Here is a 144,179-nt window from a genome sequence, read left to right as displayed (position 1 = left end):
CAAATTGTAGGAGAAGTAATGCTGGGGGGAAAGCAGCAGACAAACTGGGGGTAGAAAAAGAAAGCTGGCAATGAGAAGACAGGATAGCTTTGCATTTGGGGGAATCACACAGCCATCTATATGAGCTTTTTTTCTAGTTAAGGAAGAGCACACATAAAGAAGAGTCTTGCTTTGGGGCAGAAAGTCTTGGAGGTCCTAAGGGTGCAAAGGCAAAGTTGAGGACAAAGCCCAGGAGTCCTTAGGGTGCAGTGGCTGGTCAGAAAGCAATGCCTGGGGTCTGGAGGGTAAGGCAGATGGTCTAGTGTGGGAGACCTTAGGGAGCAATAGAAAGGTAGATGGCAAAGCTGAGTGGTCCACCATCTCCTCAGAAAGATTGTAGTTGTCACTCCCTTTCCATCCACTGAGTGTGATTTGCTAGGTTCTCAACCAATGACTACTGGGAAGAGAACAGTGGTCCCAAGCGTCAAAACGGCAGAAGAAGGATGTGGGTCACCTCTGACATGGAACGGTGATGGAGGGTGTCAGCCATAGATACTAGGTTACTCACAACAAAATATAGGGTCCTCCCAGCTGGTTAATAGTTTAAGACAATCTTTTCTTTGGACTAAACTTTGTGGCCACTTTGATTAGGGTCTTTTGGGGTAACATCACTCTAGCTTATGGCGGGCATCCCCTATACCTCCCAATTTTAGGCTCTGAAGGCCAGACTACAAATCGGGTAATGGCTAATTGCTCAGTAACTACCAAAAAGCTCTGGAGTTTGGGGTTTCCCAGGTTTCAAACCTTACTCGGCCTCTCCCATTTTCCCATGTTGATGAGCGGGTGGAGAAAGAGTATGGAAATAATGCTAGGCAAGGGGACTCTTCTAGCTGATTCCTGCCCCTTTAATATGTAGATGCAGCCAGCCTCGATCCCGCAGGGGCTCTGAGGGTACCCCTATAGCTGAAATGGCATTTTTAGCAGCCATCATAACATGGTATTATGTCATTCTCCTCCAGAAACTCAGTGCCTACTTAGTCTTCTCCCTCCCCTTCCCCCAAATGAAAACAAACAAACAAACAAACAAAACATCCTTGAGGTCATTGAGGGGAAAGAGAAAGAGGAAATGTAATCTCTGCTAGAACTCTTGCTAAACTTTGTAAAGGGCACGTCCTCTAACTGATTTCCCTTTCTCTAGGCTGTCTGTCCTCCAGTGCATACTTTACATCCCTGTTCTAGGTATATGTCCTTGGGTCTCTCTTCCCTTCCACCTACTCATCTGTCTGTGGTTCTATCCACAGTTATCATACTTTACATAGGATTTGGAGCTACAAGAGACGCTAGGGACAATCTTGTCCAACCTCCTTTGACCCTATGACAGCAACGACCAACTTGGACATCTATCTCCTGGTCAGTTTCTATCTCCTTCTCCACCTTCTGGTGCAGAGGAACCGGTGTCAGACTGGAGTCAGAAGACCTTGGTTTGAACTTCAGTCCTGATGGCATACTAGTTGTATGACCAGAAATGTCAGCTCATCACTGAGAGTCTGTTTCCTCATCTGTAAAATAGAAGTCCTAATACATGCATTGCCTCTCTCACAAGGGTGTAGTAATAAAAGCACTTTCTAGAAATAGGAGGGATTCCTAGAAAACTCCGATTCAGAACAATGTCTCCTTAGGGTGTCCTTTGCTACTCTGGTCATTTTTCTAGTTAAATCCTAACTCTGTGACAGTAACAAAAAGTGCCTTTGCCCTTGAGGTGGGAGGTGAGGGAAGTAGAAGGACTTTTCACTAGAACCCCACATTCTGAAATAACCATCTTCCAAGGGGCTACTTTCCTGGCTGGTTCAATCAGGGTAGATCATTAACTCAGAAAGTTGTGGCAACTATGAATAACCTAAGGGGGAAATGCCTCCTACTCCTATAGAGTCACTAGTTCAAATACATAGAGGCCCCCAAGGTGCCTATCTAGATTGAGTGGAGCTTTTGGTTTCCAGCCATCTACAAGCCAAAAATTAGTTACTGGCTGATGTTTTGCTTATTGATTGCATCATTCTTTGAGTCTCCTCCCATTGGCAGTAGCAACATCACTAAGAAGAGGTGATATATACCCAGAATATTAGAGATAGAAGGAATCTTAGAACTTTTTTTGTTTTTTTTTTTGAGGGGGGCAATTGGGGTTAAGTGACTTGCCCAAGGTCACACAGCTAGTAAGTGTGTCAAGTGTCTGAGGCTGGATTTGAACTCAGGTCCTCCTGACCCCAGGGCCAGTGCTCTACTCACTGTGCCACCTAGCTGCCCCTTTAGAACTTTTTAAAACATAAAATGCCAGAGCTGGAAGTGATTTTAGAAAATAGAATCCAGAATGTTCATTCAATTAAACAAACACTCATTAAGTTTCTGCTCTCTGTGTGAAGAACAGCTGATTAAAAAAAGACAAAAAAGAATAGTTTGGGCTCTCAAGGGGCTTCTGTTTTCCTTGGGAGATAGGATGGAATAAATAAATACAAGGTCATTTGAGGAAGGAGAGAGAGAGTCATTTCTGGAGGAAGGTGGGGGTGGGAGGAAGAGATACCACCTTAGTGGAGTTTTAAAGGCAGATAAGAATTCTAAAAGGTAGAGGTGAGCAGGAATTACATTCAAAGCCTGGAGAACATTCTGTGCAGAGGGCCTGGAGGTAGAGTATGGGATGGATTCTGATTCCAGGGAATACCAAACAGGCCAATGTGGCTGAAAACAGATTTCAGAGAGGAGAGTAAGAAGAGATAAGTCTGCAAAGATAGGTAGGTGTCAGATCATGCAGGATTCCAATGCTGGAGTCTACATTTTTTCACAGGCAATGGGGAGCCACTGAAGGGGATCGAAGGGGCAAGTAATATGGTTAGGCCTCTCAGGCCTTCGAGTGGATTGGAGAGGGGAGAGGCTAGAAACCAGGAGAAGAGTGAGGATGAGAGGCAGTGGGAGCCTGGACTTGGGGAGCGGTAGAGGCAGGGATGTATTGGTAAATGTTTAACCACCCGCTCTCTGAAAAATAAAATGTCCTCAGGACACACTTCTAAGTTGCATTATTAACATTTTCTTCTTCATTTTATTAAGTCTAGACGATCAACAAAACAATAAATCAAGCCCTGATTTATAGCATTCTGCCCGTCTGAGGCACACTGAAATTTTAACCATCAGCCGGTCTGAGCTGGCTTCCTTCAGCACATCTCTGGGAGAGGATGGTTTTGGCAGCAGAATGGAAATGATTTGGTGGCTGCTAGGGCAAGAAGGGTCAGAGAGAAGAAAGAATCATGGATGATTACAAGATTACAAATCTGGGTGACTGGGAAAATGGCGGCACCCTCCATGGAAATAAGGAATTTTGGAAAATGGGCAGGATTAAACAGGGAAGGCATTGAGTTTTGTTTTAAGCATTTCCCCCTTCCTTTCCCTTTTCTTCCTCCCTTTCTCCCTTTCTTTTTCCAGTTTCCTCTTTCCCCACTTCCCTTTCTTTCTTCCCCCTTTCCTATTTCCTCTGTCTCTTTCCTAAACAATGGGAAAAGAAGAAAAGACCAGGTTTCCTAAAACTGAAGTAGGAGTCAGCATAGGCCTTTGTTTTGAACAGTGGGACTTTCAAAAGCCACATTCTTTCACTCTATCTTTTTTAAAAAGCTTCTACATAGTTGATTTTTAATAGACATAGTTAATATATATGGACAATCTGAAAATGTAGAGTCATTTTTTCTTTTCCATCTTTTAAAATATTATATTTTTTAAATTACAGTAAGAACAATTTTTAACATTTGCTTTAAAATTTTCAGTTCCAGATTCTTTCCCTCTCCCCCTCTCCTCTCCCGTCTTTGAGAAGGCAAGCAAATTGATGTGGGTTATACATGTGCAGTCATGCAAAACATATTTCCATATTAGTCATGTTGCAAAAGAAAACACACACCAAAAAAACCCCAAGAAAAATAAAATAAAAAAGTATGTTTTGATCTGCATTCAGATTCCCCGAGTTCTTTCTCTGGAGGTGGATAGTACTTTTTCATCATAAGTCCTTTGGAATAAGTCTTAGATCATTGAATTGCTGAGAATGACTAAATCATTCACAGCTGATCATTGTACAATACTGCTGTTAATGGGTTAATTCTCTTGGTTCTGCCCACTTCACTTTGCATTGGTTCATATAAATCTTTACAGGTTTTTCTGAAAGTATCCTGCTCCTCATTTCTCATAGTACAGTAGTATTCCATCACAATCATATACTATAACTTGTTCAGTCATTCTCCAATTGATGGGCGTCCCCTCAATTTCCAGTTCTTTGCAACCACAAAAAGAACTGCTATAAATATTTTGTATATATAGGTCCTTTTCCTTTTCCTTTTTAAAAAATCTCTCTGGGATACAGATCTAGTAGTGTGGGTCAAAGGTTACACACAGTTTCATAGCCCTTTGGGCATAGTTCTAAATTGCTCTCCAGAATGGTTGGATCAGTTTACAACTCCACCAACAGTGCGTTAGTGTCCCAATTTCCCCATATCCCTTCCAACATTTGTGATTTACCTTTTTGGTCATATTAGCTAATCTGATAGGTATGAAACAACCTCAGAGTTGTTTTAATTTGCATTTCTCTAATCAATAGTGATTTGAACCATTTTTTTTTCATGTGACTGTAGATAACTTTGATTTCTTCTGAAAACTACCTGTTCATATCCTTTGACAAGTTGTCAGTTGGGGAATGACTTTTATTCTCATACATTTGATTCTGTTCTCTATCTAATTGAGAAATTAGGCCTTTATCAAAGGAACTTGCTGTTAAATCACGCCCCCCTCCCCATGTTTTCTGCTTTCCTTCTAATCTTAGCTGCATTGGTTTTCTTTGTGCAAAAATTTTTCCACCTCTCTTGTATCAGCTCCACCCCCCCCCCCCAATTCATCCCTCTCCTACTTCCCTGTAGGGTAAGATAGATTTCTATACTCAAATGAATGTACATGTTATTCCTTCTTTGAGCCAATTCCAGTGAGAGTAAGGTTCAAGCATTGCCCATCCCCCCATCTTCTCCACTGTAAAAGCTTTTTCATGTGAGATAATTTATCCCTTTCTACCTTTCCCTCCCCCCTTCTCCCAGTGTATCCCTCTTTCTCAGCCCTTAATTTTATTTTTTGGATATCATCTCATCATATGCAACTCACACCTGTGCCCTCTGTCTATGCATACTCCTTCTAATCACCCTAATAATGATAAAGTTCTTAGGAACTTTATCTTTCCATGTAAAAATGTAAACAGTTTAACCTTTTTGAATCCTTTATAATTTCTCTTTCATGTTTATCTTTTTGTACTTCACTTGAGTCTTGTATTTGAAAATCAGATTTTCTATTTAGCTCTGGTCTCTTTATCAGGAATTCTTGAAAGTCCTCTATTTCATTAAATAGCCATTTTTCTCCCTGAAGGCTTCTACTCAGTTTTGCTGAGTGCATGATTCTTGGTTGTAATCCTAGCTCCTTTGCCTTTTGGAAAGCAAACCTTTATCTAGCTCCTTTGCCTCTGATCTTTTAATGTAGAAGTTGCTAAATCTTGTGTCATCCAGACTGTGGCTTCATGATATTTGAATTGTTTCTTTTTGGCCTCTTGCAGTAATTTTCTCCTTGACCCAGGAGCTCTGGAATTTGACTATAACATTTCTAGGAGTTTTCATTTTGGGATCTCTTTTAGGAGGTAATTGGTGGATTCTTTTGATATCTATTTTACCCCCTAGTTTTAGGATATCAGGGCAGTTTTCCTTGATAATTTCTTGAAATATGATATTCAGGCTCTTTTTTGATCATGGCTTTCAGGTAGTCCTTTTGAATGATCTCTCCTTGATCTATTTTCCAGATTAGTTTTTTTGCAATGAGATATTTCACATGTTCTTCAATTTTTTTATTCTTTTGATTTTGTTTTATTGTTTCTTGCTATCTCATGGAATCGTTAGCTTCTACTTGCCCAATTCTATTTTTTAAAGAAATTATTTTCTTCCTTGAGCTTTTGTACCTCTTCTTCTACTTGGCCAATTCTGATTTTTCAAGGGAAAAATAAAAAAATGAGATAGATGATTGAAAAAGCTCAATTTTGAGTTTCAAACATGTTATTGAGAATTTTTAAGATGGGTCATGAATGGACAAAGGGGCTTAGATACAGCATCAATAACAATAATTCCACACAGAAGTTTAACAAATGTAAATAAATTACCAAAACAAGGAAACCAAAAGAGCTTAAAAAGTTTCTTCAGCAAATCCTTGTTTTACTTGTCAAGTGAAGAGATCTGGTAACTAATGGAAATACTGGTTTTATAATATAAACTTGCTTATAAAATGTCATAAAGAAGGATGATGGAAGTTTACAAGCAATATCACTTCATAAAGCAAAGAGAAACAATAGTGAAACTCATTTTTAAAAGCTAGACAAAACATCCAACTAAGTAAAATCATTCTGAGGACATGTAAAAATGAAGATAGAAGGACAGTCAATAGGAGAAAAATGGAAAAAAAATCTGCAAAGATTTTTTATAACAAGCTTTTTTTTTCACCATCAAGGATCAGCCTAGGTATGCTTATAGCAGAGGTAGAATTGGCACTAAAGAGAGATTTCTGAGTAGTAGTGTGATGAGAAAGGTCATAGAGAAGCCCAACTCTCCCATATAAACCCCAGAAAATACCCCCAAAATGCTCAGAAAGACACATGATAAAGAAAACTAAATTGAAAGAAAAGTAAGCTACTCTATTTGGTCCAGAAATGCAAACACAGAAAAAATGTCTAGAAATGGGCAGAGACTAGAAAAGGGTTGATTATACCAATGAAGTCAGTATGAACTCTGGAAAATAGGCAAAAAACCTGGAGGAGATGTGGAAAAGAGTGAACCTAAAGCCAGTCAGTGCTCTTAACAAGAGGCTTACAATCCAGAGTAAATTCCAGCGATTGTATCCTGAAATCAGAACTTGATCCTGGTCTGTCAGAAGTGGAGAACCAAGCTTCTCCCCATAGGCCACTGCTTAGAGAGACAGGACCTTGCTGTATCCCCCTTAGAGCAGGGGACAGGGCCTTCTCACTACTTGGGTGCCAGCCCCTGGAGAGAAGAAGTCTATGCAGAAGGCCTATGCAAATGGCAGCATGATCTCTAATATCCCGCTGGGGTTTCTCAAGGCCACAGCAGGGGATTTGCCTGATTAATATCAGGCAAAGAGAAGGAAAAAGAGATTTCTGAGGGCAGAACCCACAATGTACCACTAGGATACCAAGACAGAAGGCAACCAATGGAGCAAAGGGGAGGATCCATCCCATCCAGATGAGCAGTGGCATTGGCAATGGCATCCAGACTACAGAAGGGACAAGACCAAATAAAATGTACCCAACCCATTAATATATATTTGAAAAGGGACCATTCCAAGCAAAAAATTCCAATCCAAGAAATAATGTTGAAAATATGAGTAAAAAGAAGACATCGAACACAATGAAGAAATATTAAAAGTTAAGACAGATCTAAGAGGTAAACCCAGAATAATATCATAACCACATAATGAATATAACCAGAGCCTTAGAGAAAAAAATGACCTTAAAAATGGAAAGAATAGATAGAAAAAAATGAAGAGATAGAAATAGAAATTATAAGAAAGACAGGATTTCAGGAGGAAAAAAATGAAAGTTCAGTAAGTAGCCTAGAACAGAAAGTTGAAAATTTTACCCTTAGGGGGCTTTAGGAAAATTAGAATGGATCAAACAGAATCCTATGATTTCAAGAGAAATTAGAGAAAGTCAAAAGACTGAGAGAGAAAAAACAAAGAACTAATATAAGGTGCTTACTATAAAAAATATTTTCCTGAAAACCAGCCTAAGGATAAATAACTTAAAAATCATTGAGCTCCCTAAAATCATGACCAAAAAAAAAATGAAATCTGAACACTAGGAAGTCATAAAAGAAAACTGCCTACGTCAATTAAAACCAGATAGCCAAGCAAAAATTAAAAGAATTTATCAATCACTTCCTGAAAGAAACCCAGGAATGTCATAGCCAAAATCTAGTTCTTCTAAGTCAAAGAAAAGAATAATATAAGCAATCAGGAAGAAGATTCAAGGATGCACTATAGTCAGCATTGCATAAGAATTGGCAGTAACTACTATAAAAGAGAAAAAAGCTGGAAAACAATTTTTTCCAAAGGCAGAACTGAGTATAATCATACAGGAGGAAAATTGACCTTTAATACAATGGAGTACATTTAAGTATTCCTGATAAAAAGACTAGAGTTGAGTAGAGACTTTATAATGCAAATATAGAAGGTAAGTATATTTAAGCAAACTTGAAGGGGGTTAATTGAAGAAGTGACTATTTTCAAGGGTTACAGAGGAAGTTAAATGAGACACACATTAGGGCAGGGAAGGTGATTTTGTTCTGTGTTATTGGTTTTAAAAGAGGAAAAGAGAAGGAACAGAAAAAAAGGATGCACTAATGAGGTAGAAGACGGAGAATTTATTTCCCCAAACTGGTGTTACACAAGAACAGTATACAAACATGAAGGAGAAAGGGATGGGGGAGCAAGCATTTCCTGATCTCACTCTCATATGAACCAGGTAAAGGGAGAATCGAATACACCTGGTCATGAATGCATGGTGTCACCTCTGTTTCTGCCTCATGTGTGTTTTATTTCCTCGTCCTAGGGGAATGAATATTAGAAAAGGAAGGGAACCAAGCTGTGACCTTGTGAGTTTCAAAAGGTTGAAGGATCTACCAAAGATCTAACAACTAGGGTCCACAGCAGAATCTGCTGGTAGCTACACCAGCTGAACCCAGCGAGGAGCCAGCCCTGCGGAACAACCTGTTTGACCCAGTACAGCAGTGACTTGACCCAGCGGTTGAAACAGCTGCAAGCAAGGAAGTGACTTGTCCATTGGCTATGCCCCACTCAGAAATAAACTTGGTGGGGTCAAGGTTTGGTTGTTGCCGCTTTAAGCTGAGTCTATTCCTCCCAGGGACCAAATGGGTGCTTAGAGGGGAGAGTGAGCCCAGGTTAAGGGAGATGTTTTTATAATTCTGTATTTGTTATACTACCTCTGAAAATATCCCTTTATAAAAGCTAATTGATGTTAATTGGGTAAATGACATTGAGGAGAAATCAACTGGTCAAGTTGATATTGGGCACATATTAACTGGCAGTTGATAGAGTGGAAAACCCGTTGGATGGGGGTTTGTGAACAATGGTACTAGAGAAAACCCTCACAATTTCTCAGGGGTATCCCTAGGACTCTGAAGAGAGAAGCAGATGATCTATGGGGACATGACCTACCAGTGCTAGTGGGGAAGTTGGGAGAGTGAGCCCAGAGCCTATACACCACACACACAAACACACATGCAAACCCTGCTCAACACACTCCAGTGGCTCCTCATTGCCTCTAGGATCAAATAAAAGTTCTTCTTTTGAAACTGAAAGTCCTTCAGAACCTGGCTCCAACCTACCTTCATTGTCCATCGTCCACTGTCCATTGTTCATTGTCCATCGCTCTCCTTCATGAACTCTACTCAGCCAAATTAGCTTTCTCCCGGTTTTTCTTACCTGATGTTCTATTTTCTATCGCCTTTGTAAAGGGCATCCTGCGTGTCTGGAACACGTTCCTTCCTCACCTCTACCTCTTAGAATCCCATCTTCCTTCAAATCTCATCCCAAGTGCCACCTCCTACATCAGGTCTTTCCTGATCCCTCCCCTCCCGCTGCCTGCTCCCTTAAATGACCTTGAATTAACCTTTTTTATTTTTATTTAATGGGAATAATCATAAAGTCCTACATTTGATTTCAATAAATCAATTTCATGAGTGTGCAATGGGGGAAATGATAGTTCCTATAAAAAGTCTTGAGGTTTAAGCCTACTGTGAACTCAAGGTGAGCCGGCAGTGCAATGTCGCTGCCCAGAAAGCTCATGAAATCTTAGGCTGAGATTGCGAAGAGAGACAGAGCTTCCAGAACGAGGGAGGCGACAAACCCATTATATTCTCTTCTCTGTCCAAGCGCACATACGGAATGTTGTGTTCAGCTCTGCGTACCATATTTTAGGAAAGACTTTGACAAACTGGAGAACATCCAGAGGAAGACTAGGATGATGAGAGGACTGGAGATTGAGTTCAAAGGGGATGGGCTGAAGGAACTGGAGTTGGTTTGTCTGGTGGAAAGAAGGCTTGGGAGTTTGTGACGTGAGGTTGGAGGGTGATGTGGGAGTTGGGTGGCATGAGATTTGAGTTGGACTTGGGAGGATGGGTATAATTTGGAGAAATGAAGTATTGGAGAGTGACATTGGGAACGTTCCTTGTGGGACGGCATGAGTAGACCTAGAGTAGGGGATAGTGTAGAGATTGGTCTGATTTAGAGAGCAATTGGGAATTGGGGAAGGAGAGAGTCATATTTTGTGTCATATTTTGAGTTCTAGGATGTTGCAGAGGAAAGAACACCCAGTTTGGAGTCAAATGGCTTGGATTTGAATCCTGACTCACCTACTTACTTATCGTGTAAATTTGGGTAATCATTTTCTACTCTCCATTCCCCACCCCTGCCTTGGTTTTCTTATCTGTTGAACTAAATGGTATTTAATGTCCCTTCCAGCTTGTATATTCTGTGCTTTATGCTTTATGGTCCTTTCCAGCTCTGATATCCTATATTCTAAGGTAACTACTACTGCTAACATTCCAACCTAATGAAGTTTCTGCTTCTGAGAGGGGTTGGAATGCATGGTCTATGTTACTTGCAAGTAATGCTTCTGCCTTTATTATCCTTCTTTCTAACACAATCAAATTGCCTTTTAAGATAATAAATGACCATTGAGCTATGATTGACAGCATGCTGTGAAGAAGTAAAGGATGTGGGCCATAGGTAGGGACATCAGAGATTGGTTGCTTTGCATAGCTCAAGATGATGGAAGAAGGTGGGATCCAATGTACAAGGTGAAGCCTGTGGTTGATTTTTGAGTCTCACTGATAACTTAGAGCAGCTTAGGTAGCTAGTTTACACTCTCACAGTGCCATCTAGTGGTCACTAATGTTCTATGTTCTCAAGCTCTCCCTAGCTCTATTATTCTGTGTTTTGTGTTCCTAGGTTCCTTTCAGCTCTGACATTCGATGTCCAAGTTCCCTTTGATACCAGGCACTCTATATTACATATTCTAAGATCTTTTCCCACACCTCTTATCCTACGTTCTGAGTCACTTCCTTTGATATTCGGTGTTCTATATTCTAAAGTACTTTCTAGCCTTGACATCTTAGGCTCAAAGGTCTCTTCCAGCTCCAAATATTACAATTCAATGTTCATTATTATACTTAGGCTTCCTAATTCACAGCCCATTTTCCTTTAAGGTCTGTGATTCATAGCTCAGTCACCCCATAGCTGAGGCCACCTTTGTGACAGAGGAGAAAGGTAGAGGTAGAGGGATATTCCTGTTGCAAACTATTAGCCTGTAGGGAGAGTGACACATTTGGCATCTTCTGTTCCCTCCCTGGAAAACTGGGCTCAGCACTCTGTGGAGAGAGAGGGTGAAATGTGTGAAATGGATCTGTCTGGGACTTCAGTTTCCTACAAGTAACCTCAAGCAAACCACCAAGAACTGAATTCCTCAGGTTGGAGTGACATGATATTTAAAGGGACAGTGCGAAAACCTTGCACAGATACCTCAGTTGACCAAAACATTTTAGGGGACCTTCCATTTCTTTAGTTTGGCATTCAAGGCCTACCCTCTAATTTGGCTCTAATAGACCTTTCCGGTATTATTTCCTATTGTTCCTTTTCCTAAATTCTATCCAAACAACATAGATTTCTGTTCCTCTAACATACCACTTAGATGTATTTTGTATGTCATTTGTTTGTCATGTCCTCCCACCTTGAGTGCCTGACTCACCCTGCTTCAAAATTAAGCTCAATGTCCCTTTCATGAGGGAGTCTTCCATGATCCCCCTTCCTACTTTTAAATGATCTTTCCCTCTTCTGAACCACTGTAGCACATTCCTAGTATCTCTCTTATGGTACTTTTCTAGGAGTATTCTGGTAAATGTTTAATGAAAGGGTCTCCAAAAATGTATGCATGACACACTTTTAAGTTAAATCTACATTAATAACATTTTCTCCAAAACTTTCAATGGAAACAATAAAACAAGCCCTGATTTTTAGTGTTTGCTGATTTCTGAGATGCAAATGCTCAAATTGAAATTTTAACAATTGCCTCTTGGGAGCTGGTAGTAGCTGACTCCAGTTTTATATTGTCTTGAAGTAATTTTCATGATCACCCTATGAAACTAAGAGCTCCTTGAGGTCAAGAACTATGACTTATTAATCTCTATTTGTCCTTAGTATCAAGCTAAGAGAGCTATCTCTTGGTGGGTGCTCAATTAATTATTTTTTAAATTAAATGAACCAAAGAAGGTTCTTGGGCAAAACAGTGACCTGAAGAAGGTGGGGCTTTAGGAAGTCTAATATTATCTCCTCCAAGAAGTCATCCTTCATCTCCCATATAAGAATGACATTTCTTCCTAAGTGTTTGCTGACTGAAGGAATGAAGTGGAAATATTTATTAATGTTTATCAATAATTGATTTGGGAAAAAGAAGCAAAGGAGGGCATTGAGGGCAATATTATAGAGTGATCAACCCTGTCCTGATTGACCCCGGATCCTTTTTAACCTCCTTAAAAATAGCAACAAAAGTGTCAAATAGGGAAAAAAAACAATGATGAGAAAAAAGTCATTACAAGGAAAATCACATCAAAGAAAAAGGAAAGGAGAGAGAGAGACACACACACACAGAGACAGAGAGAGACAGAGACAGAGACAGAGAGAGAGGCAGAGAAAGAGACAGAGAGAGAAAGACAGAGACAGAGAGACAGAGAGAGAGAGAGAGAGACAGAGAGAGAGAGAGAGAGAGAGAGAGACTCCAATACAATCTGTAAATATTATAAGGAAAAGAAAATGAGAGGAAACCAGAAGGAGAAACAACGTAACAGAGATAATAGCAAGCAAGCCCATAAAGCAAGAAAAACTGGATGTACTTCAAGACTCTTCAAAGTGTACAATAAGTTCAAAAGAGAAATAAAAAGCAGCTCTGGCATCGATCAAGATGTAATTAAAATCGAAGAAGGAAGAAAAAACTGTGTGAGATGAAAGCTTGGAACATTTGGTAAGTATGTTGACAAAATGATGGGTTCTCTTTGAAACAGAGTAGTCCAAACGGAAGACAAAAGAGGAAGAAGAATATTATTGTACTGGAGTCAGCTCCTACAAGCTCCTGAGAGGCAATTGTTAAGATTTCAATAACCAAAATGAAAAATCAGCCTGACTAGAAGAAAAATTGAGGTATCTTCAAGTAAAGACAATGGGACTAATGTATATAACCAACAAAACCCTGAGAATGATTGTTTTTTTTTAAATGAAGAAACAAAGATTATGAATTTCATATTTCAGGAAATTAAATAAGAAAATATTTTGGAAGTATTTAAGCCAGAGGGCACAATTCAGACTTATAGAATTCACAGGATGCTGATAGATAGGAACTCCAAATTCAACTCACTTCAAAATGCTGTTATTTCAGAAACAAAGTGAGGGTCTTACAAACAGCCACGAGGAAAAAAAGTAACATATTAAAAAAAAACCCAACACAACAATTATAATTGCACAGGATTTCTTATCTAGGATGGGAAATGAAAGAAGAAACTGGAATGAAATGTACCTCAATATAAGGGGAATTTGCCTTTACCCTATGTTGAAAGGATATATTGAAAGCACTCCTTGAAGGCAAATGAATATCCCAGAACACTTATAAGAGTGCAAAAAATACTAATGAACTAAGGATGCAGTTAAAAAATTAGAACATTAAGAAGTTCACCAATATATCAGTAAGAGAGAAAGATATTCTCAAATTATATACAAAGCAAAACAATTGAATTAAGAAAAAATAAACAATTGGTTTAAAAAAACCAATATAATAGATAAAATATTAGTTAATTTAAATAAAGAGACAGAGAACCAAATTCCCAAAATAAAACTGAGAAGAGGGAAATCACAGTAAATGAATAATAAAGAAAATTATTTAAAAACTATGATGTGGTATTATATGCCAACAAAACATAAAATTTAAACTAAATAGATTATTATCTATACAAATGTAAATGATAAAAACTGACAAAATGATAAAAACTGACAAAACTGACAAAAAACTGATCTATATACCTAATCTCTGAAAGAGGAATATATTAGGCTATAAATGAACTAGCAAAGGAAAAAACTGTAGGACCAGATAAATTCATAAATTAATTCTGTCAGACATTTAAAGACTATCCTCCTTTGCTACCTATTCCAATTTAAATAGTAAGTAGACAACACTATACTAATTTTCTTCTATAAGACAAACATGGTTCTTACACTAAAATAAAAATGTGTGTATGGGGGGGAACAGGGCAGAGAAACTGAACTAAAGAAATATCACTCATAAATAAATAATTCAAAAATATTAAATTAGATATTGGCAGAATGATTACAGATGCATATCTTCATTCATTATGACCAAGTCATGCTTATAGTAGGAAGGTAGGGATGGTTCCACATGAAGAACAGTGATTACAATAAACCATATCAATCATAAGTCTATATGATTATACAAACAGATGCAGAAGAAACCTTCAATATGATACAACACTTATGTTCATGTTAAGAGGGCATTCACAGAATTCCCCTGCCTTTTCTATGGCTGACCCTTGTGTGCTAGCTAAGAACTTGAGCACTTTGGAGATGACAAATATCTTCTACTTCTAGCTGACCATGTGTGCTGGCTCAGCAATTAGGCACCTTAGAGGTGATGAAGCAATCGTCTTTAAAAGGGAGTAGCACAACCTCAGTCTTTTTCTTCTCTTCACAGCAGCAGATTGTGTGAGGACTAGTTAGAAACCTCCTGTGTGGATGGGAGGGAGAGCAGGAACACCCTTTCTGTATCCACTCTTTCTGTTTGAAGTGCAATAGCTAGAGTTAGAGCTCAGTTGTGTTAGGTGAATTTGAATAGAAGCTTTTGACCGCCTCTTTTGCTTTTCGTTTATGTGCCTGGTTTTAGGTGAGTGAACATCAATCCCGAGATGGAGCCTTGAAGGCAGCCTCATTAATCTAAGGAGCTGGGAGATCCTAGGTCTCTGTGTGGGAACCGAGAGACCGGAAGGGGAGTTTCTACATTGAAGAAGATAACTGTTAATGAGAAGATGTCCTGGCTGCATTTGCCAGAAGACATGGAACTAGAGCAAAGTATTTGGACAGTACAGAACTGAAGGGAAATATAAAATGTCTGTTCCTCATTTTCACAAACAGCTTCCTGTTCTGATGTTTAAAGCTCAATATCCCAGGTGTGTGTCACAGTGGTTACTGGTTGCTTAACTTTTGTCAATGTGCAGTATAGGGGTCTTTTGTATCTTTTCACTGTCTTTTGTGTACATGGGAAATAAATAGCTGTTCCATCTGTGATTCTTATTACATACTGAGTTCCTTTTTTCACACACCCCAACCTTGGGAGGTCCTCAATATTAGCCAGTCTTAAGCTTTAGGTAAAATTTTCCTCAGGGAGCTGGTGTGAAGGCATAACAAGCCAAATAATTAGAGGAAAAGAGTCTAACCCTTCTTCTAGGTTCTCAGGCTCCCCCAAGACTGAACCTAGTGGCTACATATGTGAGTCTAGACAAGAGGACCTAATTGGTGGAGAGGGAGAAAAGTTAGTGCCAAGCCTCCCTGGTTCCGGTAGCAGATCTAATTATTAGCTCAAAAACACTAAAAAGCATAGCAATTACAAGATCTTTGCTTAATGTGATAAAAAACATTTACCTGAAATGAAGAGCAAACATTATTTATAACACAGAAATATTAGAAGATTTCCCATTAATATTAGAGGTGAAAATATAGGAGTCGTACATTTCATGGTAGCAAGATATTGGAAACAAAGCAGATGCCCATTGATTGGAGAGTGGCTAAATAAATTGTAGTACAGTATTTGAATGTGATGGAATATTACTGTGCCATAAGAAACTATGAAGATGACAAATACAGAAAAGTGTAGAAAGACCTACATGGAATTATGCAAAGTGAAGAAAGAATAAGAAAACAATATACACAATGATTACAATAATGTAAGAGAAAGAAAAATAACCATGAAACAAATTAAAAATGAATGTTGTAAAATTACAAAGTATAAGCTTGGCCCCAAAGACATATTCCCACACTCATTTAAAGAGGCAAGGGTGGGGTCCCTGGGTGTGGAATGCTACATATTTTGTGGTGGTTTTTTTGGAGGGGAGGAATGTATTGATTGGTTTTGATGATATCCTCCCTCTTCTTATGTTTCTTTTTTCTTAAAAAAATTGTTGTAGAGATGGTTCTCTGGGGGAGGCCAGGAGGAGGAATACAGGGGTCAGTTTAGGTGAGTAAAAACAAAAGATACCAATGCAACTTAATTTTTAAAAGAAATAATTATAGGAAGGATAAAATATCTGAGAATCAACCTAACAAAGTACTTTAGTAATATAAATGTAATGTAACGTAAACACAGAGGCAGAGTGGTGGTGCAGTGAATAGAGCACTGGCCCTGGAGTCGAGGACCTGAGTTCAAATCTAACCTCAGACATTTGACACTTACTAGCTGTGTGATCCTAGGCAAGTCACTCAACCCTGATTGCCTCACCCCCCCAAAAATGTAAAGGACACCTTCAATGGATAAATATTCAGTATTCTTGGATAAACCACAGGAATATAATAAAAATGATAATATTATAGAAATTAATTCCAGATTGACTGCTAACCCAAAGGGATAGTTTACAGAACTACATAAAATAATAATGAAATTCAGGAACAAAGGACCCAGAATATTAGGGGCAGTAATGAAAAAAAAGGTAGGAATGATGACAAATAGCACTTCCAGACCTCAAACTATATCATAAAACAGTAATCATTAAAACTATCTGTTACTTGTTAAAAAATAGAGTAGATAAATGGAACATATTAGACAAAGATGAATCAGAAATAATGGACTCAATACTTCAGTGTCTGAGAAACCTCAAAATATAAATTATAGAGGAAAGAACTCTATCTGACAAGGTATGATGAGAAACTAGAAAGTCATCTGGCAGAAATTAGGGTTAGACCACCATCTTAAAGCACATACCATAACGATCTGAAAGCACATACCAAAATGATCTGTTATGTGACTTGAATATTAAAGATCACAGGGGTAGGGGTGCAAAATGGATGCATGGTTTCCTTGCTATAGAGAACTTCCTGGCCTTAGAGCCAGGAAAATCTGAATTCAAGTCTCACTTCTGGAACATTTGGCTGTGTGATTCTGGATAACTTCTCAGTGCTCTAGATAGCTCTCTAACTAAAGATCATACCATTAAAAAATTATAAGAGAATCAGGTCATATACCCTTCATAGCCATGGGTAGAGGGGTAGATTCTTAACCAAACAAGGGAAAGAGGTAGAGGAGTACTGGTGAATGTTTAACAACCAGATCTCTGAAAAATTGTACACATCCACTTTTAAGTGTAATCTGTATTCTTAAATGGTTTCTCCATCAATTTTTTAAGTCTAGACAATCAACAACAACAACAAAAAAACACCAAACCCTAATTTGTAATGTTTGCCAATTTCAAGAGTGTAAATGTTCATGCTGAATTTAAAAAATTCAATTTTATTTTCAGTTCTAAATTCTCTCCTTCCCACATTTTCCCTACCCAAATGAGAAAGAAAGGACAACAAAAACTTGTTACAAACATGTATAGTCTAGCAAAAATAAATTCCTACATTAGCTGTTTTCACACCAAAAAAAAAAGTTCAATTTACATTCTAAATTCCTTGCTTTTCCATCTGGAAGTAGGTAGCACATTGCAGCATGAGTCCTTTGGAACTGTGGTTGATCATCCACTTTCTGGCTCAGTGGATAGAAGACCAGGCCTGGAGTCAGGAGGAACACCTGAGTTCAAATCGCCTTAGAAACTTTAGATGTGTGATACTGGGCAAGTCACTTCATCTCTGTTTGTCTCAGCTTTTCCATCTGTAAAGTGGAGAAAATAATAATCCCTACCTCACAGGATTGTTGCAAAGATCAAAGGAAATCATAATTCTAAGTACCTGATATGTAGTAAGCACTATACAAAGTTAGTTGTTATTATCATCATTGTGTTGATCAGAGTTCCTAAGTCTTTCAAGATTGTCTTTAAATTTTTATTATTGTATAAATTGTTCTCCTGGTTCACTTCATTCTGCATCAACTCATACAAGTCTTCCCAAGTTTCTCTGAAACCATGCCCTTCATCTTTTCTTATAGCGCATATGTGTTCCGTCACATTGCTACCCCATGACTTACGAAGCCATTTCCCAATTGCTGGGTACTGCCTCAGTTTCCAGTTCTCTGCTCCCATGAAAAGAGCTACTAGAAACACTTTCGAACATACAAATCTTTTATTTTTTTCTTTGATCTTTAGTCAGGAAAACTTGAGTTAAAATCTGGTCTTGCTTACTAGTTGTGTGACCCTGGACAAGTCATTTAACCTCCATTTGCCTTTATCCATTGGAGAAGGAAATGGCAAACTACTCCAGTATCTTTGCTAAGAAAACCCCACGGACAGTATGGCCCATGGGGTCACAAAGAGTTGGACACAACTGAACAACAAGAAGAAAATTTTCAGATCTCTGAGGGAAAGGTGACAGGACAACTTGGTGGTGATGCCAAGCCTGGAGATCAAGTGGAGTTGTATTGAGGCAGGTGACAAGATGGATAGACCATCAGTGACAGAGTTCCCTATGTGTTGTAAGAGAGACAGTGGAGGCCACAGCTGGGGGAGGACCCAGCTCTACCTAGTCTTGGAGGCTAAGGAAGTGAACACAAGGGGGTGGTAGGTGCAAACCATGTGTGGTCCACATCTCAGAGACCCAGGCCCCTGGCTCCCTCTGGAAGAAGGTTTCTCTTTCTGAAGAGGGTGAGGTCAGAAAAAAAACACGGAAAAAATCAATGACTCGTACCTGTCTCTACTCAAGGTCAGCTACTCATCCTGAGTCATCCAATCTGGAACTGGTACTCAGGAAAGAACTCTGAGCGAGCCTTGGCCATGCCTAAGAAGGCCAGATTTCTGCATGAAAGAACACTGGACTGAGAATCTGGAGACCTGGGAGCCACTCTCTATTCTGACACCATCTCTAAGCCTTGGATTCCTCCTTTGTAAAATGATGGGGTTGGACAAGGTGATCTCTAACAATCTGTCTCAGAGTGGGACCTCACTTGACACTATTTTAGCTCAATCAGTAACCTCTTACCATTTACCTCTTACCTTCAGTAAGAGGTAAATGGATCTTTCTTTGTGACCTTGGTCAAATCGATTTCTCCTTTCTGTGGTCTCAGTTTCTTCCCCCTCAAAATGGAGGAGGGGGACAGGGTGATCACTACAGTTCCTTCTAGGTCTAATAATCTGTCCTGATACTTTGGGGGGTTGTTAGCTTCAAGTCCTCTTTCAGTCCCCTCCCCCAAAGCATCTGTCTCTGCTGTAGTAATTGCCACTCACTCAACACCCCCTATGCCTCCACCCAGCGATCAAGCCTCTTGGTTGCCAAATAAGAGACACAACTGACTTCAGGGATTTTGCAACTTACTTTTCAAGAATACTTAGTTAAAATAGGAAGCTGCCTGATGGTCCATTTCCTTTCTCCAGGGGCAGCCTCCAGCCTCCTGGTGTCCTTAGATCTCTGCCCATGGGGGTTGACGTCTCCCACCATGGTCAATATCCACTCCCTCTTCCCCCTTCAACCTCCCCCTCCCCATATAGACACAATAACTGATGATGCCATTTATGTACTTTGTCCTGAATAAGGCTTGTGGTGCTTCTTCCCGGCACCAGATGCCCAGTTATAGTTCTGATTCTATAAATCTATTTAGCGCAGACATTCTACATTCTGAGGTCCTTCTCATCAGCACTGACATTTGTTTTATGGTCTAAAGAAAGGCCTTTGAAGCTCTGTGTATTTGTGACATATTCCATTAACTACAGCCTGTATTTGGCTCAGTATCATATATGTAGAGAGGTAGCATGGGGTAGTAGAGAGATGGCCATAGAGTCAAAAGAGCTGGGTTCAAATCTCGCCTCTCACACGTGTGACCCTCAGCAAGTCTCAACCTCCCAATGTCTCAGGTAGTGCTCTAAATATAGAAAAGTTTCTGATTTTCCTCTCTAGGAATTCTCTATACCAATGAAATCTCAGGTCCCACCCCCCCCCCCCAAAAAAAATCACATTTGGATAGATGCAATATCTACATATTTATTTGGGGGAGTTATGGAAGTACCAGGGACACCAGGCTCCCTGGTCTGTTGGAGGGTATGAGCAGCAGTGGGGGTGAAGTCAGAGCTTCAGAAGTACACACACACACACACAGACACACACACACACAGACACACACACACACACACACACACACACACACACACACACACCCCAGAGCAAACCCTCAGCCTATGAGGTCACCATGTCCATGGCTGGCAGGCTGCACAGGATCATTTCTCCTCCAGCTCTTTGTCCGGCTCAGTTTCGAATGAGTCATACATGGGGTTTTTTGCCTCATCCCCCAGGGAGACCCCCTGCCTGGCCTCATAAACTGTCTCCATTAGGCCATTTTCCCCTGATAACCGGCCCCTGCTCATGTTCAGTGTATGACTCGCAGGCCCAGGCACTTGGACCACCCTGAGAGGGCCAGCCTCCCTCCTTAGCCTCCTGATGGGGACCCAAAGGCTGCCCAGGCCTGTGTCCCACCCCCAACATCCACCACAATGCCAATCATTTGGGCCAGCCTGAGCCCAAGAGGGTTCTAGAGTAGATAGAAAGGGGGGGGAGGCAGAGAAGGAGAGAAAGGAGCTGGGGGTGGGGCACAGGATGGAGGCTCATGATAAATAAAATTGTTATTTGAAGACTCTTTGGGGCAGAAAGTGGGAAAATCGGATAGACCTGAGTTTGACTCTGAGCTCTGTTACTTATTTACTGTATGACCACAGGCAAGTCACATGACCCTAGTGGGCCTCAATTTTGTCATATGAAAATGAGGGATTTGGACTAGCCATGCTCTACAATCCTTTCTAGATGTTGAGCTGAGGAGCTATTTGTAGTCAGAAGACCTTGGGGACTGGCTGTCACTTAATTAGCTGTGTGACTCTGGGTGGGTTTCTTTACATCTTTCGGCTTCCATTTTCTCATCTGTAAAATGGGAGAGGTGGATGTGCACAGTCTATTTCAATTCAAAATCCTACAATTCATTGAATATCCCTTTTCCATTTTTGCCCCTCACCTCCTCCACCCCTGCCCCCCCCAACACACACACACACACACACACACACACACACACACATACACACACACAGCCCATTCTACTCTATGATCTCATTCACACTAGTTCCCACCTGGAATGAACTCTCTTTTCTCTCTGACTAGACAGTCTTATTCATGATTCAAGGACTCGCTTGGGCCCCAGGCACTCTTCTCTAAGCTCTCCAAGCCCCATACCCTCCTCTCCTCTAACTCAAAGTGCTTCCTGCCTTGTTCTGAGTTCCCACAACCCTGACTGTCTGAGCCAATGGCTGGATCAGTTGAAGGAAGAGGCATTAGAGTGAAATGGAAGGAGCACTGAATATGGGGACAAAGGATATGTGATACACACACACACGTATATATATATATACATATATGCATACATGTATATATATGCACACATAATATACACATATATAAATATATATGTGTATCTGTATATGAAATTTATCCTGATTTACCTTAGGTTTCATACATACATACATATGCATATATCATTATATATAAATATAACACATACACATATATTTATTCTGGGTTCTAGAGCCTACATCTAGAACCCAGAATAAATCAGCTCCCATTCTGAATCTTGGTTTTTTCATCTGCAATACACTACCTACCTCACAGGATTGCTGTGGGAAAACTCCTGGTATACCTTAAAATGCTCTAGAAATGGGAGTTATTATTATTCACTAGTGAAGAGTCGGCTTAGAGGAGACATCCTTGCTATCATCGCACATCCAAGCTTTTGCCACATGCCAGAGAGTATGGATTTATTCTGCTGGGTCCCAAAGGGCAGAATCGGGAGCGGCAGGAGATGTTACCCTAAGACAGATTCCTGCTCAACGTTGGAAAGATCTCTCCCAACATTGAAGGCTGCTCCAAAGTGGAAATAGGCTATCTCTGGAGACAGTGAGTTACCCACCAATGAATGTCTGTGAGTAGAGATGTGGTGATCGCTTGTCAGGGAAACTATAATGGGGAGCTCCTGCTTGGGTTGGGGTTGGACCAGGTGCTCTCTGAGATCCCTCCCAACGCTGAGAGTCTGGGGTCCTCTGACATGAGATAATGGCCTTGCTGTGGCTGTTGCTGACCTTCTCCTGAACGTGTGTCCTGGTGCCCTATTTAGACTGTAATCCTTATAAGAAGAGAGCCCGTGGCTTATTCATCTTTCTATCTATCTCCCATGGGGTAGGGCAAATGGCAGGCACTTAGAGAGGTAGCTTAAAATTCAGTTCCCACTTTTATATGTCCTGGTCGTATGACCTTGGGCACATCACATCCCTTCCTTTAAGACTTAGTATTATGATCTGAAAAAATGGGGACCCATGGTCCTTGCACCAGGATGATTGTGAGGAAAATGTTTTGTAAACCCCAATGCATTCAAGAAATAGGAACTACCACATAAACTAAGATTTCAGCTATTAGTGTGCCTAAGACTTAACAATTGCATACTCCTTTTCTCCCTCATGTAGGTGAAAAGACAATTTTCCTCTTAAAAGAACTTATCCATTTTGGGGTATAGCAGCCTCCCAGAAGTGCTGGATGGGAACTCAAACTCCAGGATTACTTGCTTAAATTTCAGAGGGATTGATTACAAAACAAGTGACTTAGTCAAGGTTATACTGGTAAGTATTCACATCCAGGTCATTTGACTCAGTATCTAGTTCTCATTCCACCTCACTATGTTGCCTTTACTTATCTCATAGGTGGCTTATCAGGAAAGAACTTTTTAAACCTTAAAGGGCTTTACAGATGGGAGCTAGCATTATCATTTATAAAAAGCCTAGGAATAAATGCTCCTCAAAGTGTTATGCCCTAGGCAGCTAAACCATGCTTCTCAGCCTTAGGTGCTTCTGTTTGGTGGCTCAGGAGTTGACCTTTTCCAAGTTTCTAGGGAGTAATCAATGGTCTTATATGGTATGAATACAGCTCTTCTGAACTCCCTGAAAGATGTCCAAGCAGGAATATCCTCCTGCTACCAATGCTGTGGGCAGGACTATCGAGGAATGAAGGCAGAAGTATTCAGTTCTACAATCATGCTGCCACCAATGCCATGGATAGGATAATTGAGGAACAAAGGCAAAACTACTCAATTCTTTTTTTTAGCTTATTTTTTCCTCTGCCAAGGAAAATAATCTTTGGATTACAAAGCACAGAACAAAAATGGTTAACAGGGATTAAAACCCCAAGACAAGTAAGGAAATTATAAGATGTCCTTTGTGAGTTCAAATTCCTAGGGCTAGCTAAACTATACTTTGGCTATGATGTTTGAAGGCTCATGGATGATTTTCATGGCGCTATAAAGCTACAAAATGGCAAATGCTTTCCTAATTATTTTAAAGGAAAGAGTGGAATTTGAAAACTATTGGCCAATGAACTTGACCTTATTCCTGAAGGAATAATCAAATAGATCATTAGTGAACATTTAGAAAAGAAAGTAGCGATCATAAGGAACCAATACGGCGTCAGCAAGAACAGACATGTCAGACTAACCTTATTTTCTTTTTTTATAGGCGTACTAGACTGGTACATCAAGAAAACGCTGTAAAGTTAAATTCGATTTTAGCAAAGCATTTGACAAAATCTGTTGGGGAAAGGCTTTCCCAAATTAACTCTGACTTGTATTGCCCTGATCTGTATTCGCCTCTGGGAAATCTCAGAATATTGCTCCAATATAGTTAGGTTATCCCCAGATGTGGGTAAAAGAGTTCCTCGATCCCACACATGCACTAAAGGTTACAATGCACATGTTAGGTATGGGGCAATCTTTATTTCATTCCCAGAAAATTCAGAGAACACAAAAGGATTCATAGCCCATAAATAACAGATACAACTCTTCTGTTTCCAGTGAATACTGCCTTGCCTGAGGGTGCTAAAGTACTTCATATTCACAGAATCATCTTGTGGTTTGGTTTCCCCTTGGAAGAAAAACAAACTTAAAGTTGTTAGTGAGGAAACCCACCTGCTAACATTTTGATGAGTCCTATTTTACTTTAGAGACCTATAGAGGCATCTAATTAAAGAAAATAATTATTGATATCTTTTAATTTTTTCACATGAACAAAATTTCTCTCAGTGTTCCTTCCCTTTTTTCCCTCATAAAAGCCAGCCCAATTATAACAAATCTTTTTTTTTAAAGGAAAAGAAGATATACTATGACCAGGTGGGGTTTATCCCAGGAATGCAGGGCTGTTTCAATATTAAGAAAACTATCAACATAATTGACCATATCAAAAACAAAACCAATAGAAATTATATAATTATCTCAATAGATGCCAAAAAAGCTTTTGGCAAAATACAGCACCCATTTCTATTAAAAATGATAAAAGGTCTACAAATAAAGGGAGTGTTCCTTAAAATGATAAGAGCATCTATCTAAAACCATCAGTAAACATTGTCTCTAATGAGGACAGGCTGAAAGCCCTCCCAATAAGATCAGGGTGAAGCAAGGATGTCCATTATCACCACCATTATTCAATATAGTACTAGAAATATTAGCTATAGCAATAAGAGAAGAAAAAGAAATCGAAGGAATTAGATTAGGCATTGAAGAAACTAAACTATCACTCTTTGCAGATGACATGATTGTATACTTAGAGAATCAACTAAAAAACTACGTGAAATAATTAGCAATTTTAGCAAAGTTGCAGGATATAAGATAAACCCACATAAATCATCAGCATTTTTTATATGACCCAGAAGGCCCAGCAGCAAGAGATAGAAAGAGAAATTCCATTTACAATAACTATAAACAATATAAAATACCTGGGAGTCCACCTGCCAAGACACACCCAGGAACTATATGAACACGATTATAAAACACTTATCACACAAATAAAGTCAGATCTAAACAACTAGGAAAATATCAATTGTTCATGGGTAGGCCAAGCCAATATAATAAAAATGACAATTCTGCCTAAACTAATTTGCTTGTCCAGTGTCACACCAATAAAACTACCAAATACTTATTTGATGGAGCTAGAAAAATAAAAACAAAATTTATCTGGAAGAACAAAAGGTCAAGAATATCAAGGGAATTAATGAAAAAAAATACAAAAGAAGGTGGCCTAGCAATACAAGATCTCAAATTATAGTATAAAGCAGTAACCATCAAAACTATCTGGTACCGGGTAAGAAATAGAGTGGTGGATCAGTAGGATAAGTTAGGCACATAAAGAAAAAGAAGGAAAAAATCAGCAAAACTGATGAATACAGCAAAAAAGTCTGAAAATATTTGCAATGTGTCACACATGTGGACTACCCAGCTCTCTGAAAGAGTGGGATAAGTGGTCTATTCTCATATTTCTCCTTTGGAGCCATGCGTGTTCTGTGTGATTTCACAACATTCACTTTTGATTATTTTATGCCATTGTTCTTTCTGTTTACACTGTTGTAGTCTTTGTGTATGTTGCTTCCTTACCTCTACTTACTTTACTCTGTATTAGATTGTATAAATCTTCCTATGCTTCTTTATATTCATAATTTCTTACAACATACTAATATTCCATTACATTCCTGTACCACAATTTGTTTAGCCATTGTCCAAATGATGAGTATATGCTTTGTTTCCAATTCTTTACTATCAAAAAAGTGCTGCTCTAAATGTTTTGGTGTATATGGTGATTTTCTTCTTATCAGTGATTTCCTTGGGGGTATAAGTTTAATAGTAGAATCTCTGGGTCAAAGAGTATGGGGTTATTTGGTTAATTACAAACTGTTTTACAAAATTGTTGTACTGATTCGCAGCTCCACCAACAATGCACCAGTGTGCTCATCTTCCTACTATTCCCAAAGTGCTAAAAGGGAAATGTGTTTGGGTCTACCAGAAATGGTCCTGTCCTATCAGACCTACACTATTTGAATAACTCATTCTAATTTCAGAGGGCAAAATTCAGGTCTTTTGCTCCCTCATAAGATCACTTTAGTCCTCTAGCTATAAGGGTGGGAGGATAGGATAGGATGTATTCAATCCTCTTCTCTCTTTGAGAGTTTGGTATTATTCAAGAATTTCCTTCTAGATTCTAGAAAACAGGCACTAGGATTCTCCAACTTGGTTGCTAATAATATGATTCTTAGGATGGAACCATTCCAGAAACCCCCCTTCTCTCATTCAAAGGCAGAATTCCAGGATAGGCTGCTTAGTAGCTCCTCTCTCTTCTATTCAGGAAATTTGGATTCAGTATCTCTTAAAGCTAAGTTTAGGAACTCCTACCACTTCTACCGCTTTGTTCCCCATTCCATGGCTGCCATCTCTTGAATGAAATGAGGTCACACTACTGCCTCTTCAAGTCTGAGGCCAAGAATTTGGGGTCCAGGAACTTTCTCCGCAGACCATATAAGCAAGAGCGAGGCAGTTTTCATGTGTTTCTCTCCCAAGGCAGCCAACTTTGGACCAACATCCACACTTAGCTTTGCGATGCTCTGGTCTATCCTCCAAAAAGGGAGTGGGTTGTGAAAAGGAAAAAAAAAGTGAAGACTCCTCTCATATGTCATCCTGAAGGAAGGCTCCATTTTCATGAACAGATTCATCTCCAGTCCATTCCAAGCCAATTAATTCATCCTCAACAAATGAGACTTAAGGAGATGTCTTCATCTTTGACGAGGTATGTTCTGATAAATGTTCCTTGATCATCTCAACGTTCTAGGTAGGCATGCTCATACCTTCCACAGGAATATATAACTAGTCCCATACAAAGGCTTACCACCATGTAAGCTTATCAAATTGATAAGGGAACTCTCCTGATAACCCCTTATAGGAGAAAAAAATAAACAGTTTTCTGGTTATTAGAGCCATCTAATTATCATGGGAATTCACCCGATTAACTCCTTATAGAAGAAAACGAACAACAGCATCCTAGCAATTAGAGCCATCCAATCAATAAATGAACCAATGAGAATACATTAAGTAATGACTAAGTGCCAGGTAAGAGAGGCATCTTGGCATAAGATAGAGAATGGAGGTAGTCAGGAAGACCTAGGTTCCAGTCCTGCCTCTGACTGACACTGGTTGTATGACTGGGCAAGCCACTGAAATTCGTAGTGCTCTAAGTTACTGTCTAAATCTATACATTGAAGAGGAGGTGCTGACCTGCACTGGTAGAGGGAGTTTCTTCACCAGGGAATTCTTTTTATCAATGAAATCACAGGCACTGGGCTAGGTACTAAGACACAAAGCAAAGAATCCCTGCCCTCAAGGGGCTTACATTCTGTAGAGAGAGAAAACACATGCATAGATACTGTAAGTTTATACAAAATAAATAGATGTAAAATAAACACAAGATGAATTTTGGAGGGATTTGGCAACCATGTGTCAGGAAAAGGCCTTATGTAAAGGTGGCATCTGAGCTAGGTTTTGAAAGAAACTTCAGTTCTAAGAGGCATCCCCTTTCAAGAAGGGGGCCCAGCCAGTGTAAAGATGCAGAAAATGGAAATGAACTGTGGTATGTGAGGAGACCAGTTTGTCAGGGTCAAAGAATAAGTCAGGGAGAGTAACTGGCATCTAAAAACTGGCAGCCACTTCCAAAGGTGGTGGTTACATCCTCATTAGAGTTCTTCTAGGAGGAGCTGGATGACCCCTTGATGAGGTTGTTGGAGAGAGGACTCTTGTGAACTAGTTGGCTTTTGGGGTTTCTTTCAACTCTGCAGGTCTGTGATTCTGTCATTCCATGACCTCTCCAGTCTCTCTAGGCTATAAAATGCTACAGAAATGTAAACAAAACTAAGCATGAAGGCTATAAAGATTAAGAACCACAGTCTCTGCCCTTTACAGAGGTTATAGCCTACTGGAGAGGTTGTAATTTGTGTACAAATGAGTATGATTCTGTGTAAAGTGTGATGGGACAAAGGAGAGAGAGAGGCCAAGTGCCCATGGGACTTAGAAAGAGAGAGAAATAACACTCCTTTTGGGGGTGGGGGTTGGGGTGGGGTGAGGAGAAGATCACAGAAGGCTTCACAGAGGAGGTGACAGCTTAGGTCTCAAAGGAAGAGAGGCATGTCAGCAGGCAGAGATGAGATGCTTGTCCCAGGTACAGGTGGGGGGCATTCCAGATGAAAGCACGAAGGCAGGGGAGGGGAGGGCCAGTTTAGGGAACAGTATCTAATACAACTGGCCTGAGGCCTAGAGTACCCAAAAGTAATAGGATGAAGTAAGGCTGGAGGAGCTGGTTAGAGACAGGCCAGGAAGAGCCTGAAACCCCGAGTGAAGGAGTTTGTGTTTTATCCTGATAATGGGCAACCACTGAAGCTTAATGATGAGCGATTCGGTCAGATGTGTCTTAGGAAAACCGTTTGGGCAGGCTTGCAGATGATGGATTGGAAAGAAGAGAAACTGGAAGCAGGGAGAATAATGTTGGGAGGGCATTGTAATAATTCAGGAAGGGGGTGATGAGGGCTTGGAAAAGAGGGCTGTAAGTGTGGGCACCAATGGGAGGTTAGCCGTTTTCCATGTTTCCAATGGTGGGATTTCAGGCAGCAGCAAGCAGTGGGGGTGTGACTGTGTGTGTGCGCGCGCGCGTGCGTGTGTATGTGTTTAGGGCGTCTTCTTGGCTTTCTCTTCTGAAGTTATAGCATATAGGTAACTACCTACTCTGCATATGTGCAAGGCTTGCTATGTAGGTGGTCCAGGGGATAGCATGCTCGTCTTGGAATCAGAAAGACTTGAATTCAAATCCTGCTCTAGACACAAGCTGTGTGACCCTCAGAAATCACTCTGGTCAGTCAGTCAGCCAACCAATAACCATTTATTAAGTGCTTACTATATGTCAGGCACTGTGCTAAATGTCAGAGATACAAAGAAAGGCAAGGGACAGTCTCTACTCTCGGTCTAACAGGGGAGACAACATGCAAACACCTATGTACAAACAGGGTGCAGACAGGACAAATCAGAGAGAATCAACAGAGGTGGGGTATGAGTAGTCAGGGGGAGATCAGGAAGGGCTTCTTATGGAAGGTGGGATTTTAGCTGGAACTTGAAGGAAGCCAGGAGTTGGAAATGAGGAGGAAGAGCATCCCAGGCATGGGGAACAGCCAGGGAAAATGCACTAAATTAGGAGGTGGAGTGTCTTGTCAGAGGAACGACAGAAGCCAATGTGTCATTGGATTGTAGAGTACATGGGGGTGAGTAAAGATGACTGGAGAGGTAGGAGGGGGCCAGGTTAGGAAGGTCTTTGAATGCCAAATGGAGGATTTTATATTGGGTCCTGGAGGTGATAGGAAGCCACTGGAGTTGATTGTTAGTGGGGTGACATTGTCAAAGCTGTGCTTTAGGAAAATCATCTTGACAGGTGAGTGGAGGATGGACTGGATGAGGCAGGCAGACCCCACCCCACCCCCACCCCAGCGGGCTGTTGCAATAGTCCGGCTGTGAGGTGAGGAGGGCCTGCAGGTGGTTGGTGGCTGTGTCAGAAGAGAGAAGGGAGAACCTGTATGAGAGATGTTACAAAAGGGTAGAAATGGCAAGATTTCAGTAAACTCTACCCCTCTCCACCTCAGTCTCCTCATTTTTAAAATTGATGTCCCTCACAGTTCTGTAAAATCTACAATGCTCTAATGGAGAATTATATTTTGAGAGGGGATAAGCTGTCATTTACACATCCAGGCAATAGCTGGTATAATATGCCTCCAGTGTCTTTCCCCTTCTCAGACATCATCTTCTCCTGTCCCCCACCCCTCTCTTTGCCCTGGACTGAGGAATCAGGAGACCCCGGTCCAGTGGTTTTTCTAGCTGCAATCCCCTGTTGCCAGACATGAGCCAGATGTCGAACCCCAAGGAAAACCCAACGCAAAGTGGAAAGTTGGGAGACGTTCTAGGTTTGAAGCAAGAGGCATTGGGTTCAAATCATGGCTCTGATTCTTATTACTGTGTGACCTTGGACAAGTCTCTTCCCTTGTTGGGGTCTTAGTTTCCTCATCTGTCAAGTGAGAGACTTGAACCGGGTGACCTTTCAAGGGTCTTTCTAGCCGTAAGCTCCATAAGCTTCTAAAAAGAGGGCTGACTTAATGTTTCAATCCCCAGCCAAGTTCCTCTTGAGATTCTCCACTTGTTTTGCATTTTCCTGGGTGGAGGAGCCCTCAGATGCCCTGCTCCAGGGAAGCTGCAGTCATGCTTTCCAAGAGGAAGTAGAGTTTGTTGGGAATTATTGGGGTAGGCTTAGCCTGTCATAAACACCACGCAGGTGCTGGCCGGATGGTTGACTCCCATGGTTTGGGCTCCTGCCTTAGCAGGCAGACCTCCCAGAGCTCTCCTCAGCCCAGGGTTCTACCTCTTTCCTTGGGGAGGCGCGGTCCACCTCCTGGAGTTCATAGGATTTCACAGAATCATCATTCCCCTTCCTCAAGGTCTTTCCACCAATTTAAAGCTGGAAGGAACTTTTGAGATAATAGCTAGCGTTTAGGTGGTGTGTGAAGGTTTGCAAAGCAAACTTTATCTCATTAGATGATCCTCACAACAGCTCTGTGAGGGAGGTGCTATTATAACTACCCCCATCTTACATGTGAGGAAACTGAGGCTGAGAAAGTTTAAATGACTTGCTAATATCTGAGGCTGAATTTGATCCCAGGCCTTTCTGACTCCAGGTGCAATGCTCTATCCACTGTACTGCCTATCTGTCAACTAGAGACCATCTAGCCCAAATGCCTCATTTTACAGATGAAGAAGCTGAGTCCCAGAGAAGGGGACTTGCCTTAGATCTCATGGCACATAAAAGGTAGAGCTGGAACCAGAACCTAGGTCCCCAGACATTGCCACCCCCCACCCCCCCACCGCCATTCGGTTCTCTTTTATTGTACCACATTTCCTCCCTTTCTACCAGGGCCTCTTAACCTGGGGTCAGTGAACTTGTTTGGTTTTTTTTCTTTTTAAATACATTTTGACAGATGTATTTCAACGTAATTGCTTTTCTTCCCAACCCTATGTATTTTTTCACGCATTTAAAAACATCATCCTGAGAAGGGTCCTTTGACTTCACCCACCTGGCTGAGGGATCCGAGACCCAGAGAAAGGTTAAGCATCCCTGCTGTAGTCAGTCCACCTGTCCTTTCAGCAGCAGCTCAGGCATGTTCTCTTGCATGAGGACACCTTTCAAGACTAGCTGGGATTGGTCCCTCCCTCTCTCCTTTCTCTGATTCCCCTTCCCACTCCCCTCCCCCACTGGTTTAGAGTTCATAGAATGTTATAGATTCATAGAATGATAGTCCTCCCCTCCCCCATATAGCATATGGGAAAAGAGACCCAGAGAAAGAACATGATTTTGCCCAGGGTCACACCAGGAGTAATCACAGAGGCTGGGCTGGAACCCAGGTTTCCTGACTCCCCATTCAGTGCTCTTTCCATGATACTGTCTGGAAAGGAAAATTAACCACCCCCCTTCTCTCCTTTCTCCTCCCTACTCCCCCCCACACACCTGGAGGCCCCAAATCCTGTCTCATCCTTTCCAGCTCTGGAGGGGAGGGCGGCGGCAGGGCAGGGTGGGGTGAAGAGGGTGGTGCCAACAGAAGCTGTATTATGTGAACAGCGGCATCCTATGCACTCCTGCTCATCTCTGGAGCAAACATACCATCCCCACCTCCCCCAGCCTCGAACAGGGATTAATTTGAAGGCAGATGTTAAAATGTCTCACCCTCCCAGGGGAGGGAAGTTTTTTACGCCTGCACCATGTTCCAGAGACACATTTACAATCTCACACATCATTTTTCTTGGACGGGAATCGCCCTGCGTTTTAAAAATGTCATCGCGGCCCAGCTCCCTGATCCTTTCCCTGCTCGGGTTCCAGCCCTGGCACTTGCTGCCTCTTGGGGGGCCCCATGGGGTGTGGGTTGGGGGGTGGTAGGAAAGCAGTGCCAGAGGCACACTTCAGGAGGGCGACTCCCTCTCCCTCTGTCCCCCCTAAGCTTGGGTGGGCTAGGCAGTGTAACTTGTCCTGCCCGATTGGTGGCTCCCCGGGCTGGGAGCTGAGGCCAGGCCCGGCTTGGATGGAGGTGTTATTAAGCCCTCTAAGGCTTACTTGGGCATAAAGCAGCAGGGAAAAAAAACCCAAACTGCAGCCCCCTCACCCCTCAACTGACCCTGTCAGCACAGCGCTGTGGAAGTCTGAGGACTTTGGGTCTTCTGACATCCTGAGGGTGGGGTGGGGGTGAGAGTGGAAGGAAGAAGGGAAAGAAGGTGCTGAGACACAGTGGCATGGGCTGGAAGAAATAGCCCTGGACGGAGAATTTGGAGAAATTGGGTTTTAGTCTAGCTCTGCCACTGATGGGTTGTTTGACTTTAAGTCATTCCCCCTCTCTGAGCCTCAGTTTTCTCATCTGTAAAACAAAGTGGTTCGACTAAATTATTTTTATGGTCTCTTCTAGCTCTAAATCTTGATTTTAGTCGATAGAATATTGACTGGACTTAAGAGTCAGGAAAGTCTGGGTTCAAATACCACTAGCTACTACTACTGACAGTTACTAAGTTGGTTGGCCATAGACGGGTCACTTAATTTCTCTAAGCCTCAGTTTCTTTATCTGAAAAATGGGAATAATGATACCCATGGTACCCACCTCATTGGACTCTTGGGAGGAACCTGTGAAAACCTGTTGGTAGAGGGCTGTGCAGACTTTGAGGCAGGCTAGCTTCAGCTACGGAGACAGAAGGCCCTAGATGATGATCTACAGAAGGTGCTGCCCCCAGTATATCTCCTAGATCTCAATCAGCCTCTTTGTCCCGGCCGTTCTCCCCACCAGGAATGTTCTTCCCTTCATTAAATCCTCTCTCTTCGACGTTCGGCTCAGGTCCCGACTTTTCTAATGAAGTCTTCCCTCCTTCCCCTACACTCTTTTAGTTTCCCCATCTTCTGAACTCTTCCTCTTGTCATCTTTCTTCTTTTCCCCCATTTTCATTCTGGTAGTCATTCATTCAAATAGTTTCTTCCCTCATTCATTTATTCATTCGTTCACTCCCTCCCTCCCTCATTCATTAATTCACTCCTTCATTCATTTGCTCATTCATTCAAGTACTCACGCACTCATTCACTTATAAGTCACCCAATATTTAAGCACCTCACGTAGCAGAACCTTGTGGGGAATGCTGGATGTGATATCTAATTTGGATTAGACCCAATTCCTGTCCTCAGGGAATTCACAATCTAGCAAAGGATGGGGGGTGGGGGAAGGCAGAGAAAACTTCTCATATGCAAGCATGTGTTGCTGTAAAATCATCATACAGATGAGGAATGCTGGGAGTCTTGGCACTGTCCCACACCTCAGAGCTGTATCGAGCATTTCGGGTACCCAGCTTCCCAAAGTACATCGAGAGCAAACAGGACAAAAGGTGCCCTCGAATCTACTGTTTAAGACAATTCATTTGAAGGGGCTGAGAAGAGACCCTGGGATACAAGAGCTCCGTGGGGGACAGACTCCAGGCCACTGCCCCAGATGGCAGAGAAATCATCATTTTAGAGTCTACTACTAGGTGGGAAGGAGCCATGGAGGAGTTCACTTTGGGTGTAGTGCCGCTCTGAACTAGGGTAGAAGAAACATGTCATCTGATATTGTCCTACGTTAATGAATGATTCTTACTAACTACGCGCTAAGCTTAGTCATTTCTGTGTTGTTGAAAGAGTATAAGAGCTGTCAGCACTTTTTAAATTTCAGAGGCCTGAGGCAATATTCTAGTTGCCCCGACCTAGTTATGGCTCTGCGTCAGATTGTTTATAACCCTCATTTGGCACATGATGCCTTGTGATGGCTTATGAGGTTTTGGATATCCCACGTATCCCTCCCGCCTTCCCCCTTCCCCTCCCAGAGAGCCATCCCTTACAACAAATAATATATTTTAGAGAGGAATTTTTTAAAAATCAAAACAATTGATCAGTAAATTGAAAAAGTCTGAAAACACTAATATGTAACACCTGCGGACTTCCCCCCTCTGTGAAAGGCTTGGTTGGGGTGTCTTCTCACACCTCTTCATTCAACTCAATGGCTCTTTTTATTATGTCCCTTTTTATATGAGAGACATATCTATGGTGAGGTACAAATCCTAGACTTTTAAAAGACAAGTGTTGCCATTTTGGGTCTACCACTTTGTGAATATAAGCAAATAATTTCTTCCCTCTGGACCTTGGTTTCCTTTTCTGTCAAGTGGTGATAATAACACTGGTACCACTGACCTTGCTGGTTTATTGAGAAGAAACGACTTTGAAAATCATGATGGGCCACATACTCATCATCTGTAGAGATTATTTGGGTCCTAATTTCTGAACTGGGCTGCAAAGTATGCTAAGGGCCTGCTTCTTTGTACATCCCCAGTCCCTGACTGCGGCACCAAACAGACCTCTGGCCTGGTCTGTAATGAGTGAGCCTTGGGTCTGCGGCTGTTCTCTTTGTTTGGAGATGATCCCTATGACAACGAAATCCACATATTACATTTGAATTGCATTTTACAGTTTTAAAGGTGATCTTCATCTGTTTTCTCATGTACTTCTCACAACTACTACGTGAAAGTCAGGGCAGGAATTATTGGCCCCGTTTGCAGATGAGGAAATCGAGTCCCCAAAGTCGCAGAACTCGTGACTTTGTAGAGTCAGGCTAAGACCCCAGTTCTCCTGACTCAGTGTAAATATAATGGAAAGATCCAGAAGACCTCAGTTCTAGGGTCTGATTAGATGCTTCGTGGCCTGGGATTGGAGAGGCAAGGATACCAGTCAGGAGGGTGTCACAGTAGTACAGGTGAGTGGAGACAGAGTGGTTGGTTGGTTGGTTGGTTGGTTGTTGTCCTTGGCTCTGAAAGAGGACCAAAAATGACATCACTATGCTAGAGTTAAGTTTCAGCATGTCCAACTGTGACTGATCAGACCAATACGAGCGTGGAATGCTCTACTGCTGGTCGGGCACAAATAATCTGTGTAAAAATTTGGGGTGGATACTCTAAATTTTCACATCCTGCATTTCCTTTGAGCTATTTCGATTCTGCTTTGCTCATAGAGCACAGCGCCTTCTCTGATGTGGGCACGCCATGCTGGGTGGTCCTGTGCCAGTGTATTACACATCACACAATCAATTCCCAAGTTCTTAACTCTCGAGGTGGAGGTAGATATGGGGAATATGGAAGAAACTGAATCAGCATGAGTAGGACCTGGGGTTTGCCAGCTGTCCCCAAATCTGGGGGGATCCTTGCCCTGGTCTCTCCAGCCTTTCCTGTTCACACTGCCTCAGCTGATCTCATTGCACCACAGACACACATTCTCCTCTCTCATACATTCAGCCTGGTGGAGCTGGGACAAGATGTTTTCTAAGATCAATTAATCAATAAATGTTAAGTGCCTACTCAGTGACAGGTGCTGTGCCAGGCTTTTAGGGATGCAATCCCTGTTAGCAAGGAGGTAACATTCTAATGGGAGAGGGACAAGTATGTATATAAGTAACATTTATCGAGCACCTACTATGTGCTATGAGGCACTGTGCAAAGTGCTTTACCATGGATCTCATCTGATCTTTTCTACAACTCTGAGAGGTAGGTGCTATTATTATCTTCATTTTACAGATGAGAAACTGAGGTAGACATAGGTTGAGTGACTTGCCTAGGGTCATATAGCTAGTAAGTATCTGAAGGCTGGATTTGAACTCAGATCTTTTTGACTTCAGGCCTGCCTCTGTATACATTATGCCATCCATCCATCTATCCATCTATCTATCAATGTATCTATGTATCTATCTAAATATAAACTGAAAAACACAAATATATACAAAGAATTTCAATGGAAGGTAGCCGTTGCTGCTTCTGGCTCCAGGCCCACCTGGTGGGAGGAATTAAGTGGCGGATCAGAGCAGGGGTGCACAGCCTGCTGAAGATTTAAGCCCAGTTCGGGTTGGGGGTTCTTGGAGAAGGAGTAGTGCTGGTGTGGCAGAGCTGGCGCATCCCCCCCAAATGTGGAACATAGAACTCTTTAGTCTACAAGCAGTCATACCCCACTGAAAAACTCAAGGGTCAAGTTAGTTGGTTGGGAATATGGCCAGGCAGCAAAAACTCACCTAGATACAGTCTCAGACTTTGGATTCTTTCTTTAGTGACAAAGAAGACCAAAACATACAGCCAGAAGAAGTCAACAAAGTCAAAGAGCCTACACCAAAAGCCTCCAAGAAAAGCATGAACTGGTCCCAGGCCATGGAAGAGCTCAAAAAGGATTTGGAAAAGCAAGTTAGAGAAATAGAGGAAAAACTGGGAAGAGAAATGAGAAGGATGCGAGAAAACCATGAAAAACAAGTCAATGACTTGCTAAAGGAGACCCAAAAAAATATTGAAAAATACACTGAAGAAAACAACACCTTAAAAAACAGACTAACTCAAATGGCAAAAGAGCTCCAAAAAGCCAATGAGGAGAAGAATGCCTTGAAAGGCAGAATTAGCCAAATGGAAAAGGAGGTCCAACGGACCACTGAAGAAAATACTACCTTAAAAATTAGATTGGAGCAAGTGGAAGCTAGTGACTTTATAAGAAATCAAGATATTATAAAACAGAACCAAAGGAATGAAAAAATGGAAGACAATGTGAAATATCAAATTGGAAAAACCACTGACCTCAAGAATAGATCCAGGAGAGATAATTTAAAAACGATTGGACTACCTGAAAGCCATGATCAAAAAAAGAGCCTAGATATCATCTTTCAGGAAATTATCAAGGAGAACTGCCCTGATATTCTAGAGCCACAGGGCAAAATAGAAATTGAAAGAATCCATTGATTGCCTCCCCAAATAGATCCCAAAAAGAAATCTCCTAGGAATATTGTCGCCAAATTCCAGAACTCCCAGATCAAGGAGAAAATACTGCAAGCAGCCAGAAAGAAACAATTTGAGTATTGTGGAAACACAATCAGAATAATCCAAGATCTGTCAGCGTCTACATTAAGAGATCGAAGGGCTTGGAATACGATATTCCGGAGGTCAATGGAGCTAGGATTAAAACCTAGAATCACCTACCCAGCAAAACTGAGTATCATGCTCCAAGGCAAAATATGTATTTTCAATAAAATAGAGGACTTTCAAGCTTTCTCAGTGAAAAGACCAGAGCTGAAAAGAAAATTTGACTTTCAAACACAAGAATCAAGAGAAGCATGAAAAGGTAAACAAGAAAGAGAAATCATAAAGGACTTACTAAAGTTGAACTGTTTTGTTTACATTCCTACCTAGAAAGATGATGTATATGATTCATGAGACCTCAATATCATAGTAGCTGAAAGGAATACGCATATATATATATGTTTATTTATATATATAAGTGAATGTGCATGTATGTAAATATGTATATATATATATATATATATATATATATATATATATATCTACTGAGAGGGAGAGAGACAGAGAGAGAGAGAGTGGACACAGGGTGAGTTGAAGATGAAGGGAAGATATCTAAAAGAAATAAAATCAAATTAAGGGATGAGAGAGGAATATATTGAGAGAGGGAGATAGGGAGAGATAGAATGGGGTGGATTATCTCACATAAAGGTGGCAAGGGGAAGCAGTTCTGTGGAAGGAGGGGAGAGGGCAGGTGAGGGGGGAATGAGTGAATTTTGCTCTCATCAAATTTGGCCTAAGGAGGGAATACCATACATACTCAATTGGGTATCTTACCCCAGAGGAAAGAAGAGGGAAGAAGATAAAAAAGGGGGGGATGATGGAGGGGAGGGCAGATGGGGGTAGAGGTAATCAAAAACAAATACTTTGGAAAGAGGACAGGATCAAGGGAGAAAATTCAATAAAGGGGGATGGGTTGGGAATGAGCAAAATATAGTTAGTCTTTCACAACATGAGTATTGTGGAAGGGTTATACATAATGATACACATGTGGCCTATGTTGAATTGCTTGACTTCTTAGGGAGGGTGGGTGGGAAGGGAAGAGGGGAGAGAATTTGGAACTCAAAGTTTTAAAAACAGATGTTCAAAAACAAAAAAAAAGTTATTGCATGCAACTAGAAAATAAGATACACAGGCAATGGGGTGTAGAAATTTATCTTGCCCTACAAGAAAGGAAGGGAAAAGGGGATGGGAGGGGAGAGGGGTGATAGAGGGGAGGGCTGACTGGGGAACAGGGCAACCAGAATATATGCCACCTTGGAGTGGGGGGGAGGGTAGAAATGGGGAGAAAATTTGTAATTCAAACTATTGTGAAAATCAATGCTGAAAACTAAATATGTTAAATAAATTTTAAAAAATTAAAAAAAAAGAAAATGTGATATGCAAAAGTTTGGATTGATACCATAGCAATAACAATAACTCTCATATCATAGGACTTTAAGGTTTACAAACCACTTTCCTCCAAACAGCTTTGTGAATATCATCACCCCTCTCTTCCAAATGAGGAAAACAAAATTCAGAGAGGAAGTGACTTTGTCCAGGGTCACGATTCTTGTTTTGGGGTCCAGAACTCAAACCCAGGGTTTCTCTTACACTGTAAGGCCTGCCTAAAAGACAAATTAGTGGGTAGCTATTCACTTGACAAAAGGATTCTTTGTGTTAAAGAACATTCAGATGGTATTCCTTCTAGGACTGAACTTCCCAGAGAAAGGCAAAGCAGAATTTGATTTACAGCACACAGCCCTCCTCTGTGGCTCAGAGGTGACCCTGGATTCTGCAAGACTTGCCAGCAGAGTACAATTTGGAAAGACTTCAAGTATAGACCTGGAGGTGGATTGGGTGTCAACAGACACCCAAAGACTAGTCTAGCTAAGTGCAGAGAGGCTCACCCCCAGAAGGACTGCCTGCCAGGGAATGAATTTTTTTTGGCCACAGCAACTCTTAAAGAACATCCACTATAGTCCAGAGGGGAGCGTGATCTATGTTGGTGGAGGGCCCACCCACAAAGATGAAATCATAGATCCGTCCAAGTTTAGAAGGACAGGCAACTTTTTCAGAAACACAACGATTCTATAAAGCAAGGGACATCTGGACTGCTCCAAGCTGAGTAAGAACTCAGCTCCAGGTAGGAACAGAGGAATAAGTCAAGATGCCTCCTGTAATCCATTCCCTGTACACTGAGGAGGTGCAGGCTCCCTGGGAACTGATAAATAGGAGAGCAGGGACAAAAAGGTAGAAAGAATGTCGAATTACTTGCTGTGTGACCTTAGTCGAAAGACTTCTCCCTTCAAGTCTCAGTTGCTTCATTCGTAAAAATGAGGGAGACAGACCAGATCTAAGGTTCTTTCCCACTCCAAACCTCTTGATTCTTCAAAAGACTTCCCCTGATTATTCTAGATTCTGTGTGCTGTCTCCTTTAGAACTCATGGCATACTGATCGCAAAGGCTCAATGAAGCCATAGAAAGAAGTCGTCCAACCTCCTCACTGGAAACATGAGTTAAAATTGAGATGGACGGTTCAGTGATTTGTCCAAGGTCACCTAACCAGCAAGTAATCAAGCTGGGCTTAAAATGCACATCTTTCCTAATTATATTCCATAGAGCTTCCTTTGCTTATATTTGTTTGCATTTTGTCTCCCCCTGTTAGATTGTAAGCTTCTTGAGGGCAGGGGCTGTCTTTTGCCTTTTTTTGTATCCTCAGGGTTTACTTAGCACAGTGCCTAGCACATAGTAGGTGTTTAATAAATGTTGGGTGATTGTTCTGTGGTTTGTTGTTGTTCAGTTGTTTCAGTCATGTTCAACTCTTTGTGACCCCATGTTGTGGTTTTCTTGGCAAAGATAGCCTCCCCAGCTTGTTTCACAGATGAGGAAGCTGAGACAAACAGGGTTTAGTGACTTGCCCAGGGTCACATATCTAGGAAGAGTCTGAGGCTAGATTTGAACTCAGGAAGAGGAATCTTTTTGACTTCAGGCCTGGTGCTTTATCCACTTCTCCATCTAGCTGCCCTCAAGGCTGGAAAGTAGGTGCATTTTCTCAACTCTTCTCCAAGTTTGAGAGCCCAGGTCTTCTGATGAAAAATCTCTTAAAATAGCACTTTGTTTCCCCACGTTAACAATATCACCCAATTTTATTGCTCTTCAATGTTTAAAATATGCTTTAATGACAACACTAATTGGAAGAAGGCAGTAGGAGGAAAAGAAAAAAAAATGAAGAGACCGAGATTCAGGGCGGAAAGAGACTTTCTGAGTGTTAATTAATAAGTGTTCACATCATGACTCTATCTCCATTCCTTCAGCCTATAGAGGGCAGAGGCACTTCTAAGAATTCCATCTCATTGGACAAATTTAATTGAGCTGAGCTGGGGATGGTGTTGGAAGGTGGGAGAGGGTAAGATATCTAATGAAGGACCGTTGCTGGGTGGGACTGTGGTAGACTGGATACAGAAGTCATAGTATCACAACTTTAGAACTGGAAGGGACCTCAGAGGTCATCTAGTCTCCTCATTTTGCAGATTAGGTAAACTGAGGCCCAAGGAGATGAAGTGACTTATCTAACGTCACACGGGTAGTAAGTGTCAGAGCTAGGATTTGAACTCAGTTCTGACGAAATCCATTGATCTTTCCCGTGTCCATAACAGAGGATGGTCCTTGGGGTTGAAGTGGAAATGGAGGCTGGCCAGAGGGGAATGGGACTGGGGACAGGCTAGGGCAGAGTTTACTCTGGGGGGAATGTAATGGCTAGTATGGCAAGAGGTGAGATGTTTTCCCTGCTGATTTTTTTAAGATAAGAAAACAGTGCCATATTGGGAAAGAAAGATCTGAGTTCAAATCCTCCCTCAGCCATTTACTACCTTTGTGACCTTGGGAAAATAATTTAGTGATTTTTTTTTTGTGCTTTAGTTTCTTTTTCTATAAAATGAGATTAGACTCTATGTATTATCCAGGATACTGCCCTTCACACTATGCTAGTAGGTTTGAGAAGTAGGGGAAACATGCTTCTACACCTCGGGCCTTGATCTTCTCCTTCTATCACTTTATTTGACATTGGTTAAGTCTTCCGGGTTTCAATAGGGTAGGCTGGACTTGGTTGTCATGACAGGCATAGGCAAAAGAGGGGTTTTAGAAGGTTTACCCTCTGCCTTAAAAATAGGGCATGACTTTTGAGATGGTGACTCCTCTGGGGAACCTCCATGCCTTCCTACCCCAGTGGTTTCTCCATAAATATTCTTTATACTACAGATTGGCCATCCACCCCACCCCCACCCCCATTCCATGAAGAGCATTTTTTTAAGGAGATTGGAATGTAGTTATGGTGCTGGCTATGGCATTTTTCAGGTTCCTGAATTTCTGAGAGCCAGGATTCTGGACCCCTGATCCCTGCTTACCCAAGAGAAGAAGAAAGGGTTTCAGACCTCAGGGAATCCCTGATTTGAGGAGGGAAACACTGCCCCTTCCTTCAAGGAGTCACCCATCTGAAGAACACAATCCCTGATCCTTAGGAAACTCCTAGTCTTTGGAAGAGCCACAGTCCCCAGGAACCTAGGTCTCCTAGTTGCTAGGCCAGGCCTTTTTCTACTCCCCTAGGCTGGACTCTGGGATGTTGTTTAAAGGGAAGGAGGATTTAGTGGGGGGAGCCCTCAGAAGCAAGGGGACATCATGAAAACACCAGGTAATTCTACAGGGTATTCACAGAGCTGTAATTTGAAATTTTTGCACCCAGGCCAAGCAACGTAAAACTCACTCAGGCATGTAACTAGTTGCTTCCTATTTTAACTGAGTGTTTTTTGTTAACAAAGTACTAAGCAGCTGAAGGACTGCAAGTGTTATTGGCACCCTCTAAATGTCAGCAACCCAGGAGAAATCCCCTGTTGCCATACCTTGGGTACAGCTCTAGAAGGAGGTTAGGAACAGGAGACCTAGAAATTAGTGTGTCTGTGTGGGTGTGTGAAAGCAGTTGACAAAGGACAAACTGTGACAACATCATAGTTTTGCTGAATACCACCACTGCTCAGTGTACCCAACAGGTGTGGCAATAGGTGCCAGTAAGGTCAATGAGTAACTCCCATTTCTATAGCTTTAAGGTTTGCAAAAGGGCAGCTAGGTGGCGTAGTGGATAATCAAGTCAGGAAGACATATCTTCATGAGTTCAAATCTGGCCTCAGACACTTACTAGCTATGTGACCCTGGGCAAGTCACTTCCCTGTTTGCCTCAGTTTCCTCATCTGTAAAATGAGCTGGAGAAGGAAGTGGCAAACCACTCCAGTATCTTTTGCCAAGAAAATCCCCAAAGAGTTGGACGTGACTGATAAGGACTGAAACAATAGCGAAGGTTTGCAAAGAGTTTTTCTCATGACTCTACAAAGTAGGTATACAAGTATTTTGATCTCCATTTTGTAAGATGAATGAAACAGAATGGGAGAAAGGAAGTGACTTGTCCAAGGGACAGAGTGAAGATCACTAGGTCCAGGGTTCCTTTTACCATCCCACTCTGCCTCACTTAATTTCTCCTTCCTTTTCCCTCTTATAGCCACATTCTATTCATCAACAATGATCCCAGGACTAGGAGGTTCTGCTCTAGCTTACTGTGTGACTTTGGGCAAGTCATCTGACCTTTCTGTGAGTATTAGCCTTATCTGTAAAGTGGGCATGCTAAGATTTTGTACTTCCTGCCTTGTGGTTATAGTATGAAATCCGAATGAGGTAAATGATTGTACCCTGGTGTGGTGGAGAGTGTGGGGGACCTGGAGTCAGATTTCTGTTCACTGACTATGTGCAAGTCAATTTTCCTCTTAAGTTGTCAGTTTCTCAATCTGTATCTTGAGGGGGTTCAAGTAGGTCACTTCCAACCTTATAATACATTATGATAAAATTATTCGACTGGGGGGAAAGCACAATCACCTGTTAGACTTTACATCCGTTGCAAGAGACAACTGGAATTTGGAAAGCAGTCACCGAATTAGAGAATGTCGGAGCTGGAAGGACCCCGGGAGATCAACGATTATTGATCGGCGATTTTCCAATTCCTTCATTTTGCAAAAGAGGTTCAGGGGTAGGGGCGGTGGGCAATGTCTACCCCAAGGTTCCACAGCTAGAACATGTCCCAGCGTCGCTCGGATCCAGGCACCCTGACTCTTTCAACCTCGCAGCATGCTGCTCTTTTCTGTCCAAGTCAGCGGTCCAGGGGCCCAGGGTCACCGTAGACACTCTGCTCCCAGCAACCCAGCAGCCTCCTCCAGCACCACTCTCTTGGCTCTGCCTGGGGGTACTCTCTTTACCCCTCCCCTTTTCCATCGGGCCCAGGCCCTGGGGGAAGGGGGGAGCCCCGGGCTCTTCTTCCTCCTCGGGTTGCCCAGCTGGGCTCTCCCCAGGCCGTGCCCTTGTGTTAGTGACGCCCGTCAGGGGTTCTGATTTCACACCCTCAGCCGCTCCTCTCAGGGCTCTCCCGAGTCCCTCCCTAGTGGTAGGCGGAGTTCCGAAGCCGCCCCCCACCCCCATCCGACCCAACCCCGGGTGCCTTGGGCCCGTGAAGGGCGGGGCCTGATTCCCCAGCCCCACCCCCCTCAGGGCCACATTCCATCTCTCCCTCCCACCGGTTCAATGAGGAGGGGCTGGCGGGCCAGCTCAGTCTCAGGCTACGCCCTCTCCCAGCTGGTCGGGTGTCCTAGGTTGGGGAACAGCCCCTGGGCTTGGCCAAGCTGGGACCCCGCCTCTCCGCTTTCCCCAGATCCTCCAGTCTTAGATTCTTTCTCTTCTCTCCCCTTCCATCCACTCAATGGCTGGAGGAGAGCAGGAGGAGCCTCCTCTTGGAGCAACAACCCCCTCGGGTCTCTTCAATGGGGGTGGGGGGTGGGGGGTGGGGGTGGAAGGCGGGACGGAAAGGCGATCGTGGGAGGGAGGGGAGGGGGGGTCGAGAAAAGCAGGCGGAGCCTTGCACTCCAGGCCGCGCCTCCTCCCAGCTGGTCTGGAGTCCCCTGGCTGGGCGCAGCCCCTGGGCCGGGCGAGTCGGGGCCCCGCCTCTCCCCCGTCCTCAGCCCCTCCCGGCTGGCTCGCTCCCTCGCTCCCCCGGCGCTCGCGGGCGCTATAAGAAGGCGGCCCCGAGCCGGGCGAGCTCTTACCGAGACCTGCGGGGGGAGCGAGATGGTCAGCCCCCGAGCCGCAGCCGCAAGATGCTGGCTGGACAAGTCCTGGTGGGCTGGCTCTCTTCCTCCTCCTTCGCGCTGATGGTGCTGTTCGGCTCCCTCCGCCCCTCGGCCGCCTACTTCGGGTAGGTGCAGTTCGGGGCTCCGGCCCCTTCTCCAAACCAGCCCCCAGCTCCCCGCCCCCAGCGCTCCCGCCTGCCCGCCTGCGAGCGAGCGAGCTAGGGAGCGATCGCCCGAGGGAGTCCGGGCCGGCCCCAGACCCCTTCTCTCTCCTTCTGTCTTCCTCTCGCCTTCACCTTCTCCGCCGCCGTCTCCCGCTCCTCCCCTTCGCCGCTGGGACTTGTCACCGGCTTCTTTTTGCGCCCCCTTCCACCCCCAACTCTCCTCTCCCGTGCTCTCTGGTTCGAGGCACGGAATTGTGCCCGGGCAGGCTGGCTAGCCTGTCTTCTACTCTTGTCCCCGGAGACCACAGGGCTGGTGGTCTTTCCTGCTCCGACTCCTCCCCACGTCCTGGTGAAACAGGGGCGCACCGGCCGTGGATTGGGGAGGTAGCATAGGAGAGCTGAGCGTCCTCTGTCTGGGAGCTGGTCCTGCAACTGCCTTGCAGGCAAATCCGCGTCCGCCCCACTCGCCCTGGGCGAGGAGAGAGTGATGGGCTTCCCTGCCGATGTGGGACAGCCAGCGCAGCCCAGGTGGGACAGCCTCCTCCCGCCCTCCCCCCCATGCAAACACCCCAAAACGTGGGAAAGACGGGTGGAGATTAACTATGCTAATGCTGAGAACTTGGGAAGTGCGAGGGAAGGAGTGAAATGGATATACTGTGCAGATCTGGAAACCATAAGTTTTGTTAGTATTTAGTTTACGCTTTCTTTCTGGTGCCTTGGAAACTATCGTGTGTGTATATGTGTGTCTGTCTTTCTGTCTTTTATAACTGGATGCAAACTCTCTCTCCCAGGGCTATATTAATAGTTAATCATCCGCGGCAGGTTGTGTTGCCTGGAGCGGTTTGTTTGTTGAGCGGTTTTGTCACAGTGCGTGTGTTTGTGTGTCCTTGTGTCTGTGTCTCCTCCTTGTCAGAGGATGAATTTCTGTGTGTGAGTGTGCTGTGTTTTTTTTTTTTTTCTCGCGGACAGTAACGGGCAAATGAGGAAGGGGGAAGTTCACCACTCTCCTCAGCCTTTTGCAAGGCTCTGGGATGCCAGCCTAAGGTCCTAGTAGTTCTCCCTGGCCTCCCTGGGGTCCTTGGCCCCAGCGCCCCTTGGGACCCTGAGTCCGACCCGGCCTCTTGGGGCGCAGCGGTTCTGGAAGGCAGGGGGCAGCGGGACGGGGAGAGGCCAATTCAGCGCGCTCCCCGTTTTCCCGGAGCGATCTGGCCCCTGTCGGACCCGAGCTCGCTTCTCGCTCTCTCTCCTTTCTAGTAGGTGTGGTTTTGTTCTGCGTTTGCTATAGACACTCTGCGGAGAAAGCTCGTGGGATGGACGGGAACTCTCTTCTGTTTGACTTTTTCCAAGCAGCCGCAGACTCCCCTCCCCCCCACCCCCAAGTTAATAAAAAAAAAAAAAGACGTACAAAATCCAGATGTTCTTTGTACTGTGCCCCAAAGGAAAAAAAAAATAACTCCAAGCTCGAAGAATTTGTTTTTTCTTGCCTCCCCCCCCCTTAGCTCCCAGGGAGGGTGTCTGTCAGATTTATCATTGATATTACACACTTCATAACCAAATAGTTCTGCCATTCCATATCCAATAGATTTCGTTTCCCACCTAGATTAAAAAAAATACTATTTGAAATTTTTGGGCTTAATCCCTCCACTCTCACTTAGCTGTGTCCCACGGCAAGTCGCCGCCCCCCTCTCCCAGCCTCAGTTTCCCCGTCTGTAAAGTTGGGGACAATTTAATCTTTGCACATATCTACCCTGTAGGGTTGTGGCGAGCAAAGGGTAGGAGAAACTAGAGATAATTATGGTAATAACTGGAGTCCGCCGCCGGACACCCCCCCCTCCCAACCACGCCCTGGGGATGGCTCTCTGTTCTTCTCCCTTTGCGCTGGCTTGGGGCTCCAGGACCTGCCACGCACTGCCCTAGCCAATCTTCGTCCCCGAAATTCCCAGACTGTCAGCTGGGAAGGACCTTAACGACCCTGATGGGGAAACTAAGATTTAGAAAGGGGAAAGGACTCGCCCAAGGTTATGCAGCAAGTGAATGGTAGAGCCAAAACTGGAACTTTGTCTCCGGAGTGCTTTCCCGGACGCCGGAGAATTTTAGAATGCGGCAGAGTTGAAGCGACCTTCCCAGCTCCCTGAGGGGCTCCTTTCTCCCAAGCCCCTCCAGCCTTTTTTTTTTTTCCAAATGAGGAAATTGAGGCCCATCTAGATTAAGTGACTTGCCCAAGGTCACTGAAGCTAAATGTCTGGTTTTAGTTCCCGACTCAGTATTGGCGTTGGAAGGGGAAGTGAATAGCTGAGTAGGGAACTCAAACCCAGGTCTCCTGATTCCCAGTCCAAGACTTGTTACCCTACACCAGGCTGCCTTACGCTTCAGGGCTGGGCAGGGCAGTTCTGCCAGCCCTGAGCTTCCTGTGGGGTGTTTACCGCTCTTTCCGCATCCCGGATCCCAGATGAATTCGTTTAAGGATTTCCACCAAAAAAAAAAAAAAAAAAGAAAGAAAGAAAGAAAAAGAGAAAAAAAGGTCAGCGTCTGTTCCCGCGGCCCGATTTCCCCTTCAACAGCAGTTTGCGGCCAACGTGTGGTTTCTGAGTGTCTGTGTGTCTGTCTTCTTTCCTTTTCTCGCTCCTTCTTCCTCCCTCCACCCTCCCTGGCTTCCCCGACTCCCCAAGTAACTGCCTTGCGCTTGGTTAGTACTCAGCTGCAGGACCCCAGTAGCTCCGCATATTGGCTGCTGCAAAGGCTCCCGCCTCCGATTTGGAGGCATCACCGCAAGTATGGGAAAGTTCCTCCTTGGGGAGAGGAATCAGACCTTCTTATCACCTGTTAGCTCTCCACTTTTAGGTGCTCTCCAGGTGAGGCTGGGGGAGGGGGGAGGTGTCAGGCCAAGTGCAGAGATAGGAGTGGAAGGATTTTGGAGTCAGGAGACGTGGATTAGAATTCCAGTACTACCTAGTGCTAGCGGTGTGACCTTGGACAAGTCATTTTCGCGTCTGTAGGCCTCATTTTCCTGAGTAAAATGAGGGAGTTCGGCTAGAATAGATTGTTTTAATTTCCCTTCCAGCTTGGATCTAGAGAGGGAGCTAGCTAGTGCTGAGGCTGCCGCCAGAGGGCTCTGCTTCCCTGCTAATCCTGGGGCTGGGCCTTGGGAGGCCCCGCTGAGGAGGCCTGCAGGTGTATCCTGTTCTCAAAGAAAATAAAATATTTTCATGGGAAACTTTTTTCCCCCCTTCTCTTTTGTGTTTTTCTTTCCCCCTCCTTTTTCTATTCCTTCCCCCTCCCCTTTTTTCTTTGGTGCAAAATCCATTCCTTATCCCACCCCTCCCCCTTACCCATTACTCAATTCAATTTGATTGTATGTCTATGTGGCTAGACCTAATTAAATAAGAATTTTTGGGAAGAACTGCTAGCATCTGGGATGAGAAAGGGAACTTAGGATGTCATAACTGGGGTGGGGAATCTTAGAGTCCAAGTGCCACTTATGATAGATGGGGAAACTGAAATTTGGACTACCTGACCTCTGAGATCCCTTCCCAGCTCCAGATCTGTGATCCAACCCCAGGGCTTCTGTCTCCAGATCCAGTGCATTTGACAGTCTCCTCTCCAGGATGACATTTCAGATGCTTTCAGAAGACTAGTTATTTACCATCTTCTCTTTTAACAGGGCCAGATCCTTTCAATGCTTCTTGACTTAGGGGAGCTGATCTGGAGGTCTGGCTTCTTTGGAGGAGCAATCAGTTTATGAACAAAGTCTCCACCGAAGCGTGGTTTGGTAGAAGGAGCCTGGCTTGGTAGTGCAGCTCTGGCTTTGAGTCTCAGCCACATACTCCCAGTGTGATTTTAGGAAAGGCACTTCCACATTTCAAATCTCACTTTGTCTGCCTGTAAAATGAGGAGTTTAGGCTAGTTGATTTCTGAGGTCCTTTATTTCTCTAATATTCCAGAAACCCAGATATTCACATCTCTTCTTGTGTCTAGCCCTGTTAAGTTCTTGGAGGTGGGGATGTATACCTGTCCTATTAGCTCCCAGTTTCATGGGGGATCCAGGATGAGCCAGTGAAAGGATTGGGGATGGGTAGGCAATATAAATGCTATATGAGATCAAATGAGGGGCCTCAAAAGACACCTAATCAAAACTTTTCATGGTTCCCTTCCATAATAAGAGAGAGGGCCATATGGCTTGGAGTAGTTGGGGGGGAGGCTTTGTGTGAAGGTGGCATTTGGAGTAGGCCTTGAAAGATGGAAATATAGGGAAGGAGCTGGGCATTTCTTTAGTGATAGAAATAGCATGCTGGACCTGGAGTCAGGAAGTCTTATCTTCTAGAGTTCGACTCTGGCCTCAGACTCTTACTAGTTGTGTGACGCTGGCTAAGTCATTTTACCCTGTTTGCTTCAGTTTCCTCATTTGTAAAATAAGCTGGAGAAGAAAATGGCAAAACACTTCAGAATCTTTGCCAAGAAAACCCAAAATGGGGGCATAAAGAATCGGACAGGACTAAAAAAACAATAGCATGAACAGAGGACTGAATATAGCCAGTACGGTGACAGCAGAGAGATAATCATAACTCATTTCTACAATGCTCTTAAGTTTTTAAAAACGGAAAATTATTTCATCTTTATACCAAGGTAAACTGAGGCAGAGGAGGGGTGATTTGGTCTTGGTAACTGAGTAAGTTTCAGAGCTAGATTTGAACTTGGATCTCCTGCTGTCTCTTCCTATCCTCTTTCTGTTTTAACACACCGACATCTGTCAGGGTCTCCAAGACATAGGAATTTCTCCAGCCTGTTGTTTATCCATTATTCGTTTAGAGATAACTTAAAAAATATTTCTATCTTCCAACCCCCCCACTTTTTTTTAAAGGAATAGTTTGACACTTACTGGAATCCCTCATCGCTCCCATTCAGCGTGAAAACAGCATGTATTTGTGCTAAAGCAGAAAAGCTGCAGTTGGACTTGGAACCAGGAGACCTGTGTTTGCCAGTTATTAGCTGTCCTTTCTACTTCATAGGCCTCAATTTTTTCCTCCATAAAATGGGGTGGGGGGTGTTGAGCTAGATGATCCTTGAGGTCCCTCCTAGCTCTCAAGTCTATGATCCTATGAACCCCTTCTGACTCCGGTGCCACCGAAATAGCTTTACATAGGCTGCTTGCTCGATACTTGCCACGATCCTGTGAGGTCAGTGCTGCTGTTATCTACATTTTACAGTTGTGAAAACTGAGGCTGAGAGAGCTTAAGTGACTTTCCCAGTGTCACACTGCTGGTGTCTGAAGTTGGATTTGAACTCCCATCTCCCTGATGCCAAGGCTGGCGCACTATCCACTGTGATGCCTAGCTGAATTTCCTATCTACTCAGTAATTGTTGTATGTGTACGTAGGACCATAAGATGTAGGGCTGCAAATGACCTCAGAGGCCGACTTACTTCCAACGCCTCTATGACCTTGGGTAAGTGACGACTTCCCTGGGCTTCCATTTCCTTCTTCAAAAAATGAGGGGGTTAGAAAATGGCTTCTGGGGTCTTTCTTAGAGAGCTCCAGGTCTTTGATCCCTTGAGCTCCTAGTCCAGTGCTCTCATGTTACAAAGACAGAAACTGAGGCACAAAGAGATTAGAAAATGGCTTCTGGGATCTTTCCTAGAGAGCTCCAGATCTTTGATCCTTTGAGCTCCTAGTCCAGTGTTCCCATTTAGCAAAGAGAGAAACTGAGGCATAAACAGGTCAAATGATCTACACGGGATCACACAGCTCATGGTTATTGGAGGTGAGATTTGAACCCTGGCCCTCTGACACCAGAGGGAGCCTACTTTTCACTCTGCCATGCTAGCTCCTAGTCTTCTATCCCAAGCCCAGCTCTGATTACAGCCCAGGCCGGGTTAAGGGTGAGGGAGATAGGGGTGGTGGTAAGGAAATACCATTAGATATAAAATAAGTTTTTTTTTTCTTACCCCCTCTTCTTCTAAGGCTTCAAACCCCCTCCCCCCCCCCCAATCCCTGTGTGCGATCTTATTCTGCTAAGCAAGGCAGCCACGGGTTCACCCTTGGTGGGGGTGGGGGGGTGGGGCTCTGCTGTTCCATCTTGCCCTATTCATGGTTAAAGGGGGAAAAAGTTGCTGATCTTTCTAATTTTTTTTTTTGTTTTTGCCGTTCTCCTTCTCCTCTCTTCCAACCCCTCCTTTTTTTCTGGCTCCAACCCGGGTCCTGCTGGGCTGCCTGGCCCATCTTGGTTTGATTACCAGGTAGGACTTTTATCTGCTGGCACCGGTGCCTGGGAAAGTTTGTTCCTATCTGTAATGGAAAGAACACTTGGTCTGGAGTCAAATGACCCTGGATTTGAATTCTGGCTCTCCTGAGTGACTTTCCCCTTTCTTGGGCCTCAGTTTCTCCACCCTTAAAATGAGAAGGGTTAGACTAAATAATGTCTAAGGCTTCTTCTAATCTTATATCTTGTAACATTGATTTTCCAGCTGGGAGGTGAGCCCTATAGGAAGGACTGAGGGAAAATGGAGACTTTGGTGGAACCCACCTTTGTGTTTCTGTGTGGCCAAGAAGCTTCAGCCCAGAGCAAGGGCGGGTGGTGGGAGCAGGGTTGCTGTTATTTATTCCTTTTGGAGGCATCTTTGGCCAGTTGTGAAGAAGCAGTTGGGAAGGGCAGCATCTGATCAGGCAAATGTTCATTAGGCGCCTACTCATTGCTCTATGCTGGAGGTAAAAAGAAGATACATGAATTCCTTAAGGGGCTTATAGTATAATCCTACAGATGTTTATTGCCTATAATCAAAGTCAGTTAGAGCTGGGAGAGATCACCAAATCTTAGCTAGTTTATGATACTTCAGAGATCCATAATTTCTTTGGAGAAGAGAGACTTTCATTTTTTATCTTGTATTCCTGGTGCCTGGCATACAGTAGGTGCTTAATAAATACTTGTTGGTTGATTACTGTGAGTGTTTCTTCCACCAACAAAAATGCAAGAGGCTTTTTTTTTATGCCTTAAGACAGGGGTTATTAACCTGGGGTCTGTGAAATTTTTAAAAAAATTGATAATTGTATTTCAAGATAATTTGTTGCAACCCTGTGTATGTATTTAAATACCTTACTTTGAGAAGGGGCCTATAAGTTTCTCCAAACTGCCGAAGGGGTACATGACACAAACAAGATTAACATGTCCTGAGAGGTAGTGTCCTATAGCAGATTTGGGGTCAGAGGACCTGGGCTTGATTCCCAGTTCCCTTTCTCAATAGTTGTGTGACCCTGGTGAATCCCTTTCCCTTTTCTGACCCCTAGATCTCTGATCTGTAAAAATAAGAGAATTCAACTCGATGAGAGAAATATTAAACACGCTGCCTACAACCCTCATGAGTGTGTCCCCAAACCTGATTAAAATATAATTGGGAATATTTAACAAAATGAATAAAATACAGTAGAATATAGATAATATTAACATGTAGTTTTCTAGGTGAAGCAAGGCGGCAAGGTGGCGCAGTGGATAGAGCACCAGCCCTGGACTCGGGAGGACCTGAGTTCAAATATGATCTCAGATAGTTCGTAGCTATGAGACCCTGTCTAAGTCACTTAACCCTGTTTACCTCAGTTTCCTCATCTGTCAAATGAGCTGGAGAGAAAAGGCAACCACTTCAGTAAATTTGCCAGGAAAACTCCAAATGGGGTCATGGAGAGTCAGGCATGACTGCAATGACTGAACAACCGCAACAAGGGGAATATGTGCCCCACAGGGATTCTTAGGTATAGTTTAGAGGCCCCTGTTTCTATCTGAGTCTCTGATACTAGTTTGGCCTAGATTATCTCACAAGTCTCTTCCAGCTCTAAATCCTATGATTCCTCCAAAGCCTAATTTTCTGAGGTGGTATATTGCCAGGGAAGAGGAGGGTGATGGCAGGGGAAAGAAAAGGCCTGTTTGACTAACTCTTTGTTGGTGAGATAAGGAAGGGGAGTAGATTTGGGATTTCATTGGTACCGAAAATCCTAATACCAATGCAGGTTGGTATGCCTTTGCAGCTCAGAATCTTGGAGCAGAGGTTCTTACCCTTCCTGGAATCCAAGACCTGGTATAGCAGAGACCCACTCAGACCACAAGTGGTGGATGATACGAGTACCCATTCAGAGACTAGTGTTTGTTAAACATTGGGACGAGGGGGCCAGGGAAGTTCATTTCTCTTGAGAAAAACAGGCTTGGGAACTGAAGTGAGTTGAATTCAGCAAATATCTTCCTGGGCCAAGGTGGGATGCAAGGTTTGGTTTCCTCAGTCTCTGACCTTAAAGAACTTAGTCTAATGGGAAGATGAGAGACTACCTAGATAAGTAAAATATATGATATCACTTGATAAATACATTAGAGAGAGGTGCAGATGAAGTCCCAGGTGAGGTCAGAGGGGAAAGGACTATTCTGGGTGGGAGATGGCAGGCAGGTTTCGTGAAGGCAAAAGCATTTGAGTTGAGTAGAAATTCAGCAGAGTAAAAGAGGAAGTTTTGGATATAGGGAGCAGTCCGAACAAATGCACGGTGGCTGGAGATATAATTGTCTAGAGCTTAGAGTGTATAGAGGAGAAAAAAAAATATGAGAAGTCTGGAAGGATAGGGTGGTGCGACATTGTGAAAGCTCTTGAAAGCCAGACTAAGGAGTTTAGGAGGTAATAGGGAGCCCCTGAAAATTTTTTGAGTAGAGGAGTGATGTGACTGGATAAGAGCAAAAGTAAAATGAATCTGGTAGTATGTGCAGGGTAGATTGGAGTAGGAAGAGGGGGAGGATGGAATGACCTAAAGAATGATAGAAATGACTCTGAAGGCCTAGCTGTCTATGGCTCATGGTCATGGGGCCCAGAGCTAAAGTCAAGATGCTATAATTGAAGTCACCAGTTTAGGTGCTGCCTCTTCTGTGAAGCCATTCCCTGATACTACCTTTCCTTCCCTTGTTGCTGTTGCTCTTTCTTTCCTCAGATTACTCTATACTTTAGAAGCTCCTTGCAGATGGGAACAGTTGCATTCTTGTCTTTCTATCCCCAGCTCCTTCCTAAAACAAAATTTATGCCAGTCCTCCCAGAAGCCAATGTGGATAAGTTACAGGGAGGCAGAGCCCCCTAATAATGAGGAAATTGTAAGAAAATGGATGTATTGACTTATTAGGTATTAAGCTCCTGGTCACCAGAGGTGCTTGAATGGAATCTAACTAAGAGCTCACTACCTAATAAGGCAACTCATTAATGAAAGCGGTCAGGACTGATTTCTACATTAGGTAGGGAGTAGGCCTCAATGGCCTCCAAAGTCCTTTAAAAGTCAGATTTGGCCATTCCTTTACTCAGGAATCCACGGTGGCTACTTATTAGAGCTTGGTATAGTGGAAAGAGCACCAGACCGAGTTTGAGGATCTGGAGCTGGATGGCAGTAGAGTTAGGTGTTTCCAGAACTGGCTGAATGACCAAACCCAACTAGCAGTGATCAGTTTTACCATGGAGAGAAACCTCTAATATAGGGATTTGTTCTTGGCTCTGTGCTCTTCAATATTTTTGCAGTGACTTCGAATGAAAGCATGGATGCTATTTGCCCATAATATGGAGGTGGAAGAGATTGGTAACACTTTGTATGGCAGGTCCCAAGAAGATGAACTAGAAGTTAGAATGTAAAGTCCATCTTTTAGGTTCAAAAAATTGATTTCCTCAAGCACAAGAAGGAGAGGCATGGCTAGGGAGCAGTTTGCCTGAAAATGATTTGGAGAATTTTTAACAGACTTCAAGCTGAATGAATTAAGAGTGAAGGGTGATGGTGATCCTATAGTAGTCTGCTTTGGCCAAACCAAATCTGGACTGCGGAGTTCACTTCTGGGCATCGTATTTTAGGAAGGATTTTGACAAGCTGGGGAATATTCAGAAGAGGTTGGCCAAGATGGTGAGGGAACTAGAGACCATGCTGGTTTAAGGAACTCTGGATATTTAGCCTGGAGAAGAGAAGACTTATGGGGGAAGGGAAGGGGGATGGGTGGTACCCGATACCTGAAGATGAGATTGATTTCGTTCTGCTCAATACCCGAGGGCAGAAATTAAAGGAGTGGTCGGAAGTTGCAGAATGGGGCAGATTTAAGGTTGAGCAGTAATCTGTCTGGGTTGGGTGCCCATGCTGCACAAGGAAAAGAGTCATGTAGGGTGGGCAGCCATAGATGGTTTGTCATCTGCATCATTAGAGGGAACACTGACATCACTGAGAACAAAGATTCATTTTCATATAACCCATGCTCTTTAGGGAGGTATGCAAGCAGAAGGCTTCTGATTAAAGATGGTATAGAGAGAGCATTCCTGTCCAGCTAGGGCTTGGACTAGATGGGACCCCCTCTGGGGTTTATTTTTCCAGCTAAGAGAATCCGAGCATCTCCCTACTCTTAAGCTTAAGTGGCACAATTGATTTCTTGGTCTGGAAAGTGGGGGTTGGTAATTCGTGCCCTACCTATCCTCACAAGGTTATTATGAAGATAAATGAAATTAATAATGCACATAAAAATTTCGCAGACTGTGTACAGTCGTGTGTGACTCTTTGTGACCCCATTTGGGGTTTTCTTGGCAGAGATCCTGCCGTGGTTTGCCATTTCCTTCTCCAGCTCATTTTATAGATGAGGAAACTGAGGCAAATAGGGTTAAGTGACTTGTCCAGGGTCACACAGCTAGTAAGAGTCTGAGGCTAAATTTTCATGAAGATGAGTCTTTCTGACTCCAAACTCTATCCGTTGTGCCACCTAACTGCCCTAAATATAAGCATCTATGTAAGTATACGTCTATACATAAACGTACACACACGTACATATGTGTTATTTTCACTCCTCTCCTGCATTCTCAATTCCAGGTAGAATATTTACTTTTTTAAAATTCTGAACTTAACAAACAACTGTAATGAGCCCTTCTATATACACGTAGAACAGAAAAAGTTCTGCATAAAATTGCAGAGTGCTGGGATGTATGGTTTTTCTAAGTGCATAATAAATGCAACAAGTTACTTTCAAAGCTGTTGGCATGGGTTATTTTCCCTGTTTTCCTCCTCATCGAATCCTGCTTCCACTTTTGGTCTTTCTCTTGCTGCTAGAGGGGTAAGTATGGGTAAATTGCTTCCCCTCCCTGGGCCCAAATGTTATCCTTTGTAAAATAAGGGGTCTTCCATTCCAGCAGCAAATCTGTGACAATCTAAGGGGGAAGATGACACCAATAGATAATTCTAGATGTGAGATTCGAATCCCAGATCTCATACTTAACTGTACGTTGTTGTTGAGCAGGTCTGTCTCTGGACCACCTCAGTTTCTCCCTTGATCAAACCAGGGATTTGGATGTGATTTGTCAGGGCCCTTCCAGCTTTAAATCTCATTTATCTTGAACACTTCTCTTACCAGCGGGTCACCCAAGGCTCACTGTGGCTTCTCCTCTGTTTCCCCTCACCTAAGGGCACCCATGAGCTGCTCAGTAAAGACATGCCCTTTGGTCTGCCTGGGTTGGGATGGGTCTGGGGGTTAGGGGAGAGGGTGTGAAGTAGTGGCCTGACTTTCCTCAGCTGTGTGAACAGATGTCCTGCCCACAGCCCCCTCAGCCTTCCTGCTGCCGGTGTGTGGGACACAGAGACAGCTGGGACTAATCTTGCCTTCCAGCCTCCTGTCCCTCTGTACATAGCTTTTTTTTGCTGCTTCTTTTCTTTTTGGCTGTCCATCTCCCCCCACCCCTTCCTCACTCTGAAGGCCCCCCTGAATTCAGGGTAAAACAGCCTTGTGGCTTCTGGAGGTGGTCCTCTTGGGTAATAACAGGAGCTGTTACTTTCAGAGCGCTTTGAGGTTTATAAAGCACTTTTATCAGACCAGTTCCATGAAGGAGGCAGCATCGATTTCATCCCCCGCCCCCACCACATCTCACAGATTTGGAGGCACCTTAGAAATGATTATGCCCAACCCCTTCATCTGACAGATGTGGAAATTGTGACCCACAGAAGATGCTTGACTTGTCCAAGGTCACAAAGCTAGTTAATAGCAGAGCCTGTTTTTAAACTTGGGCCCTCTGACATTAACTCCATTTCTCCCCCTGCTCCCCAAGTTCTATTGCTCCATTATCTCACTTTTTCTCCACTTTATAGTCTCTTCTTTTTTCATCCTACGCAGAGTGATGGGTATAGGTAGGGAAATGAGAGCCAGATGTGGTGTACTGGAAGTAACACACAAATTCTGAGTCAGAGCAGATAGTCAACACCCAGTCAACAGTATTTATTAAACATTCACTATATGCCAGGCATTATGCTAAGCTCTGGGGCCTGCAGCCATAGGCAAAAAACATGGTCCCTGCCTGCAAGAAGCTCACATTATAAGTGGGAGGGGAATAGAATATACATAACTATGGATATACTGAACATATATATATACACACATATATGTGTGTGTGTGCATGTATGTATCTATCTCTCTCTATCTCTCTCTATATATCTATATCTATATATATGAAGAGAGGGAGAGAGAGAGTAAATGGAAGGCAATTTCCTGTGAAAAGTAGGAGGCAGGGAGGGATTGATTGAGCTGAGCCTTGAAGGAAGCCAGGAGTCAGAGATGATATGGGAGAACATTCCAAGTCTGGAGGACTGTCAGAGCAACTGAGTCAGGAGGTGGAGCATCTTGAGTGAGGAACTGTAATAGAGCCAGGGTGTCTGGATCATAGAAGATGTAGAGGAAGGTCAAGTATCCAAGTCCAAGTATAGGCACTTGATCAGGTGTGTTTGTCCTAGGGCCAAGCCATCTATCTTATCTGGACCCCATCTTTTCCCTCCTCTTCAGCCTTTCTCTGTCCCCTGCTTTACAGATGAAGGCAGTTCGGCTTGCCCAAGGTCATACAGCTAGTGTGTGACAATCCAAGTCCTCTACCCAGGTCTTCTGACTACATTTAGTGTTTGTTCAACCTCAGGCCTGTTGTCTAGAAGGCAGCTCCCTGAAGTCGAGAGGGAGGGGGTGGGTCTTGGTGGTGAGAGGGTGCTGGTGGGCACAGTGCGACCTGTCTTGGAGCCCAGTAAGCCTCCTAACCCGGGTGGCCTTAGAAGGGATGAAAACTGAAGCTCCATCACTGGCTCTGAAGGGGTTTTGATTTACCAAGTGTGAACACAATGGTGGAAGTGTGCAGAGGGATTATCATCCCCCCCGCCCCAACACACATTCTTTCTGGGGGAAAAGCCTTGGGCTCAGTGGCAGGGGCCAAGATCCTGGGGGGACAGTGAGATGAGCTGATAAGGGGCAAAGAATGAGGTAGCCTCAGATCTCCAGGATAGGAAACTGATACTTGTATGGCAGGGAGGTGCTGCTCTTTTCAGGCTCTTAGGTTATGGTTAATCCATAACCCTGGGCCTCAGGATTTTTCCTTGGGTGGCTGCTCTTTGGAGAGGGAGTTGGAGATGGCATTAGGCTCATAAAATTCCAGAGGTACAAGGGCTCCTAAGATCTGGGTCATGGAATGTTGGGGTGTGTCAGGGGGGTGATAGAGCTTATTTTATCTAATCCATCCATTTTACAGGTAGGGAAACTGATCCCCAGAAAAAGTATGATTTACCCAAGGTCATCAAACTGGTTAATTGTAAAGTCCTCTCTTGAACTTGGGTCTTCTCTACTATATTCTTCTTCCCATGAGTTTCTATTTATGTTCATTAATTCAGTAGGCATTTATTAGATGCCTGCTGTGTACTGAGCATCGTGCTTATTGCTGGGGATACAAAGTCAAAAGTGAAACAATTCCTGCCCCCCTCCTCATAAATAAACTCCCCTGCCTGTTCTCAAGTAGGAACAGAGGGCACTCTAAAGAGATGTAGGAGAAGACTAGGTCCCTGCCTTTAAGAGATATGCCCTACCACATATAACTTGGATTGGGGAGGGGGAATATGGGCACAGGGAAGTGTGTAGTGAATCCCAAAGATATGGTCTAGCCCTCAGCAGTTGGGGAAGACTTCCCAAAGGACCATGGCCCTTGAGCTGGGCCTTGAAGTGGGGGAGGGGTATCCTAGGCAGGGTGGGCAAAAAATCAGAATGTGTTCAGGGGACATTGAAGAGTCCAGTTTGACAAGAGTGATGGCAGCTACATGTAGGTAAATTGTGGTAGGTAAAGATGGAAAGGAGTCTTGAGCCAGATGAGGTGTGTTGGAAATAACACTGGTCTTCAGAGCCAGACTCAAGTGCAGGCTTTTACTCAACCAGGTATGTGGGATCTAGCTCATGTTATATTTTCCATGTGTATGACTTTGGGCAAGGTCACTTCCCATGTCTGAGCCTCAGTGTCCTCATCTGTAGAAACAGGGACAGTGATCTTTGAATTACAGCCCTCACAAGTCTTTTGTAAGGAAGGTGTTTTGGAAACCTGAGATCGTTCTAGAAATGGGAAGACTTTGAATCCCAGGTTAAGAAGAAATTACTTTATCCTGTGGGTAGTATAGAGTGCAAAGAAGGATCGACACAGAGAAGGTAGTAGTTTTTTTTGGGAAAGAGGATCTGCTATTAGGTCATTCTTCATTGTCCCCAACTCTCTCTGACCCATTCTCTGAGCTGTTGGTTACAGGTGAGGACAACCGTGATGGGGACGAGGCTTGAGACCATGACATAGAATGACTGGTTAAAGGAACTTGGGATGGTTATTACGTAGCCTGAAGAGAAGAAAACTGGATAGGACCTAATCACGTCTTCAAGCATTAGAAGTCTGTCCTGTGGAAGAAAGATTAGACTTGTTCTGTTTGGTTTCCATAGGGCAGAGCAGTGGAAAGGGATTGGAAGTCACAGAGAAGCAGTTATTGGCTCAATGGAAGGAAAACATTCTTAACAATCAGAGGGTGCCAAAAGTGGAAAGGGATGCCATGTGAGGTAGGAGGTGCCCTGTCAATGGAAGCCTCCAAACAGGAGCTCGATGATTCTTTGTTGAGGTTGCTATACCTGGGATTTCTGCTGTGAGCCATGGGATGGACCAAGTGGTCTTAAACATGTTGTCTCATTCTGAGATTCTATTCCCCATTTTATCTGGGCTAGAAAGTGTGTCTCATCTATAAAATAGCCAGTCAAGAAGCAGTTACTGTGTACCAGGCAGTGGGCTAACCACTGGGGATACAAAGAAAGGCAAAAAATGGTCTGTTCTCAGTGAGTCTTTTTTTTTTTCAGTTGTGCCCCCTTTTGGAGTTTACTTGGCAAAGGTGCTGGAGTAGTTTGCCATCTGCTTCTCCAGCTCATTTTACAGATGAGGAAACTGAGGCAAACAGGATTAAGTCACTTGCCCAGGGTCACACAGCTGGTAAATGTCGGAGGCAGGATTTGAACTCAGGAAGATGAGTCTAGGCCACGGTGCCACCTAACTGCTCCCATTTTCAAGGAGCTCACAGTCTAATGGTGGAGGCAACATACATACAAACAACTCTGTATAAACAAGCTATACATAAAGATAAACAGGAACTAGTCAAGAGGGGTTAAGAAAGGCCTCCTGTGGAAGGCTGTCCTGTCTCTCTTATAAAGCTGTTATAAAGATTGAATAAAAATGTATATAAAGTGCTTTATCAGGTCTTTTTTGGGGGTCCTGAGCTTCTGGTAAGGAAATTCCTGCCTCCTCTCCCCCCACTACCAATGACTATATGTGACTTGCAGGGTAAGAGAGTTGTCTGGGTCACTGAGAGCTTGTGTGCTGCTGGCGGTCACACAGCCAGTCTGTGTCTGTGTCTGAGGTGGGGCTTGAACTTAGGTCATCCCTACTCCAAGGCTGAGCCTCTACACCATACCGCCTCTAAGAGGCCATTGAGTGCACTTAACAGATGAGGAAACTGAGGCAAAGAACATTTAAGTGACTTGCTCATGGTCATATAAATAATAAATGTCGGAGGAGGGATTTGAACCCAGGGACCCCCTGATAACCGCATGTATTACACCATGCTGCCTAATAATAACCATTATAATGTTGCCTGGTAAATTGTCAGGGTAGTAGTCTTTACTGGCCATTAGAGATACACAGCCGCTCTCTCTTGATTTCTTTAGTAAAACAGTGCATATAAAATCATCATCAGGAGATTTCAGTCAGTGTCCTGGTTTTGTGTTTAGACTCATTACAAATCTTTAGAAAAGTCATTTTTTCTTCTTTTGAGTGAAGGGATTTGAATTCTGTCTCTATGACGCCTTCCAGCTTTGATCAGGCCCCTTTCTGGCACCCTATTCATGTGTGTGTGTGTGTGTGTGTGTGTGTGTGTGTGTGTGTGTACACATTTACTTATATATGATCTATTTATCTATATCAGTTCTCTGTACTCCTCCCCTCCTGTTGGACTGTAAACTTCTTGCAAACAGGGTCTGTGACTCTTCTGTATCCTGAGGTCAGGGTCCTGCATGTAATAGATGTTTCATAAATGTTGAAATTACGTGAAAGCCCTTGAGAGTCTGCTAGGTCAGCACCCATTTTATTAAATGCCTATTAAGTGTATAAGACCTATCAATTCTGACTCCATGGCAGCTTATCAGTTCTCTCTAATCCCACGGGACCTCAGTAGCAATTATCTGGACTATTAAAACAGCCTCCCGTCTGGACCTCTGCCTCTATTCTCCCTCCCCTTCAGTTTAGCCTTCATAAACTACCCTTATCTATGCATAGATCTGGGCAAGTCACTTCTCTGCCAAAAAAACGAAAAGACAAACGACCCCCTCTCCCCCCACCCCACTCCCCACCTTTATTAGGAGGCTCTTTATTGCCTCCTCAATATTCTAATTCCTTTGCCTGACATTGGAATATTTCCACAAGCTACCAGCTGTTGCCACCCCACCTTTCAAGCTTGATCCTAGGTGCTCAAGGTACTGGACAGTTCTCTTGGTCTGGAACATGCCCTCTACTTCCTCGTGTCCGTTCCTTTGCTCATTGCTGTCACCTGCAATCAGTGTTGAATCCAGGCTTTCCTCGTGTCTTACTTCTTTGTATATGTGTGCTTTTCAGATGTATTAAACAACAACAAAAGAATACCTTCAAGAAAAAAGAAAGGGCAGCTAGGTGGTGCAGCGGATAGAGCTCCAGCCCTTGACTTAGGAGGACCTGAGTTCAAATCCAGCCTGAGATAATTACCAGCTGTGTGAACCTGGAAAAGTCACTTAACCCTGTTTGCCTCAGTTTCCTCATCTGGAAAATGAGCTGGAGAAGGAAATGGCAAACCATCCAGTATCAATGCCAGGAAAACCCCAAATGGGGTCATGCGGAGTTAGATACAATTGAAATGACTAAATAACAATAGAAATCACTATATTCAGTGATGCTGTATATAATATATAAAATATAGTCATATTTTAAAAAGTTCTTTGCCTCTTAAATTCCCATTTGTCTCTTAAAGTCCAACAAAAACGCCATCTTCTTCCTTTTACTAGGCTGGTAAAAACTTTCTCCCTCCGATCTTGGTGCAAGTGTTTAACAAATAGAGCTGTTCCCAAGGTGGAATGGATTGCCTTGGAGAGGAGTGAGTTCTCCATCAATGGAAGAGTTGGAGTGGAAACTATGTAACTATTCATCTGGGTGCTGGAAGTGGTAGCAGGCTTGGGTGTGGATGGGTGGCAGGACACCTTTGGATGCTGATCAGAGAAGGACAGAAGTGATGAGCAGTATCAGTGAGCTGAAGTGTGTGTGTGTGTGTGTGTGTGTGTGTGTGTGTGTGGACGTGGGCAAGGATAGAGAATGGGGGATGGGAATGGATGTGGTTTGTCATAAGGCTCACCTCAGGGCTTCCACCACAGACTAAACACATTGTCAGAAAACCTTGGCCAAAATGGAGGCTTTATCGACAAAAGGAAGCAGCTCAATGTGACCCTTTTATTATTTAAGATTAAAATTCTTCTTTAAATATCGAACATTTATTTTTTTTTCTCCCTCCCATCTGTCCCCTCCCTACATTGAGGGGGGAAAAAATAAAGAAAAACAGAACCCTTGATAAGAAAAAACAAAACACGGGGCAGCTAGGTAGTGCAGTAAGTTGAGCACCATCTCTGGAGTCAGGAGGACCTGAGTTCAAATCTGACCTCAGACACTTGACACGCTAGATGTGTGACCTTGGGCAAGTTACTTAACCCCAATTGCTGTGCCTTCCCCCCTCAAAAAAAAAAGAAAGAAAAAAAACAAAGCAAAAAACCAACCCTGGATAGTGAAGTAAAATCCGACATTGGTCATGTCAAAAAAATGTGTGTCCCATTCTGTACCCTGAGTCCCTCTTCTTCCTTCTGAAATCAAATTTGATCACTGCCTTTATTTCAGTCTTATCTATCAGTGCTTCTCTCTCTGCCCCTAATAACAAGCAACATTAAAAGTCTGTGTGAATACTTAAGAATACAGATACTCTTGTGCCCGGTTAACATATGAAGAAATAGGTTCAGGAAGCTGGTGACTTGCCTAAGGTCACACAGCTGGTGAGTATGAGATGAGATTTGAACCTGAGTCTTTCTAACTCCAAGCCCACCAGTCAATGTTCTGTGTTACTTTGCTTTGTAATTTGATCACAAATGACAGCATCTTTGCAATGTATACCTTCCAAAAGGCATTCACAGTTTCGTTTGCCTCTTCGTGGCACATCTTTGAGGGAGGCTGGGCAGGGGTTATCCCCCGCCCCCCACCATTGAACAGAACAAGAAACAGAGGCCCAGAAAACGGGAGGCCCAGTGTCTTCTGACTCCAAATACAGAGATTTCCCATTTCATGATGCTTCTGGTTCCGTTGTGTGAGGACTTGGTGAGCTTGGAAGAAATACTAGAAAGGAAGTCAGGAGCCTTCCATCCAAGAATGGACTGGGCTGCAACAGAAGGTAGTGTGTTTTCCCCATCATTGGAGGTGTTGCAGCAGAGGCTGGTATCTACTTCCTGGGGGTGTGGCAGAAAGGATTCTGGCCATGGTGCAAGTTAGACAAGAAGGTCCAGACCAACAGACCTCCCATGTATGTGTATCTTTCTTTGAGTTGGACCTTCTCATTAGCTTCTCTAGTAGCTTACTGACCCGGCAGGGAGCTGCTCTGAGGTTCTATGCCTGCTTTTAGGCCTGGAGACACTAGCAAAGTGGAAGATGAAGGCAACTTTCCAGGAAATCCTGGCCAAGAAACCAGTGCAGTGTGGTCCTTGTCTCCTTGCTCAGCTAAGGAGATCAGCCCGGGCTGGGCCTGAGCTTATGATCTTTTACAAGTATCTCAAAGCTTCTGTCCCAGGTCAGTTAACAGCGCTCCCATCCCCCACTCCACCCCAATCTGGGTCACTGTCACCCAATACCAGGGGGAGGGAGATGTAGGAGCTGTCTGGGAGGGGCACCAGAGCAATTGAGCTGAGACCTAGGTTCAAAACCTGTCTCTGACACCTTTGAGCTGTTTGACCTTAGGCAAGTCAGTTATCTCTGTTCCTAAGCGTCTCTGGGTTGTTGTAGGGGAAAGTGAGTCATGAGACTTAAAACCTATAGAAGCAGGAACTATAGTTTGATTTTAACAAACGTGCTCCCCACTGTGGGGAGACATAGTTCTTGTCCTCAGGGAACTTTAGAGCCAAACATGGGAGAGGAGACTTGGGCACGTGGAGGGGGATTGAAATTCTAAAAAGTCTTCAGCATCTTCTCTGTTGAGCTTCTTACCGTTAACATGTAAAATACCCACAAAGACCAAAGATGATCTGTGGACAGAGCACTGGACCCAGGGTCAGGAAGACCTGGGTTCAATGTGGCCTCAAACACTTACGGCTCTGTGACCTGGGCAAATCACTTAACCTCTATTTACCTCAGTTTCCCCATTTGTAAATTGGGGATAATAACAATACCTACCTCCCAGGGTCCTTGTGAGGATGAAGAGATGCTATTTGTCGAGTGCTTTGTTAACCTCAGAGGGCTATTACTGCTGTTGCTTTTCCAGACTCTTTCTTCCAGCTCACCATTCCTCTCACGGTCCCCTAAACACATCGTGGGTTTTTTCTTGTCCTTTTCCTGGCTTTACTTCTATCTCCTTAACAGCTTCTTCTTGGGATCCATCACACATTTCTTCTTTCAGATCTCTAAGAGGCAGCCGTCTCCAAGACTCCGCTTTTGGCCCTGGGCTCGCACATTCAACCCCATCTCCTTCCTGAGGGCTGTTATTTACAATTGTTCTCAGAACACCTCCATCTGGTTTGCATCCCTGGCAGCTCAAAGTCAACCTTGTCTCAAACAGCTTCTCAGAGAATAATAGAATTTAGATCTGGAAGAGGCCTAAGCAATCCAACCCAAATCTCTCATTTTACTGATAGGGAAACTGAGGCTGGAGAGTTTGTAATTTGGTCCAAGGTCACTCAGGTAGTCAGGAACAGAGCTGGGATGTGAATCTGGGTCTCTTGAGTCTAAATCCCAGGTATTTTCCCATTTAATCATGCCACCTGTTTCTCAGGGGGTGCCTTTCTAGTGTTAAGACTTGGAGGCCTAACTTCCTCTTAAACCTTAGAGCACAACGGGGTGGGGGAAGACATTGTGTGTCTACTCCCCACGAGGGCAAGGCTGCCTGTGTCTCATCCCAACTCTGTAGCTTCTCCTAGTACCAAGCCCAGGACTCTGCCTAAGCAGGTGCTTCATCGACGTTTGTTCAATTGAGCCAAGGTGAAGAGGTGAGAAGGCGTTGGGCTTGTGGTCAGAGCAGCCTGCCCTCCCCTGGGGGGAGTAGGAGGTGGGGAGGAAGGGGGCTGAGCCAGGACTAGAATTCAGATCTCCTGACTCCCTGTCCCATTCTTTTTACTCGACCACAACTAACAACAGCTGTGCAGAGTCAGGCAAGTGCCAAATATTTGCAGAAGTCAAGAGGATGAAGGACAGGCCCAGTGTTTTTTAAATTGAGTCCAGATCTCAGATTGTAATTTATTTGGGTGGGTTTGGGATGAGGGAAGAGGTGAGATACAGAGGAGGGAATGTGGGAGTAAGTTGGGAAGGGAGAAACGAGTGTCCTTGCCTGGCATGGGGGTGGGGAGAGGGGAAATCAAGCCTTTGGTATGTGATTTAAATGACATCTTAAAAAACTTAAATCTTGTTTGTCCTCCACCCGATTTGGTTCCCTTGCCCAGGGTTTCGTTGGAGAAGGAGGGGGTGTTGTGTGATTTAGCAACTAGAATACAGCATCTGGGGTAATGAGATCTGGGTTTGTATCCCAGCTCTATTCCTTAATACTTTTTGACTTTGGGCAAATAACTTGACCTCTCTGGCCCTCGGTTTCCCTGTCTGTAAAATGAGGGGGTTTGACTAGATGACCTTTAAAAATCCCTCCTTGCTGTAAATTCCATGTATCTTGGCTCTGCTCCTTATGAGCCGTATGACCTTGGGCAAGAAGTCAGATCATGTCTTTGGCCTTCTGTCTCTTCATCTGCAAAATAAGGGAGCTGGGGATCATCTCAAATGTCCCCTCCAGCTTGAAAATCCTCTGACCTCCCCGGGGAAGCATGCATGGGTTAATGGAGTCCTGTCCCCACCCCCTCCTCCACAGGCCTGCCAAGTTGGGCTGGTGTGTGCCTGGGCCCCGGGATGCTCTGGGAGGGGCATTGAAGAATTCCAGGCTGAAACGAGATCTGTGTAAGAGGAGCAAGAAAACACATTTTTTTTCCCTCTCTCCTCAGCCCCTTGGCCATTCACAAAAGCAGCTGTAGCTTTCCCCACTCCAGCAGGAGAGGGTGGTGAGGGGGAGAGGCATGAGGCTCGTCATGGCCACGTGCTGTCTCCTTCTGGGTTATTGCCACAGCTACTAGCTCAGGAAGCAGAGAGCCAGGGCTCATCCAGGCGCCCCAAGCCCAAACTGGCCCAAAGCTCCTCGACTGGTGTTTGCACCAAGCGTTCCACTGGGTGTTTGCGTTGGATCCTATGAAAACATCGACTGTCTGAGCCCAAAGGGACTCCAGAGTTTAGCTAGTCTGAGGAAACTGAGGCTCAGATGTTATAATTAGCCCAAAGTTGTACAGATAATAAGTAGCTGAGACGAGATTGGGATCCAGGTCCTGATACTCCAAAGCCAACATTCTTTCCACGTTGCCTCTAGTTGGTCCTGATTTTATTCTCTAGGGCCAAGCAGAACTGGTCTAACCCTTTATTCCAAGGCTACCCTTCAGATAATAAGGATAGTGGTGTGGCTTCCCTAAGTCTTCTCATGTTTAGTCTGAGCACTCCTAGTTCCCTTAATATACCTTAATTGATCCTTATATGGCCTCAGCTCCAGGCCCTTACCCCATCCTGGTCATTCTCCTTGCCATGCCACGGTATCTAGGAGTTGGGGTTCAAAGACATTGAGTCTTCTCTCTAGCTACCTTGGTCTAGTCCACATGGCTCTCTGTTTGACCTAGGGTCCTCTCTTGGCTACAGGGCTTGGAAACAGCCAGTAGCCAAGACAGCTACAGAATCGAGTTCACTTGTGCATACCCTTTACTGAGCACCGACTGTGTGCAGAACACTGTGTATTAAAGAGATGGAAAAGTTAGATAAGATAGGCCTTGCCCCCATAAAGGGTTCCATTCCAACCCATGAAACAAGACCCTCCATCTCTTTGCTCTGGGCATTTTCTCTGGCATCTCCTGTGCCTAGAATGCTTTTCCTCCTCATCTCAGACTTCCCTGCCATCCTTTAAATCTCAACTAAAATTTTACCTTCTATGGGAAGTCTTTCCTTTCTCCAACTAATTCTAGTGCCCTCCCTCTCAATTATTTGCTATTTACCCCATACATAGCTTGTTAGTATATATTTGTTTTCTTCTTGTTTCCCTCATTAGATCGTGCGCTCCTTGAGGGCCTCTTTTTGTCTCCCTAGTGCTAAGCTCAGTGCCTGGCACATAGTAGGTGCTTCATCCAGTTAATTGACTGACTCAGATATTTATTGGCTGTGTGACCCCGAGTGAGTTCCTTCATTTCTGAAATTGTGGTAATAGCATCTACCTCACGGAGGGCTGGTGAGGAACATATACCATACAGTTGATGTTTTGTTGTGGTGTTGGGAGGGATCCCAGAGGCCATCCTTTCCAGCTCATTTTACAGATGAGGAAACCTGGACTTGGGAAAGTGAGTGACTTGCCCAAGGTCACATAGGTAGTGTCTGAGAGGGAACTAGAACCCAGAGGTGGGGCTCGAACCCAGGTCTTCTGACTCCAGCATCAGGATTCTTTCCACTCTACTGTGTTATTGTTATTGTCATCCCATCTTTTTGATGGTGTTCAGAAGGAAACAGATTTGAGTCCCCTCATTCTCTTGTATTTATAGTTCTGTAGGCCATTGCATCGGTGTTTAAAATGGCCACTTTGGGGGGTTTTGAATAAAAGTATCGTGATATAAGTTCATCTTCTGTAAGCGCACTTATTAATTAGTGACACGTGACAATTATAATAAACAGAAGTGCTGTGTGAGGTCCGAGGAGAGAAGGCCATTGACTGGGAGGGACATGGAAGGGTTCCTGGTAGAAGTGACATTTAAAGGCTAGGAAAGCTGTTAAAAATGTACTCTTGGTGACTATGAGAGAGAAGATGGGTGCCTCTGCTCTGCAGCGGAGCCTAGTGGATAGAGACCTGACCTGGGCATTTAAATCCCAGCTTCCACTCTTAGTTACCGACTGACTTTGGCCGCGTTGCTCCTCTCTGGTTTTCAGAGATGGGGGGTGAGGTGGGGAAGTAGGATTACACCATCTATAAGGACCCATCGGGCTCTCAATCTTGGGATGACTGGATGTAGAGTCAGGGTACCAAGAGTCTCATCGAGCCTCGCCTCTACCTCATGTTTTAATCCTTAAAGGTTTCTGGAGAGCAGAGTGGGATGGGAAAGAGCAGGCAGGAGGCAAGAAGGTACTCCTCCTCATTCTGGGCACAGGGACTTATGTGAGCTTAAAGATCCAGAGGTAGAAGTACAGTTCAGGATAGATTTCAGGGACACAAATGTTGTTTTCCTTGGTTATGTTTCATCTGAAGTTGCCAAGGAAGGCCTGAGCCTTGCAACAATTGTGGCTGAACTGATACCTTTTTGTCTGAAACTCCCTAAAGCCAAAGAGGAGGGATTCACCTGGACCTTAGGGGGCCTGAATGTTGACCCTTGGGCTTAAAACAAACAAGTTAATATAACAGGGTGTTGCATATGCTTTGCTAAGAGTAAAATATTTTGGTATTGCCTCTGCCTGCTGGAAACTTCCCTGGTCAGCTGTGTCACAAAACATCATTTTTATTGTGTCACTCCCCTGCTCACAAACCTTCAGTGGCTCCCTATTGCCTATAAGATAGGGTTCAATTTTCTTGTCCTGGCATTTGGAGCACCTCCCTGATTCATCCTCTTCCCTCCTCCTCCCCTCCCCCCAGTCTAGCTCTAACTGACCTTCCAGACCTCAGAGGTTCTCTGGTACAACCCTTTCATTTTTCAGATGAGAAAATTGGGGTCTATAAAGGGTAAATGACTTGTCCATGTTAAAACCATTTGCAGAAGACCCAGGTCCTCTTCTCCAAATGTATTGCTGTTCTGCTACCTGGGTGCCACGTCCTCTGTGAAGCCTTCTCTCTCCCTTCCTACCCTTCTTTTCTCCAGCCCCACCCAGATGAAAGCACTCACTCATCAGATCTACTATAACTTTTTCCATGGCCCACTCCTTGCACTTTTCACTGTCCTTTGTAAGGACTATTTGTATTCATTCTTATCCATAGACCATAAGCTCTTTGGGACCAAATTTGGTCGTTGATTTCTCAGTATTAAGTTTTGATTATTTCATCTTTCTCATTCACATCATAGTAGTCATCACGTATGTTGTTTTTTTGGTTCTGATTGCTTCACTTTTCATCAGTTCATAGAAATCTTCTGGTGCTTCCCCCAAATCATCATATTCATCATTTATTACCATCAATATTCATATTCATGTAATAGGTTTGGCCATTCCCCAATTGATGGACATCTACTTGGTTCCTTAGTTCTTTGCCACTTCAAAAAAGTCCAGCTTTTTCACACAGAGTAGGTGTGTTTAATAAATATTTAATGAATCAGACAACATATGTTAATTAAGGGTTTACAATATGCCTAGCATTCTGCTGATCGCTGGAGATACAAAGCAAGGCAAAACCACTAGTCCCTGCCCTCAAGAAGCTCACATTCTAACAAGGGAGACACCTTGCAAACAAGTTAAATACATCCGAAATAGAAGGTATCTTAGGGGAGGCTCTAGGGGTGTGTGTGTGTGTATGTGTATATGTGTGGTGGGGAGCTGGGAAGAAGAATGGGAAAACACCACCTGTGGAAGGTGGGATTTAAGCTGAAGGCCAGGAGGCAGAGCATTCTAGGCATGGGGGCAGCAGCCAGTTGGAATGGTAGAATTGGGAGGAAGAGTGTCCTTTCTATTGAAGGAATAGCAAGAAGGAGGTTGCTGCTGTTTCTTGGAATATGCATAGCAGAGTCAAGCCTGGAAAGGTAGAAAGGAGCCAGCTTGTGAAGGGCTTTAAAAGCCAAACAGAGGGATATTGTTTTGATCCTGGAGGTAATAGGGAGCCACAGGGATCCATCACTTACAAGCTTCCTCACTGGGGCAAGCCCCTTCTCTTTACTGAGCCTTATTTATAAAACATGATGAATCTCCGAGGTCCCATCAGCTGTGAATTGGTAAAAATGCTTTGAGGAGCTATAACATACTACAGGGATATAATATAGCTGTTGCTGATGCAATCATCTGAAAAGGAAGCTGCCTGCTTTGTGGTTTCTGGCAAGAGCACTGAATTTGGAGTCAGAAGACCTGAGTTCAAAATCTGTCTCTGTTTCTTATTATATATGTGACCTCTGGGGCAAGATGCATTTGTTTTAAAAAGAGATTTTACTGACTTATTAAATTGATTTAATGATTTCTAAGGTCTCTTCTAGCTCTGTTATGTTATACATTTCCCCTCTCTCTTCCCTAGTCCTTTTTGAAGGAACCAGCAGAGCCTCAGAGAGAATATTAGTAATCTGGGTTGCTGATTAAATGGTGTCAGGTTTTTAGAAAGTATCAAGATGGATTCTTCTGGTTAGTATGGGGCTGTTAGGAAATCAGGGCAATTAACTCTCTTTCTCACCCCCCCCCAACTCCACTATGTTGGTTTGAAGTTGGGTGGGGCTGTAGGGAGGCAATAGGGTGGGGGGAGTAGATGGCTTCCCAACTGGTTGCTGATGAAGCCATCTCTTGTAAGCCCATGACAAACTCCGGCATGAGGGCAAAGGACTGGTAATTCCTTTTTTCCTTCCATCCCCATATGCCCCCTTTAGGGGTTTTCTCTCTCCTCCCCTCACCCCCTTCCAAGGCTGACCTCAAGATCCATGGTATCCTGATTTTATGGGACAGCAGAAGAGATGAGATTGGCTTTGATCCCATCATTAGCTCACCTAGCATTTACCAAATAACTCATTTAGGTCACCCCCTAGCTGAACAAGAATCCCTTCTCTAGCATTTTGGCAAGCGGTTATCCAGCCTCTCCTTGGAGATCTCCAATGGAAAGGGAACTCACTACTGTGTGAGGCATCCCCTCTGACTTTTGGACAGCTCAAATGACTTAGGCATTGCTTCTCTCCCCTTAATGTAGAGCCTAAATCTGCCCCCTTTGTATTTTCCACCCATCTGTCCTAGTTCATTTGTTCAAGTTCAGAACGTAGTGTGTACTTGAAAATAATGGACCATTTAGAGAAGATGGTGTCCCAGTCTAACCAGAGGATGAGCTACATTCATAGAGAACTACATATGTGATAGCTCTGCTAAAATTCTGCCTCAGAGCATAGAGGCATGGAGATTTTCAAAGTCCTGCTTGACCACATGGGCAATGGATGACAGAATCCATACCAACTTGGTGACTTTTTATTCCTCAACCACAGCACCTCTTGAAGACAGCCTATTCATTCATAGAAGGTTTTGAATCTGCCAGTGGAGATAACACTCAAGCCATTGAAATTGTGGGGTCTAGATAGATTTAGAGCCAGAAGAGGTCTTAGAGGCCACTTTTTTTTAACAGAGAGGGACACTGAGGTCAGAGATGTGATGTGCCTTGCCCAAGGTTACATACCTAGTGAATGTCTTGTGGACTCCAAATCTAATGTATTTTCATCGACGGACACTGCCCACCTCATAGCACGGGAGCTCCCATCCAGGCAGATTTGGAACCCATCTGGAACTTATGTTCCCAGACAGTTGCCTGAAGCTCTTGAGAGACATATTAAGTGACTTGCTTATGGTCACCCAGCTAGAAACTGTCAGTGGCAGGATTTGAACCCTGGCCTTCTTGATGCTGAATCTAATGACCTATCCATTGTTACTTGTTGCCTCCGTGTGTGTGTGTATGTGTGTGTGTGTGTGTGTGTGTGTATACATGTTCATATATTTAAAGAACACTGTTTTAATGGATGTTGGACCATATCCCCTTGAAAAGACTTTGGTCTGGACTTCAGGTTACACCTCTTCCATTCCCAGAGTGTACCACTTAGAAGTTATTTTACACACATTTGAACCTCTGGGTGTTTGGGAGCTTTGTGGGAGCTTTGTGGGAGCCATCTAGCATTGCTCATCCTCCTGCTCTGCCCCTGTATCCTTCCTATCCCCAAATCCCAAGCTTCTACATGCCCTGCTCAGTTGGGATTTTCAAGGCCCTCTGGTGATGGCCATCTTCTGAGGTCTTACATAATTGAACTTGACATTCTCCTCCTCTCCTCTGCCTAATTTGGCAAATATTGATGCAGCTACTTATTACATGCAAGATACTTTGCTGAGTATCATGTTGGGAATGGGTCAACCCTGAACTGAGTATTATCCAATCCCTGGAAAGATGGAGAGAGCATCTGGGCTGCTGTTCTTACCTCCCTTAGGAGTTGGGGAACATAGATCCTCTCTGACAGTTTCTTAGAGATGCTTTGAAAAGTCATGAAGACTGTCCTCTGCGAGCTCCTGCCTAGCCTTCCCTCAAATTCCAAAAGGAAAAAAAAATAAGTTAGCTTGGGCAAATAATTTCATTTCTCTAGGCCTCAGTTTTAATTTTTAAAATTTAATTACTTTTTTTTAATGAACAAAAATCTCTTCTCTCCTTCCAGTGCCTTCATTGTCCCCTCCCCCACCCCCCACTGAGGGGAAAAAGAGAAAGAAAAAATAAAATCCTTGCAACAAATAGGTGTATTCAAGCAAGACAAATTCCTATATTGTCCATGTCCAAAAGTATATTTTTCATTCTATACTCCAAGCCCACCTCTCTAGGGAAATGCCTCTCTGTCTGGAGGAAGGGACTAATATTCTTCATCATCAGTCCTCTTGAGTAATGGTTGCTTATTTTGTTGATCAGAGTTCTAAAGTCCTTCAAAGTTGGTTGCTTCTACAATGTTGTTGTTGAAATTGTTCTCCTGGTTCTATTCGCTTCACTATGCATCAGTCATACGAGGTCTTCTCAGGTTTCTTTGAAACCACCCCCTTTACCAACTCTTAAAGCACAATAGTATTCCATCACATTCATAACTTGTTCATCCATTCCTCCATTGATGGGCTCCCCTTAGTTTCCAGTACTTTTCCACCACAAAAAGAGCTGCTGTAAGTATTTTTATACATATGCATCTTTTTCCCTTTTTCTTGGATGCCTTTTGGGGTATAGGCCTAGTACTGGTACTGTTAGGGCTTAGTTTTCATCTCTGTAAAAAGAGAAGAGTGAACTTCATTTCTAAGGTTCCCTCCAGCTTTGACAGTCTTAAGTTCTCGGGTCCCTCCTAGCCATGACATTCTATCATTCTATAATAACTGTTGGCACTGAAGAGCAGAGAACAGGTTGGCCTCATTTAACCTTGACCTTCCTTGGAAATGATGACTGGTTCCCCACCCGTGTTCCAGCTCTGACATGCGATGATGTTGCAGCCCAAAGGGAAGATTCCTGGGCACTTGAGCCTGTTGTCTCTGAGATTCATGTTTGCTTTTCTAGTCAGACAACCCTCCCCGCCTCCACTCCCCCATAAAACACAGGGGCAGGGCAGATCATTGGTTCCTTCATTCTGGGCCTACTGTCAATAGGTAGGCCAATTTCCCAATATTAGAATTTCTTTCCTTTTTTCCTTCTGACACGTACTCAAAAATGCAAGGAGTCCCTGGCTGGTTGGGGGTTTTCCCTGACTAGGAGCTATGGATTCTCAAACTTCAGTCATTTCTCTGATCCTTGTCAGGCTTGCAGTCTTTAATACTGCAAGAAAGGTAGAAAGCTTGCAAGGGTGGTCGGGAGAACAATGTATGTGTCTGTGCCTGAGTATGTGTGGTTGACTATTGAGGGGGCATGTGTGTGTGATGGAAGAGGAACTTAAATGATGAATAGCAAAGACTATTTATGGCCTATGGAAAGCTGGAGGTTGAGGTGGAAACCAAGGCTTTGACCACTCCCTAAGATGTCCTGTAGAGGTGGAAGGGAGGAATCTTTGAGAGTTCTGACCCCTTCAGCCTCTGGGAGGGACTCCAGAGATTGCCTCAGCCATCCTTCTCGTTTGATTCAGGAGAAAACAAATCCCAAAGAGGGAAAGGAAACTGGCCACACTTGAGGTCTGTCGGTTAGCTAGGACTAGACACCAGCTATCCTGATTTCAGGTCCTAAAATTTCTTGGATCTCTGTCTCACCTTTTTCTCTCAGATGTAGTCCTCTGACCCCCATTCCAATCAGCCTAGCTTTGAGTCTGTTACCCTCATATCAGATGGAGAAAGTTCTCTGGGCCTTGTGATAGGAAGAGGGCAGGCCTGGGTCTAATCACTTCTCTGTCACTGACTCATTGTGACTTTGGGCAAGTCAGTGGCTTTCTTTGGGTATCAGTTTCTTCCTCTGTAAAATAAGGGCATCGGGTGGGGGGAAATTGCAGTCTCAAGGCCACGTGTGGCCCTCTAGGTCCTCAAGGGCAGCCCTTTGACCAACCACACTTGAGGACCTAGAGAGCAAATTCAGTCAAAGGGCTGCCCTTGAGGACCTAGAGGGCCACATGTGGCCTCAAGGCTGCAGGTTCCCCACCCCTGGGCTAGATGCTCTCAAGGTTTACAGTTTAATGGAGGGATGTGACTAGCACAGAGAGGAGCAAACAAATATAGGCTATTCCAAATTCTTAAGGAGACAGTGCTAATGACTAAGAAGATGGGTAGAAGGGGATTTAACCCTGATGTTCTCACATTGCAAACATGCTGTTAGTTCTAAGAAAACAGAAATCAGGAAGGTAAAGCCCTTCTTGTTGGAAACGAGTTTTCCTCCTGCTTCAAGTAGTTGCATGTGTGTTTCTCAGCTTGCCCTGTCTGCTGATGGGTCAGTGAGGTTTCCAGGCTGTTCAAATATCCCTGGATGTCAGCCTAGGAAGATGGCGGGGGTGGGGCCTTTTAGAATCCCGAGATCGTGAGCCAATCCCTTCCCCTTGCAAAGCGTCTTCTAGTTGATTTCATTAACTCATTCCTTCGGAGGTATCCGAGATTCAAAGCTTTCCCTCTTCCTCAGTTCCAGGGTAATTGGCATTTTAGGAGCTCTTCTTGCCTTAAGGGAAGAAGCTTGAGTGATGGAATTTCAGACACTGGTCATGGAATGTTCTGCGAGTTTGTTTTGGTTTATTGGGAGGGCTGTGGGAGGGTTGGGGGTTCAGAGTGGCTCTCTTCCCATATGATAGAGGCAGTTACTACCTGGCCAGGGTCCAGTTCTAGCTCTTCTACTTACTAGGTTTGAAATTTCCCCTCTTTTGAGTCCATTTGCCTTATTTATAAATCGGAGATAATGCTACAGGGAAGGCTGTCTTGCCAAGGTTGAGGCTGATGAGGCTTTTAGACAGCCAGGATCCCTGGAAATTCTTACCCCTCCTCCCCAAAACATTCCTCTTCTCCCTCAGCCCTTTCCATCCTAACCTTGGCTATGTGTCAGTATCTTTGCTTTGCCAGTGTTTCATTCAATTCAACAAACAATTTATTATCCACAAACATTATCAAACAAGAGATAAAATATTGAAATTGTGTGAGCCTTAAGCAACTATGCAACTGTTAGCTAGCAGCAGCACAAGCATCATCATCATTAACTATTATTATGTGTCTGACTCTGAAGATACAGTCAAAAACTTGAGTCCTAGCTCTGAAGGAGTTTCAAGTTTATTCAAGAAGATGTAACTAGCACAGAGACGAGCACATACAAATAATCACTGAGTGATCTTAAGAAAGAGTGCCAATAACCCAGAGCCTCTGGAGGAGAGGATCAGCCTGAGCTGTGCTTTGAAGAAAGACAGGAGATTACATGAGAAAGAAGGGAGGAAGGAGTGTCTTCTAAACATGAGGGACCACTTGTATGAATGTATGGAAGCTAGAGATGAAATATTTTGTGTAGGGAATAGCTAGTGGGCCAGTTTTTCTGGAATGAGAGTACATAAAGGGAAGTAAAGCCAAATGAGACTGGAAAGGAAGGTGAGGCATTGGTTTGTGGAGGACTTTCAATGACAGGCTGAGAGTTTTTGTATTTATCCTAGAGGCACCTGGGAGCCATTGAAAATTTTTGAGTAGTGGGGTGATGTGGTCAGACCTGTGTTTCAGGAAAAGTCAGTTTGGCATGTGTGTATTTTAAAATTGGAAGGGAGTTGGTGCTCTCCTATATCTCTGAGGGAACAGGGCTTTGCAGTGCAATAATTTCCACATGACAAATGTATTAAATGTTCTTGTACAGATGCCTGACGCTTTGAACTGGGAAGATACTAAGATGAAAAATGGCATATTCCTTGTCTTTAAGGAGCTCCTAACCTTATGGGAATGTGAAGCATCCACAAATTCAGTTAGACTCACCCTGAGTAGACCACCCCTACTGTGGGTAAGGCCCTCTGCTCAGGCTGGAGATGGAAGGTGAGATAGGACAGATCTTGCTTTCAAGGAATTTAAAACTGAATGGGGGAAGGTTACTGTGCCACACTCGTAAAGCATGATACAGGAGGCCCGTGCCAGGAGCAAAGGACACAAGGAGTTCCAGGAAAATCCAAGGAGGAAGAGAACCATTTTATCTAGGGGAGATCACCTGAGATCTTGAAGGAAGGGAAAGATTTCAACAGGAAGAGGTGGAATGTTCCCAGAGGCAAGAAGTAACCCCAAAGAGGTGGAATCTAAGAGTGTGTGAAAGGGAGAAGCCTGCAGGGGATATTCAATATCAGATTGTGGAGGGCTTCGAATGCCAGACTAAGTAGGGCATAATTTATCTGATAGGTAATGAGGGTGTGTTTTCCTGTCTTTGGGCTCACGAACACTCATGCACATGCCTGCTTGTCAGCAAAACCTCCCAGATGAATACTTCTGGAGGAATAGCTGTATGCATGGGCTGGGCTAGAGCTGCATCTAGGGTGGGGAGACTAGTGCTGTGCTTCAGGGCATAGAAATTTAGGGGGTGCTAACACTTAGCACCCCTTCAGCAGCACAGAAACAACTCGGCCTAACATCTAGTTAGCAAGAAAGCTAAAATGGAAATGATCCTTTTCTTCCTTGCCTGGTCTGGCTGGTCTAGGGCCATTGCCCCCTATTGCCGCACCACCCCCCCCCGCCCCTCCATTGGATTTGTCTTAAGTCTATTTTGTGTTGTTTTGTGATACCTGGAAAAATGGCTCAAAGTCTGACTTCTCTGATGATTGCTGGGTACCAGTGACATTCAAGAGGATGCCTGTGATAATATAGCACTTTGGGGTTAATGAGGTACTTGCAACATCCGTGTAAGGGTAGATAGTGTATTACTGTTTCCGTTTAATCAGAGTGGACCTGAACGATAATCTGTTTTTTGGGGGGCATTTTACAAATGAGAGAAAGAAGAGACGTGCCCACGGTCACATAGCTATGGAATGGCTGGGCTGGGATTCAAACTCAAGCCCTCGATGCCAGTAAGTCTCCTGATCACTGTACTATATACTGTTCTTTAAAGTTGTTTCTCATTGTTTTTTTCTCAGTAAATCCTAGTATTCTCTCTCCTTCCCTCTCCCTCCCCCCAGGCCCCCAACCCCTCCAAGTGTTTAACGTAGTATCTTCCCCACAGCTGGCCTCTCAGGCTCACCAGTCCTAGGAAGGTGGCTGTGTTTGGATTCCTGAGGTCTGGGTGGGAGAGGCATGGGTGGGGAACAAGGGACTGTGGAAGTTTGGGTGGGGTCCAGCCAGACCTCAGGATCACAGAGGAGCCACGTCTCCTTTTGTTAATCCTTTACATGTGCACGGTGCCTTTTTAGTTTAACTCTCTCAAACCCATCCCATCCATTCTCACTGGGTCCTCACTCCCATCCCTGGGTCCCCTAAAACTGATGCCTCGATGTGGTACAGAGAGGAGTCTGAATTCTAAAAGGCTATGCCAAGTCTGGCCAAGCTGTAAGGGTCTTGTATGTATGGGTCTTGACTCTGCATTTGTTATTTTGAAAGCCAGCCTAGCTAAATTTGCCAGAGGGATGGTGGATATTGGGTGGATTTTGCCGCAGCAACCCATCTCCTTGCCTACCAAGGCAAAGAGGGGTTTGGCTATCTGGTGGAGCACCCCTGTTTGGTACCTTGCATTCCCCCCTCTCCCAATCAAAGCCTTGTGAATCTCTTGAAATATTATAAAATACAGACATGTGGTAGGCTGGGCTGATATTATCCCCTTCCCCATCTCCAAAGTCCAGAGAGACTTTGACTTCATACAGTAAGTCAGTCGCTGACCAGGACAAGGGCTCAAGTCTCTATGGACAGCACTGTTGCTGTCCAAGGGAATGGGCAGATGGAGAGTTTTGTGATTTTTCTTCCCACCCAATCCTCATTGAGAAGCATATTTTCCACCTAGATTATCACTCTCTCTTTGCATCTTCTAGTTCTTGTGTTGGGTGGTTTCATTCTGTAGCCCTTGTGTCTAAAAAAGAAAATATTTCAGATTTGGGGATCTCTGGAGCTCATATAGTCTAGAATGCTCTCGTTTTACAGTTGAGGAAATTAAGATCCAGGGCAGTGGCGACTTGGCCAAGGTCATGTCTAGATATTGAGGAGAAAAGCTAGTATTTGGAGCCAAGTCTTCTGACGCCAGATCTTGTTTTCTCTCTGCTTCTCTTGGTGCTGGGATTTTTAGCTCTGTCCAGCCAGAGGAAGGGACTGGTCCAGAGTTACATGGCAAGTGAGCATCAGAGCCAGCAGAATCCAGGCCTTCTTTTCTCAAGTGTCTGGCCCCATCCACCCTGCTATGCATAAGTGTAGGTGATCAACTGTCTGTTTCTACCAGGAAAGTATCCAGAAAAGTGGACTTGGGTTATAGCAGGAAGGACTCAGGCTAGATTATGGGAAGAAAACAATTTCTGGTAGTTGGAATTATTGAGACACCAGGATATATACCAAGAAATGCATGCTTTGGACACTGAATGGAAGAAGGTGGAGGCCATCCCTCTGGGGAGAAGTCCTCAGGCACTTATGGAACAGGCACATGTTGGGATAGAGGGGATATTGTGGGAGGGTCATTTTACAAAAGGATGTTTATTTCCTTCGCCTTTGGTGTACTGGGCCTTTGAGGCTTGGTTGACGTATCATGTATTGTTTGGGTTTGGTGAGAAGAGGTAGGCGCTAGAGAGGTTTATACTTGCAGCATTCAGTAGCTATCTGGTATACTGGAAAGAATGGTGGATTTAGAGCGGGAAGATCTGGGTCTGAGGCCCAGCCCTGATGTTGATTAGTATCGCGGCCTTGGGTAAGCAAGGTGTAGTGAACCAGGTGCTGCCTTAGATTTAGGAAGACCTATGTTCAAATTCCATCTTTGAAACTAATGAGTGTTGGGGTGACCCTGGGTGAGTCACTTAGCCTCAGGGCCTCAGTTTTCTTATCTGTAAGATAAAGAGATGGGATTAGATGAACTCTAAAGTCACTTCCATCTCTAGGACCACATAGAGTATGGTCCTATGATCTTTCAGTCAGTTAACAAGCATTAGTCCCTTCCATCTTTAGGACCACATGGAGTATGATCCTATGATCTTTCAGTCAGTCAACAAGCATTTGTGTGTGCCAGGTACTGTGCTAAGTGGTGGGGATAAAAAGAAAGGGAAGGACAGTCCCCACTCTCAAGGAGCCATGGGGGAGACAACATGTAAACAACAAATGGGATAAATTGGAGATAATTAATAGATGGAATGCACTAGCATTAAGGAAAATCTGCAAAGGTTTCTTGCAGAAGATGGGACTTGCACTGAGACTTCAGGGTAGCCAGGAGGCAGAGATGAGAAGGGATGGAATCCCAGAGAAGGGGAACAGCCAGTGCAAATGCTCAGAGGTGGGAGATTGAGTGTCTTGTGTAACAGCAAGGTGGCCAGCATCACTGGATCATAGAATGTGTGGGAGTGAACAAAGTGCAAGAAAATTGGAAAGGTAGGAGAGGGCTAGGGTATGGAGGGCTTTGAATGCCAAGTAGAGAATTTTATATTTGATCTCAAAGATGATAGGGAGCCACTGGATTTGATTGAGACCACAAGGTTCAGACTAGTGCCTTAGAAAGGTCAGCTTGACCAATGAGTGGAGCTGTCTGTCGTGGGGATAGACTTGAGGCCAGGCTATTGCAGTGGTCTAGGCATGTGTCGATGAAGGCCAGCACCAGAGAGGAGGCAGTGGGAGAGCAAACATGAGAGATGTGAAGGTAACATAGATGGGACTTGGCAAAAGATGAGCTATGGGGAGTGAGAAAGAGACAGGAGTCAAGAATGACGCTTGGGTGCTTCTTTGGTGACTGGCAAGATGGTGGTGAGTTCAACAGTAATAGGGAAGCTAGGAGGGTTTGGGCCAGGGGGAGGATAATGAGTTCAGTTTTGGATGTGTTGACCTTAAGGTATCAATGGGATACCAGTTCAAGTTGTTCTCTAGGCAATTGGAGATTTGGGATTGGAGGTCAGGAGAGAGGTTAGGGCTGGATAGAGTAGCTAGCATAGAGATGACAATGGAATCCATGGGAGACAATATTACCAAGTGAAATAATATAGAAGGAAAAGAGAAGAGGTCCCGGACAGAGCCGGGGACACCTGTGGTTAGCAGGTGTGTGATCTGGAGACAGGTTCAGCAAGGAGCCTGGGAAGCAGTGGTCTGATAGGTGGGAGGAGAACCAGGAGAGAGTAAGTAATGTTAAAGAAGCCTAGAGAGAAGAGGAGAAGAAGAGGGAGATGATCACAGTGTCAAGAAAAAAGGACTAGCATCTGTCAAATAAAGATAACTAATTCTTACACTACCTGCCTCACAGGGTGGCTGTAAAACAAATGCTTTGAAAACTTAAAACAAAAGCGTGAGTTGTGAGGGACACCAACAGCATTTCCTCAATGCCATCTTATAGTGGGAGGCATCTCCTGTTGGCCATGCCAGACGAGGGGTCATTTGGCTGGCCTCTAAAGACCTGCAGGGCTCAGAAATGGAACTTTGTCGTTTTTCAGGCCTCTCCAGTTTGGGACAGCTGTGATCTCTTTGGAAGAAACCAAGGGAAGCTTTGAAATAGGAAAAACCAGCTGCTCTATGGGGTTGTATGGGCCCCTCATGGTTAGAAGGACCCCAGATCTACAGTCTGGCCCTTTGCCATCAGGCAGAACTGGCCAGACTTTCATTTTTTTTTTTCTTGAAAGGTCTTCAGATACTTGAAGATAGCTACCCTGTGGGCAGCTAGGTGGGGCAATGGATAGAGTGCTGGGCCTGGAGTCGGGAAGACTCATCGTCCTGAGTTCAAATATGGCCTTACTTAGTAGCTGTGTGACGCTGAACAAGCCACTTTACTCTATTTGCCTCAGTTTCCTCATCGGTAAAATAGGTGGAGAAGGAAATGGCAAAACACTCTAGTATCTTTGCCAAGAAAATTCCAAATGGGGTCACAGAGGGCGGGACATGACTGAAATGACCCATCTACACACAGCTGTCCTGTGCTCCTCCACATCTTCTCTTCTCCAAGCTAATCAACCTCATTCCATCAAATGAACCTTGAATGTCTTGGTCATCCTTTCCCCATTTTGTTTATTATATCTTTTCTCCATTAACATTGTCTGCTTTAGTGCTGGGCACGTGGTAAATGCCCAGTAAAAACTTTCTGAATGGAGTGGAATTCTTCCTCCCCCCCTCCCCCCCTCCCTTCCTTCCTTCCTTCCTTCCTCCCCTCCTCCCTTCCTCCTTCCTGCCTTCCTTCCTTCCTTGCTTCCTTCCTTCCTTCCTCCCGTCCCTCCCTTCCTTCCTTCCTTCCTTCCTTCCTTCCTTCCTTCCTTCCTTCCTTCTTCCTTCCTTCCTTCCTTCCTTCCTTCCTTCCTTACTTCCTTACGTCCTTCCTTCCTCCCTCCCCTCCTTCCTTCCTTCCTTCCTTCCTTCCTTCCTTCTCTTCCTCCCTTCCTTCCTCCCTCCCTCCTTCCTCCCTTCCTTCCTTCCTTCCTTCCTCCCTCCCTGCTTCCTTCCTTCCTTCCTTCTTCTTCTTCTCTTCTCTCTCTCCCTCTCTCTTCTTTCCTTCCTTCCCTCCTTCCTTCCTTCCTGGTATTTACTGGGTGCCTTGTAATATGCTAGGCATGGTAGCTTAGAGGAGACTTAGGAAGGAGAAAACACCGTTCTTGGTCCTTGAGAAACACTGCATCTCTTTGGAGAGAAGGCGTGGGGACAAACCAACATAGTGTAACACCAGGCAACGTTTATTCAGGTTCCCCTTTCCCTACCTTAATTCTCAAGTCAACAGTGACTTTCCCCTTCAGAATTCCCATAGCACCTGACTTGCACCTCTCTAATAAACCTTCCATGTCTTAGTAATCTCAGCATTATTCAGCTGTATTCTATTATCCTACTAGGACTAGGCCCTATGAGTGCAAGACTCATGTCAGGAGATCTGGGTTCAAATTCTGACTCTGAATCTTAATCACTGTGGGACTTTATGTCCCCAAGACTCAATTTCCTCATCCGTACAATCTGGATTATAACCTTTGAGAAATGTTTTGTAAATCTTTCAGAACTACAGGGTATGAATTGCTGTACTTTTTTTTAATCTAATAGAGATTGACACAGTAGACAAAAGTAGGCTGCTGTATGGATTCGTCAATGACCTCCATACAAGAAATAGGAAGAGATTTCATTGAAGGAATAGATGAGCAGACAGTAAGGTGGGCCAGCCACATGTGTGAGATTAAAGGATAACCCAGGGATGGCCTGAGTGCTGCACTTGTGGCCTTGAGATGTAAGAAGACCTTCCTAGAGGAAGGCCCTCTAGCCCAGTGCATGTAGCCTTGGAAGAACTTCAATGGGAGAGGATGAGAAGGTGTGGATGGCTTTCCATCTTCCCCCATGGGTGAGTTCAGAGCTTTTGTGGCACTGACTGGGAGCTTATCTAATGTAGATCTCTTCCTAGCACTAAAGCTCATGGCTGGTATTAGGCACACAGTAGGTGTTCAACAAAAGCCTATTGAAGTTGACTCAGACAAATAGTGATAGAGGCTGATGGGAGAGGGAGGGAGGCCATAGCCTTTGCTCAAATTGTTACCCTCTTTTTGGAACAACCTCATTCTACTGCCAGCAAAACTCTGTCATTTCAAGTCTTTTCCTATCCTTCAAGGGCCAGCTCAAACGCCACTGCCTAGGTGACAGTGGATAGGACCCTGGGCCTGGAGTCAAGAAGATATGTCTTCCTGACTTCAAATCTGGCCTCACATGCTTACTAGATGTGTGACCCTGGGCAGGTCACTTAACCAACCCCGTTTGCCTCAGTTTCCTCATCTGTAAAATGAGCTGGTGAAGGAAATGGCAAAGCACTCCAGTATCTTTGCCCAGAAAACCCCAAATGGGCTCACAAGGAGTCGGACACAACCGAACAGCTCCCTCATTTTGTTTCCAGTCCACAGAGCTGTTTCCTTGCTAGTAGACAGAGTGCTGGACCCGAAATCAGGAAGACCCGGCTTCAAATCTAGCCTCAGACGCTTCCTAGCCATGTGAGCCTGAGCAAATCACTTAACTCCTGCCTTGGTTTCCCCCAAAATGGGGATAATAACAGTAACCACCTTACAAGGTTGGTGTAAAGCTCAAATGAGATAATACTTACAAAGAGCTTAGCAGAGTTCCTAGCACACAGTAGGCACTTCATGAATGTGGATTCCCTTCTCTTCCTTTCTTCCTTTGATGCTCTGGTGGAGCCCAATTACATTTGGCCTTGAGGGATCATCGTGTGCTTGGGGATCCTCTCTGCTGCTGGAGAGCGTGCACTTTACAGTATCATGAGTTTTTAGAATTGGAAGGAACATTACAAGCCTCTGAGTCCAGTCCCCTAATTTTACAAGTGAGGAGACTGAGGCATTGAGGAATTGGAATTTACCCAGGGTCAGGTGTCCGAGGCAAGATTTGGCCATAGGTCTTCCTGACTTTGAGTCCAATTTACTGTCCACCATGATAATGGCAAGGCCCACCTGCTCTGACACTTACCACAGTGCCTAGCACAGAGTAGACACTTAATAAAATGCTGGTTGGCTGACTAGGCTAACCCATCTTGGGCCTGTGTTCAAATCCTGACTCCAGTGCTACCTCCATGACACTGGACAAGTCATTTCACATCCTGGGCCTCAGTTTCCACATCAGTAAAATGATAGCTTAGATCTCTGGGCTTCCTTCTAGCTTTGCATTCTCTGAACTCCCATGAATGACTGCCTCTGTCATGTGGACCTCCCAAAGGAGAGGTCTCAGTAGTGCTTGGGGTGAGCAATGGTTGAATTATCCTGCATTCTCCCACCCTGATTCCCCTCCAACCCCCCCCCCACCGCCCCTACTGACTGAAGTCTGTGTCTGTCCCTCTTCCCCTTCTCTCCCTCCCCTTTCCCTTGTCTGGGGTCCAGAGAACCTGGGGCAGCAGCTGCATTGATCTCTGGGCACCAGGTGCATTCTGGCTAGGGGGTGGAAGGGCACAGCATGGTACCAGCAGCTGGTGTTAGAGGCTCTGCCAACTGGAGCCGAGTGCCCTTCTTGTCCCTTGGGCCAAGCCCACGGGTGGGTGAGCTCTCTCAAAATGGAATTCTCCAGATGGGGGGCAGTGAGGGCTTGGCAGAGAAGGCCTGGGATAAGACCATGGCTGGTAGGACTAAGAAGGACTTCAGAGGTCATGCAATCCAGTGCCCTCGATGTTACATAGGAAGTAATGGAACCAAAGCTCCACGCCAGATCTCTTGCTCCTTTTCCTACATCCTAGGACCTTGGAAGTGGTCACAACAGAAAAGGGATGTGTGGCTCAGTGGGAAGAGTGTTAGACTTGAAGTCAGGCATGCTGGGTGGGAGTCCCTCTTCTGCCATGTATCACCCACCCATGGGGCCTGGAAGAGGTCACTTCAACCCTCTAGGACAGTTTCCTCACCAGAAAAACAAAGAAGCTGGACAGGACATCCGCGAAGATCTTTTTCTAGCCCTAAATCCTAAGGTCCTGAGAATTGGTGTGTATAGGGCTTGAGTGGCCACAGAGATGAAGCCTTGCCTTTGGGAGCTTCCAGTCTAGGAAGGGAGACAAGATTTTAGAAGCCTGCAGATGTGGCTCTGGGTTAAGTGGCAGTTGAGAGGAGTGGCTAGCATTGATGTATCAGCCTGTGGGCTGTGTAGGTAGGTGTCTCATTGGTCCTTCTCCCTGGGTGGTGGTGGTGGGGGGAGGGGGCAGCACCAGGCAGGCACTCCTGTGATGGATGGAAATGCTGCAGGAAGGAGCTCGGGAAAGGGAGGGATCCATTTCAGCTGGGCTAGTCAGCGAAAGCTTCCCAGAGGAGGTGGCATTTGGTTAGAGCCTTTAAGGATCGGACACAGTTTGGAGAGGTAGAAATTGGAAGAGGGGGTTCATTTCTGCTCTGTTGAAGAGAGGGCAGAGATGGAAAGACGGAGTAAGTGTAGCATCATGAGGAAAAACTCTGCTGGTGAGGAGGAAGGGGCATCTAGGGAGATAATGGGAGAAGAGTCCATAGAGGTCGTTTGGTACCCAGCGGTAGAAAGCCTCGAATGCCAGAATAAAAAATTTCTATTTTATCTTAGGCAATGGACAATCACTCCAAGTTTCTGACCAATGGAAGCTGTGTGTAAAATGGATTGGATTGGGGACTGACTGAAGGCTGGGAGGGCAGTCAGGAGGCTATCATATCAAATTAAGAGGTGATTGGGGTAGGAGGAAGGAGAGAGATAAAGCATTTATTAAGCACCTATTGTGTGCCAGGCATGGTTATAAATGCTTTACAAATATTTGATCTTCACAATAATTCTGTGAGGCAGGTGCTATTTTTATCACTCCCTTTACAGTTGAGGAAACTGAGGCAAATAGTTTTAAGTGACTTGCACAAGAAACATAGCTAGTAAGTGTCTGCACCCAGATTTGAACTCTGGTCTGGTGCTCTATCTGCCAAAAAGACAGAACGTATGAGAGCGTGGTGTAGAGTAGGTAGGAGCTGATGGCTGACTAGATGTGGGGGGAGAAAGTGGGATCTTAAGATAATAGCTCTTATTTCTATAGGATTTTAAGTTTTAGGAAGCACTTTTCTCACAGCAATCCTGATAAAAGATTATCTCTCATTTTGTAGAGGAGCAGACTGAGACGCAGAGGAAAGAAGTCACACAGTTAACAAATATTTGAGCTAGAACACTTAACTCCAGATTTCTGATTCCACGGCCAAAGTTCTGTCCCCTCTCCAAGCTATGGAAGATAGCTGGAAGTTTGTCAGGGTCTCATTGGCACGCCCTCCCTGTTAGCTAGAAGGACCAGTGGTCCTCTACCCAACCTCCCTTACTATGAATGGGGGAACACCTGGGCCAAAAGGACGATCCAGCTGAGGGTGTGTAAGAGAGGGAGCAACCCCCCCCCCCCCAGCCCCTTCAGGGTGTGGGGGATCAGGCAATCAATCAGTAAACATTTATTAAGTACCTACTATGGGCCAGGCACTGTGCCAAGCACTGGAGATACAAAAGAGACAAAAGATAGCCCCTGCCCTTAAGGAGCTTACAATCTAATGGGAAGAAGGCTTCTACAGAGATGGGATGCTGGGGTGACAGGCCCCTGGGGAATGCATAGCACTCTGAGATGCATCTTGGGTTCATTCTCCCCCTGGGTATTGGCACTTGGGTCAAGGACACATTCCTCCTGGGCGAGTTCTAGGGTTCCCCGAGTCCCAGAGAGGGCAATTATGCTGTGTGACCTTAGGTAGCCCACAGCAAAGAAGCAGTATCACATGTTGGCAAGACTCCTGAGTAAGTACTGTGCTTCGGCATAGGGTCTCACACATAGGGTTTATAAAAGTTTGTTGAGTTGAATTCAGTTGTGTTTGGAGTCAGCATGAGCTGGTGGAAAGGGCATTGAACCCTGGAGCCAGGCGGTCTGGGTCCCAGTCCCAGCTCTGCCACTAATTAGCCGGGTGACCCCTGAGTGCTTCCTTCCCCTTTCGGGAGCCCCAGGCTTCTCATTGGACCAGATGACCCCTCAGGTCCCTCCCGGCTTGGACATTCTTTTATCCATGATGTCGAACATATGATCTGTGACTTCTGGTCACCCTTGGGCCGGGGGGCGAAGGGAGCTCTCGAGCAGGACTCCCGGAATGTCCTGGCAACTGCCTTGGAACTCTGATAATCCTGAGGAATCCGGGCGGGGGGCCTGGGCAGGTTTGGAGACGTGCTTGTTTCCTGACGGGCGCTGTTCCCGGCACAGCTGTCGGGATTCCTGTCTGGGGGGCTGTGGTTTGCTTTGGCTTGGGGGAGCTGGGTCGTGCCTCCTGCTTCCAGGTTCCGGGGGGCCATCGCCCACGCTGGGCTGGCTCCAAAGTGTCAGTTGTTTGCCCCTTGAGCCCCTACACAATGTCCTTCCCTCCCGACCCCAATCCCAGAGGCTGAGCGCTGCCTGACTTGGCTACTCCTGGCCCATCTCCTCTGGGGTGGGGTGCCTGGCAGGTCTCCCAACACCTGCTGGGGCTGTCATGGGCTCTCCCTCCTTGGCCCCATCCCTGTCGCCCAGAGTCCAGCTCCCTCTATCCCGACTGGGCTCTGTCTGCCAGACAGGCTGAGCCACAGAAGTGTGAAAAGTAATCATGATGATGATGATGGTGGTGGTGAGAATAATTAGATTTCCCATCTCTATAGGACATTAAGGTTTACTCACAGGCTTCCCCCTTGAGGTATATAGTTCAAGGCTTACTATATCCATTTTATAGATGTGGAAACTGAGGCATCTTAGTGCAGCAGCAAGACCACTGCTTTCATTTACTTGCTGTTCGACCCTGGGCAGGTTCCTGCTGTTCTCTGAGCTTGTGTCTTTATCTATAAATGGGGAGAAATGTGTGATCTTAATCATATGGCCATGAACCCCTTTTGGGTTATTGTGAGGAGCAGATGTAATGAGTGTGGATCCCTTTATAAAGTGATGTGTCCATCCAACATTTATTAATAACTTATTGAGTGCCAGGCTGGGGACATGGAGATAGAAATGCTAAGAAGGGGGAAAACAGAAATTGAAGGGGGGTGGTGGTGGTGGTATGTTAAACATATGCAAATGAGTACATACAAGGTAGAAGGAGACAGGGGAAAGGGTAGTTACCATTTGTTGTAAGAAAAGTTGGGGAGGCAGAGGATGCTTTTAGCTGAAGGGAGATGGAGATGAAGGAAGACTTGCTGGAGATGTCACCTGAGCTGGCCTTGAAAGTATAGGATTTTAGCACTGGAAGGGGTTCAGGTGTGAGGGATGGCCTGGGTCAATGAATTCTGAGTCAGGAGACTAGAGGATGTAAGCAAGGAATGCAGAGAACAGTTCAATCTGACCTGAACCTAGAATAGATGGATGGGGGTGATGTGAGAGGAGGCTGGAGAGGTAAGTTGCGGCCAGATGGTAGAGGGCTTTGAATGCCAGGTTAAGGTTTGGGCATGTGTGTGTGTGGGGGGGTAGGAGTGGGGTGGGGTGGGGGGGTTGGTTTCTATAGAAAATGGGAAGATCCTGAAGGTTTCTGAAGGAGTAGGAGAACAGTGTGTTGAAACTGATGTCTTAGGAAGATATGACCCTGGATAAGTCACTTCACTTGACCTAACCTCAGCTTTCCCTATCTGTAAAATAGGAATAATACTGTGTCTTGCTTATCTCCTGTGGCTCAATTTTGTAAGCTACTAGCTAAAAAGTGGGTTTGGACAAGTCCCTTTCCCTCTCTCAGCCTCAATTTCCTTGTCCTTAAAATGGGTATAATCCTTCTACCTGGTATTATGAGGATCAAAATAAAGACTGTCTATGCTTCGTAAACCTGTAAAGTGCTTTATTGATATCCCTTTCTACTGTGTGTTAACTCTTGGGTTCCGGGGCATCAGTGGCTGATTACATCTAGTGGGTATCAACACTTTAAGCTAAAGAAATGTAACTCCAGTGGTATAATCTCAAGTATTTGCATAGGTCAAGAAGAATTTATACGGGTGAGAACAGTCAGTCATTTGTTAAGAGCTATGTGTACAACAAAAAATCAAAACCAATTCCTGCCTTCAAGGACTTTACGATCAAATGGGGAGACAGCATGAAAACAACTATGTAGCAACAAGATATAGGCAGCATAAGTTGGAGGTGATCTCCTAAGGTGGCAGGGGCGGGGGTTGTCAGTTGGAGGCCTCATATGGCCCTCTAGGTCCTTGGGTGCGGTCTTTTGACTGAGTCCAAGTTTTACAGAACAAATCCTTTTGTTAAGGGGATTTGTCCTGGGAAGTTTGGATTCAGTCAAAGGCCTGCACTTGAGGACCTAGAGGGCCACAGGTGGCCTCGATGCTGCAGGTTCCCCACCCCTGTCCTAAGGGAAGGCACTAACAGAATGGTGGGGCTTCCAAACATGACAGGTACATGGTGATGTGAGGGGCCAACTCTGTACAGGTGACCTTATACTCAAAGGCTAAGCCTGATCCTGAGACTCCATTCTTGAGTCCCATGAGAAGCCCTGTGGCCCTGGGGAAAGAGTCTTGAACTTGGAGCCCACAGACCCTGGCTCAGGTCTTGGTTCTAATACTTACTCTGACCTTGAGTAAAATCCCTTTCCCTCTCTGGGCCACAGTTTTCTCTTTGAAATGAGGAGGGGGTCAGACTAGATAATCCCAGAGGGCCTCCCTGGAAGCTCTCAGATCCTGTGTGGTCCCTTCCCCTCCCCCTCCAGGAAGTTAGGCCCAGGGGCCTTGGGCTTGGCCCCCCCACCCCCACCCCATCCATCAATAAAGTGCCATCTATCAGCCTCCTCGATCCACGACTTCCTCCAGGGTCCAGACAATAGGCCTTGTATCCAGGCCTACTTGTGTAATCCTTCACCTTTATTGGCTTCAGGTTAGGAGCTGAAGGAGCCAATCTCTTCCCACCCTTTCCTTGCTCCCTCCCCTTCATTCCCATACCCGGATTTCTGGTGCTTGATTATCTCTCTGCTTCCTTATTCCCCCTCCCTTCTCTGGTGGTGGTTTGGACAGGCTGTGACCTTTGATCTGCCTCCAGGGCAGTGCAGCCTTGATTAAAACTTTTGTTTGTCTACACTTTCCTTCCTATCCAACCTTTGCTCCCCATTTACCAACCCCACCCCCTTCTGTCCTCAGTCCTGTCTGACCTTTTTTGGGGAGAGTATTTGTATCTACAGTGCTTAGCACAGTACCTAGCACATAGTAGGTGTTTAATAAATGTTTATTGACTGATTCCTGATCTTAGCTCACTCTGTCCCCCCTCCCTCACACACCTGATGAAGTTGTCTGTCACCTGAGCTATGCTAGGAAGAAGAAAAAGATTTCCATTTTCAAAAAAGAGGTGGGAAGGGAGAGGGGCACCTCTGCTTTCTTAAAACTCTATCAAAGATTCTTTCCCCCCTTTAAAATAGCCCTTGATAAAGGTGATCTAAGAAAAGACAGCCAGGGTACCTTCCCTCTACCCACACCTCAATGACTGAGTTCTGTCTCCTCTACCAGGTCTGATGGGAACATAATGGCTGTTTTGGGGGCACTCTGGGGGAGAAGAGATCACACTTGTTCTGCTTGTCTTAGAAGGTCCTTGGGGAGTTACAGAGAGACAGGCAGGATCCAACCTAGTTCTGATGGTGGCAAGGCTCTATGCAATGGACTGCCATGGAAGTTCCGGGCCCCTGGAGGCCTCTAAGCAGACACTGAATGATCACTTGTCAAAGATGGCAGAATGGGAGTTCCTGTATCAGAGGGGCTGCTTTACTACATCCTTTCCCTTGAGTTCTCTCCCAGCCTTGGGAACTTAGCTTTCTAGTAAGTATCCAAGGGCTTCATGCCCCCCAGGCCTGTTCCTTCTGATCAAGAAACCCAGGCCAAAATCTCATCCCACTGAGGAGACCACATTTGTGTGTGTGTGTGTGTGTGTGTATGTGAGAGAGACAGATAGACAGACAGACAGACATTTTCAAAGAGGACCACGGAGAGGGTGATGTTTCTCTCCAAGGGATGGAGCTAATGGTGGGATTTTAGGAAGGTAGCAGGGAAGGGGGGACACTGACAGGGGAGATATTTGGTTCCTTGGGCCTTCCCAGTGTACTCTCAAAGAATTCTCACTAAATAGCTGCCATCATTGGGTCAGAGACACAGGGGACTGTTCTGAGGAATTATCCTATCTCATAGGATAATTATAATTATAAACAGCTGTGTCTCTAATCCTTTAAAGTAAGGAAAGCACTTTGAAGAAGACTACAATGAGGTAAAGGAAGCAAATATTATTCCTACTTTATAGATGAGGCACCTGAGGCTTGGGGATGAAATTCTTCTCTGGGGTCATAGACAGTCAGTGGTGTCTATACTGGGACATCTGACTCTTCACACCTGAAGTCCTTCCACTAACCCCCTCTGGGAACATCTTCAAAGCTAGTTTCAGGATCTGAGGCCACAGACTGATCCCTCAATCTGAGTAGGCCCTGAGTAATTCCTGTGGGCTTCATGCTGTGCCAGGTGCTTTTGTGAGAGGGAGATAGGTCACAGAGACAAGACCTCTTTCTTCAGGAAGCTCCCAGGCTGGCTAGGAAGGCCAGCTTCTCCCAAGGCAGTCAAAAGGCCACACTTGAAGACCTAGAGGGCCACGTGTGGCCTCAAGGCTGCAGGTACCCCACCCCTGTCCCAAGGGGAGCAGCTAGATGACATGGTCTCAGGATGGAGAAAGCCAGAGTGGTCAGGGAATATTGAGGCTTCTTTGAAGAGTTACCTTGCCTCTCCCTTCCTATTTCAGGTCAGCTGCTAGGCCTCCAGCCTTAGCGCGTTGCACAAAGTATTTTATGAACAATGGATATTTGTTGATGTGTTGATGCAGGGGGCAGGGAGTTCGTGGTTTCATAGAACTTCAGAGCTGGGAGAGACTTTGGAACCTAGAACACAGGATGTCAGTGCTTGGAGGGGCCTTGAACGCCTTGTTTTTATAGATGAATACAGTGAGTTTGGGAGAAGGGACATGATTCACCCAAGGTCGCACAGTGGATTATCAGAAGGGCCAGACCATGCTTACTAAGCACGGCCCTTCCTTTCTGTAGACTAGAGCAGACTTGGGTTGTGCTTGTGGCTAGACAGCAGCTGCGAGAGGTCCCGGCCTGAGAGCCAGGATGGACAAATGAGTGTGTTTCCCTTTCCCTCTGCTCTTCTGAAAAGCCCCTAACAACCAGCAGAGTGGACGGGGAGGCCTCCCTCCCACCCTAGTGCAACAACACAAAACAAAGCCAGGTCTCCTCTTCTGCCTAGGTCATTCCCAGAAGGCTTTCTCCACTGTCCCATCAGTTGGTGCTAGAAACAGTTCCTGGGAGGTGGGGGTAATAGTGGCAGCTTCCACTCTTTAGCCTTTAAGGCACAAAGAGCCTTGTGAGGCAGATGGTAAATATAGACACACAATACATACATGTATACACACCTGCATGCATGTACACACATTCACATACAATACACATACATATATGTACGCACAAGTACACAAACATGCAAACATGTGCACCTGTATAGGCGACACACAATACACATGTGCACACAATACATACGTGTACAGAACACACATGTATATACAATATCCATACACTCATACACATACATATATGTATACATATATGTACACAATACACATGCATGTATGCAATATACACACACACACCTATCTAGTTCCCATTTTGGGATGAAGTAACCCAGGCCCAGAGAGGAAAATGGCTTATAGCTATTAATTACCATTAATAATAACTAGCCTGCTCAGTCACATGACCATTCTTGCTCCCCCACCCCAGCTCCTCATGGCCCCTCATCTTCTCATGTCTCACTTCTGGATGGAGTCTTGCCTCTGCCACTGGCAATGAAGTATAGAGCTGTCATCTACTAAAACTCCTCACCCTTGAGAAGGGGAGACTGAGGCACATAGAAGGGAAGGGAAGGTTACAAAGAGAGTAAGTAATTTCCTCTCTTTGGGCCTTGGCTTTTTCATCTCTAAAATGGGAGTAGTCTCCAACCAGCTGACACCACACATTTGCTTGGAGAATCCAATTTGACCCCTGTTTCTCCTCTAGCTCTATCGCATCTAATTGTTTGCCAAGCCCTGCTGATTTTACCCCTGCAGTATTTCTTGAATTCACATCCAAACCTTCCTTTCCTCTCTCCAGGTCCTCCCTCTAGCCCAGGCCCAAGCTGTTTCCCTTCTGGATGATAGTAATGCTTCTTAACTAGTTTTCCTGCTTCTATTCTCTCCTCATCAGATCCATCCTGCACATTTTTGTCATCGTTCAGTTGTTTTAGTTGTGTTTGACACTTCATAATCCCATTTGCGGTTTCCTTAGCAAAGACACTAGAGTGGTTTATCATTTCCTTCTCCAGCTCATTTTAACAGTAAGGAAACTGAGGCAAACAGGGCTAAGTGACTTGCCCATGGTCACCCCACTCCTAAGTGTCTGAGGTCAGATCTGAACTCAGGAAGATGCGTCTTCCTGATTCTAAGCCCACTCTGTCTCCTGTACTACCTAGCCATCCCATCCTGCACATAATGCCTGAATAACCTTCCTAATGTACAGGTCTGATCAGGCCCTAGAAGGATATTTTGATGATCAAAGGAGACTCTGTATGAAGTGTTTTGTAACTATAAAGTAAGCTATATATTTTTTTTATCATATCTTTCTCCTGCTCAAAATCCTTCAATGATTTCCTACTGCCAAACTGACTTGGAATTCAAGGCCTACCACAGTATCAGCCTAGTCTTGGCACGATACCCCTTCAGTCATCCTATATCCAGCCATACTGGACCGCTTACAACTCCCCAAATAAGCCTATCCTCTTTGTCTGGAATCCTCTCCCTTGTGTAGAGCCTCTCCTCTCCCTCCCTACTCCTTACCCTCTCTACCCACTGAAAAACAACTCCTCTTTCATTATAAACTCAAATGCTAAGCCCTTTTAGCAAATCTGTGCATGTGTCTTTTCATTGTACTAGCCTCTGGGCTCTCTGATCGGGTAAGGTACTGGGGCTAATCCAAACTTTATTTATCTCGGCATACAGTAGGCACTTAATAAATGTTTGGATCGAATGGAGTGGAAATTGCATACTGGGTCGGAAAGCTCATAATGCACCATGAGGCATGTTCTTGTTGTTGCTGCCTCATAGAGGTAGACAGGATCCTTATTGTCCTCAGTTTCCTCCTCTGTAAAATGAAGAGTTGCCCTGCAGTCAAGGGCAGGTTTGGGACTGCAGTTGCTGATCTTAGAACCCAGTGGTGGCTCCTAGTAGTGGCCAGGTAGCCTGGCGTAACAGTGGCTACTAGCGGTGTAGAGATGAGACAGGCATTGGATCAGGAATCAGATGACCTGTCTGAATCCCAGCTCTATTCATTATTGGTAGGGCCTTTTGGCGAATCCCTTTTCTCTCTCCAGGTGATGGTTTCCTTATCATAAGTTGATGGGGCTGGACCAGATTTTCTCTAAAGTTCCTTCAAGTGACAGCAGCCTCATTCCTGCATTCAAGGTCAACATAGTTGCCTCATAAATGCTTATTGAATGGTGCAGGCTTGGTTGGCTTTTCCTACATCTGCTCTCTCCTCTCTAATCCATCTTCCACACAGCCGCTAAAATAATCTTCCACTCCCTTGGTTGGGACGTGTCAACGTCTCTTTATTGCCACTAATATAAAATCCAAACTCGCAAGCTTGGCATTTACAGCCCTTTCTCACAAACTTGTTCCAACTACCTTTCCAGATTTAATGTTGTTATTCCCCAAATCACTATCACTTGAACTTAACATCACATCTACCTCCATGCCTTTGCGCAGGCTGTATCCTATGCCTAGAATGCACTGCCTCCTCATCTCTATCTCTTACAATTCCTACCTTGCCATCAGGGCTTCACTTAGACACCATTTCCTTCTCCTGAACACTTGTGCTCATTCCCTTGCCCTCAAATTATCATGTATCTCCTTAATCTCCTTGAGTGCTAGCTACTGTTTCTCATTTTCTTTGTATTGCCAGCATGTTGCATTGTGCCTTGTGTACAGCAGATACTTAATAAATGTTTGTTGCTTGAATTCAGAGCTTCCATTTCTACAGCAGTTTGTAATTTACAAAGCATTTTCCTCACCACGATCTTGTAAGTTAGGCAGCACAATATGATCCCCGCCCGCCCCCCCCCCACCATTTTATAGCTGGTGAATCTGATGGTCAGAGAGGGGAAGTGATTTGTTCAAGGGCAAACAGAGAAGAGCTATATGGGAAGCCAGGGTGCCTGACTCCTAGTCCGAGGCTCCTTGCCCCACAACAGATTGCCCTCTGCGTCTCCCCTCTCTGTCTGGAAGTGTAAATTCCCTAAAGCAACTGGTGATTCTTGCTCTTAATGAATGGGATTGTGCTGGTGACCCTCTTGAATCCTGGAACGGCTGGGCTGACCTGGAGGGCAGGCCCACTGCAGGGGCATGAGGCAGCTGCTGGCGGTCTCTTCCACATTCCTGTCTGCTGGCCTTCTTTGACGAGGGGTATGGGGTGGGGAAGGCAGGGATCACAGGGTCTGTATGTCTGGGTTGGCCAAAACAGTGGAACCCACAGCTTCCACCCAGCAATTTCATACTGGCCGTGTGGTCTGGGGGAAGCGAGTCTTGGGTTGAGATTCTCGAGATCTGGGTTAGAATGTTTGTTCTAATCCCTTCCTAGCTGCGTGACTATGGGCGGATTGCTTAGTTCCTTAGGAAGGCTTAGTTTCCCCCTATATGAAATGGGGATAACACATTATTGCACTTCACAGAGTTGTTGTGAAGAAAGTATTTTGTAAACATGAAAGCTTTGTGGACTTCATTCTTGTTATTACATAGGATTGTCTCCTCCCCCCTTTCCCCCTCCCCACCCCCGCCCTCCCCGGGACAGAAGTCTCTGACCTCTCACCGCCACATCTTTCTCCAATTGGCCTGCTATTCTGTGGCTTTTTGTCTTTTTCTAACCTGCCTCTGCTTGTCTTTATGTCCCCCCCCACCCCACCCCCATATCTATGGCATAGGAGTGAATGTCTACTGAATGTATACTAGGTTCTTCATGATCTGTGTGACCTTGGGCAAATTTCTCATCTTCTCTAGCCCTCAGTTTCCTCATCTGTAAAAAGGGGAGGGGAGATAGACTAGTTGACTTCCTAGGTACCTTCTAGCTTTAAATCTATGCTTCAAGGTGCCCAGACATGCCTGGACTTCTCTCACATACCCCTTTCCATACCTAGGACTGTGTGTGGCTCCCCTTCTTTTCCCATCCTTGTCCCTCCCTGCTTCCACATCTCTCTTTGACTCTTGTCTCATCTTCGCATCTTCTGGCCTCTGTACCATGTCTGCGTAGCCCCAACATGGCTGTCTCTATTTCCACCTATCGTGTAACTCTTATTCTTGTGGTTTTCCCTCTTGTATCCAATATCTTTCTTTTTCAGTTAAATCATATTTTGTTTTTCAATTAAAAAACATTTATTTTCTTTGTCTCCCTACTTGTACCCTCCACTAAAAACAAACAAACAAATGCAACAAATATGCATAGTAAGCAATACAAATTCCCATTTTGGCCTTGTCCTCCCTCCCCCCTCCTATAGCCCCCATCGGTCTAGCTATCATCTATCTATATAATGTATATGTACATATATGGGTATTATACATATGTGTTATTCTATATCTTGAATCCATCAGCCCTCTGGGTAGCCTGACATATCACTGGGTCTCTGAAAATCATACTTCCTCATTGAGTTGATCAGCGGTCTTATATCTTTTAAAGTTGTTTGTTTTCACAAAGTTGCTATTGTATAAGTTATATTCCTGTTTCTGTTCACTTTACTCTGTATCAGTTCATAAAGTCGTCCCAAGGTTCTCTGCAATCCTCCTCCTACTGCCCTGTCTCTCACAGGGCTGTAGGGAGGTTCCCATGGTGATGGGAATAGATGAGCACATCCTTCATAATCATGGATTGCTTTGTAGACTTTCTTTAGAAGGCACATCTGTTGGGTTAGATTGGTGACCCATTCTTAGAGCAGCTTGGAGGCTACCTAGAGGCCACCTGACGCCTAGCTGTAGCCCAAAGCCCTGTTCTATGGCCTGCTGGTATGATGGGGGCAGAAGTACCGAAGGATCCAACCCAGAATCTCCTCCAGGCCACCGTTAGGAATAAGCTCTTGTCTTGAGAACATTTCTAGAGCTATTTTACAAAGCACCTCTCACAACCAATCCTATGAGGTATGAGGTTTGAGGATTGTTGTTTTCATTTTCAGATAAAGAAACCGAGTCTCAGAAAAGGGAAGTTAGCTAGTTGGTGGAGCTAGGTTTAAACTCAGGTCTCTTTACTCCAGAGAATAGTATTCTTGTATCGGATGGATTGGAGGGAGGAAAGGTTGGTGGTAGAGAGACCAGTTAGGGGAATTGACTTATACAAGGATCTTGACCAGATAATCAGCAACATTTTTAAAGTACCTACAATGTGCCAGGCCCTCTGCTCATGTTGGAAATACAAAGATGAAAATAAAATATTCCCTACCTTCAAAGATCGTAGATCTAGGGTTGGAAGGCATCTCAGACACTATTTGGTCTGACCCCCCTATTTTACAGATGAGGGATATGTGGCTCAGGGGTCTTACAAGGGAGACATGTAGATAAATAGCTATACCTAGTTACAAAACATGAGATGTTTACCTGTGTGGGGTGTGGGCACGTTTGTCTGATCTGTGGCTGGGAGTAGCAGGAAGAACCCAGATGGGGGGTAGGGTTGGGGGCAAGATGGCAATGGAGTGGGAAGAAATTGATGGAGACAGATCAACCATCCCCAGTGGCAGAGAGTACTTATTTTTTATTCTTTATTTTCATATTGGTTAAAAAAAAATCTCTTCCTTTTGGGCCACCTTTCTTGGCCTGGGGTTGATGTAAAATACATTGGCTCCAGGTACCTAACTTGCATCCTGTTCTCCTGGGATTACTCTGTGTGTGTGTGTGTGTGTGTGTGTGTGTGCTCGAGAGAGAGAGAGAGAGAGAGAGAGAGAGAGAGAGAGAGAGAGAGAGGCAGACAGAGTCAGAGATGGGAGGGGGAAGAGGAAGGGAAGAAGGAAAGAGAGACCACAAGTGGGGGCTGGATGATCACTTGTTGGAAACGGACACCTGTTCCAGTAGGGGTCTCATTAAAGATATTGTAAGCTCTAAATCTTAAGAAATAATTCTTAGCAGGTTGAATTGGGGGCTTGGTACAATCCCTTCTAGCTCTGAGACTCCATGATTCTGAGAGACAGAAATTGAGAGAGGTTCAGTTGCCTCGAAGATAATGTGACAGACATGAAGGTCGGGGCCAGAGCAGCTTAGCTGGCATTGCTGTGTGCTGAGAGGGATGGTCAGGCTGCTGAGCCTCTCCCAGAATAGAGCTGATGATGTGACAGGCGGGGGCTCTGGCCAAATGCTTCTTCTGGGGGCCCCATGGGGAAAGGCCCCACAGGGGAAAGTTACTTCAACTGGTACAGGCCCGAAACTAGCTTGGAAAGGAGGCTGGGCCTGGGCTATGGGGAAAGGCCCCACAGGGGAAAGTTACTTCAACTGGTACAGGCCCGAAACTAGCTTGGAAAGGAGGCTGGGCCTGGGCTTCTTCCTAGGGATCAGCCTTCACTATTCCCCAGCCTCTAGGGCAGTCTCTCATGCCATGCCCCTGTTAGACTGGAAGTTTCCTGAGGACAGGCATAGTGTCTTTTTTCCCAACCTCTTTTTTTTTTTTTTTTTTTGCTTTTTGGCAGGGCAATCAGGGTTAAGTGACTTGCCCAAGGTCACACAGCTAGTACATGCGTGAAGTGTCTGAGGTCAGATTTGAACTCAGATCCTCCTGACTCCAGGGCCAGTGCTCTACTCACTGCGCCACCTAGCTGCCCCGTTCCAACCTCTTTTTAAAACCAGTGGCCTCTCTCGTTGGCTTAGTGTGGCTGGGAGGTGGCCCTGAGTTCTTCAGTAAAAAAGCCAGGTAAGCCCAGGCAGGTCCTGCCTAGCTGAAAAAGGTTTTGATTTATAGGGCTGCTGAGAGATTGAGGCCCGGTGGCCCAGTCTAGCTCAGTTCAGAGAAGCTCTTCACCAGGTTGGCCTGGCACCCCATTGTAGCCTACAGCAATTCGCAAAATCATTTAAGACCTTGGAGGGTTTAGGGGGCGATTGTAGAAACTGAGAAGATCATAGAACTTTTGACCTGTTGCAGTAAATCCAGGGTCTTGTACTCACCTAACCTACTTTTAACAAATGTTTGAATTCGATCAGCTTTTCTGTTCTTTACTACACCGCATGGCTCACACCACCAGGGAAAGAGCTCTGGATTGGGTGTCAGAAGATCTGAGTTTGAATCCCTGCTCTGTTTATTTTCCCTGTTTCCCAGGACGGTCAGGGGAGCTGGGCAAGTGTCTTCTGAGCCTCAGTTTCCTCATCTGTAAAATGAAGGATTGGACTAGATGGCCTTTAAGGTCCCTTCCCAGCTCTATGTTTGAAGGTCTCTTCCAGTTCTAAGTTCTAAAGTTCTAAGATTTGACGATCCTGACTTGATTTAGTTGATTTTGTTCTCCACTGGCTTCCTGTGCCTACGTCTGTCCCAGCTGCACTATATGGATTTCTTCAGGGCCAGAGCTATGTTTTCTGATTCTTTTGTATTCACTTCCCTGACTTCTTCCTTCTCTTCCAATCCCTCCCCCTGCTCCCTGACTCGGGCCCCATCCCCAGCGATTCCACTCCATAAATGCTTGTTGACTGACTGAGTGATTGACAGCCTGAGGCATCCCACAGACCAACTGGGTGATTCATGACCCACTCCAGTGTGTCCTTTGGCACTGTTTGGGCAGAGAGGAGAGGAGACGGATGGATGCCAACACATGGTGGGTTAAGGGAGGGGGTGGAGAAGGGAGTAGAGGGTGGCTGGCAGGAGGCCAGGCATGCCCGAGGGTGGAATGACTGGGAGGTAGGACTTGACACCAGGGGACAGAAGTGGAGCAGACTGCCTTGCTGCTCCCCGCTCAGTCAGAAGGGGAAGGTGGAGTATAAGGATCAGCCTTGGGCCCTGTCTCTGACTTAGGAAAGTATCCTCCTGGAGGCTTTCTGCCTGTTTGGGGCCCTGTGGGAAGGACAAGGGAGAGGGGAGACCCTACTGTGATGTCACTTGACAGAGCTTTGCCTGAGAGTCTGGGGTATGGGGAAAGGGCACTGGCTCAGCAGTCAGAAGGCTTAGAATCCAGTTCTGACTCTGATACTCCATGTGTCTCATTGGGCAAACCATTTCCCCTTTCCTCAGTTTTCCTCACTGTACAGTGGGGATAACAATATTGTTCAGTCGTTTCAGTCATGTCCAATCCTTCATGACCCACTTGGGATTTTCTAGGCAAAGTTATTGGAATGCTTTGCCATTTCCTTCTCCAGCTTATTTAGAGATGAGGAAACTGAGGCAGAGAGAAGTGACTTGCCCAGAGCCACACAGCTAGTAAGTGTGAGGCCAGATTTGAATTCAGAAAGAAGTCTTCCTACCTTCAGCCTCATTACTTTATCCCCTAGCTGCCCCAAAATATTATTTTTGGGGAAGCCAGTTATTGGCATTCATTGAAAGAGGAGGGATGCATGTTACATAATCTTACATTTGGTATTTGGGGGCGTAAATAGCCTGAGAACTGAGATTTTTCTTATAGAAGTCCCATTCACGTCACAGGGAGCAGTAGGTTTCTTAGAACAGGGCTTGGCGAGTTCCACTGTAGGCAATGGGGAGCCACAGTTTGATTTTAAAGAAGGGAGCAACCTGATCCTCGGAATGTTGCCCTGGAAGCCTTTGCAGGAATAGCTTGGGAGGGGCGAGAAGGAGGGGTGCACTGCCCTGTAGGGGGAGACCTGGGTTTTCTGTCTGACTGCTGCTTCTTAGCTGTGTGATCACGGGCCAGTCCCCACCTTTCCTTAAGCCACTGTTTTCTTGTCTGTAAAATAAGGGATCTGGACCCTGCCAGCTCTAAATCTATGAGCCTTTGGAAACAGGAGCTGTTGATTCTTCTTTTCTAAGCTCTCTTCCAGCTTTGACATTCAGAGAGACCAGTATTAGAGATTTTGAGCCTTCAGGTCAACCAGGCAGCTTAATGAATAGAGCCCAGGGCTTGGGTCCAGGGAGACCTGAATTCAAATCCTGCCTCAGAAACTAACTGGATAATCCTAGGTACATAACCTCTCAGCCTCATTTTCATTATCTGTAAAAACGGGGATAATAACATCCCCCATCTCACAGGGTTGTTGGGAGTTTAGAATGGGTTAATATATGTAAAATGCTTTGCAAACCTTAAAGCAATATATGTTGTTTTGTTATTTCTGTCATGTCCAGCTGTTCATGGTGCCATTTGGGATTTTCTGGACAAAGATACTGGAGTGGTTTGCCATTTCCTTCTCCAGCTCAGTTTCCAGATGAGGGAACTGAGGCAAACAGGGCTAAGTGACTTGCCCAGGGTCACACAGCTACTCAGTGTCTAAGGCCAGATTTGAACTCAGGAAGAAGAGCCTTCCTGACTCCAGATCCGACACTGTGGCACTGTGTGCACCTTCTAGCTGCCCCAAAGCACTATACAAATGCCAGCTGTTAGCTATCTAGGGTAACTCTATGTGGAGTTGGGGAGGGAGAAGATAAGCAGATGTTCATGAATGGTTTGGCAGAGCATTATACCCTGCAGATGGCTCCCTTATGTGGCTAACTGTCCCTTGTTGAAGATAGATCTGGTCCCCCAAGAAGCATCAGTTGGGGATGTTCAGGATGGAGCACATGGCCATGTTCCCCACACCCTATAACCCAGCAGGGAGCCTTCAGAGGCACCTGCTCTTTTCTCTCCCAAGGCCTCCTATTTGCCTCCATCAGGAATCAGATACCACAGGGAGGCTTGCCTGTACCTCTAGTCCCGGAGGGGATTGTGTGGCTGAGCTCTCCTGGGGGCTGAGGAGAAGATCCTCATTCCTGCCCAACCAGTTCCCATTCCCATCAACTAAAGTCATGCCAAGTGCCTGCAGCATCCCTTCCCTGTGCCTGGCAAGTGGAGCCGTTGGCTGCTGTTCATCAAATCCTAGAACCACGGTGCTCAAAGGGCTCTTGGAGATCCAGCTGTTTGCCTGATACAGGAATCCCCTCTGCACGGCCACTTTTATTACTGTTGCCTCTACTTGCATACTTTGAGTGATATGGGAGCTCATTATCATTCCACTTTTGGACAGTTCTAACCAAGCCATGGCCCCCTTTATGGTTTTGTTGTTCAATTCCCTCTTGGATTTGCCTGCCCGGGGCATCTTCCCACCCAGCAGTGAATTGAGGAGGGGGTGACATTGTCTTTTATATTTTCCTAGCATCTGGGGGAAAGAAAACATTTTCTTTGTGGAAAAGAGAGTCCCAGAGAAAGCTTCATCCTGCCTTTCCATCCTGATCTCACCCTCCCCTGCTTCGTGCATTCTCTATTAAGCCAAACAGATTATTCTCTGTCCCCCAATCTTGTCATTCTCATTCCAATCTCATCTTCTGTACCTTTGGCTTGCCTTTCTTAGAAAGCCCCTCCCCCTTAGATCTGCCTCTTGAATTCCCTCCCTTCTTTCAAGAAGTTACCACCTTGATGAAGATCCCAAATCCTCCCCCTGCATCAAATGCATGTGTTTTGTATGTACCTTTTTAGGTATACTGTTGAAGCAGTGTGTCGTAGTGGATAGAGCATTGAATTTAATCTGGACAACGTGGGTTCAGTCTCACTTAAGACATTTATTAGCTGTGTAACCCTTGGCTTTATTTCTCTGTGCCTCAGTTTCGTTGTCTGTAAAATGAAGAAATTGGGTTCTATGACTTCCCAAGTCCTTCCAGCTCTAAATCTGTGATCCTATGAAAATATTGTTTCCTCCCATTAGAATTAGAATGTAAGGTCCTTGAGGGCAGGGTCTATTATCATCATTATTATTTTGCTATCTGTATCCCTAGTGCTCATGCATAGAGGAAGTGCTTAATAAATGCTCGAGTCTAGAGTACATTTAGTGTAACCCCTGAAATGTAAATCCCTAGGAGTATGACTTGTCCAAGGTTCCAAAGGTAGAATGCTGTAGAGTCTGAATTTGAACCCAGATCCTCTGACTTTAAATCTAGTGTCTTTTCCATGACACCACGACTATGTTCTTTCTCTCCAAATTTCCCGAGTCCTTTGTTAAAATCTTTCCTTTGCCCCTGTCACATCCTATTTTGTACATATTTTAAAAATCTGAATACATGTCATAGCAACTCCTTTAAATTATAACCTCCTCAAGAACACAATCTGGTTTGTGCTGTTAGCTCTGAACACATAACCCAGCATACAGCAGGTGCCTAATAAGTGTTTATCCTACGGCTGTACCACTACAGATTGTGCTACTCATGTCACAGATGAGATAACGAAGCTGATTGCAGGTACAATGGGCAGGGGAAGTACTCACCCACGTTGGCGTATTATTTGAGTAGAGGCTGGATGACCCATTATTGGGGAGAGTGCAGAAGAGCTTCCTGCTCTGTGGTGGGCTGAACTGGATGGCTTCTGAAGTGTCTTTGAAGGATGAGAAGGAGTGATTCCAGGAAGAGGGTTTTGTTTCCTTGAAGGAGAAGCATAGTGGCTCCAGGAATGGACAGGAGGTTCCTGAGCTGATCCTCCTGCTTGAAGGGGGAAGAAGGAGGAAGAGGAGAAGAATCCTCTAAGTTTTCCAAAGAACTTTGCGAGTATCTCATTTTATCTTCACAACAGCTTTTATGGATAAGAAACCGAGGCAGACTTGTTCAAGATCAGACCACCAGTAAATCTTTGAGGTCAAATTTGAACTCGGGTCTTCCCGACTCCATGCCCAGTCCACTGCGCAGCCTAGTTGCCAGATGCTAGCTGTTTAGACAGATCAGTGATTCTGACAGAGTGTATCCTCTCTGAGCTGAGAAGGATTCAGCTCATAATTATTGAGTTGGCTCCCAGGAAATTGGGTCTCTGGAATCTGTGGGGGCCTCACCTTGGGATTTAAAGTTAGCAAAGGGCCAAGATAATCTAGTCTAACACCCTCATCTTACAAAAGCAGAAACTGAGACTCAGAAAATGGCAATGTTAAGATCAAGAGGGAGAGACGGCAGCTAAAAATAGACCCAGTGATTCAGTATGCTGTAGGGAGATAATGGCAGGTCCAAGATTTAGTCCTGCTTCTAGGCCAATGGCTCTTCATCTTTTTTGGGTCATGGACAGCAAGGGAAGCCTATGGACTCCTTCTCAGAATAATGTTTAGGTTTAGGCAAGACAATTGGAGTCAAGTAACTTGTCCAAGGTCACACAGCGAGTGTCAAGTGTCTGAGTATGGATTTGAACTCAGGTCCTCCTGACTCCAGGGCCAGTGCTCTATTCACAGAGCCACCTAGCTGAGCAGAATAATGTTTTTAAATGCATAAAATAAAATGCACAAGATTGCAAAGGAAACTGTGTTCAAAGATAGTTACCAAACTATTAAAACAAGTTTGCTGACTCTTGGTTAAGAACCCCAGTTCTAGGCCAACCCAGCAGGGCTGTTATTTATTTGCCCAGCATCCTTCAGCAGCTTTCTGTTGTCTTTGTGCTGTTTAGCCAGCAAGCAGTTATTAATTACTACGTGCCAGTTATTGCAACTCCCATGCCTAGCTTTTAAGCCCCTCTGCTGTCTGTCTCCCCTTTTCCCCACTGTGAAGCCCCTCTATATGTGGCACCTTCTCTTACATTCCCCACTCCCCTGCCCCAACATCCTCCTCATCCTTCAAAACCCACTGCTTTTTGCCGTATGTTAGGTTAAGGTCCAACAACAAAAGTCATGGTTTGGTTAGGGTGCCTAGCTGACTGTATCTGTCTTCTTTGTCCCCAGGCTGACAGGCAGTGAGCCCCTGACCATCCTCCCACTGACGACAGAAATGGAGGAGGCTGCCGCAAAGGCCCACTATAAGGTGTGTGACCGGCTCAAGCTGGAGAAGAAGCAGCGACGCATGTGCCGGCGGGATCCGGGTGTGGCCGAGACCCTCATGGAGGCCATCAGCATGAGTGCCCTTGAGTGCCAGTACCAGTTCCGATTTGAGCGCTGGAACTGTACTCTGGAGGGTCGCTATCGGGCCAGCCTGCTGAAGAGAGGTCAGTCTTTGGAGCTAATTGATGAGAGCTGGGGAAGGAGGGGCAGGATGCTTAGGTGGGAGAGGGGGGCATGACCTGCTTGGGCAACTTTGGGTAAGCTGCTTAACTCTAGTTCCCAGCTTCCCTACCTATAAAACTGGGCTTTGGGAGGTTGAGGTAAGGATCGCTAAGGGCCTTGAGATTCTCCATTCTGAGATCCCTCCCAGCTCTGCTTTCCTATGGTTCAGTAGGGGATAGAAGGGCGTCCGTATACTCTATCCATGAGGTATAAAGGACTGCTAACAGCTGAGTGAGCCTATGGCATCCTCTCTTCAGATCTGGCTTTGAGGGTAGGGCTAGCGATAAAGCCAGAAGACACAAGCACCTGAGATGGGGAGATGGGAGTGGGAAGGGTGTGAGTGGACCTCCAGAAGCCCAGGGACAGGGAAGGCCACATTGGCTCTCTCAGCCATGTTGCTGGTTAGGGCTGGCCCTGTCTGTAGTTACAGGATCCATCCGTCCTTCCATACTGTTTCTTTTTTTTTTTTTTTTAATTTCCCCTGGCACCCGGGCTTAGAATTGAGCTCGATAGTTAGAGTAAGCAGAAGTTATTTCATAAGATTTTTTTCTTTTTTAGTGGGGAGGGAGGGCGTGTGGTGTGGGGCTTTTTAGGGAGACTTGGGAATTGATCCCGGCCACAGGGCTGGTGCCTCACGGCTGGCAGGCTGGGGAGGCACCCGGGGTTAGAATGGCTGCATTGATTGGGAGCTTATTATCTTGTTACAGAATATCTCATGCAATCAAATAGCACCCGGTGGAGACAGTTTGGGCACTGGCGAGAACCCAGGGCCGTGTGTGTGTGTGTGTGTGTGTGTGTGTGTGTGTGCGTGTGTGTGCGTGTGTGTGTATATGTGTGCCTGTGCGCATGTGCATGTGTGTGCGTGTGCGTGCATGTGTGTGCGTGTGTGTGCGTGTGTGTGTGTGTCTGTCTGTGTCTGTGTGCATGTGTGTGCACTCGAGTGTGTGTGCTGGGGGTTGGGGAGGAGGCAGGGCGGGGTCTGGAGAGGGGCCTTGGGAACAACCTGGAGACCAAACTTCCTTCTATTTGACTAAGTCCAGTTTCTCTTAGAAAGTCTCCCTGGGGCAGGAGGAAGGAGGAGGGAAACAAATGGGGTTGGAAAAGGGAGGGGAGTTGACTCGTTTCTCCCTTCTGTTCTCCCAATGTCCCCCTGCCCCAGCCTCAAACTCAATGCAGGACCAGAAGAGCAAAGGCTTTGTCCTGGGGGCAGGGTGGGGGGTGGGGGTGGGAAGGGGATGGTATGTGAGCTTCCGTTCAGCTGTCAGAGGATGGGGATCAGTGTTCCTGACGTGCTGGGCATCGAAGGGCCCAGGCTGTGATGTTCTCTCCCCTTAGGGAATGGTACCCCTTCCTGGGCACATACCCCATGCCTGCCCCTACCACCAACCACCTGTTGGGCATCATCCAAGGCAGAATGGTCAAAGCCGTTTGCCCCAGTAGGTTGGTGCTTGGATGCTGACGGACCATAGGGTTTAGAGCTGGAAGGGGCCTTGGAGAACATCTTCCCTATCCCCGATTTTATAAACGAGACGACCAAGGTCCCCCAGGAAGAAGGGGCTTACCCACAGTCCCCCAGTCCATGAGCTGCTTGGCTAGGACTCCCTGGTCCGGGCTGTCGTTACCACCCACCTGGGCTGGGCCACACATCGACTGGGCAGATGGCTACGTGGCATGAAGCTGGCATGGTCTACGGGTGATGAAATAAATATTTTCTGCTGGTCATGTCTGCAGCTGGTACCACCCAAGGGCCTCAAAGAAGGGAGCTTTCCTTTCTAAGGTGAAAGCTCAGGTCTTCACTCTCTTCAGTTAAGTTGTTTGTAGATGTCCCTTTGAGCCAGGATTTTAATAGCCCAATAGACAGCTTTGAGTATGGAGATTGCTGAATTTACCACTCACCCTGGGTATGATAGGGCATCTCTGCACATCTGTGCCATCCATCAACAAACATTTATTATGTGCTTCCTAGGTGCCTGGAACTATGTAGAACTATGTAGGTGCTATGGATACAGATGTAAGGAAATGACGTGGGCCCTGCCCTCAAGGAGCTTACCTTCTAAAACAAAAGGGCCAGAGGACATTAGGGTTGGACTTTTAGGTCCCTTTCAGGCATAGGGCACTATGTGGTGCAGTGGATAGAAATACTGAGCCCACAGTCAAGAAGACTTGAGCTGAGTTCAAATGTGGCCTCAATGACCCTGGGCAAGTTGCTTGATCACTGCCTGTCTCGGTTTCTCCATCTGTAAAATTGAGGATACTCAAATAAAACTGAGGTAATGTTTGTAAAGCCCCTATATACTACTACTTAGTAGGTGCTTAACAAAGCTATGAATTTGAACCCTGGACTCACTGTGTGACTCTGGGCCTCAGTTTCCCATGCTGTAAAAAGGACTGGTATGGTGGAGAGAGTGATGGAAGCCAGGAAGCCCTTGGCCCCAATCCCAGTACTTTCTAGCTGTGTGACTTTGGGGGAGTCTCTTTCACTCTGGGCTTCTGTTTCCCTCCTGGTATCGGGGATAGAGTGCTGGATTTGGAATCACTGTGACTTAGGTAATAGGGACAGCTAGGTGGCTCAGTGAGTAGAGCACTGGCCCGGGAGTCAGGAGGACCTGAGTTCAAATCCGACCTCAGACACTTGACACACTTCCTAGCTGTGTGACCTTGGGCAAGTCACTTAACCCCAATTGCCCTGCCTTCCCCCCTCCAAAAAAACTAAACAAACAAACAATAAAGATGAGGTAATATTTGTAAAGTCCCTAAATGCTACTGCTTGGTAGGTGCTTTGATAAATCCTTGTTCCCTCATTCCTGCCCTGACTGCGTAATCACATAATGACTAAAAATCTACCTACCAGCCCTACCCAGGCTAAGTTATAGATAGATTGCATAGTCATACAGCCCTTAGCGTGGCCCAATTTAACTTCTTAAATTTCTTTTGTAGAGTTCTACACAGCTTAGCCCCTTCGAGGAATCTGTGGCCTTTTGGCTTGTTTCTCCAGGCGTAGCCTTCAGGTTCAAGAGAGATTACCCCTTAGGCAGCTCTCAAAGAACTCCAAGTGGCTGCGTCTTCCTGGTCCTCATGTCCAGAAGTCCTTCAGAACAAGTGGCTGTTATTTATATAACACGTTATGGTTTCCAGATTTCCTTTTACCCTTTATCTCATCTGATCCTGACCACAGCTCCAGGGCATGGGGGGGAGGCAGGGTGGGCCTTCAGAGGCTGAGTGACTTGACCACAGTCACACAGGCATTTGTTAGGGCTGGGACCCGAGCCCAAGCCTCTGGTCCCTAAGTCTACGAGGTCACCATTCTCTCCATTCTTTTATTTCCTTGGGCTTTGCTTTATCCTGGTCTTCTCTGGCTACAGATAGTCCTCTCTTTTTTCAGGTAACAGTCTCTCACGTTTGTCTTATGTTTTTAACTTATCAAAGCCCCTTTCCTGGCCTATTTGAGCCCCACGATGTCCTTCTTGAAGTAGCATCAGCGCCTGTGAACCGACAGACCTCGAGAAGGATCGTTGTGAGAGGTGTTTTCTGTGGACCTCAAAGAACCAGGGAATTGGGAGCTGTCGTGCTGGCCCATGACACCTGCCTTGTTCTTCCCTCTGGGGTCAAGAAGAACAAATCTAATCACGGTGTCAGAGATCTGGAGCCAGAAAGGGCCTTAGAAGTCATCGACCCCTTCCCCCCATTTGACAGATGAGAAAACTGAGGCCTAAGAGATCAAATGACTTGATTGGGGTCACACAAGCATTAAACGCGAGTCACAATGTGAACTCCAGGTTCAGTGCTCTGAACCTCTGGTCTCTTCCACATGGCAGCTTTTCAGATACTTGGAGACAACGGTCATCACACACAGCCCCCTGTGCCCCACTCAAGGCTTCTCCCGGCCAAGTAAACCTTCCCCGTTTCTTTCATTGACTTATGTATGGCAAGGTCTCCAGGGCCGTCATCCTGATCATCCTCCTCCTTGTATGGCCATATGATGGGAGATGGCACCCTCAATAGCATGGGTGTCTTGGCTTTGCTATTGACTGGGCATCACTTTGGCCGAGTCATTTCCATTCCCTGTTGTTGTTCAGTCATTTCAGACTCTTCATGACCCCATTTTGGGGTTTTCTTGGTAAAGATACTGCAGTTGTTTGCCATTTCCTTCTTCAGTTCATTTTATAGTTGAGGAAATTTAAATTCCCACCTCAGGAACTTACAAGCTATGTTACTCCGGTCAGGTCACCGAGTCTCCGTTTTCTCATCAGTAAAATGAGAGGGTTAGACTCAATGACCATCCTTTGATGCTGTGATTCCTTAAGTCTCTTCCAGTTCCGATGGTCTGTGAATTTATGATTCTGTTAGAAGATGTTCGGGGCACAAACAGGGGCCTTTCCCCCCAGTCCACAATCACATTTCACCTGCAGCCAGAGAACCTTAGACAGAACAGACAATCTGGGCACAAATGTGCACAAATGGGCTGTGGGGGAAGTGACTCTCCTGCTTTCATATAAATCTGTCCCTCGGGGCTTCCAGCAACTGGGGAAAGGGACTGAGGATAGAAGTTAAAATTAAAAGATGGGGCCTTTAGCCCTAGGCCTCGCTGAAACCTGTTCTACCTACCTGGAACTTTTCTCCCTTCTGCTCAGACACCTTGCCTTTGGCAAAAAGACTTTCTCCTTGCATGCTTCAGTTTAACAAGTGTCTCTTTGTGTTTCAAGCATGGGGACACAGGAGGTTTAGATAGACACAGAGTCTTGCCTTCCTGGCCTCCTATGACTCAGTTTAGTAGGGGGGATGTGACAGGCAAATACCTATGCAATATTTCAAGCTGAGCTCATCAGAGAGGTGCAGGTGAAGTCTGAGACTGGAGGGGATGTTTTGTTACTAACTGGGCAGAATAAAGGAAGACTCTTCCAAGGAGGTGGCGCCATTGGAAGTGGCACCATTGGAGGTAGACTTTAAAAGCTGGGCGGGGGTTAAATAGTCTCAAAAGAAGTGGGGACGATGCTCCAGGAAAATGTTGGGGGAGCATTTGGGGGAGCCAGAGACACCCAGTTAGGGTTGGAGCTTGGTCTAGTAAACCCAGGTGTAACCCTAAGTTGGGTAACCCTAAGTTACCCAAGGGAACTGGGTGGCGAGTGTTGGGTATCTGCTACCCATCTCTAACACTAGCTTTTGCTTACCTGTCCTTAGGGTTAATACTATGGGTAAAAAGGTAGACGGTCCTCCCTTTCCTGATTGGTGCCTTTTCCCTATTGTCTTCAATTTGTACCCTTGTCTTCTCTCCATCCGTCCTTCATTACAACCCACTCTAGGAAAAAGGATGGAAGGCTTAGAGCTAGAGACGGTTCTTTTAGTCTGACCCCTTTGTTTGACAAGTGTCTTGCTCCGGGTCCCATGGCTACAAAGCAACAGCTGAGACTCCAACAGGTCTCCCAATTCTAGGGCCATATTATTTCCACTATAGATCTGTTGCCTTGTGCGCATCAGGCCTCCTGGACTGTACTCCAGTCCTTCCTATCTTTGACTGTTGAAATTCTTACCCATCTGATAAGCCCACTTCAAATGTCAGCCTCTCTAGGAAACTGCCCCAACTTTAGGCTGCACTTTTTTTTGCATCTCTATGATATATTTAATTATAATAATATATGATATTATGCAATAGTAGCCATGTTTGTGTCTTGGCCTTCTTTTGGAATGAGAGTTCTGTAAGGGTAAGGATCAACCACATCTTAGCTAAACTCTGCTTCTCCCCCAGCAGCACAGGATTTTATCCACAGTAAAGGTTTAAGAAATATTTGGGGAATTAAATCTGAACCTCAGGGACATTGATCATAGACTTTAAAGGTCATTTGGTAGAGTCGTTATGGATGACTGATTTAGGGTTAATGATTATTCATCAAACGTTTATAGATTTAGATCCCCTCATTTTAAAAGGTTTATAGATCCAATCCCCTCATTTTACAAATGAAGAAACAGACTCCCAAGGGTTAAATGACTTGCCCAAGGTCACACAGATAGTAAGGTTCTGGCATGGCTTCAGACCTAGATTTTCTTTATTCCAAGTCTAACCATTACAAGCGTACTCCTCCCAAAATCTATATTGGGTTAAGGATCAAAAATTTCAGCTAACAGGATGTTTTTAGGTACCTCTTGGTGGTTGAGGGAGCTACTTTCTGAGAGCCTCAGGGACTACCTTGACTTGTTGGTACATCCCTCCCTCCCCCCACCCCCCAGTTCTGAGATCTCTCTCCCTCTCATTATTGAGAGAGCTGATTTTCCTCCTACCCTCTTAGGGCAAGTTCTTTCCTCTGCCCAGGGCCTTGGTCATCCTCTTATTTATAAAATAAGGGACTTGGGTTCTATGGTCCCTAGGAAGCACCTTCTATGTGCAGAGCCTAGGAGAGGTTCTAGGGCCAATGGAATGTAAAACACAGCCCCTGTATAGAGATAACTACAAGATACATTACAATAGTGAGTCTGTGCTGTATGAGGTCTGAGAGGGGGAGGCCATTACTGGATAGGATGGTGATTGCAGTGACAGATTAAGGAAGGCTTCTTGGAGGAGGGAGTGGTTGAGGGGGCTTTGAAGGATGTATAAAAATTCATCGGCTGGAGATATAGAGATTCTAGGCCTCAGAAACAGCCTGGGCATTGGTGCAGAGGTGGGAAAGTAGGGGGCTTAATTGGGGGGAGGGAGGGAGGACAAAGAGTTGCCTACCTTGGCTGGAGTGCAGAGTTCAGGGAAGGGAGTCAGGTGGGAGGTTTGGAAAAGTAGGATGCTGTAGCTTGTGGGAAGCCCTGACTCCTAAAGCACAGGAGCTTAAAATGTATGTGGGAGGCCATGGGGAGCTTTGAGTGACATGGCCAGATCTCTGAGCTAAAAAAAAAATCCTAGTGGGATAACGTGTTAGGTTGGAGGAGAGAGGAGGCAGAAGGCCTGGCTATTGGTCAGGATTGGAAGGGAACCTTGAAGATCATCTAGTTCAATCTTCCCATTTTACAGACCAAGCAACCGAGTCCCACTGAAGAAAAGGCACTTGGCCAAACCCACAGAGGTAATGGGAGAGTGGAAGTAGGTTTCGAACTTGGGTCCTGTCTCTAACCCTACTGCTCTTTCTACTAGAGTGTGGTGTTTCTAGGTGGGTTATAGGAAGGTCCTGTACAGACATTGGTGGCTGAGGATGTAGAAGGGGAGGGGGGTGAATGGAAGAGCTGTGTGTTGTTGTAGGAGAGGTCCTGGTCTTTAGAAGGCCTGGGTCATACTCCCTGCTCACCTGCTTGCTAGCCTTAAGCCCATTACTTTGTACCTCAGGGCCTCTGTGAAATGGGGATAATGACCTTTGCACTGCCTCGTTAGCAGGGAGAATGTTTTGTCAGTCCTTTTAGAGTATTCTGTTCTCCAGGGACCTCTCTGGGCAGCAGGATGTACTCTCTGTTTACGGGGCAGCTGGCAGACCTTGCTAGCCTAGGAGGGTCTTCTGGCCTGCTCCTGAAGTTAGACAATGCTGCCTCCCCCTGGCTGTCCCAGGCCCAGGGATGGGCGGTGGGGTGGAGAGTAGGGGAGAAGGAAGAGGGGGCAGGGCAAGCTGGTTGGCAAGAGCAGTTGCTGGCTGGTTGTGAGGTGCCCCAGCGAGAACTTGAGGCAGCAGCGCATCTCAGGTTTCTCTCGGTAGGGAGGGCTCCAGGCTGACCGGCCTAGGTTTCTGATGACTCTGGACACATGCTGAGTGTGTGTTACCCAGCCCCTTCTGAGAGGGACAGGGGGGAAGGTGGGAGGTGGTTGTAGTGCCCTGGCCCTGGGAAATACAGCCTGTCTCTGCACTGTCTCCTAAGTACAAAGCAGAATTCTCCTCTTCTCCCCCTTCCCCCATTCCCCTTTTTTCCCTTTTCCTTTCTCTCTGCCCTGTGGTGTGCCCCCTTCTCTCCCCTCCCCCTCCTAGGGTTTCTCTTCTTTTTTCTTAAGCCCCTGGGAGGGTATCAACAAAGAAGCCATGCTCCCATTTTATGCTTGGACAAACCAAGGCCAGCAAGAAGTAAATGAGGGATTAATCAGGCTGCCAACTTGGCATGGTTTGAGAAGTGGTGGGAAGGCTCTTCCCCTTCACCTCTCCCTGACACATCTTACCTACTAGCCTAGTCTCTGGGGATGCTGGTGGTTAAACACACATACACATATCTCCCACATGTTCAGTGGTTTCCAGTCGTGTCTGACTCTTCATGACCCCATTCGGGGTTTTCTTGGCAAGGATACTAGAGGGGTTTGCCATTTCCTTCTCCAGCTCCTTTTCCAGGTGAAGAAACTGAGGCAAACAGGGATAAGTGACTTGCCCAGGGTCACACAGCTAGTAGGTGCCTGAGGCTAGGTTTGAACTTAGGTCTTCCTAACTCCACGCCCGGCACACAAACACATACATATATATATATGTATACACATACATGCATGAACATACAGATATACACACATGGAATTTATAGCAAGAAGGGCTGGATTTGAACTCTGACCCTTCTACCTGTGTTATCTTGGCCAAAACCACTTACCCACATTCTTTATTCTAAAGTCTCCTCCAGTTTTGGCATTCTGCAGTCCTGTAAGTATGGAGCTAAGGCTGGATGAGGTAGCATTCAGCCTGTATCAGTCACTAACATTTTAGTATCTGTTATCAGCTCTTTCTTTTTCCCTCTGAGATTGAGCTTTGGGGTTGAGTTTTGGGAGTAGTGGAACTAGAAATGATCTAGTGCCTTCTCAAGGCACTGAGTATAGGCCTGCCAACTTCCTTGACTTTGCCTTTTGAGAGGGCTCTTAGCTATTCCTTGCCCTCCCCCAAGTTGTACTCTGTTCACCTTATAAGTAATACCTCCACTGAACACTATTTAGACCTCTGCAGCTCTGGTCCAATGGGGATTGTCCCTTCAACCCTCTATATTAGAATAATTTCCCCAATTCTTGTCCTGCTTGACCCTTATAAGACAGAAGCCCTGAATGTCAGAGCTGGAAGGGATCTCTTAGGGACCACCGATCTAGTCTAACCTACTGGTTTTACAGATGAGCAAACCAACGGTCAGTGATGGGGATTTGGTCATGCAACTGGTAAGTGTGGGAATATTGCTAACCCGGGCCTCTGCCCTTCTGTCCCCCTGCTGGGTAGGCTTCAAGGAGACTGCCTTCCTCTATGCCATCTCCTCAGCCGGCCTGACCCACGCCCTGGCTAAAGCATGTAGCGCCGGGCGTCTGGAACGCTGCACCTGCGACGAGGCGCCGGACCTGGAGAACAGGGAGGCCTGGCAGTGGGGGGGCTGCGGGGACAACCTTAAGTACAGCAACAAGTTTGTCAAGGAGTTCCTGGGGAAGAAGTCCAGCAAGGACCTGCGTGCCCGTGTGGACTTCCACAACAATCTGGTGGGGATGAAGGTGAGCGGGGCCCCTGGCAGAGCGGGAGGAAAGGAGGGAAGGAAGGCATCGGTACTCATCTTTCCTCCTGGCTCGGGTCATCCTTGGAATTTAAGAATCATGGGATTTAATAGCTGGGAGGGAGTGGCTCAATTAAAGACCTCCCCCCGCCATAACATTCCCATCAGATGACAGTCACCCAGAGGAGACACCTCCCAAGGCAGCCCATTTCGCTGCGGGAGAGCCCTAGTGGTGGGGAAGGTTTTATTCCTGACCTCAAGCCCAAATTTACCAGTTTGTAACCTCTACCATTGTTCCTGCTCCTTGTAGATATGCCTTTGCTATTTCTCCCCCAATCACCTTCAGCGGGTCTTAGCCTTCCCAGAAGTGTGGGTGGGTCACCTTGCACCATCCCAATTCTCTGGCCACACCTGCCTTAGGATGATTGGATTTAGAACAGGAAAGTGATCTTCTAGTCAAAACTACCCATTATAAGTGTAGGGAAAACTGAGGCCCAGAAGGGTTTCTTGCTGGTATATATATATATGCCCAAGGTAATATGTAACATACATGGCATCACTGGGATTTGAACTTGATTTCAAATGCCATCTTATTTCTATGGTATAACTCTGTCTTGTTACGGACCCATGGTCTGTGTTTGATATTTCTCTTATGTTTCTGGGTAGTTTCCTTGAGTAACAAAGAAACATCCTGCATGGGAGAGAATTCAGGAGGTGTGTCACAGCAGGGCTCTTAGGACTGTAAGGCTTATAGTATTTATAATGGGAAGTTCCTTCAGCCTCACCTTTTCATTTGTCTTTGGTATACCCAGTCCTACATGTTTATCCTACATGCGTTGTCTCTGGAGTCACCAGCATGGGATGGCCATAGGCCTGAGAGTGGGCTGTAGTCTGGAGCAAGGAGTCCCCTCTCTTTCCATCTACCTCTCACTCCGTGGGAGAGATTGTTAGGGCAAAATGGTGGAAGGTCTTTGCTTGTTTTCCTTCCTTCATCCCTAGCCCACGTGGCTGTAGAAGGGTCTCCTTACCTTCCAATTGCTCAAATACTCTTCATCCTTGGAGGCTGAGTACAAGCCCTATCTCTTCAGGAAGCCTTTTCTGACCTCCCAAGGCCACTAGGATTTTTCCCTCCTCTGTGAGCCTATAACCCTTACTATCTCTGTTCTATGTGTCTTTCTTGTCGCTCTAATTAGATCCTAAGCATCCTGAGGGTAGCAATGATATCCAATTTTACAGATGAAGAAACTGAGGCAGACAAGTTAAGTGACTTGCCCAGGGTCATATTGCTAGTAAGTGTCTGAAGCTGGATTTGAACTTGAGTCATCTTGATTCCAGGTCTAGGACTCAATCCACCATAACACCTAGCTCCCAGCACAGTGCTTTTTTTTTTTTTTAACTTGCTGAATGAATGAAGGAGGTGGGGAGATCAGAGGAAGGATGCCTTGATGGGTGGAGATGAAGGGGGTCTCACCCTGACTAAAGGAGTCACGATGGTTGGTACTGGAGCACAAAGGCTGTGATCAAGGGTGACATAATATAGAAACAGCAGACTGTGTAACAATAACCTTGTTATGGGCACTTCCTTCCATTTGTGGTGACAATTTATGCTTTCATGTTCATTGTTTCATTGTAGTATGAGGGTCCCTTGAGGCAGTATTCTATTTGACCAATGAGGAAATTGAGGCTTAAAGATTGTGTAATGTTGGGCAAGTCACTTAAATGGGGTGTGCCAGAATGAGGACTAGAACCTAAGACTTCAGAGTCCCCACTTGCTGACCAGGTCTTAAAAAGAAATTATGCTAAAATTCGTGTCCCAAACCCCAAATTTTGCTGGAGTCTAATTTTAAAAAAGAAATTACAAACACCTTAGGCATTGTGCTTTGTTAAATCTTTATAGCCCTTAGTGCCTAGGATGTAGCCTCACATGGAGCTTAATATATGTCTAATTGAATTGGTCTTTCTGGCACTCAAATCTTAGTGATGGCCTCTGGCTTCTGAGGTTGAAATTGATCCTGGAATAGTAGCAGGTGTTTTGTGAGAATGTGGATACCGTGATCTCTAGGAGCCAGCATGGGTTCGCTGTGAACATGTCAGGCCAAAGCAAACTCACTTGCTTTTTTTTTGACTGTATTGTAGATGAAGGAAATGCTGTAGGCATAGTTACAGATTTTAGAAGACTTCGAAAAAAGTGTCTTATAACTTCTCTGTTTTTGTGGAGGGATGTAGGCTGGGTCATAGTGGAGTGATATATGTAGTTTCATAGTTCATTGAAAAACGGTCCCCAAAAAGTATTGCTAAGTTAATTGCTATCCATTTGGAAAGAGGTCTCTAGTAGAGTGGCCTAGGGATGGATCTCTCCTCGACCTTATTTTGTTTAACAACTTCGTCCATGACTTGGATTGAAGATATGGAAGGCTTATCAGATTTTCAGGTGGCACAAAGCTGAGAGGGAGAGCCAGGACATTGGATGGCAGAGCCAGGGTCTAAAAGGTGTGAACAAGGTGTGATAGAGCTGGCAGATCTTGTGTTGTTGGTCCCAGGAGGAGTTGATAGAGGAGAATTTCAGTGTAGGAAGACAGAATTAAACACAGGTAAATAGGAAGTTTAGCATTTAGATGAAAAAAAACAATCCACTGTGCAGGAACAAGATGGGAGGGGGTGGAGCTCAGCTTAACAGCTGCTAATGTGGAAAAAGACAGGGGTGGGGGTGGGGGGTTCGTTGACAGCAGTTGCTTTAAAAAAAGGCTCTCACTATCCTCGATCAGCATAATGTCCAGAAAAAGGAAGGAGATAGTCCCACTGGATTCTGTGCTGGTGGGGGTGGGGAGGAGTAGGATTAGAGATTTACTGAGTTGAATTCTATGATTTGTTGGTGTAATATAGAAGCAGTGTGTTGTAGTCAGGAGTCCTGGCATGGATATTTATTTACTGGTTGTGTGACCCCTGGGTCATGGTCTATAGACCTGGAGGGATCCTTGGAAATTATCTAATCTCCCTTTCTTCATATCCCTAGTGCTTAGCACGGTGCTTGGTACACAGTAAATGCTTAATAAATGCTCATTGACTGACTGACCACAACCCCCTAATTTTACAGCTAAGGGAGGTAAATGACTTCCTCAAAGTCACAGAGGCAGCTGAGTTGGATTCGAATCCAAGCCTTTTGGTTACAAAATTCAACGTTTCCATTCTGCCTTCCGAATTGGTTTCTCCTCTATGGAACTGGAAGAATGAGCTTTGCATTCTGTAGTCTGCAGGGTCATTGGAAGGAGAACATTTTGCAAACCTGCAAGAAATGGGAGCTATGGTGCTGATGACGACGGCTCTCTTCCTTTTTGAGACTGCCCGCCGTGATTATGTGGCCAGGTTGTCATTACCCGATCTGCCAGGTCTCTGTGGGGAGCTCCCGGGCTTTTGGCGCTAGCCCTGTGAGGAGAAGAGCCCGGCCACGCCGGTGGTCTCTCCCCATCTCCCTGACAGCGTGCTTTTCCCCGTTTCCCGCCTGCCGGCTGGCTTGTCTTTGGAATATGCCCCGTGGTGCTGAGCCGGGGGTGGGGGGAGGCTTCATAGCTGAGCCAGTAATCCCCGGGACAACACAGCCCTCCTCCCTTCCCACCCCCACCCCAGACAGGGGCTGTGTGTCTCTGGCCTTTTCCAAGGAGTCTAAAGCATTTTCTTTCCCCTTCACATACTTTCTCCCTCCTAATCTATCCCCCAGTGGTGCCCCCAGCCCAGGAGTCCATCAGACCTGTCATGTCCTGCTAAGTGCTTGCCATATGACCTCAATAGCTAATGAAAGACCCAGCTTGTCTGGTGTGAAGATGAGGTAATTAGAGCGAGGACTTCTGTGAGCTCCCTTTTATTGGGAAGCAGAAGTTCTGAATTACCCACTTATTAAAAAACCAATTTCCCCCCTTTCTCTGCCAAAGCCCCTCTCCCGCCTTCAGCTGTTTAAGGGGAGGTGATGGGGTCTCGAGCCCCGTTGCTGGGGAGGGTGGTCTCGAGTGCAGATTAAATCAAAAAGGGCCAGTTTCCTTTCTTGTCTCTCTCGCCCCTTACCCCACCCCGAGCCCCTCTAGACTATGACTCTTTTGTAACCTATTAATGAAAAGTCAGAATATTAAAAGCACTCAATTAGTTCCACTGGGCCAGGATAAATGATGTTTTAATTAAATTCGTCCAGGTTTCTCAGCAAAGCATCATCAAACGTGACTCCTTCCCCTGCTCGGGTCTCCGAGAGCATTCCCAAGCCCCCTAATCGCCCTAGGAAGCCTGCCCTTTCCTGATCTGTGTCCGTCCCCCGAAGCATGGCTGCCCTCGGACGAGGACATGGAGCTGGACCCAGGGAGGTGCTAGGAGTCCGTTTACCACCCCTCCCCCTTCTGGGATGCTCCCTTTCTTAAACTGTTACTCTATTTTGATGCTTGGTAGTGTGCTAGAGGGGGAAAAATAGTCAGCTTTGAGTTGGGAGAGCCGGGTTTGAGACCCGACTCTGCTATTAACTGGCTAGTTGGGTGACTTTTGAGCAAGTCATTTAACGGGACGGTGTTAAATTTCCTCTTTTTTTTTTTTTTAAAGGGAGTTGTTCTAGATAGCCTCCAAGGTCCCTTTTAATTTCTGGCAGTCTGTGATTCTGATTGTGTGTGTGTGTGTGTGTGTGTGTGTGTGTGTATCTGTATCTGTATCTGTTTAACTTCCTGTCTCTCTTCAGACCTCCAGATACAAGCTTTGGAGGAAGAATTAATCTTTCCACTCAGATTGTGTGCATTAGTTGAAAGAGCTGGTTTGGGGAGTCAGGAGACCTGCCTTCCAATCCTAAAGCTTGAGTAGCTCAGTGGTCCTGGAGAACCTCTCTGGGCCTTGGTTCTTCCTTTTGTAAAAGGACAGGCTTGGACTCAGTTGAACTCCAAGGTTCTGGTGTCCTCCTCAGCCCTAACATTCTAGGATCTGGAGGCATCGTCTGGAGATACAGCGGTGGGGCAGTGGGACAGATGTCGAACTGGCAGCCTGAGCTGGAACCTTGGCTTGGATGTCGACCAGCCGTATGACTTTGGGAAAGTCATTCTCTGTGAGACCCTGTGACCCTCAGTTTCTTCATCTTTAATATAATACAGCAAGCATAATTACCTACATCATGCTGGTCTGTTGTGAGGAAAAGTACTCGTTGAGGAAAACCTCAGAGACTTAGAGACCTGGGGGCAGTCGATTCAGTTTCAGTGAAATACACAATGGAAAGTATCCTGGATACTCCTGGCCCTGCCTCTTGTGACCTGTGTCACCTTGAGTATTAAATTAGTTAGCCATTGTGGGACTAGAAATTAGAGGGTTGAACCAAGTGGTCTCTTTAACATTCCTTCCAACTATGAATCTCTGCTTCCAAGATCCTAAACATCTGCCATACATTACAAAATCCTTGGAATACCAGCCCGCAATGACAGTCCCTGCCCATAGAACTTAAATCTCACAGGGAGTACGGGGCGTGTAACTTTAGAGGCAGTTCGGTACAGTAGAAAGAGGGTCGGCTTTGGAGTCAGAGGATCTGTCTTGGAATCCTGACTCTTCCACCAACTATCTGCCTTGACCTTGGAGAAGTCACTCTGGGTCCAGGTTTTCTCATCTGTAGAATGAGAGGTTGGTCTAGATGATTTCCAGTTTTTTTTCCAGCTCTAGGTGTATAATTCTATAAACAAGGGAGGGCAAGAAAGGTAGTGTGTGTGTGTGTGTGTGTGTGTGTGTGTGTGTGTGTGTGTGTGTATGTGTGAAGGAAGGGAGCTTTTCACACCTGACAAAGGTCAGGATTGTGATGTTAGGGCTGGAGAACTTTGCCTGAGAATCCCTTTTACATCCTGGCAGATGCTATCTGTTCCTACTAGGTCTTCTCTCTTCTTTTGTTCTGGACAGGGGATTCTGGCGGCTGCCTCCTAAGCAAACTCAGGTGAAATCACTATAATCTCAGCATTTTTGAATGTGTCCCAAAAAGTCTGAATTGAATAACAGCTGAAATTTATGTAGGGTTAGCTTACCTTGTAGGAATGTGGGAATGGGGAATAGGTACCATCGTCTAGGGGATTTGTGACTTCATCATGGGGGGTACACCCTCCAATGGGGCAGATCACAGCCCATCCATGCCCTCTCATCTTGGATGACTCTTAACCCTCGGTCTCTCATAAATCATAAATCATGCCTGGGCCACCCAGCGTGCTGACGGCCTTCCCTTTAACATTTGGCAGGCACTCCACAGTACCTCACTCTTGCTCTGGGCTCAGGTGGCATTTTTTTTTCTCATCCCATATCCTAGATAGCATCTTTTATGTCACATTTTGAATTTGAGTCATGGTCAGGGATGGACTACAGTCTCTTTGGGTTCACCACATGGCTTCCCTTAGCATTTGGATCACCAGTAAATCTGGTTCTTGCATGGTGTTCTGGGCTTTGCATCCAGGAGAATGTCAGGGTTGAGAAGGTGGCTTTTTAACTCAGAGGGCAACTTGAAGCATCCATGCAGTTCCCCTGACTCTGGTCTTCCTCCTGTCAGTCACAGAACAGGAAAGTGAATCCCAAAGAAGGGAAGTTACAAAAAAAAAAAAGGAAACAAAAGAACTGGGACTTGGCTCCAAGTCTTCATTCTTCATATTCAAGGTTCTTTCAAAAGCACTAGGCCGCCTCTAAATGGAAGCCCAAATCTGCCCCTTGACCACTTCCATCCTTGGTACTTAGTTCTGCCCTCTGGCATTGGGCAGACTAAATCTAATTACCTTTTTTACATGGCGGTTCCTCAAATACTTGAAATCAGCTGTTATCCTCCCCAGCCTTCTCTTCTTTAGGTTCTTCAATCTTTCCATCCCATGGCCCTGAGTTATGTGCGTGCAGTGAAACAGTCTGGGCCAGCCCCACTCAATCACAGAATTGGGAGCCAGGGGCTCTTAGGTAATCCTGTGAAGACTGTGGACCTTGAATCAGAATCATGTTTTTAAGTGTATGAAATAAAATCTCTGGGTTTTCAAAGGATGCGAAAGGATTGTGAAAATAAAGATGTAATTTTTTTTCATTGTCCAAATCCATGGACCCTCTGAAATCTATCCATACTCCCCTTGGGGCTCCATGGATCACAGTCAGGGTAGGAACCCCAGGTTTTGAGTTAGGCGGGACCATAGAGATCATCTGGTCCAATCTCCCCATTTTATAGCGTGGGGAAACAGAGCCCGGGAAAGGAAAAAGACTTGTTCCAGGTCACACAAGTAATAGAAGAACGGACTGCTGACCCTTAAATTCATTGTTTATTACCCTGTCTCAAGGTCTCTGCCTGTTGAGGAATTGGTGGGAGCCTGGTATGTGAAGGCAAGTCTGTGATATATCTCAGCTGATGACTTTGACTGACTTTTAACACATCCCTCCCCCACTCCCAAGTGTGATGCTATTGTGGGGAGAAGGGATTGGATGATGCCAGGATTCCAAAGTCATTAGGGAGCAAATACATCTCTAGGCTCAGACAAACTTCCCTTAGCCCCCTGATCAAAGTAACTAAGTGGCTCCATCCCCTCCCTGCTTCTCTTTGTCTCTGCCTCAAGCCCCTCCATGTGCACATAAACCATCAGCTTAGTCTCTTCTTGCCATGGGCTCTGATGCTTACAAACAACACAGTGAGGTTTCCCTCTCTCCTCCTCCTACCTTTCCAGTCCCTCTGGACCCCAGGGACTCACTACCCTGGGTCCTGCCCTCAGTGGGCAGAGAGCACACCCATCTAGAACATGCCATCTTTTCCTCATTAATAAATAAACTCCTTGGGGTCAGGAGCTTACTTCCTTTTAGCCTTTGTATTGCCAGTGTCTAGCACGTAGTAGGCACTTAAGAAATGGTTGTTGAATTCCCAGGTAGATTAATGATGACTTTTGGAAATCATAGGACCAGCTGAGAGGAGCTTTAGAGATAACCTGGGAAATGTCTCAATTTTTACAAAGGGAAAGGGAAATGGCTTGTCCATTGTTACACAGGAGACTCAGGAGACTTCAAAAATACAGGGGGTGCTCCTCCATTGTCTGACATAGCCACAGCTGCTATACGTGCAGGTCTATAAAATGTTTTCTACAAAGATATCCTGTGAGGCAGGTCATGCCGAGTCTTCTCCCCCTCCCCTCCGATTTGACAGATGGGGAAATTAAGGCTCAAACTTGATTTCTAAGATCACAAAACTGTATAAAGAAACTAGAGCCGGAGGGTTTGGTTGACCACGCCGTAAGCCGTGTGTAAGCCGTGACCACGTCTTATCTGAGTTTAATCTGTCTTCTAGTGCTAAGCATAAGGTTGCATCCATAGCCACGATTATAATCTCTCTGCTTTCTTTTGTGCTTTTGCAGGTTGTAAAGTGTTTTCCTCACAACAGCTCTCTGAGGCAAATAATATCTTCATTTTACAGATGAGAAAACTGAGGCATAGAGTGTTTATACAATTCGCTTATGTTCGCATACCTGTGCAACACTATCGGTCATGACCCGAAGCCAGGTTTTCTGATTCAAAGTCAACAAGAATTTATTTTTAATTGTTGATACCTTTTGGTTTTTATTTATGTTTTCTTTTTAGTCATATGTTTTATTTTTCCCCAATTACATGTTAAAACAATTTTTAACATTTAAAAAAAATTGAGTTCCAGATTCTGTTCTTCCCTCCCTTCCTTCCCCCCTCCCTGAGGCTGTTAGCAATCTAGATATCTTTTGTTTTACATCATCTTCATTTCTGAATATCTCCCTTGTTTTTCCACAACTCGACAAGTCATCCTTGTAACAAGGACAAGAAAATAGTAAAAAGAAATGGAAGGAGGAAAAAGACAGTTAAATTAACCAACAGAGTCACAGCATATGTAATGCTCCTCCTTTGCAAAGAAGGAAAGGAGGGACATCATTTCTTTCTTTGAGGTCGAGACAAGTCATTAGAATTCTACAGTATTCAGTTTTGTTTTTCAGCATGCACTTATTAGACACCTACTGTGAGCTAAGAACTATACTAGGTGCTGGTAAAGTAGTCAATGGAGAGATCCAGCCAGAAAGCTCTAGGAAAATGTGAGTAGGGATACCTGCCTTTTAGCTGATGGGACAGGGCTTCCTGGGGGCAGAGGCACCTGACCTGGCAGACCACAGATGTGGCCCACATGCACAAATACCTGCTTCCCCTAGATATTGGTGGGGGCCTATTTCCCTTGCACATAAGGCAACAGTATGTATTGAATATGTGAGGCAAATAGAAATTCCACCTAAACACGCCTCTCTACCAGCTAGCTTTTGAGCATGTGGAATTTTAATATAATAAAATAACAAACATTCCCATGCCAAGCATGTAGAAAGAAGATGGAAGGGCAGCCAGTGTACCTTTGCAGAGTCCTGTTGGACTGTTTCTGAAATTTGAGACGTTGCCAAGAGATCCTTAGCTCAAGGGCCCCAGACTAAATGCTAAGACTTCTGATCACTCTTGGGGGTGGGGGTGGGGGAGCAGGAGGAAGGAGAGAGAACAGGAACATTGCCCCTGCTTGGCTCTTCCCTGGTTCTTGTCCCTTCTGTTTTCTTTTCTTTTTGCAAGTCTTCCTTGTGCCAAGAATGGACTGTTGGTTTCTTGAAGCCCTCCTTTGCTTTGAGACAGTGTGAGAAGAGCCATGGGGCCTGGGAATAAGAAAGTATGGGTTTGAATCCTGGTTTATGAGTTATGTTGATCCCGAGTGGGTCAGTGCCTTACCCAGCTCTGAGCTTCACTTTGCCTTTCTGCAAAATGGAAATAATAGACCTTATGCTGCCTCCAAATTGGGACCTGCTGTTATTCTAGCTAGGCAAAGGTCACGCTCTGGCCCGCTACAAGAGATGGGATGTCATAGCCATTTTCCAGGTGGCAAGGGGGAGAAAGGGAGGACAAAAATTGAGTTGGGCATCCAGACTAAGTGATTGGTGGAGTTTCAGGCACCAGAGCGAAAGGGATCTTGGTTTGTTTTGTGGGTCTTGATTACTTGAGCCTGTGTAGCAGTAAGGAGGGAGACTAGCGTGGCTGGAGTGGAAGAAGCGTGTTGAAGAAGAAGGTAAGGTGGACAGGGTGGAAGCAAAATGGTGGAGGGCCTTGAATGTCAGGCTTGGGAGTCTGGCCTTTGTCCTGGAAGCACTGACTTTTGAGCAGGGCAGTGGCAGGTCAAAAACAGCACATCAGAAGGTGCACCTGGTGGGGGTGAGTGGGACATAATGAAGGAGCACCACCATCCCACCAGTCACGAAGGTTTCCAATCTCAATGTTGTCTTTGGCTTCTCTCTCCCTCATCCCATGTATCCGATTAGTTGTTGAGTCTTACTGACTTACCCAAATATTTCTTGGCATCTTCACTACTGCCGCCCATCACCTCAGTTCAGGCCTTTTTTTTTTTTTTACCTCTTGTCTGACCAGTCTTAATAGAGCCTCTTAAAAAGGTCTCTCTGCCTCCAGGTCTCTTCCCCCCACCCCAAGCTGCCTTTCAGGTACCTCCTGCATGTAGGGCAGCGTAATCTTCTAAGTACATAGATCACAGTGGCTCCTACTGAATTAAACAGAGATGCCTTGGGGATCCTGGCATTCAACCCTTTCCATTGTTATGGCCCCAATTTATCTTCCCATTCTTCTCTTACGTTATGTTATTACCCCCTTTGCTGGGCACTGCATTTCAGGCACATTGGCTTCCTCTCTCTCCCTGGTTCTTTCTTGTCCTGAATGAATTGTTGATTTGTCGAAATCTTTGTTTCAGAACCCAATTCAGATAGTACTTTTTCCATCAAGCCTTCTGTGCTTTACCTCTCCTCTTCTCACGGGTGAAAGTGATCAGTGATGTCTTCCTTCTTCAATTTATCACAGCCCTAGGCATGACTCTCTCCTTTACCCGGATCTCATTCCTTCTTATTTCATTGTTGTATGTATTGCTGTCTTATTCCTGACCCCTCCCCTTCCTTGGATTGTTCATTTCTGGAGGGCTGGAGTTGGGCCATTCCTCAGCGCTGGGGGGATGGGGTGGGGCTGGGTAAGTAAAGGCAGCTTAATCCACATTTGTGCAATGAGGTTGTTTCTCCAACGGACCAAGGACTGTCTCTTTCTCATCCCTTTGGTTTTGGTGTAGCCGAGCAGGGTGCAGGGGTGTTTGGTTCCTCTTCTTTCCCCCATGACTCTCCCCATCTGCTTCCTTTCTTCCCCAGGTGATCAAGGCTGGCGTGGAGACCACCTGCAAATGCCACGGGGTCTCCGGCTCCTGCACCGTCCGCACCTGCTGGCGCCAGCTCTCACCATTCCACGAGGTGGGCAAACAGCTGAAGCAGAAATACGAGGCCTCCCTCAAGGTGGGGAGCACCACCAACGAGGCGACAGGCGAGGCCGGAGACATCCCGCCCCCACGAAGGGCCCTGGGTTCTTCTGGGCCCGGTACCGACCCTCTCCCGCGCACCCCAGACCTGGTGCACTTGGACGACTCCCCCAGCTTCTGCCTGGCGAGCCGGTTCTCCCCGGGCACAGCTGGCCGGAAGTGCTATAAGGACAAGAACTGTGAGAGCATGTGCTGTGGGCGTGGGCACAACACTCAGAGCCGGGTGGTCACTCGGCCCTGCCAGTGCCAGGTCCGCTGGTGCTGCTACGTGGAGTGCAAACAATGCACCCAGAGGGAGGAGGTCTACACCTGCAAAGACTGACCGCTAGCCAGTCTGCCTGGCTGCCTTCTCCTCCACATTTGGGGCCGGGGTGGGAGGGGACAAGACCCCGCTCTGACTCTGGCCTCGAGACAGACACACGGGGTTTGACAGGGGCGGTTCTTGGATTCGGAAGGCAATGTTGATGATGTAAGCACTTTTGTGTGTGTATGTGTGAGTGTGTGTGCGCGTGTGTGGTTGTGTGTGCCTGTGCTCGCGCAGGGGCTGGTGGGGCGACCTCGCTGTATCGATCTTCAAGCCCTTCCCTCTCTTCCTTCCCTCCCCACCAACATTTGACTCTGGGACCCCAGCTGCCAACTCAGTCTGAACTATTCTAACAGGTGTCTCTGTCCACCCCCTCCCAATTCCATGTATTTTTTCCCACCTTTTTACTTGCTGACTATCCCCCCAAACCGAGGTAAGAAGTCCAGGACGTATGTAGGACTCCTTCCCCCTTTCCTGTATTCTTTTCCCCCAGTCTTTCTTTGGTCAGGGCTGAGGGGACAGAGAGAGGAAGAGGAGGGAGTGTGGTAGGTGTCACCATTTTTTTTTTCTGGAGGCCAGGGTGGAAGAGGGCAGCTAAAGGTCCTTATTCAAGTAGTACTGCCCAAGTTGCCTGGAGTGGCAAGGAAAGGATTTTTAAGCTGGATGGGACTTTTGAGTCCAGCGCCCTGAAGCCTCAGGAGGTGAGGACCCTGCCTTTGCCGAAAGTGTCATTAGCATCTGAGTGAGGGAGTGCAACCTGGGCGAGAAAACGTGTCCTAGGGCAAACCTTGGGGCATGACTGACTCATCATTGGAGAAAGGGAGATTTTCACCTAATGTGTGGGAAGGACTTTCTAATGATGAGAGATGGATGCCCTAAGGTGCATGGGCTTTTTGAGCAGGTGGTGAGTTCTCCTTTGCCGGAGGTCATCTGTGGCTACTTGTTAGAGGATATTGTTTCAGGAATTCATGCTTCTTGTACAGAAGCTATCTGAGCTCTCATCCAGTTTAAAGGTTTTGTGATCCTGTCTTCTGGCTTCTTATTCCAGGGCTTATACTCCCCAGCTCTCCCCTAGGCTCCTCACCCACAGGGGTGATGGAACAGGGGAGGGCTTCAGAACCCCGAAGAGACAGGAGTCTGGAGGAGGAAGGCTCATGACTCGCCAGCTGGTTCCCTAAGCCCCCTCACCTTTGGTAGCACTATCACTGACTTTGGGAAAGCAAGACCACTAGAAGGCTGTCTTTTGGAGTCTTTGTCTGAATCAGGGAATTGGATGTTTGGCCCCCATGTTCCTGCCCCGTTCCAGTCCTACCAGGGATTGAGTTAATTGGATTTTCCCTTCCCTCCTTTTCTAGAATGACACCAGGCACTTCTCTTCTAGTTAGAGCAAATGTCAGTGATTATTTTTTGTTGTCATTTGTTGTTATTATTAATATTATTATTAATTATTAATTAATATTTCCTTCCCCTTGCGCATCTCATCTCATATATGCGCACATTTCTTACTTCTGAAAGGGTGGGTAGAGTCTGAATGGGGGCAGTAAGACCCTCACATCTAGGTAAGGGCATTGTACCCATTTGACCTTTATCCACTGACGGTCTATCCAAGTGCCATAGCTGGCCCACCCCCTGCCTCTCCCTTGCCCTGCCCCTTTCTTCTTCCCTTGACTCTGCTTCATGGTTTTTTTTTTATTTTTCTGGAAACCACTAAATTGAAGATTTTTTTTCAAATAAAACAAAACAGAAAAGACATAAAAACACACACAAAGACACAAAACTGTTCCTATCCACTTAGTAATCTGGGATGGTGAAGCCCAGTGCCCTCTTAGGCTGAGTAGAGGGGGTAATATCATGAGGACTGACCTTTCTCTCTCCCAATTAAAAAAATCCATGCTTCTAAAGCTGTGAAGTGGAATCCAATACCCCCATGTCCTCCTAGGAACCCTTGGGTGCCCCGGGATTCAAGGAGCTCTTTTGCTTTGTTGTCTCTCCTGGGATTTCATGAGCTGTTGGCCAATGGCCCGGGGTTCCTAGTGTGGATTGAAGCAGTGATAACCAGGATGACCCTTTGGATCTGTTCTGTCCTGCCTTTCCCTAAGACTGGAAGATTTAGCTGAGTTTCCTTTGACTGGATTCTCCTGAACTTGGCCTCGGAGGGGTGGGAGTACAAGGGCCTGGGGAAGAAGGTCTGTGTGAAGGTCCTTTGGTAGGTTAATTGATGTGGTAGCCTTTCCTTACTGTTCTGTGTCTACTGCAGGGTTGGGGTTAGGGGTGGGAAGAGGAATTCTGGGGTAAGATTTTCTAAGATTGGTGGGGAATGGGAGGGAGAAAAGACATTCTCTTAGGTTGACACTATATGAAGCCAATGCTATTTCTTTTGGGTGTTTGGGGATCAAGACCCACTGGGGTGGTGAGAGGGTGGGATTGGGGAGACAAAGGACTTGGGCTGCCTTGAGGTTTTTTTGATGGTGAAGGGGGTTGGGGGATGGCTTTAGGTTGGTGGAGGAGGAGGTGTAATAAATGAAGCCATTTGTAAAACACCATCTTATTGGAGCAGCTGGAATCGGATGGAGTAGGAAGGGGCAGCCCTCCCTGCTCTCAAGACAACATATATTTATTGTCACAAACTTTCCCAAAGGAACTTCTGGTTTGAATGTGGTATCATTAGGCTCGGTTGTGAGGCCCTGCCTGTGTGTCTCTCTCCCTCTTCATTCTCTCACGTGCTGAAGTCAGTCAACAAGCATTCGTTAAGTGCCTACTACTTGCCGGGCACTGTGCTAAGTGCTGGGGATACAGAGAAAGGCAAAAGACAAGCCCTGACTTCAAGAAGCTCACAGTTGAAGTGAGGCCCTTTCTCTTAGGGGTACGGAAGGCAGATGGATACCAGGATGAGGCCTGATGCCTTTTGGGGTCGTGTTACCTGGAGACAGTTTTTAGGTCATAGAATTTAGAATTATTCTGCCATGCCTAATTGTGTTTTAGAGGTAAAGGAGCTGAATGGGTAATACAATAGCTTGTGACAGTGTTATATATATATATAAATATATGTATATTTCTCTTTGTGTGTATATGTATGTGTGTGTATATATGTATATATGAGCAATGTGTGTATGTATGTATATATATATAAATATAAAATACGTGTGGTATAATTTTTTCTTTTTCCAAGCCACGTGTTTGACAGGTGAGAGAAAAGAGCTAGGAGATCATTAGAGAAAAGTGCTGAGTCAGGAGCAGACATGAGGAACTACTGAAAGGGAACTCCTGGTGTCCTAATTCACACACTGAAGCCTGGAGAGTCACTGTATTTAAAACAAAACAAAGCATATTTATGTTCATGTAGATATCTCACTGTCCTGTTATATAGTGTAAATAGGAAGGTTTATTCTCCTGTGGTCCAGAAGAAAAAAAGAAGCAAAAAAGAATATGGAATAAATTAGTACTAACAGGTGGCCTATGAATTCTGAGCTCTCCAGAATTGGGGAAATACCAGTCAGGACCTAAAGATGGTATAGAGATCATAGACTTAGAGCTGGAAAGAAGGGACCTTTGAGGTCAATTCCCAACCCCACCCCCGGCCGCCCATTTTACAGAGGAGGAAACACTAATACCCACACCTAAGAAGTGACTTGGCCGAGGTCATATACTAGCGGGATATCTGGTTCCCAGGAGTCAGTGTTCTTTTTACTACAGCAGTGTGCCTGGAATGGGGGTGGGGTTTTGTTCGTGAGTTAGGTTCTAGTTTTGTTTGACTTGTCCTCTGTTTACTTAATCTCCAGATACATGCTGATGGGTATTTTGGGGGAGAAGGTGAGCGTACAGACAGTCACACTGTTCTGACAAGGAAAGCCAAGTTTAAAAGCTTTTTAAAAAATTGTTTTTTAAAGAAAACAGCCCTCCTCCTCCCCTGCCCTGTATTCTCCCCAAAATTATTGGCAGATATAACTTTTCAAAAGAGTTGGGACTGGGGAAGAGGAGCTCCTTCTCTCATCTCTTCCATTCCCCATTCTCTTTGAAATTGTTGGGCTCTGCCGAGGCAGAGGAATGAAGCTATTCATACCCTCAATGACAAGACCGCCCAGTCCCAGGGCATCCATTTATTTATGTCTCTTTAGGGGAAGGTCCCAAGATGAAGAAAGAGGATTTTTAAAAAATCAATTATCTCATTTAGCTTTATTTCAAAAATATTAAGAAAATGTAATATTTTTTTAAACAAGGCAAATCAAAAATGTTTGCTGGTTTGTTTATTTTATGTGTAACTGTATTTCGTTATGTGTGTGTATTGCGTTATGTGTGTGCATTGTATTGTGCGTATATTGTGTATATGTGTATTGTGGAGTGTGTGTGTGTGTGTGTGTTCAGATTTAAGTGAAGTGGTTCTCTGCCTGTACCTATCATACCCATGTGGTCTTTTTTTATTGGACTCATGTGACCGAGATTTCTAGGAGGAATATATATATATATATATATATATATATATATGTATATATGCATATGTGTGTATACATGTGTGTATACACTAATATTTTGTCAGTGTAGTCCTTTTTACCAATGCAGATCACAGGACTTAAAAGTTAAGTCTTAGTGCTTAAAGTACACAAAAGTTAAATTATTTGTCTGAAGTGACCTAACTAGTGTCAGAGATAGGATTTGAACCCAGGTCTTCCAGACTCCAAGCCCAGTTCTCTATCCCCACTACATTTTAATGCCTCTGATATATAGAGCCCTACCTAAGACACGGTGACTAGGGCTTTGCCCAAGGGTGTGAAATTTAGAGGCACTGACAGCATTTGCAATTTTTTAGGAGTGGGGATAAAAAAAGAGCTTAACACTTAGCAAAAATAATTAGTCTAAACCAGAAACTGCCAGATGGTAATCTGTGTCCCCCTGATACCCTGTACCACCACCACCTAGCACACACAAGGGGCAGTGTCCAACCTGGCACTCTTCCCTCTCCCTGTCTACTGACGATGCCTTTCCTACCACTTCTCAGTATTTGTGTTCCTTGCCCTGGATGAAAAAATTCCTGGTTAGGGTTCTGCACACGTATGTATGGAAAAGGAATCCAAAAGAAGCCTGAAACTTCAGTCTTCTCTCCGGAAACCCTATCAACCCTGCCAAGAACTAAGAACATGTGTTCTTCCCCACCTCTGGCCAAGTGGAATGGGCCCATAGCTCCAGAAAGGATTAGTTCAAGGGTGTGTGTGTGTGTCTGGTCTGTGTGATTGTGTTTCTGGTCTCTGTGTCTCTGTACGTGTATGTGTGTATGTTCTCCCCCTTCCCCATTCCTGAAGCCAGGAATGATAATGGGCAAGTAGGGTGTCCCCAGAGGGGGCCTCCCCTTATCATTGCCAGCCTCCAGCTTTGACTTGGGAGCCCCATAGGGCTGCTCTTCTGTCCCTTGCCACCCTCTGCCTCCTCCCACCATTGAAAGGCCTAAGACCAGCCCCTCTGGGAAAGGATTCCAGAGCTGGGAGGTAGGGATGGGGCCAAGGGCCTCTCACTCCCTCTCTCCTTTTCTCCCGCTCCCGTGCATTCTCTCAGCTATACCTTGATCTCACGCTCAGATCACAGTTTTTAGATCTGGAAGAGTCCATGCATCTCATCTAAGTGGAAGGAATGTTGGAGTTCTTGTCAGAGGTCCTTGGTTTGACTTTCAGCACTGAATGTGACCTTGGGCAACTGTTGGCTTAGCTGCTCTGGGCCTCAGTTTCCTTATCTGTAAAGTGATAGGGTTAGACTAGATGGTCTCTCAGGCTCCTTCTAGAAGGGGCTTTTCTAGCATAGTGATTCCCTCTGATTCTACTCCAATCCTTTCCCTTCCTCTCCACTCCCCCTTTGTGTCTGTGAGCCTCTCTCTCTTAAAACTGGAGCTAGACCTAGGAAGGGTGGCCAAGATGCTTAAGGATCTGGAAACCCTATAGTCCAGTGGAAGAAGCAGAAGCTAGTTTTCATTAGGGGAGTTCCTTTTTAGAAGCAATCAATCCACCCTGCCTGGCCTGGCCAGGAGACCAGACCAGCCCCTTTGTCTCTGTCCCCCTCCCAAGCCAGGCCTGGCCTGCTTAGAGTATGAACTTTAGTATTTGCTTCGGACAAGAACGACTTTATTGGAGAGGGAGGGAGACAGAGGGCCTAGGCTGGGGGGTGAATCGGGGTTTAAAGGGATAGGGGCTTGGGAAAGGTGAACACTAACCTATGAAGAATTTGTGTATTCTTTTTTGTGTCTTATGAGAGCCTAAATTATTTTCTCTACCTCATGTGTACAGCTTGTAGGTATAAATCTGATTCTGAGTGACTGTGGAGAATGTATTTAAGTTATTTAACACCTTTGTATAACAAAAACCTGAGAACAAAATGAAAACAATAAATAAATGTATTTTAAATTATAGTTGGTGTCTGTCCTTCACTGCTCAGTTTGGGGAGGAGGAGGGATATGACAAAGGGAAAAATATTGGGAGACAGAACATTTAATTTAATACATTAAAGTATCTCCCATGTACAGAGCCTAAGCTGAGCTCTAGGTGAAATATAAAATAGGTCAGCTAAGAGCCCATCTGGCCCACATGGAGCTTACATTTGTGATGTTTAAAAAGTTCGAGAGACATAATTCCTGGATAATTAGTAATTTTATTAATAAGGCCAGCATTTTTAATAAAAGGCCAGCAGCACTCTTGAATGCCAAAAACAATCATGGCAGTGGGCTTGTGGTTTATATGCCTTTGGAAGAGGGGTGTTCCTGAGGGTGGCAATCAACTCTAACTGGTTAAGAATTGATGAGAGAATGAATGTTACAATGAGGGGCTGAGGATAGCATCGTGTTGCCCTTGGACTGAGATACTATCCCTAAACCAGACTACTCAGTCTTGGGCAAGCTAGACAAAGCATCTATCTTTACCCAAGCTTGATTAAGTAGAATTTACCTTAGATTGGAGATTCCACATAAGGTTGGGTGGGGTTGGATGGAGGAGAAAGAGACTGAGTTTTTGAAATGAGGACAACAAAAAAGATGAGGGTACTCTGGATCTCCCCCAATCTTATTGATAATAATTTCTCTCACAGTCTAGATGAAGAGAGAAGACCCAAACACAGATAACTGTTCCTATCCTTGACCCAAGGGGGTGCCATCCTATTGATCCATGGTTCGCCTAAAGCCAAGTTTGGTCCTTGGGGAACTAAACCTCCTATAGCAGGCAATCTAACCTTTCTCATACTTTTGTTCATTGTGCCCTCCCCTCCCCCATTAAGAAAAAGATCTCTGTAACAAAGATTTAGATATAGCTCATGTGTAAAGTTTCCCCTGAAAGGGATTAATAAGGACACTTCTAGAAAAGGTACTATGTCAACAAAGTAGATAGGAGGTATAGGACAGGTCTTTATTTCCTCCATCACAACATAAATACCTAGAACACAAAAGATGTAAGCATGAATGAACAAATACTTAAAATATGAAACAACAATCCATCATGCTTACATCGTCCCAGCACTTTGTGGCATAGCTGAACAGATAGTTCATATTTGCCTCAGATACATGCTGTGTGAGAAACTCACAGTGGCCAGATCTCTTGGCCAGTCAAGTATGGTTCTTGAGTTCCAAGTGTATTGGAGAAGGGCAAAGCGCTGTGTGAGATCGCAGGATGCTAGCAATTTTATAGGAGGACAGGACCTTGGGGGACCATCTGGTCCAGCCCCTTCTATTGGCTAATGAAGAAATGGATGCCCAGAGAAAGGAAAAGACCTGAGCAAGGTCATGCAAATATTAAATAGCAAAGTTGGGGTTAGAACTCATCTTCTCTTTCATTCCTATCAGGAATACTCAGCCTTTTCCTGTCCCTGTCCTCCTTGGTAAACTTTCTTTAACCCCTTATTCAACATGAAAGGAAATGAATTCTAGTCTTTACCATGCATATGCATAAGAAAATAAATTTATTTTACTTCTCCAAGGGTACACATTTTTATAAATTCATTTTAATAAATGAATTTTAATAAATTTTTAAATTAAACTTTAATTTTAGTAATTTTAATAAAACCATTTAATAAATTCAGAATTTCTGATAGTTCAATAGGACAATATGGTTATTTACCAAATTTTCCTTGCCCCCCCCCCACCATCATCCTCTGTACCTCAGGTTGGGGATCCTTGTAGCATGCTGTAGACCTTGGGGTTTGGCAAGATAGGAGAAAGTCCAGACTCTGAAGACGGAAACATTACTTCAAACTGAATGCTTTCATCTTTTTATCCCAAAATTCTGTTGACTCTTCTCAATCGAAGTCATGAAAAAGTCAAGTAAAGTCAATAAGTATTTATTAAGTGCCTAGTGTATACTGGGCACTGGGGATAAAAAGAGAGACCAAATGAATCAGTCGGTGGTCAAGAAATAGTCTAATGTGTGATCAAGTGGAAATAATCTCAGAAGGTGGGAGTTTAAGATTAAGCAGGACTGGGAAAGGCTTCTTGAAAAAGGCTGAGACTCGAAGGAATCCAGGAGGCAGAGATGAAGAAGGCGAGAGGGCCAGGCATGGATGGGGGACAGCCAGGGGAAATGCCTAGGATTGGGCAATGGAGTGCATTGGGCCAGGAAGGTCAAGGAGGCCTGTGTTACTGGATCACAGAGCACAGGGAGGTGTTGGAAGTCTGGAAAGGTAGGAAGGAGCTGGGTTATGGAGGACTTTAAATTACCGACAGAAGATTCCAGGTTGGTCCCAGGAGCAACTGGGAGCCGTGGGGGTTGTTCCAATGGGGGAGGGGTAATATGGTCAGATTTGTGCTTTAGAAGGATTGATTTGACTGATGTAAAATAGAGAATGGGCCAGAGTGAGGAGAGGCGCCAGGAGAGCAAGCAGAAGACCTTTGCAACAGGCAGATGGTGAGGAGGGAGGGCATTCTGGCTAGAGGGAAATGCCTTGCAAAGTCCAAGGGGCAGAAGATCATATGCCTATGGATTTCTATGGTAAAGCTTTTCCACAGGCTAGAATAAATATGCCCAGTAACCTCACTGGTCTGCTTGGTTTCCTGTGCCTTTGCTCTCCTGTTTGCTCTTCTCTGGACAATCTCCAGCTTGTTTATATGCTTCTGAAAGGCTTGTGTTCAGAATTGAACACTGTCCCATTGATGGGGTCTGACCAGGGCACAGAAGACAATGAGATGATTGCCTATGTTCCTCTGGACCCTGTACCTCTCCCAATGCAGCTGAAAGTTGCATTCTTTTTTGGCTGACTATTACAAAGTTGATCTATTTCTTGAACTTTGAATTAACTTTTCATCCACTCTGCTACTGAACCCCAAAGGTCACTTGGTCTTTCCACTAGCCAAACTCTCCTCTATGTGCTGTGTCCCCAGTAGGAGAGGGACTCCTTGAGAGTAAAAATGGTCTTGAGTTTTGGTTTTTATCCTCAGGGTGTAGGACCACAGGAGGGCTTAAACATGATCTTTCATTCATTTGTGTGTGTCTTTTGTCTTCCAACTAGATTGTAACCTCCTTGAGGGGAGGTGCCCTATCCCTTCTTTGACTCCTATCCTCCCTACCCAGTTCACAGAAAAGCAGAGGGCACATAGCTGGAGGTCAATAAACGTGTTAAATTAATAATTGTCCAACAGAGAGTAGATGGTCTCTAAGGTTCCTCTGAGCTCTGACATTCAGTGTTCTTTAAACTGTGGGGAACTTCCTCACATCTTCTCTTCCTAGACACTCTCTTCCTATCTGTCTAATTTCTCCTTCTCAGTCTCCTTTTCTGGGTCTTCATTTGGGGCATACCCACTAACTATAAGGTCCTCCAAGGCTCTATTTTGGAGCCTCTCCTTCTTTCACCCTCTACTTTCTCACTTGGTGGTCTTGTCAGCTCCCATGGATTCAATATGACTTCTATATAGATGATTCCCAGGTCTATACCCTAACCTTTCTCCTGAACTACCCTAACATATCTCCTGGACATCTTGAATGGCATGTCCTGAAAACATTTTAAACTTGACATGTCCAAAACAGAACTCATTATCTTCCCCCTCCCTCCTGGACTTCTCTTTTACTAGTGAGGGTACCACTATCCTCCTGGGCACTGAGGCTCAAAACCTTAGTATCCCTTTGATTCCTCACTTATCCCAAATATCCAGTCTGTTGCCATGTCCTGTCATTTCACTTTACACCACCTCTCCTATATGTCCCCTTCTCTCCATTAATATAGCCACAGCTCTAGTTCAGACCCTTATCACCTCCACCCTGAGCTACCACAATAGCCTGCTAACTGGTCTCTGTGCCTCAAATCTCTTCCCATTCCAATACCTCCTCCACTCACCTGCCAAAGTTTTTCTGAAGTGTAGCTCATCTGCAGTGGCTCCTGATCTTTGTAATATTCCATCTTGCCATTCTGTGCCTTTGCATTGGCTGCCCCCAACCCTCACCCCCAAATCTTCTTTTTCTTGGCTTCCTTCTTGGCTCAACTCAAAGCTCCCCTTCTATAGGAGGCCTTTCTGGTCTCCCACCAACACCATGACTCCCAACTACCAATGCCTTCCCCTTTCAGATGACTTTCCATTATATTACATATGCAGTTATTTACATGTTGTCCCCCCACCCCCAACAGAATATGTGCTCTCCGCCTGGTGTGTACTAAGCATATAATAAATATTCGTTGACCACCAGAGAGGCACCTACTGGCAGGTTAGTCTTAGAGAGTCACCTGGGGCTGCTGACAGGTTAAGTGAATGGCCTGGGGTCATAGAGCCAATGTGGGTCAGAAGCAGGATCTCTTCTTGACTTGGTAGCCAGCTCTTCATCCATTAGAATGTAGCAGCAAGCACCCTAGCATACCCAGGCTGGCCTGCTAGCACAGGTTCTTTGATCTGCTTTCCTAGGAAAGATTGCTCAAAAACAGGTTAACAATCTTCTTTGATTACATTCACTAGTTCAGGGGAAAAGTCTGTATCCTGAACGTCAGAGAAAATACAAGCAGAGAAATCAGCATAGAGACCAACAGACAGGGCTCTGACTGCCTGAATTAAAGCAATATTGCTATACACTTTACATACACCACTGGATCGAGAGAGCCTTTACATCTGAGCAGTTGGAGGGTTCTGAACATACGGCTACTCAGAGTCTCAACCAGGAAATCAAAAGATCCTTCTCATTAGTGAACCCCCAAAGCAAAATACTAACTCAGAGTGTATATATATATATATATGTATATATGTATATATATGTATATGTATATATATATGTATATATATACTTCTCAGAGCCAGAAGGCATCACGACCTTCATGACTTAGTACCTAATTAGAAATTAGCAAAAGGTGTGAAAGCCTTCCTCCGAGCAAACCTCCCCATAAGCAAGTTCTCTCCCCCAATGGGCTCTGTGACTGGGGATGTATCACAGCTGTGAGCCGGGCCAGACCTCAAAGTAGATCACATAGGTCTATTAATGAACAGGGAAGCTCTTCCTTTTGATTAACATTACATAGAACGAGTCATCTTTCTTTAGCAAACATTGAAACCTAGAAGTTGGAAATTGTTTTTGAATCTATAAAATGGGAGGATTAGAGACTGTGGCTTCTGAGGGCCCTTCTGGCTCAAAGTCTATGATACTGTGGCTTTAGAGGTCATGTTGAATGACCCTAGGAAACTGAGGAATGGAGAGGTTACTTGAGTCCCCGAGGTCATCTTGTTAGGAAGACAAGACAAGAAAACAGTGGTGCATGCCTGACATTAGAATGGCACTGAACACTCAAATGTGTATGTATGCATATATTCACACAGGTATGTATATACAGACGTGTATATGTATACACACAGATGTAATGATTCAGAAGGGCCCTTACCATCTCCTGTCACCCATCTTTGTCCTCAGTTTTTCTCTGTCCTCTGTTTTTCCTCAGGCTATTTCCTGTGCCTGAACTGGCCCCTCTCCCCCTCTTTGTCTACTGAATATCTTGTTTTTTTTTTTAGTCTTTTTCAGTCGTGTCTGACTCTTTGTGACCCCATTTGGAGTTTTCTTGGCAAAGATACTGGAATAGTTTGCCATTTCCTCCTCTGGCTCATTTTATAGATGAGGACGTTGAGGCAAACAAGATTAAGTGACTTGCCCAGGGTCACACCGCTAGAAAGTGTCTGAAGCTGGATTTGAACTCAGGAAGATGAATCTTGGAGCTCTATGCATTATGGAGCCATTTAGCAGGCGCTACCCATCCTTTAAAGCCCAACTTAGAAGACACATCTTTCAGAAAGCCTTTCCTCTTCCCTGAAGCTGGCAAACTGCCTAAGCTTTCTGGGCCTCAGTTTCCTTGTTGAGGTGGCTTTGGGGAATCTTCTCCAGCTCTAAATTTAAGAGCCTAAGGATAATCTGGCCTCTCTCCTCTCCTACCCACCTTTTCTCTTCCTCATTTTCCTCTCTCCCCTCTCTTCTTTCTGCTGCTCATGTACTCCCTCTGCCCCAACTGTTAGACTCAGTGACAAAACCCGTGCTCCCCTTCAGGGCAGAGAACAGAGATAGATCAGCTTTTCTTCCTGGTTGGCCCCAAAGCCAGGTTTCCTTTATGCCCACTGGCTAATTTACTCAGAAGAGAAAGGATGAGCTGAGCTGCTGGGGTCAGGAGGGAGCTGGCCAGCCTGGCTTGTGGTCTCCCTTTTCTATCCTCCCAAGCCCTGTCCCATATCTCCCTCCTCCCAACACTCACACAAATGTTCTTGTCAGTGAAGCCAGCTCCCTCTCATTTTCTAAGGGCAAACTTTCTGGTTTTACAACTTTTCCCAAGGCCAGGGCTGCTTGAGCTACGCTGAAGTTCCCTTACCTATCCTCTGGGGCCCAGGTTCAAGGCAAGCAGGCGCTTCAGTCACTGTTTGCCTCTGGGAAATGCAGGACGGATGAGGCCAAGGTCATGGACAATCAGAGATGACCATGGGACAGGAATGGAGAGGGAAGGAGGGCAGAGAGGGCACGGTTTGGGGGGAGGGAGGGAGAAGGAGCACCAATCACTGAGGGAGGAGTGAGCTCTGGACCAGGAGGCAGGAGACCTGTCTGCATCCATGCTCCCTCCTCCTACCTCCAAGGGCTAGTGTTTAGTACCTGTGTCCCCATTCATAGTTTGAGCATAGTTTCCACCAGGTGATCGAGGCTGCTGAAATCAGTATCAGCCTCCTGAGTCAGTCAGCAGGGGTTGGGTGTGAAGTGTTCCAGAGATCTCCCCCTGAGGACTGGTAGAACCTTTTCATCAGGTGAACGATTAAGTCACGTACTTACTAGTCAGTTGTCTTGACACTCTCTTGTCTGTTTATGACTTCTTAGAAAGGAACCTGCTTCCTTGTCCCATGAAGAAGCAGCAGAATGTAGTAAGGAAAGGATGGACTTTGAAGTCTGAAAACCTGGGTTTGACTCTCAGCTTTGTCACTTACTAACTTACCTCGGACCAGTCACTTAATCTCCAGGGCTTCAGTATTCCCCTTTAAATGGGGATGGGCCAGATGATCATGTCTGAAATCCCCAGCTCTTATGTTCCTGAGTCTCCTGCTGGGAAAATAGGCTTCTCTCATGCATATCCCCAGAATCTCCTGAAATAAGCTTCTTTTGGCTTTTGGTAATGAGCACATCTGCGCAGATCAGGTCCCACCACACTGACTGTATTCTCACAGGCCCTTCTTTGTATGTAAGTTCGTCAAACAGGGCATTAAACTAGATATTGATTACTTTGGAGAGGTTTTAGCTCAAAGACAAATATACAAATAATTATTCCTAACCTTGGAAAATTAGCTCAGATAACTACTTTGCTGGAGGAATTTCGCTTTAGTAACTTGGGAAGAAAGAAGTGAACTTGCTCTGCCCGGCCCCCACTTTTATAAAGCCCAGTAAGTAGCTGCATGACCCAGATCAAGTCCCTTCCCTTCTTTGGGCCTCAATCGCTTCCTCTTTAACATCAGGGGCTTGGATTAGATGCTTTCTAACACCCAAGTCTGAAATTCTGTGTTCTTTGTGCTAAAGCACCACTCAGTGCTCATCTTCTGTGTTCTAAGGTACCTCCCAAGCTCTAATGTTTGTGGTACGCTCTGAGGTCCCATCCAGCTCTGACATCTTCTGTTCTCAGACCCTGCTAGTGCTAAGATTCTATGATATCCATGAGTGGAGTGCCCACGCCGGGCCTCCAGGACTCTTCATACTCAACCTTCTCCTGCTAAAGCTCCCAGGGCTGATGGGCAGCAGGTGGAGATGGGAACAGAGGGGCTGGAGGGGGTACATGTCCTTTGTAGCTAAACCCAGGGATTAGGGAGTGTATGATTCACACATTCCCTCTTGCTCCCTGGAGGTGTGGACACAGTCACTTTTTCCAAGAGAATCCTTGGCTCAGCCCCAACTCTAGGCCCACATGCTTCTGTCGATCCCCATCCCCTGGCCTGGCCTGGAGCTTCTCTGCTCCCCACCTCCAGGATTCACTTCTCAGGCTGAGAGACGGTAGGGAGCAGCTGGGGGCTGGTTGAGGGAGACACTTCGCTGAGAGGGTACTCTCCATTACCCCATCTTCCCCTCCCAGGATTCCATCCTTGGGGGACCGTGAGATCTGGGGAAGCCACAGCACCTTCTTCAGACTGGGAAACCAATAGGGACAGCATCTACGCAACTATTCATTGAGGCCCCCAGGTTGGATGGGCTTATCCCAGGGAAGTCCTCACCTGGATTATAGGGATGGTGTTTGTGAAGGAATCTCTTATACCTTAGATGGGAAAATCTTGAAGCTGTTGGGTAAAAAAATCATAATAAAGCAAAAATGAACAAGCAAAAATCTACAGAAATTTTTTTCTTCAAAAGAAAATTTGAAAAATTCTTTTCCAAATATGGCCTCCAGGCACTGTGAATGGAGGGAGTTCACAGTGGGTGGGCGAACCACCATGATATCATAAGCCCTAGTGCTGGAAGGCAACCAAGGTCACCTAATACAACCTCTTTATTTTACAGGTAAGGAAACTGAGTCACAGAGAAGGAAAGAGATTTGTCCAAACTCAGACATCAGTGAATTAATAAGCATTTGTTAATCTTTTAATTTGTTATCTGTTAATTAATCTATTAATTTGTTATCTGTTACATGGGGCTGTGGATACAAAAATAAAAAAAAAATTAAAAATGAAACAACCCCTGCCCTCAAGGATCTTATGCTCTAGAAGAGTTGGAATTTGAGTTCAGATCCACACCTCCAAATTCAATGGTCTCCCCATTATACCATGTGGCTGGCCTCTTGGAAGGAGGTTTGGGGGCTCAGTGTACAGAGAAAAGATGGTTGGTTCTATACTGAGCAGGGACAGTATATTTTCAAGGAGACCAGACTGTACATTTCTGGGCGTAGGCCCCCAGTGTATAGATCAGGAGTCACCCACCCTTCCTTCCTTCCCCCAAAACAAATATCTTGGTCTACCTGATCTGTATTTCAAACTTGAGACTTGCGGGCTTTGGATTTCTCAAGCCTCACCCTCATGAGGAATGTCCTCTCCTCCCCAGTCTCTCCCCACCCTTCAAGACCCAGTTCAAATCCCAATGACCTCCAAGAAATCTCATCCACTCACCCTGGTGATCTTTCCCTTCCTTTGAATTCCCTCAGCAGGTATGGAAACAAGTACATGCCACCGAAGCACGACCAGCAGGCTGCAAATGCTAATGTCTGGGATCCTTTCAGCTTTTACCAAACACCAGTGCACCCAACCTCACAACCGGTCCTAAGGAGGCAAGACAAGTTTTATTAACTTTCTAAACACATCACCACTTCCATGGCTTCCCAGTACCTTCTGGAATTCTTTTATATGTAGTCTGAAATTTAAGTTTTTTTTTTTTTACAACCCAACTCCTCTCTACCTAACTCAGGATCATAGACCAAGGAAAACTTAGAATTCATTTAGTCCAACTCCTTTATCTCACAGATGAAGAAACTGAGGCCCAAGGGGTCTACATGGCTTGCCCAAAGTCATCAAAGTGACAGAACCAGGATTTGAGCTCAGGTTTTGTAGCCTCCAAGTTTAAGACTGCATCACAACACTGTTTCAAACTTATTCCCTTATCTTTTCTCATCTCTGTTACTTAGCCTACCTAGTTTCCTTCAAGCCCCAACTCAAATATCACCTCTTCCGGGAAGCTTTCTTTGATCTCCATAGTAAAAATAATCTTCCCCTACGTCTGGTCTCATAGCATTTGGTACTCTTCTTGTCCAGCTTTGTGAAGTATGGAGACAAAATTATTACCCATATTTCACAGAGAAGGAAACTGGGGCCTGGAGAGGAGAAGGGACTTGCCTATGGTCACCCAACTACAAGTATCTGACCTCGGATTAAAAGCCAGACCTCTTGACTGGAGCACCTGCTCTTTCCCCATGGTCCCCTTTAGCCCTTCGTAAATGTGTGACACAACTTGGCAGGGATTGTGTGTTTGTGCCCAGTGCCCCACAAAGTGCATCGCATATAATATGTGATTAACAAATGCCTCTTGCATTGGTCTGAATTGAATTCCCATTTTGCAAATTAGGAAACTAAGTCCAAGAGACGAGACTGGTCCGGGTCACACAGAACATTTGCGACAGAGCTCAGAGTAGAACTAACTTGTCCTTAGACGGACAGCCCAAGGCTCTCGAACTCCCTTAAGACTCAGGCATATTCAGTTTATAAGACTTTGAACTGTGATCTTGTCACTTTTCACTTTCTCCGTGGGTGTATCCCTCGCTTGCTGCCCTGCAATGACTTACAGACCAGCAAAAAATCCTTTTAACATTGCCACGTGATTTCATGGACTGAGGGAAATGGCGATGCTTTCTCTCCGAGGTTTGGCATGAAGCAGGCTGGTGGAGGGTCAGATGGATTTGGAGTCCTGAGATCACAAAGCCTAGGACCTTGGAGGACCTACGAGTTCAGTCCTTTATTTTCCATAGATGAGGAAACTGAAACCCCAAAGGGGAAAAGATTTTCCTAAGATCGCACAAGCGATCAATGATGGACTCAAAATTCAAACCCAGGTCCTGTGACTCCAAGTCTGGCTCAAATCCCAGCTGCAGTATTTCCAAGCTATGGGCTAGTTCTCTGTTACTTCCATTACTCCATTTCCCTAACCCTCTCTTTCCCAATCTATAAAATGGGGGAGAAACAGTGTGGCATAATAGATAGAGGTCTGGGCTTGGAGACCAGAAGAACTGGATTCAAGTCCTGCCCTAGATACTTACTAGGCTGTATGACCCTGGGCAAACCACTTAACCTCTCTGGGCCTCAATTTCCTCGTCTGTAAAATAGGGGAGTAGATTTGATGGGTCCCTTTCAGCTCTAAATCTATAACCCTGTGAAACTTGAATGATCAACTCCAAAAGGTCATTAGAAAAGTGAACTTGTTATCACCATCATCCCCACGATAGCCATGCCTTCACCCACATCCTCTTCCGGCTCCTCATCATAGTGACCTGGAACTTACTCGGGGAATGTTACAGCAAAGCAAACACTTGATATCAGCCAAACCTTGAGTTTTGGGAGGTGGTGAGCTTCCCATCATCACTTCTTTAAAAGGGATGCTAGATAAACACTTGGCGGGGAAGTTGTGGAGAGGTTTCCTGCTCTTGGACCAAATGCTGTCTAAGCCCCTTCGAGTCTATGAGGCTGAGACACTGGGAAAGGACTGAGGGTCAATCCATACCTTGAGTCAGCTCAGAAGGGGTTGCCTTGAGACAGCTGGGCCACCGGAAGCTGAGATGCCTGTGAGATGACATCTCAAAGTCAGCTGAGAGGGAGGCTGGGCTGGGGGGAATGAGGAGCTTCTCCTGGGCCTCGGAGTCCCTCACACCAGAAGGTAGTTACTGGTGGCAGTGGGAGGAGAGGGAGGATTGGTGGCATGTAGGTAAAATATCAGGGCATCCTTGGGGCTACCCATTTGGGAGCTGGCACTGGCCATGAATGGGGGAGAGCTAATATCCTAGATGGAGGGCTAGAAGAAGCCTGTGAGATGGTATAATCTAAGCCTCTAATTCTGTATCTGTGAAAACTGAGATCAGAGAGCTTGTGAGTTGTTCAAGGGACCTTGTAGCAGAATTGGGGGTTAAACCTGGGTCTTCTGACTTGAAATCCACAACTCTCTTTACTATACCATGCTTCCTTCAGAGGTAGTGGCTGGAAAGATTGAGGGCCCTGGGTAAATGAATAGAGTTTTGGGGACAATTTGGGGACCATGAAG

The 144,179-nt window shown here is 45.2% G+C and overlaps 1 protein-coding gene across 1 annotated transcript; it reads left to right on the top strand.

Moving 5' to 3' along the window:
- The first annotated feature begins 44,318 nt into the window (after window positions 1-44,318).
- On the top strand, window positions 44,319-127,722 carry WNT9A (Wnt family member 9A). The gene is made up of 4 exons (XM_036737621.1): window positions 44,319-44,420; window positions 104,651-104,910; window positions 114,103-114,365; window positions 125,548-127,722. Exons 1-4 carry the CDS (start codon window positions 44,323-44,325, stop codon window positions 126,031-126,033), a joined length of 1,107 nt encoding a protein of 368 aa, XP_036593516.1. The 5' UTR covers window positions 44,319-44,322; the 3' UTR covers window positions 126,034-127,722.
- The last annotated feature ends 16,457 nt before the right edge of the window (window positions 127,723-144,179 follow it).

This window comes from Trichosurus vulpecula, chromosome 9, assembly GCF_011100635.1.
Source record: "Trichosurus vulpecula isolate mTriVul1 chromosome 9, mTriVul1.pri, whole genome shotgun sequence".
Taxonomy (NCBI): Eukaryota; Metazoa; Chordata; class Mammalia; order Diprotodontia; family Phalangeridae; genus Trichosurus; species Trichosurus vulpecula.
This window is presented reverse-complemented; position numbering and strand designations above follow the sequence as displayed.

What these genes read in the sequence shown, in the direction of transcription:
- WNT9A (XM_036737621.1), top strand. Translation starts at nt 44,323, where the DNA reads ATGCTGGCTGGACAAGTCCTGGTGGGCTGGCTCTCTTCCTCCTCCTTC. An exon ending in GGCCAGCCTGCTGAAGAGAG is followed by an intron (nt 104,911 to 114,102) that starts GTCAGTCTTTGG and finishes CCTGCTGGGTAG; the next exon opens with GCTTCAAGGAGACTGCCTTC. An exon ending in ACAATCTGGTGGGGATGAAG is followed by an intron (nt 114,366 to 125,547) that starts GTGAGCGGGGCC and finishes TTTCTTCCCCAG; the next exon opens with GTGATCAAGGCTGGCGTGGA.